Source organism: Ranitomeya variabilis, chromosome 2 (assembly GCF_051348905.1).
Source record: "Ranitomeya variabilis isolate aRanVar5 chromosome 2, aRanVar5.hap1, whole genome shotgun sequence".
Lineage (NCBI taxonomy): Eukaryota > Metazoa > Chordata > Amphibia > Anura > Dendrobatidae > Ranitomeya > Ranitomeya variabilis.
Genome location: NC_135233.1, coordinates 507,713,776 through 507,857,954, shown reverse-complemented (window position 1 = coordinate 507,857,954; position 144,179 = coordinate 507,713,776). Strand labels below are relative to the sequence as shown.

Below are 144,179 nucleotides of genomic sequence, written 5' to 3'. Positions count from 1 at the left end.
GCTTTGTTCACACGATCCTTTTTTCGCTGCGGATTTTTTAGGTCCTGATTTGGGAAAACCGCAGTGCAAAACCTGCGGTGGTTTTCACTGCGGTTTTCAGTCCTTTTTCTACTGCGGATTCCACTGCGGGTTTCCAGCTGCTTTTTCCTATTGGTGCAGGTGGAAAACAGCAGCGGAATCCGCAGAAAGAATTGACATGGTACTTCTTTTTTTCCGCAGAAAATCAGCGCGGATTTTCATGCTGAAAAAAGGAATGTGGGAACAGCGGATTTCGTTTTCCATAGGGTAACATTGTACTGTACCCTGCATGGAAAACGTCTGCGGATCCGCAGCTGCAAATCCGCTGCGGATCCGCAGCGAAAACGGCATCGTGTGAACATAGCCTCAAAGCTGCACCATAAACTGCATCAAAAACCGCACCAAAAACCTGCATCAAAAACTGCACCAAAAACTGCATCAAAAACAGCATCAAAACTGCACCAAAAACTGCATCAAAAAAACGCATGAAAAAACGCACCAAAAACCTGCATCAAAACTGCACCAAAAACTGCATCAAAACTGCACCAAAAACTGCATCAAAACTGCACCAAAAACTGCATCATAACTGCATCAAAAACTCATCAAAACGGCACAAAAAACTGCATCAAAACCTGCATCAAAAACTGGTGCAGTTTTGATGAAGTTTTTGGTGCAGTTTTTGGTGCAGTTTTTGATGCGATTTTTGATGAAGTTTTTGGTGCAGTTATTGGTGCGGTTTTTGATGCGGTTTTTGATGCTGTTTTTGATGCAGTTTTTGATGCAATTTTTGGTGCAGGTTTTTGGTGCGGTTTTTGATGCAGTTTTTGGTGCAGTTTCGATGCAGTTTTTGGTGCAGTTTTGATGCAGTTTTTGATGCAGGTTTTGATGCGGTTTTTGATGCTGCTTTTGATGCAGTTTTTGGTGGTTTTGATGCAGGTTTTTGGTGCGGTTTTTGATGCAGTTTTTGGTGCAGTTTTGATGCAGTTTTTGATGCAGGTTTTGATGCAGTTTTTGGTGCGGTTTTTGATGCAGTTTTTGATGCTGTTTTTGATGCAGTTTTTGGTGCAGTTTTTGGTGCAGGTTTATGCTGCGGTTTTTGATGCAGGTTTTTGGTGCGCTTTTTGATGCAGTTTTTAGTGCAGTTTTTGATGCAGGTTTTTGGTGTGGTTTTTATGCAGTTTTTGGTGCAGTTTTGATGCAGTTTTAGGTGCAGTTTTTGATGCAGGTTTTTGAACCAGTTTTTGGTGCAGTTTTGATGCAGTTTTTGGTGCAGTTTTGATGCAGGTTTTGATGCAGTTTTTGGAAATAAATAAATAAATAAACAAAAAATGTGCATGATTTGAATGGAAACATACATGAAAAAACGGATTCGGAGGCCGGATTCATCATTTCACATCTCAGTTTCATCCGTTTTTTGCTGGACCCGTCTCTGTTTTTTTTCGCCGGACAGAAAAACCGTTCCTCTGTATGTGTTTTCCGTCTGACGGAAACAGCTTTTTTGATGGATCCTGCTAAAAACGGATGAAACGTGTGGCCATCAGGCGCAATCTGGCGCTAATACAACTCTATGAGAAAAAAACGGATCCGGCGGAAAAAAAGGATACTGCAAATTTGCTCGCAGGATGCGTTTTTTACCCATAGACTTGTATTAGCGACGGATCAGCATCAGCTGATGCTGCCGTTCTCCACGGGAGATCGTCGTGGGACACTCATGGATTTCTGCGGACAGGGAGTATATTGGTTGTTTGTTATTTTAATCTTTTTAAATCTTTTTTACAGATGACACTGGATTCGGAGAACAAAATGACAAGTAATGGTGAGTATGTACTCTATGTTATATGTACTGTATGTCTGTATGTATGTATTGTATGTAATGAATGTATTGTATGTAGTATGTATGTTGTATGTATGTGTGTAATATGTATGTAGTATGTTGTATGTATGTATGTATGTAGTATGTTGTATGTATGTATGTAGTATGTATGTAGCATGTTTTATGTATGTAGCATGTTGTATGTATGTAGTATGTATGTAGTATGTATGTTGTATGTATGTAGTATGTATGTATGTAGTATGTATGTAGTATGAATGTATGTAGTATGTATGTTGTATGTATGTAGTATGTATGTATGTTGTATGTATGTAGTATGTATGTTGTATGTATGTAGTATGTATGTATGTTGTATGTATGTAGTATGTATGTTGTATGTATGTAGTATGTTGTATGTATGTATGTAGTATGTATGTAGTATGTATGTTATATGCATGTAGTATGTAGGTTGTATGTATGTAGTATGTTGTATGTATGTATGTATGTAATATGTACAGTACAGACCAAAAGTTTGGACACACCTTCTGATTTAAAGATTTTTCTGTATTTTCATGACTATGAAAATTGTACATTCACACTGAAGGCATCTAAACTATGAATTAACACATGTGGAATTATATACTTAACAAAAAAGTGTGAAGCAACTGAAATTATGCCTCATATTCTAGGTTCTTCAAAGTAGCCACCTTTTGCTTTGATGACTGCTTTGCACACTCTTGGCATTCTCCTGATAAGCTATAAGAGGTAGTCACCGGGAATAGTCTTCCAACAATCTTGAAGGAGTTCCCAGAGATGCTTAGCACTTGTTGATTGGCCCTTTTGCCTTCACTCTGCGGTCCAGCTCACCCCAAACCATCTGGATTGGGTTCATCTGTCATAGCACGCTTTCACTCTCCTTCTTGGTCAAATAGCCCTTACACAGCTTGGAGGTGTGTTTGGGGTCATTGTCCTGTTGAAAAATAAATGATGGTCCAACTAAACGCAAACTGGATGGAATCGCATGCCGCTGCAAGATGCTGTGGTAGCCATGCTGGTTCAGTATGCCTTCAATTTTGAATAAATCCGCAACAGTGTCACCAGCAAAGCACCCCCACACCATCACACCTTCTCCTCCATGCTTCACGGTCGGAAACAGGCATGTAGAGTACATCCATTCACCTTTTCTGCGTCGCACAAAGACACGGTGGTTGGAACCAAAGACCTCAAATTTGGACTCATCAGACCAAAGCACAGATTTCCACTGGTCTAATGTCCATTCCTTGTGTTCTTTAGCCCAAACAAGTCTCTTCTGCTTGTTGCCTGTCCTTAGCAGTGGTTTCCTAGCAGTTATTTTACCATGAAGGTCTGCTGCACAAAGTCTCCTCTTAACAGTTGTTGTAGAGATGTGTCTGCTGCTAGAACTCTGTGTGGCATTGACCTGGTCTCTAATCTGAGGTGCTGTTAACCTGCGATTTCTGAGGCTCGTGACTCGGATAAACTTATCCTCAGAAGAAGAGGTGACTCTTGGTCTTCCTTTCCTGGGGCGGTCCTCATGTGAGCCGGTTTCTTTGTAGTGCTTGATGGTTTTTGCCACTGCACTTGGGGACACTTTCAAAGTTTTCCCAAATTTTCGGACTGACTGACCTTCGTTTCTTAAAGTAATGATGGCCACTTGTTTTTCTTTACTTAGCTGCTTTCTTCTTGCCATAATACAAATTCTAACTGTCTATTCAGTAGGACTATCAGCCAGCTGTGTATCCACCAGACTTCTGCACAACCAACCCCATTTATAAGGCAAGAAATCCCACTTATTAAACCTGACAGGGCACACCTGTGAAGTGCAAACTATTCCCGGTGACTACCTCTTGAAGCTCATCAAGAGAATGCCAAGAGTGTGCAAAGCAGTCATCAAAGCCAAAGGTGGCTACTTTGAAGAACCTAGTATATAAGACATATTTTCAGTTGTTTCACACTTTTTTGTTAAGTATATAATTCCACATGTGTTAATTCATAGTTTTAATGCCTTTAGTGTGAATGCACAATTTTCATAGTCATGAAAATACAGAAAAATCTTTAAATGAGAATGTGTGTCCAAACTTTTGGTCTGTACTGTATGTTGTATGTATGTAGTATGTATGTAGTATGTATGTTGTATATATGTAGTATGTTGTATGTAGTATTTTTTATTTTTTTTTGTTTTACATTCAACACATTAGCCGGATGATGGGACTACTACTGTCCCATCATTGGCTAATGTGTCAATCACTGTCACTGTAGCAGGCATCGTCCAATGGGACTTGTAGTCCCATCGGACGATGCCTGCACACACGCACAGACCCCCGGTAGCCCGCACAGACCCCCGGCAGCCCGCACAGACCCCCGGCAGGCCCATACAGACCCCCGGCAGCCCGCATAGAGCCTCGGCAGGCCTGCACAGATCCCTGGCAGCCCACACAGACCCCCGAGAGGCCCATACAGATCCCCGGCAGGCCCACACACGCAGTGTCCGCCCATGCACCGCCCACACTCTTCCCCCCTCCGGAACAGGATGTAGAAGGACAAAAAGGGCTTTTTTACATTCTGATATTTGTGTCCCATTGACTTGCATTGGTATCAGGTATCGGTATCAGCGATATCCGATTTTTTGGGGATATCGGCCGATCCAATCCGATACCGATACTTCTGGATATCGTAAGGTATCGCTCAACACTATTCCTCAGGTATAATGTCATGCAACACTTAGATGTTGTTTTAGCTCCAGATTTTACATTTTCACACTGGAAAATAAGTAAAAATGGCACCAAAATTTGTCCCACAATTACCGCTGAACATAGAAATACTCTCTGTATGGCTGTACTGTACTGCTTGGCCACATGGCGAGACTCAGGGGAAATGGAGCACTATTTGCCTCTTGTAACGCAGATTTTCCTAGAATAGTTTGTGGACTCCATATAAAGAGGCCCTAAGGGCTCATACTCACTTGCGAGAAACTCGGATGAGTCTCGCTCGTCAATACCCGGCACTGCACCTGGCACTCATATGGGAGCGTGCTGCCGCATAGCAATACATGCAGCCACACGCTCCGCTCCTAAGTGCCGGCAGGCGCCGGGTATTGCCATGCGAGACTCATCCGAGTTTCTCGCAAGTGAGTATGAGCCCTTAGTGCTAGAAAAGCAAACTCCCCCCTCAATTGACCCCATTTTAGAAATTATACCCCTTTGTGAATTTATCTACAGGTGTAGTGGCGATTTTGACTCCATGAGTGTTTTCCAGAAACAAGCAGCAGGAGATGTTGGTAAGTGAAAATTGCAAACGGTCCTTGTAATGACCAGTACATTGTAGTGACCAGTACTTTTTTGTGGATTGAGTTGAAGCTTTTATTGGTAATATTTTATGTAACGTTTGGATCAGTAACTTGATTCAGATGTAACCCCCAAGAGATCCATTCACTATGATGAGGCAGCAGAGTTACTCTGCACTCCTTCTGGCCTCTGATCAGTGTTCTCCTTCTTATCAGAAGTGCACAAAACTGTGGCCGACTGCGCTTTTATGCACTCTTAAAAAAACGGACACAGTCGGATCACAGCTCCTGTGGCATCCACAGTGTTTCCATCTGTCTCATTATAGAGAATCTTCTGCCGGGGGATCCGTCATAATCATATATTTGAGAGATTCACATGGAAATCCCCTGTGTAAGCCATCAGCACAGAGCACAGAATATATGTGAGCTGAGCCTTTATGCGCTCTTTGGGAGGCAGAATGAACAAATCAACAGCAGGTGAAGAATTGGTTTTATTTATTATTTATGCCATTCCATGTGCGGTATCAGCGATTATATGAGTTTATTCTTCGGGTTGGTGCGATTACAGCTATATCAGATTTATGAGTTTTTTTAGGTTTGGCTGCTGTCACACACTAAAAAACGCTTGTTTTATGAAAACTAGTTTTTGCATCGCCATATTTTGAGAGCTATAATTTTTCAATATTTCAGCTGACAGAGTCATGTTAGGGCTTGTTTTTTTTGTGGGATGAGTTAACGTTTTTATTGGTACCATTTTTAGACACAACATTTTTTTTATCGATTTCTATTGAAATTTTTAGAAGGCAGAATAAACAAAAACCAGCAATTCAGGAATTGATTTTTTTATGTCGCTCCGCATGTGGTAAAATTGATAAGGCAGCTTTATTCTTCGGGTCAGTACTATTACAGCGATACCACATTTATATTTTTTTAATGTTTTGGCGCTTTTACACAATAAAACAACTTTTATGGAAAAAAATAAATATTTTTGCATTGCTTTATTCTGAGAGCTATAACTTTTTTATTTTTCCGCTGATGGAGCTTGTTTTTTTCCAAGACAAGATGTCGTTTTCAGAGATACCATATTTATTTGCATTAATTTTTTATTGCATTTTATCCCACTTTTTGTTCCGTGGTATGATGATAATAATAATAATCTTTATTTTTATATACCGCTTACATGTTCCGCAGTGCTTTCCAGTTTGCACACATTATCATCACTGTCCCCGATGGGGCTCACAATCTATGATAAAGCATTGTTTGTTTGTTTTTTGGTTTTTGCTGTGTTCGCTAAAGGGGTTAACTAGTGGGACAGTTTCATAGGAAGAGTCGTTACGGACATGACAATATCAAATATGCATACTTTTTTTTTTCATAAAAATATTTATTTTATTTAATTTATTATTTTGTGATTTATTTTTTTTCTATTTTTACAATATTGTTTTCACTTTTTTACTTTGTCCCACTTTGGGACTTTCACTTTTTGCAGTCTGATCACTTGTAAAGCTCCTGCTTTGCTATGGTTTACAAACTCAGCGCTGCACTGACAGATAAACTAGCTACACCATGCTCTGAGCATGGTGTAGCAAGTTTGCTAGCTATGGTTACCCAGCTGTCGTCATGACGACATTGGGTCACCATCGCAATGATCAGCACCTTGCAATGACGTCATGAGGGCACCGATCGGACTCAATCCCTCTGCTTGAATGCTTAATGGTGCAATCGATATTGATGGTTGCATTTAGGGGGTTAAAGTGCTGTGAGCGGTGCGGGCATCGCTCCTGCACTTAGTGCCGGGTGTCAGCTGATTCAGCCTCTGTGCGTGCAAAATCGCCATGACTATCCATACATCCAAGGTCAGTAAGTACCAGCCAACCTGGACGTATGGATACATCCAAAGTCGTAAAACGGTTAAAGGGGCTGTGCACTTGTAGAATACAACATGTGCACATTACTGACCTGTTACTCCTGCTGGTCAATAGATTAAAGAGCCCACAATGCTCCAGTAAGCGCCATGAACCTGTAAGAGGGTGTGACGCGACGATGAGATTCATCAGAGCTGTGTGGCATTTGTGACCGGAGAATACCACCTACTGCCCAAACGGAACCTTGTGAAACCAATAAGAAGGGAGAGTGTTTCAAGAAGGGCAAGCCTAGATGGAACACCAGGTCAGGTGACATTCGTTACACAGCTTCCTGAGATAAAAGGCTGGACTGGCAAGCCTGGAAGTCATTTCACGCCAAAGAATGAGAGTGGCAGGAGGGACGCTGCGGCCGAGACACCGGGACACACTCGGAGGCCCAGACCAGCAGGGTGCTGATGTGCACCCGCAAGTGAGATCCAAGCTGGGCCAGTCAAGATTTGAAAAGCAAACCACGCCGGGCAAAGCTCAAGGCCCTGCCCTCATCTGTCCGAGCCTTACAGATGACTGTCACAGGTCAAGTACCAAAGATCCGGAGAGGACCCTAATCCCGAAGTGAATGTATGCCGCAGTGACCAGGAGGCGTGAGTGAGCCAAGCTGTTACTGCCGACATTGACGTACAGTACAAGGGTCAGTCAGGGGTGGTGCAGCAGACAGAGTGAGGACTGGTCAGTGTGCAGTAGGCCTAGAGAGCACTGATTAACTTTGTCAAAAGTACTTGCAGCCTGGTGGGAAAAACTGGAGATCTTCGCTAGGGCCTGGAACATAAAAGGGACCATTGTAGTGTCACCTTTATTACTTTGAACATTGTTCTAATTCGAAACTATATAACAAAGAGAATTCTTGCTGCAAGGGTTAGCGTGCATTGATAACAACTTTGCTGTGATTGTATATTGAATATTGTACACTGTAAATACTCTGTTCACACACAATTTACTTTCTGTTAAAATCCACCCCTTTTCCTGTACTCTTGTTCGGAAAATAAATAGATTTTAATTAAACCAGGAATTGAAGCTTTACATAGTTACATAGTTATTAAGGTTGAAGGAAGACTGTAAGTCCATCTAGTTCAACCCATAGCCTAACCTAACATGCCCTAACATGTTGATCCAGAGGAAGGCAAAAAAAAACCATGTGGCAAAGAGTAACTCCACCATGGGGAAAAAAATTCCTTCCCGACTCCACATACGGCAATCAGACTAGTTCCCTGGATCAACGCCTTATCAAGGAATCTAGTGTATATACCCTGTAACATTATACTTTTCCAGAAAGGTATCCAGTCCCCTCTTAAATTTAATTAATGAATCACTCATTACAACATCATAAGGCAGAGAGTTCCATAGTTTCACTGCTCTTACAGTAAAGAATCCGCGTCTGTTATTATGCTTAAACCTTCTTTCCTCCAGACGTAGAGGATGCCCCCTTGTCCCTGTCTCAGGTCTATGATTAAAAAGATCATCAGAAAGGTCTTTGTACTGTCCCCTCATATATTTATACATTAAAATAAGATCACCCCTTAGTCTTCGTTTTTCCAAACTAAATAGCCCCAAGTGTAATAACCTATCTTGGTATTGCAGACCCCCCAGTCCTCTAATAACCTTGGTCGCTCTTCTCTGCACCCGCTCCAGTTCAGCTATGTCTTTCTTATACACCGGAGACCAGAACTGTGCACAGTATTCTAAGTGTGGTCGAACTAGTGACTTGTATAGAGGTAAAATTATGTTCTTCTCATGAGCATCTATGCATCTTTTAATGCATCCCATTATTTTATTTGCCTTTGTAGCAGCTGCCTGACACTGGCCACTGAATATGAGTTTGTCATCCACCCATATACCCAGGTCTTTTTCATTGACGGTTTTGCCCAGAGTTTTAGAATTAAGCACATAGTTATACATCTTATTACTTCTACCCAAGTGCATGACCTTACATTTATCCCCATTAAAGCTCATTTGCCATTTATCAGCCCAAGCTTCTAGTTTACATAAATCATCCTGTAATATAAAATTGTCCTCCCCTGTATTGATTACCCTGCAGAGTTTAGTGTCATCTGCAAATATTGAAATTCTACTCTGAATGCCCCCTACAAGGTCATTAATAAATATGTTAAAAAGAAGAGGGCCCAATACTGACCCCTGTGGTACCCCACTGCTAACCGCAACCCAGTCCGAGTGTGCTCCATTAATAACCACCCTTTGTTTCCTATCCCTGAGCCAGCTCTCAACCCACTTACACATATTTTCCCCTATCCCCATTACTCTCATTTTATGTAACAACCTTTTGTGTGGCACCGTATCAAAAGCTTTGGAAAAGTCCATATACACTATGTCCACTGGGTTCCCTTGGTCCAGTCCGGAACTTACCTCTTCATAGAAGCTGATCAAATTAGTCTGACATGAACGGTCCCTAGTAAACCCGTGCTGATACTGGGTCATAAGGTTATTCCTCTTCAGATACTCCAGTATAGTATCCCTTAGAATGCCCTCCAGGATTTTACCCACAGTAGAGGTTAAGCTTACTGGCCTATAATTACCGAGTTCAGTTTTTGCCCCTTTTTTGAATATTGGCACCACATTTGCTATACGCCAGTCCTGTGGTACAGACCCTGTTATTATGGAGTCTTTAAAGATTAAAAATAATGGTCTATCAATGACTGTACTTAGTTCCTGCAGTACTCGGGGGTGTATCCCATCCGGGCCCGGAGATTTGTCAATTTTAGTGATTTTTAGACGCCGCTGTACTTCCTGCTGGGTTAAGCAGGTGACATTTAATGGGGAATTTTTATCACTAGTCATTTTGTCTGCCATGGGATTTTCTTTTGTAAATACTGATGAAAAAAAGTCATTTAGCATATTGGCTTTTTCCTCATCCTCATCCACCATTTCCCCCAGATTATTTTTAAGGGGGCCAACACTGTCATTTTTTAGTTTCTTACTATTTATATAGTTAAAGAATATTTTGGGATTATTTTTACTCTCTCTGGCAATGAGTCTCTCTGTCTCAATCTTTGCTGCCTTGATTTGCTTTTTACAGAATGTATTTAATTTTCTGTATTTATTTAATGCCTCCTCACTACCTACTTCCTTTAATTCTCTAAATGCTTTCTTTTTGTCCCTTATTGCGCCCCTTACAGCTCTATTTAGCCATATTGGTTTCCTCCTATTTCTAGTATGTTTATTCCCATACGGAGAGAATTTGCTTATTCTTTGTGCATTCTGGGAAGAGTGAAGAGTCGCTGTGAGTCTGAAAATCTTTGGGTGTAGCTGGATCGAGCTGCTTGAAGGAAATTATCAAACCAGAAACAGAAGCTTGAGGAAGAGAATTTGCATATTTTCACGGTGATTCCACAGAAATCTTTTTGTTCAACAGGGGAGGAGTCCTACGAAGATCATTTGCATATTTTCAGTGCATTCTGGAATAAGTGAAGAGTCTCTGCGAACGCAAGGAACTCTGGATTTCAGCCATTGCAGAGAAAAGGAGGACATAGGAAAATAGCGTGAATTTTGGCACGATCTTCACCGCTTTGACATATAAACGGTAAGAACATAGGAACATGGAAGAGGCCAGTGGCCATTTGGTGAGCTGCATTGCATGCTACATGTTGACAGACTTACCAGTGGAAAAGTCAAACTTCACTTGCCAGAAATGCAAGCTTGTGCCCCGGTTGGAGGAAAAAATGCAAAGACTATGATGATGACTGTAAAGCACTGTGGAATTACTGGTGTTAGATAAGTGAGTAAAATAATAATAATAATAATAATAATAATAATAATAATAATAATAATAAAGACTTGAAGAGAGAATAGCTACACTGAAAATTATTAAGGTAAGGTATTATTAGACAGAGCAGAAATATCTATTCAGAATACAGAAAGAGAAGAAATGTGCAGTGCACCTGATGAAAAAGAGGAATGGAAGCTTGTGACCCAGAGAAGCAGGAGTATCGGGAGGCTGTCAGCACCCATACTGTTCAGGAACGAGTACCAGGCTCTAACGCAGAAGAATGATGATCAAATACATGAATATAAGACTTTGCCCACAAAGAACAACCATGCAAGCGCTCAGAGTTCTCTTAGATGGAGAAAGAAAAATGTGCAGAAAAAAAAAGGTGATCATGGGGGATTCCCTGTTGAGAGGAACAGAAGCTGCTATCTGAAGACCAGATATAACCTCAAGAAAATTGTGCTGTCTACTAGGTGCAAAAATCAAAGATGTGTCTGACAGGATATCAGGACTCTTCAGATCTACAGATAACTACGCATTCCTGCTAATACATGTGGGGACAAATGGAACAGAAAAAAAGGATCGGGAAACCATCTGCAGTATCTTTGAAGACTTAGGCTACTTTCACACTTGCGTCGGTACGGGGCCGTCGCTAAGCGTCGGCGCGATGTACCGACGGACGTTGTGAAAATTCGGCACAACGTGGGCAGCGGATGCAGTTTTTCAACGCAATAGCAAATGGCCGACAGCACAATAGACATGTGGATGCACGTCCTAGTTCCACTGGACCCCCATGGAAAATGTACATACCAAATAAACAATGAAGGACAGCATCCAGGTGAAAGGTTCAAAAACGGATTTCTTTATTTGCCAAAGGTGCAACGTTTCAACCCACAAGGGTCTTTTTCAAGCATAAAATACATAGGTAATGGTGGGTTTTTATAGGAAGTGGATCACTATCCACCAATCCCCATAAAGTAACCACCTACATAGTAAATATCTTTTAAAACAACACATCAATACATATAAACATAATACACTTTATATATATATCAACTATCAGGGCAAAATCAAAAAAATCCCTTCACAAATGAAATTATAATGCAAATAGTTCCCCAAACAAATTACCTGCAATCATGTCCTGGTGTCCATAGCAACAAGGCACCAATCGCTGGATCGGTTACATCCAACACACTATTGCCCTGCCAATCATATTAAGTTTAGTATCCCATTATCCCACATGTATGTATTCCACCAATACGCATCTCATATGCGCACACCAATCACCCTCTGCACCCAGAGTGCCTCGTGTCTCAGACCCACCAATCACTCCATATGACTCAGTAATGTTTACAAAATAGATCGCTAAACCAATGGATGAGCTAGTTCACATGGGCGCTGGTCAACAACACATATGCCGCCTCCAATAGTCTGGATCGATACAACTACCTCATGGTCCGGCGTCCGGTGCTCCATGTTTGTGTACAGGCATGCGGGCTCACAAAGCCCCGCCCACCGCGACGTCATCACCAATGATGCGACCCAGTGAGGAAAACAATGCACGCCCACAGCCGCACCACCACGCATGCGCACCGGCCTCTTATAACGCTAACAACACAGAGTCATGGACTCACTCTACAGGGGAACACAGCGTGGAGCACATATTCTCACCACGCAAGCGCATAGATGCCTAGCACCACACCACACCACATATGTAACGTTATAAAGTGACACCTCCTCTAAGGGGGAACGCCCCCTAATCAACCCAGCAGAAGACTCAGTATATAAATATCCCCCTATGTGCAGAGATATCCACTAAACGATAACACATTCATCCATCATAGTTATCATATTATATATAAGAGAAGTCGGCATATCTATCCATACTGACTTGGCAATGACGGCCTGATACTTAAATCCATAAAAAAGGCTATCAATCATTAATTCATATTAGTATAGGTGTTCATATCACTGGGCCCTCAACCCTAACGGAGCTGGTGGACTCATATGGATGCTCAATCGCATGTTGACATAAGGTTCCATAATGAGAACAAAGAGGGGAAAATAATGTACATACTATACAGTGTATAAGCAAAAATATTACACCCACAGAAACCACCGGACTTTACATCTTCTTATATCATGACCATCTATGTATATAAACCTAAAAAAACAAAAGAAGAAAAAAGAAAAACAAAATTTATGTTTAAAACATTCTTATACTTAGAAAGACCACAGAATAATCTCAAAAGTAATCATGATACATAAATTTGAAGATTGTACTCAATATTGAGACCCCCAGGTTGTAAAGAACCTAACCTGGAGATCCATCTCAGTTCTTTTTGCTTCAACAACTTAGTTCGATCTCCACCTCTCCGGAGTGGTGGTACCCCATCGATCACCCTAAACCTCAGTTGACTAACGGTATGTTTATTCTCGCAAAAATGTTTAGGAACAGGTAACTCCAACATTTTGTTTCTAATCGTACTCTTGTGTTTACCAATGCGAGCCTTAACCTCCATTGTTGTCTCACCGACGTATATCAGCCCACAAGGGCACACTATCATATAAATGACAAAATTAGACGTACATGTATATCTGTCTCTAATGGCTATTCTCTTCCCTGTATGGGGGTGATAAAAAACGTCCCCTTTTATCATGTTACTACAACAGGCACATCTGAGACGGGGGAAATTCCCCTGTCTCGGAGGGCCCAGGGTTCTTTGCACAGAGACCTTGCCGGGGCCTATATCAGAATGAACTAACCTGTCCCTAAGATTATGTCCACGTTTGTACGAAAAAATAGGAGTTTGTGGGAATTCAGCTATACTGGGAAGACCTTTACTTAATATATGCCAATGCTTCCTCAAAATACCACTGATTTGACTACTGGCGGTACTATATGTAGAAACAAAGGGTATGCGCCTATCAACATTCTTAGTTCTCTTATTCCTAAACTCATGTTGTGTCACCTCTTTAACTCTACTCTTATGAACCATCACATCTTTGCTAGGGTAACCGCTATCCGTAAATTTCCTACACATTTCATCCAATCTGGGATCAAGTAAGGATTCGTCTGACACTATCCTTCTTACCCTAACCATCTGACTCCAAGGTAAGGACTCGACCATTTTCCTCGGGTGGTGGCTATCAAAGCACAGCAGACTATTCCTGTCTGTTTCCTTGACAAACAGATCCGTCCTCAATCCAGACCCTTCTTTGTATACCATCATATCTAAAAATTGAATCTGCTCTGATGAATATGTCAAAGTGAAATCCAACTCAGGAAAAATTCCATTTAGTTCTCCCTGGAATTCAAGCAGCTCGCTCTCATCACCATCCCACACAACAAAAATATCGTTGATGTAGCGCCACCAGGCCCGGACATGGCACCAAAATTTGGAACTGTACACATGCCGGTCCTCGAGTGCCGCCATATAGATGTTTGCATAAGTGGGGGCCACATTGGACCCCATGGCGGTACCCCTCCGCTGCAGGTAGTAGTCATCCCCAAAGAGGAAATAATTCCTCCTGAGGATGAACTCCAGCAGTGAGAGGACCAGCCGTGCACAGCCCTGTCCCAAGTCCGAGCCCGATATCGCCACACCAATGGCATCCAAGCCTCTTGCATGCTCAATAGAAGTATAGAGCGAGACAACATCGAAATATGCCAGTATGGTGTTGGAAGTCACAGACAAATGCTCAATCTTACTCAGGAAATCATTTGTATCCTTCACATATGATTTAGCAGACATAGCAAATTCACGTAGGACCCTGTCCAACAAAATAGCCACTTTGTTGAATATGGAGCCCCTACCGGACACAATCGGGCGCCCTGGTGGATTAAAGTAATCCTTATGGATTTTGGGTAATACATATATTAGAGGTCTCACCGGGCTCTTCACTACAAGAAATTCAGAAAGTTTCAAGTCAATGAGGCCCTCAAGAAGGGCATCATTGACCAGAGACTGCAACTCATTCTGAAACCGGGCCGTAGGGTCACTAGACAATTTACAGTATACCTCCTCATCATTTCATTGTCGTATAATCTCTGCCCTGTATTTATCACTGTCCATCACTACCACCTCCCCACCTTTATCGGCTGCCTTGATAGTAATGGCAGTGTTCTTTGAAAGGCCATCCACTGCCTCTTTCTCATCAGGTGTTAGATTATGTCGATCACGATTATTAAACTTCTTTTTAAGATTTCCAAAATCTCTTTCAACTAACTGTATATAGGCCTCTACAAAATGGTTTTTAATAGGAGGCTGAAAACTACTCTTATTGAACAGGCCCACCCCCCCTGCAGGGAGAAACCTGTCACAGAGTTATCAACTACATTATCATCATGTTTCTTATCAGAGAAAAATGAAGTGAGACGACACCTTCTAAAGAAAGAAAACAAGTCAATTTCCAATTCAAACCAATCAGGTGAATTGGTTGGACAAATGACAGTCCTTTCTCCAACACCCTTAATTCAAGTTCAGTCAGTACAGTAGATGAGATATTTACCACCAATGTCTTTTTAGTTAGTTGCTGGTCCCCCGTTTCTCCTCTACATTCCTCATCCTCATTGCAGTGTTGCGTGTCAGCCTCTGGTTCTGTGGTGGTCTTTTTCCTTTTGTGCTTCCTGCCTCCTCTCCGGCTCCTTCTCTCTGGATAGCGCTTTCGGCAGGGCCCCTCCCTAAAAAATGCGTCGATGTTGTGGTGCCTGTATTCGAATCATCCGCTGAATCTGATTCACCTGTAGTAAAGCCAAATTGTTGGTTCCTCTCCATTGTCCGCTTCTTCCTTCGAGTCTGAAAAAAATTCTTGTTCCTTTTATTTTTAAAGGAAGATGGTTGTTGTCCTATTTGCCAGGAAAAGACTCGACCATTTTTGTAGACCTCGGTGTCACGGAACCATTTGGTCCTCTTTGTACCTTCAATGTCTTTCCGGAATTTCAATAGGGTCTCTTCCAACACAGTCTTACAGGAACTCATGTCTTGTGCTGTCAGCTGTGCAGCTAACTGCTGCTCTAAGTCGCCAATATTTTTCTTAATAGTCTCTGCTTCCAACTGTAAATATTCGATATTAAGAAGCTTTAAGTCAAAACAAAACTTATTGGTTATAGATTCGAATTTAGTGCAGAATTGCGTATTGTCTGCCATCAGTGTAGGGCGCAAATGAGGTCGCAGCCCCCGGGGGATCCTCCGTGCTTTATAGTACTCAATCAATGTTGTTGCATGCAGTTCAAACGAGATTAATCTCCTCTTTTCATTCTCATACTTCCTCCTTAACATGTCAGTTGAAAGAGTACTCAGAAAAGCGGCACTAGTCTGTGCGCCTGAGATTATCCTTATGGCATCATCCTCCGTATAAGAAAAAATAGCGGCAACATCCAGTTCACCCATTTCTGGATTTAAAGCAGTTTCAGTCATCATATATCCAGTGCACGCCAACCAAAGTCCAAACTTAGTCCAACAAAATAGCAAATGGCCGACAGCACAATAGACATGTGGATGCACGTCCTAGTTCCACTGGACCCCCATGGAAAATGTACATACCAAATAAACAATGAAGGACAGCATCCAATCCAGGTGAAAGGTTCAAAAACGGATTTCTTTATTTGCCAAAGGTGCAACGTTTCAACCCACAAGGGTCTTTTTCAAGCATAAAATACATAGGTAATGGTGGGTTTTTATAGGAAGTGGATTACTATCCACCAATCCCCATAAAGTAACCACCTACATAGTAAATATCTTTTAAAACAACACATCAATACATATAAACATAATACACTTTATATACATATCAACTATCAGGGCAAAATCAAAAAAAATCCCTTCACAAATGAAATTATAATGCAAATAGTTCCCCAAACAAATTACCTGCAATCATGTCCTGGTGTCCATAGCAACAAGGCACCAATCGCTGGATCGGTTACATCCAACACACTATTGCCTGCCAATCATATTAAGTTTAGTATCCCATTATCCCACATGTATGTATTCCACCAATACGCATCTCATATGCGCACACCAATCACCCTCTGCACCCAGAGTGCCTCGTGTCTCAGACCCACCAATCACTCCATATGACTCAGTAATGTTTACAAAATAGATCGCTAAACCAATGGATGAGCTAGTTCACATGGGCGCTGGTCAACAACACATATGCCGCCTCCAATAGTCTGGATCGATACAACTACCTCATGGTCCGGCGTCCGGTGCTCCATGTTTGTGTACAGGCATGCGGGCTCACAAAGCCCCGCCCACCGCAACGTCATCACCAATGATGCGACCCAGTGAGGAAAACAATGCACGCCCACAGCCGCACCACCACGCATGCGCACCGGCCTCTTATAACGCTAACAACACAGAGTCATGGACTCACTCTACAGGGGAACACAGCGTGGAGCACATATTCTCACCACGCAAGCGCATAATGCCTAGCACCACACCACACCACATATGTAACGTTATAAAGTGACACCTCCTCTAAGGGGGAACGCCCCCTAATCAACCCAGCAGAAGACTCAGTATATAAATATCCCCCTATGTGCAGAGATATCCACTAAACGATAACACATTCATCCATCATAGTTATCATATTATATATAAGAGAAGTCGGCATATCTATCCATACTGACTTGGCAATGACGGCCTGATACTCAAATCCATAAAAAAGGCTATCAATCATTAATTCATATTAGTATAGGTGTTCATATCACTGGGCCAACAACCCTAACGGAGCTGGTGGACTCATATGGATGCTCAATCGCATGTTGACATAAGGTTCCGTAATGAGAACAAAGAGGGGAAAATAATGTACATACTATACAGTGTATAAACAAAAATATTACACCCACAGAAACCACCGGACATTACATCTTCTTATATCATGTTAGCCCCCCCGCGTAAACCTGAAAGAAATATAGCGGGGGTCTCATGGCCTCATGGACCCTGTCATTTAATATGACTTTCTGTCAGAAGAAAGGTCAAATAAAGGTCAGGTCAGTCATCTCTGAAAGTGTGAAACTGGTTTTATCCAGTTTTTTTGTGGTATGTTTGGCAGCTATTGTAACGGTTTTCTATTGGCTGTAAGCAGCTTTGCCGCTCTTTTTTTGAATATATACACACCTGTTTTGTGGTATCTGGTCATTCTGTCAGCGGAAGAAGATAAAGAAGACACATACCCCAGGATGGAGAATCTCCTGCAACAGCTCCTGACTAGAGCCGACGGCAAGGATGGAGCGGACTGGCTGAGGCAGTGCCTGGCTATGAAACCTATCTTAGCGCCTGCCGATGCTGTCCCTCATCCTCCAGAAGATACCCTTCGGTCGCCGTGTCAAGCCTCTCTGGTCCTGCCGACACCCACCGCTTCAGGGAGGCGCAGGAGGCAAAGGACCCCATACTCTCCTTCGGCGTCGCCGCCTGCTTCCAGCCGCAGTGTCCAAGAAGGAAGAAGGAAGTTGCGGCGCCGCCCTCCTCAGAATTCTCGCAGCCCAGCGCGAGACTTCCACCACGAGCGTCATGACAGAGCGCCGACCGCCTCATCTGAAGCGGCCGGGATGTCTTCAACACACAGCAGCCGTAAAAGCGCTGCGGTGTCATTGGATTCTACAACAGCGGTGGCTTCTGCTGCTGCGGTCCAGACCACCGGTTCGGGAGGATCCCCTGTCATCACACTCAGAAGAGGATGAAGAAACGCCGCTTACAGCAGCTTCCCATATGAGCTTGCCCAACATGGAGGGCTCGAGCTCCAGCTGCTGTATGGAGCAGAGAAACGACCAGCATTCATCAAGGGGTGAGACTTTCAATGTTTCTTTGTCTGTCCCACACTCACATTAAAAAGACATCATAAAGAAAGTGTTAGCTGAAACTTTAAAAGAAGCTATTCCCCCCCCCTTGCTGTCACATCAGCTGTACACAGTGCTGCAATCTCTGACATTTCATCAGCTAACACCGCCCCTGTTAACTCTTTTAAAGAAGCTCTGACATGTGAGCTGTCTCCCTTAGTATTCCATTTAAGCCCTTCTGTTAAAGAGCTTATTTGGAATAATCATTTTATCCATCTTTAAATCTTTCAATAACTGGGTGCAAGCTTTTTCTGTTTTTGCTGCAGTTTTGGGTGAAAAATCTCCCCATTTCTGCAGCAAGATATTTCAGCACTTGGACATAATCCTGGAAGCTGGAATTATGATGAAGCTTTCAGGCACAAATTATCCGTTCACCCCTTCTAGTTCAAGTAAATGCGGTGTTTGTTTCGCTTTCAACGATTCCTTTTGTAAGTGGAACAACTGTAGATTCCGCCATGAGTGCTCGTTCTGTGGTAACTCACACCCTATGTCTAAATGTTTTAAGTAACAAGCAGGTCAACAGTCCTCAGGTAAGGAGCCTAATTCAAAAAGCACAGACGCCAGTGATTCTGGCAAACATGTCAGTATGGCTAAGCAAATATCCCAACCAGGAGACCAGTGAGCTGCTTTTTAATGGTTTTTCTGAATGATTATTTATCCCACAATTTAAAGGGGCGGGTTGTTTTGTTGTTCCTAATTTACCCTCTTTAAAGGCTCACCCTGAGGTAGCTAGGGATAAAATTATTAATGAAATTCAATTAAGCAGAGTTTCAGGCCCTTTTTTAACCCCGCTGTTTGTTAATTTCCATATATCACCATTGGGTATTATGCCAAAAAAAAAAAAAATAGATGAGGGCTCTTTCCGGCTAATTCACCACTTATCCTCAAGAAATTTGGTTTTAATGCTTTAATGTCCAAGTCAGATATTAAGTCTGCTTTTAGACTTCTTCCTGTTCACCCGTGTGGATTTAATTCTTTAGATTTTTATTTTGATGACTGTTTTTTTTTTATTTTTTTTGATAAGTGCATGCCAATGGGCTTTTCTTTGTCATGTTCGTATTTTGAAAGTTTTTCTTAATTTCTTCATTGGGTTTTACAAACTAATTGTAAGGATGCAGGTATCCTCCATTATTTAGACGATTTTTTGTTTATCGGTCCTTATGGTTCCTCAATATGCGAAGATACCCTCAATAAATTTATCCAAATGTGTGAGCACTTTGGTGTTCCTATTGCTCAAAAAAAAAAAAAAAAAAAAAAAAACAGTTAGTCTGCCTAGATCCCTCGAGTTTCTGGGAATCACTCTTGATTATCAAAAAATGGAATCTGACTTCCTGATGAGAAAATTTTTAAACTGCGCATTGCGTTATCAAATTTTTTAGCCAAGAGCAAGGTCACTCTTAAGGAAATTCAATCATTGTTAGGTCTATTGAATTTTGCGGTTCGCGTCATTCCTATAGGTCGGGCTTTTGGCAGAAGTTTATAGGATGCCACTAAAGGTGTATCTTCACCTCATTCGCATGTTAGTATCCATTCTGACCTAAAGGAAGATGCTAGAATTTGGCTCTCCTTTTTGTCAGAGCATAATGGCAGATCTTTTGTCTCTGGCGATTCTTTTCCCTTTCTTTTCACAGCGGATAGCCAGTGTGGCTTCAGTATTTTATTTGACTCTCATTGGATGTCCATCCAGTGGCCAATAAGTTGGGTGTATAAGAAACTATCTTCAAACGTAATGTGTTGGAACTTTTATTTTCTATTTTTGCAGGAATATTTATTTGGGGATCACTAAAGCAGAATTCCAGGATTTTACTCCTTTCCACTAACCAGGCAGTAGTTTTATTTTTTTTTTCTATCAACACGTTATCTTCTAAAAATACTTTTGCTGACAGAATTTTGAGACAATTGGTCTTACAATGCCTGAAAGCAAAGTTGGGAAAGAGCAAATTTCTTTTCATAACTGACTCTTTACAAAATCGTCAGTGGTCGAATTTTTTCCTGCAGGTTCCCAACGTGGATTCGGAAGGACCCTCTTACCCCTTTCAATTTGGGACATGGTTGCACTCTGATACAGTATTTTATCAAAAAATCGTTATCTAATAGATCATGGGCTGACTATTCGGCTGCATGGCTGAAATGGAACAATTTTTGCAACCTACATTATTTTGACCCAACAGTTTCTAATCCGGTAGCAGCACTAAAGTTTGCTGAATCGATAGTAGAAAACGGTTTGTCTTACTCGGCAATAGCGAAATGCCTAGCAGGAGTTTCATTTTTCCTTTAAACTTTCTGGCAGTATTGCTTTAACTAATCTTTTCCCAGTAAGCAGTTTTTAAAAGGCTTTAGGAAAACCAATTTTATACCTGACTCGAGACCACCTATTTCCCTGTCTTTATTGAAAGAATTGTGCTCCTGTCTCATCCACGTTTATGTAAGTTTTGAGGAAGCCTTATTATTTAGCTCTATTTTTTCTCTGTCCTTTTTTGGAGCACTTCGCGTTGGTGAGGTGGTTTCTGTTAAGAAATCGGAGCCTTCGGGACTCATGATTTTGGATGTCCAGATTCATGAGTCGTTTTTTAATTTTATTTATAATAAAATTAAAGACAGATCAATTAGGCAGGGGATCTAGGTTGAACATTAAAGCAATCCATGTCTCAATCATTTGCCCTGTTGATAACATGGCAAATTGGATTAAGGTCAGACCTATGGGACAGGGCCCATTATTCATTCATAGTGATTTTTCTCCGGTTACGGTCTTTCAATTTAATTTTGTCCTAAAGAAATGTTTAAGCTTTTTGGGTAAAAAACACCTTAAAATCACATCTCATTCGTTTAGAATCGGAGCAGCTACGGAGGCCTCTAGGGCCGGGCTTTCTGATTCAGGGATAAAGGAATTGGGAAGATGGAACTCCAAAAGGTTCAAATTATATGTACGACATGATCTTTATGACTATTAATTATTGTTTTTCTTTCAGGTCCGCTAGTCATTTGGATAGTCGGACATTCTTTTATCTTCTGGGCCAGGAAGAGGGCCAGCCAACGATCTTATACTAAATATTTATCCTTTAATCCTTCTGATATTCAGGTCTGGTGGCATGGAGTTCGCGGCTTGAAATGGCATTGCCTGGTTGCTGAAGTGAAGAAATGGCTAATTAAATTTCCTTCCCCTGATTTAATTATATTTCATGTAGCTGGGAATGATCTTGGAAAAATCAGGACTCTTGACTTATTATCGGCCATGCGATCCGATTTTATTTATCTTAAACAAATTCTGCCTGATTCAAACTTTGTTTTTTCAAGATTATTCCCAGACTTTTGTGGCACGACAATTAATTTTCTTTTTTAGATAAAATCCGGAGAAGGGTCAATAAATCCATGGAAAAATTTTTTCTTTTAATTTCAGGGTTTTCATTCCGGCATTTGGATTTGGAGGGTTTTTTACTGGGCCTTTATAGGCCTGATTTGGTTCATTTATCTGATATTGGCCTTGATATTTTTAATTTGGACTTACAAACTATCATTGAAAAATGGCTGTGTGGTTTGGGGGGGCCATGTCTCGCTGAGTCATGGCCTTGTGGGAAAATCACCCATGTCTGGGTGGATTGGTTTATTGGAAAAGTTTGGTACTTTGGTTTTATAATTTATGGAGTTTATTTATTGGTGATTAATTAATTTATGTAACCCTAAATAAACTACACGGCCATTTTTATCCACAATTAAAGCGTTTTGTGTTTTTATTGTATGAATGGGTTCTATGAGGCCATGTTAGCCCCCCCGCGTAAACCTGAAAGAAATATAGCGGGGGTCTCATGGCCTCATGGACCCTGTCATTTAATATGACTTTTTGTCAGAAGAAAGGTCAAATAAAGGTCAGGTCAGTCATCTCTGAAAGTGTGAAACTGGTTTTATCCAGTTTTTTGTGGTATGTTTGGCAGCTATTGTAACGGTTTTCTATTGGCTGTAAGCAGCTTTGCCGCTCTTTTTTTGAATATATACACACCTGTTTTGTGGTATCTGGTCATTCTGTCAGCGGAAGAAGATAAAGAAGACCCCACCCTCCCTCCCCTGAATTCTTGTAAATTTACTGTCGTGTAGTTTAATTGTGGGAAAATCACCCATGTCTGGGTGGATTGGTTTATTGGAAAAGTTTGGTACTTTGGTTTTATAATTTATGGAGTTTATTTATTGGTGATTAATTAATTTATGTAACCCTAAATAAACTACACGGCCATTTTTATCCACAATTAAAGCGTTTTGTGTTTTTATTGTATGAATGGGTTCTATGAGGCCATGACCATCTATGTATATAAACCTAAAAAAACAAAAGAAGAAAAAAGAAAAACAAAATTTATGTTTAAAACCAATTTAAAAACATTCTTATACTTAGAAAGACCACAGAATAATCTCAAAAGTAATCATGATACACAAATTTGAAGATTATACTCAATATTGAGACCCCCAGGTTGTAAAGAACCTAACCTGGAGATCCATCTCAGTTCTTTTTGCTTCAACAACTTAGTTCGACCTCCACCTCTCCGGAGTGGTGGTACCCCATCGATCACCCTAAACCTCAGTTGACTAACGGTATGTTTATTCTCGCAAAAATGTTTAGGAACAGGTAACTCCAACATTTTGTTTCTAATCGTACTCTTGTGTTTACCAATGCGAGCCTTAACCTCCATTGTTGTCTCACCGACGTATATCAGCCCACAAGGGCACACTATCATATAAATGACAAAATTAGACGTACATGTATATCTGTCTCTAATGGCTATTCTCTTCCCTGTATGGGGGTGATAAAAAACGTCCCCTTTTATCATGTTACTACAACAGGCACATCTGAGACGGGGGAAATTCCCCTGTCTCGGAGGGCCCAGGGTTCTTTGCACAGAGACCTTGCCGGGGCCTATATCAGAATGAACTAACCTGTCCCTAAGATTACGTCCACGTTTGTTTTTCAACGCATCTGCTGCCCATTCTAAAGTCCCAGGGAGGAGGGGACGGAGTTCCGGCCGTGCATGCGCGGTAGGAATTGCAGGATGCGACGTACGAAAAAACGTTCCTTTGAACGTTTTTTCGTGACGACGGTCCGCCAAAACACAACGTATCCAGTGCACGATGGATGCCACGTATGGCCATACGTCGCGATCCGTCGGCAATACAAGTCTATGGGAAAAATGCATCCTGCGGGCACATTTGCAGGATGCGTTTTTTTACCAAAACGACGCATTGCGACGGAGGCCAAATGACGCAAGTGTGAAAGTAGCCTTAGGCCTCTTTCACACTTCCGTCTTTCAGCTCCCATTACAATCCATCGATTTTTGAGAATGCAGGATCCTGCAAAAAAATTTGCAGGATCCTGCATTTTCTCATGGACTTGTATTAGCGATGGATTGTGACGGATGGCCATCCGTTTCATCCGTCGTGCAGTGGATCCTGCGTAAAAAAACGGTCTGTCGGGCAGAGAAAACGTTCAGAGGAACGTTTTTTCTGCACGCCGGAAAATCGGTCAGCGACGCATCCTGCGCTGCCCGTCACTGACTACAATGGAAGCCTATGCGCGCAGGATACGTCGCTGACTGTTAAAAGCAGGAATCCAGCGACGGGTCCCGTCTTTTCAAACTGAGCATGCGTCGAAGAATTTCCCGTCAGGGAAATTCTCTCTTGCTCGCTCTCTTTCTCTTTTTACTATAGATGCTGCCTATGCAGCTGCAGCGCCCCAGAGTCCTGGTCGTTGCAGTACTGAAGCTCTGCCGCTAAGGGGAGCTATGGTACGTCCGATGGCACTGAAGGAGTTCATCTGACCAGGTATCACATACACCAATACATTTCACAGCCGGGCCTCCAGGGGGAGCTAAGGGTGCTATTTATTAGGCCACTCCTCACCGTGTGGGTAAACTGGGGGTCAGGCAGGAAGTTAGTTCAGAAAGCTGACTGGGTTGGAACCAGGCAACACCTTGTGGCAGGGGGTGTTGTGGGGAAGATTCGGTAGGGTCCCTGTCAGGTTTGGGACCCTGACAGAGGCCTGGCAACAAGAAAGAACGTCACGGAACCGTGCCTGCTCAGCATAGCGGCGGTGCCCTAAGAAAGGATCAGAAGCGAGATATATTGTGCTGAGTGAGAAACGAGATCAAAGCAAGAAGGAGATTACCAGTAGGAGTCGTGCTGTAAGACCGAGGCAACATCCTACTGAGGCGCACAACCGGCGGCCGGAACGCCGAGGAAGTATTCATATATCTAGCTCCAAGCAATACTTCAAACCAACGGCAGGACAGTCAGTCACAGGCGGGCTGTCTCACCTAAATCACCTATGCAGACTTGGGGGGAACACGAGAAACAGACACAACAGTTGTGGGGACTATCCCGTAAGCACAGCAGGGGAGGACCACAACACATAGCGCTAGCAGGAAGGCACAGATTTCCACCTGCAAAGAGAACTCTGGAGGTGCCACTGGACTGGCCGGACTTGCGCAGCCTGGTGAACCGTATTCCGGACTGAGGACCCAGAGACCTTCAGTAAAGAGGTAAAGAGACTGCAACCTGCTGTCCTCGTTATTTACTGCACCGCACCACCACCACCATCCACATCCATCATATCTATCACTGTACGCCCCTCAGCAGGGTCACGGACCGGGCCTAGCCACCGTGACAACCCCAGAGCAGAGACCCAGAGGCCCGGCACCGGGTACCCCTCGGCCCTGCGGCAGTGGGGGCGCTACAACTTGGCGTCACGAACAGGATCTACTTAAGCCTGATGAATCAGGTCATGTGTGCCTTGGAACTGTGATTTACTGTGCTTGGACTGTACTTTATTGCAAAGACTGTGTGTTGCCATTTACCGCCAAAAGTTCCCGCCAAAAGTCGCCGCCATTGCAGCGTTCCAGGGAGCCCGGAGGAAGAAGAAGGGTGTGCCATGGGAGGAGACTACCAAAGCGGCGCCAGAAGTAGCGACCGCCCCCTCCGACTCCTGCTGCGAGAGGACGACCTACCCAGCAGCAGAGGAGAACCGCCCCCTGATTTGGAACGGCGGGAACGAGGTGAAGAAGGAGCCCGACCTCGGAGAAATGGCGGAGCCAGGTGCATGCGTTGCCGCCGGATGCCCGACAGCGACGATGAGCAGCAAGTGCCCAAGCAACGGCGAGGTGATCCCGACCTGCCCTCACCCTTCAGAGGCGGACTCGTGTCCACCGCCGGTGAAGGACCTGAACTCCTTGGAGCCGCCAGTGGAGGAGCCGAGCCTACCTATCCCAGCCACGAAACCATGGAGGGCGGAGCCACATCAAGAGGTGACTCCGGAAGAGCCGCGGTCCGGGCTGCAGCCGATTCCAGTGTCCTCATCAACGGAACAGATCGACATCGGTGGAATCACATCAGGCGCAGGTATGGACGGCACCCCTACTCCCCCGGCCGATTCTGCTCTCCCGACCGATCCGGCTCCCCTGACCGATCCCGCTCCGGTGACCGCTCCTCACCCCAGCAACAATAACCGTTTCCTCTCAGTGGAGCGGGTAGTCCTCACCCCCGACGCGATGGGGAAGCTGGTACCTCCACTACCGACCAAGATGGGGGAAACCATAGATGTAGGCCCGGACGGGGTGATCCTCCGGTGGGACACCCCCTGGAACGAGCCGTATGGAGCTCCGGGGGAGAGCCTCACCCTTGCGGTACTTACCTGGGAACAGTATAAGCAATGTCTAATCCAACACTGGAAAGATCGAGACGAGACTGAACAACATGATACACAACGTAGAAAGTCTGTGCACGGCAGGAAAGACGTGGTAAAGCGGGGAACTGTGGTGGCCTACCACCCGAAGAGGGGATGGGGCTCCATACAGGAACCGGGACTACCAACTGATGTCTTTGTTACTAGTTATAACGTAAAAACTCCCTGCTGCAGTCGAGATGGTGACCCATTGCAAAGGGGGGATCAGGTGACCTACACTCGCCACCGGAATGCACAAGGATGGTGCGCTCGGAATGTTCGCCGGTGTGAGCCTGAGGGAGCGTCACCTGTTGCCCCGATCATGACTGCTCCAGATTTGCCAGATCTTGTTACTGTCACCACCGTACGCCTTGTAGCGGTTGCTGAACTTGCAAGCAGGATTAGCCTTCAAATCCAGACACCGGTTGATCTGACGGCATCTGAGAGACCAACTACCAGCACAGGTGCTGCATCGGTCGGGGATCAAAAACCACCTTCTGCACCACAAAAGTAAATATCTTAAAACTCTGCATAATATGTAAATAGTTCTTCAAACTGTTTGTTTTTGCTGCTATGTTGCTGCTAAACCCGTCCAGGGTTAACTCTTAAAGGGATCCCTTTGTTGACCCGGGATCCCTATTGCTCTTTGTTTGTTTTTCTACTTTTTGCTCCGTTACTAAGAAACTGCTGAATTATGAACAATGCATGATACAAACTTCTTGTATATAGTTTGCACCTTCTTAAAGGTGCTCCCTATTGGTTTTATATAAAAGACGGACTCTTTGCGAAGATACGGTTATTGGAACTTGTACTGGAGTCCTTGCTGCATACGGACTGGCAGCTTGAAAAGTTGCACTACCTCATAGAGACTTGGTCCCCTCTTAAAGGGGATGTTCATCGATAGCACTTAAGGAATGATGATGCTTTGAAAGAAGAAGTAATAATGTTGATATGTGAAAGTTAAATGTGACCAATTAGTTAATTGTAAGAAATGTTCTATAATGTTAATAGAAGGATGAGGACAGGAAGTGAACCCGTAGGGGTTAGTGGTGAGTCCTCTTAGGAGCCATATAGGGATCGCTCAGTAATCTCCAACTGAAAGAAAAACATGTTCTATACTGTGTATAGTAGTGGAAGGACAGAAGGCTCGGGCTGAAAGGAGCGGTCCTGTAATAGAAAGGAGAGGCAGTAGGTCTGGAGCCGTTAGGACAGGCGGTCCTGCAGACATAAAGTAGGAGAATGTAGCACAGTTGCTTAAGCCTTATAATGTGTTATAAGAAGGTCTTTAGTGGATTCAGAGTGTACATCCTTAAAGGCAATGTTGAATTAATGTTTAAAATTTTGCACTTAGTAGAATACCTGGTTGGGTAAGAAAAGTTATTTAAAAGTACTTAACCATGTTTGTAACGTTTAAGTGTCCTCACCTCCCATAAAGGGAAGCTCTGTTCAAATATGCTTATTGTTATTGCACTCACAAAAATTGTATGTCTTTTTGCTGACATGTATTGTTGTTTTCTTCCCAGTCCCGGAGTACTGGATTTAACCGGGGGGGAGTGCAGCGCCCCAGAGTCCTGGTCGTTGCAGTACTGAAGCTCTGCCGCTAAGGGGAGCTATGGTACGTCCGATGGCACTGAAGGAGTTCATCTGACCAGGTATCACATACACCAATACATTTCACAGCCGGGCCTCCAGGGGGAGCTAAGGGTGCTATTTATTAGGCCACTCCTCACCGTGTGGGTAAACTTGGGGTCAGGCAGGAAGTTAGTTCAGAAAGCTGACTGGGTTGGAACCAGGCAACACCTTGTGGCAGGGGGTGTTGTGGGGAAGATTCGGTAGGGTCCCTGTCAGGTTTGGGACCCTGACAGAGGCCTGGCAACAAGAAAGAACATCACGGGACCATGCCTGCTCAGCATAGCGGCGGTGCCCTAAGAAAGGATCAGAAGCGAGATATATTGTGCTGAGTGAGAAACGAGATCAAAGCAAGAAGGAGATTACCAGTAGGAGTCGTGCTGTAAGACCGAGGCAACATCCTACTGAGGCGCACAACCGGCGGCCGGAACGCCGAGGAAGTATTCATATATCTAGCTCCAAGCAATACTTCAAACCAACGGCAGGACAGTCAGTCACAGGCGGGCTGTCTCACCTAAATCACCTATGCAGACTTGGGGGGCATCCTGTGGAGAGGGGCGACTCTAGGTTCCCGGAAGAGCTCCGAGCCTACCCGTCATACGGGTGCGTCCCAACCATAACACCGGGAGGGACGGAGGATTAGCAGAACATCATCTAATCGAGTTGTTGTGAGGGAACACGAGAAACAGACACAACAGTTGTGGGGACTATCCCGTAAGCACAGCAGGGGAGGACCACAACACATAGCGCTAGCAGGAAGGCACAGATTTCCACCTGCAAAGAGAACTCTGGAGGTGCCACTGGACTGGCCGGACTTGCGCAGCCTGGTGAACCGTATTCCGGACTGAGGACCCAGAGACCTTCAGTAAAGAGGTAAAGAGACTGCAACCTGGTGTCCTCGTTATTTACTGCACCGCACCACCACCACCATCCACATCCATCATATCTATCACTGTACGCCCCTCAGCAGGGTCACGGACCGGGCCTAGCCACCGTGACAACCCCAGAGCAGAGACCCAGAGGCCCGGTACCGGGTACCCCTCGGCCCTGCGGCAGTGGGGGCGCTACAACTTGGCGTCACGAACAGGATCTACTTAAGCCTGATGAATCAGGTCATGTGTGCCTTGGAACTGTGATTTACTGTGCTTGGACTGTACTTTACTGCAAAGACTGTGTGTTGCCATTTACCGCCAAAAGTTCCCGCCAAAAGTCGCCGCCATTGCAGCGTTCCAGGGAGCCCGGAGGAAGAAGAAGGGCGTGCCATGGGAGGAGACTACCAAAGCGGCGCCAGAAGTAGCGACCGCCCCCTCCGACTCCTGCTGCGAGAGGACGACCTACCCAGCAGCAGAGGAGAACCGCCCCCTGATTTGGAACGGCGGGAACGAGGTGAAGAAGGAGCCCGACCTCGGAGAAATGGCGGAGCCAGGTGCATGCGTTGCCGCCGGATGCCCGACAGCGACGATGAGCAGCAAGTGCCCAAGCAACGGCGAGGTGATCCCGACCTGCCCTCACCCATCAGAGGCGGACTCGTGTCCACCGCCGGTGAAGGACCTGAACTCCTTGGAGCCGCCAGTGGAGGAGCCGAGCCTACCTATCCCAGCCACGAAACCATGGAGGGCGGAGCCACATCAAGAGGTGACTCCGGAAGAGCCGCGGTCCGGGCTGCAGCCGATTCCAGTGTCCTCATCAACGGAACAGATCGACATCGGTGGAATCACATCAGGCGCAGGTATGGACGGCACCCCTACTCCCCCGGCCGATTCTGCTCTCCCGACCGATCCGGCTCCCCTGACCGATCCCGCTCCGGTGACCGCTCCTCACCCCAGCAACAATAACCGTTTCCTCTCAGTGGAGCGGGTAGTCCTCACCCCCGACGCGATGGGGAAGCTGGTACCTCCACTACCGACCAAGATGGGGGAAACCATAGATGTAGGCCCGGACGGGGTGATCCTCTGGTGGGACACCCCCTGGAACGAGCCGTATGGAGCTCCGGGGGAGAGCCTCACCCTTGCGGTACTTACCTGGGAACAGTATAAGCAATGTCTAATCCAACACTGGAAAGATCGAGACGAGACTGAACAACATGATACACAACGTAGAAAGTCTGTGCACAGCAGGAAAGACGTGGTAAAGCGGGGAACTGTGGTGGCCTACCACCCGAAGAGGGGATGGGGCTCCATACAGGAACCGGGACTACCAACTGATGTCTTTGTTACTAGTTATAACGTAAAAACTCCCTGCTGCAGTCGAGATGGTGACCCATTGCAAAGGGGGGATCAGGTGACCTACACTCGCCACCGGAATGCACAAGGATGGTGCGCTCGGAACGTTCGCCGGTGTGAGCCTGAGGGAGCGTCACCTGTTGCCCCGATCATGACTGCTCCAGATTTGCCAGATCTTGTTACTGTCACCACCGTACGCCTTGTAGCGGTTGCTGAACTTGCAAGCAGGATTAGCCTTCAAATCCAGACACCGGTTGATCTGACGGCATCTGAGAGATCAACTACCAGCACAGGTGCTGCATCGGTCGGGGATCAAAAACCACCTTCTGCACCACAAAAGTAAATATCTTAAAACTCTGCATAATATGTAAATAGTTCTTCAAACTGTTTGTTTTTGCTGCTATGTTGCTGCTAAACCCGTCCAGGGTTAACTCTTAAAGGGATCCCTTTGTTGACCCGGGATCCCTATTGCTCTTTGTTTGTTTTTCTACTTTTTGCTCCGTTACTAAGAAACTGCTGAATCATGAACAATGCATGATACAAACTTCTTGTATATAGTTTGCACCTTCTTAAAGGTGCTCCCTATTGGTTTTATATAAAAGACGGACTCTTTGCGAAGATACGGTTATTGGAACTTGTACTGGAGTCCTTGCTGCATACGGACTGGCAGCTTGAAAAGTTGCACTACCTCATAGAGACTTGGTCCCCTCTTAAAGGGGATGTTCATCGATAGCACTTAAGGAATGATGATGCTTTGAAAGAAGAAGTAATAATGTTGATATGTGAAAGTTAAATGTGACCAATTAGTTAATTGTAAGAAATGTTCTATAATGTTAATAGAAGGATGAGGACAGGAAGTGAACCCGTAGGGGTTAGTGGTGAGTCCTCTTAGGAGCCATATAGGGATCGCTCAGTAATCTCCAACTGAAAGAAAAACATGTTCTATACTGTGTATAGTAGTGGAAGGACAGAAGGCTCGGGCTGAAAGGAGCGGTCCTGTAATAGAAAGGAGAGGCAGTAGGTCTGGAGCCGTTAGGACAGGCGGTCCTGCAGACATAAAGTAGGAGAATGTAGCACAGTTGCTTAAGCCTTATAATGTGTTATAAGAAGGTCTTTAGTGGATTCAGAGTGTACATCCTTAAAGGCAATGTTGAATTAATGTTTAAAATTTAGCACTTAGTAGAATACCTGGTTGGGTAAGAAAAGTTATTTAAAAGTACTTAACCATGTTTGTAACGTTTAAGTGTCCTCACCTCCCATAAAGGGAAGCTCTGTTCAAATATGCTTATTGTTATTGCACTCACAAAAATTGTATGTCTTTTTGCTGACATGTATTGTTGTTTTCTTCCCAGTCCCGGAGTACTGGATTTAACCGGGGGGGAGTGCAGCGCCCCAGAGTCCTGGTCGTTGCAGTACTGAAGCTCTGCCGCTAAGGGGAGCTATGGTACGTCCGATGGCACTGAAGGAGTTCATCTGACCAGGTATCACATACACCAATACATTTCACAGCCGGGCCTCCAGGGGGAGCTAAGGGTGCTATTTATTAGGCCACTCCTCACCGTGTGGGTAAACTTGGGGTCAGGCAGGAAGTTAGTTCAGAAAGCTGACTGGGTTGGAACCAGGCAACACCTTGTGGCAGGGGGTGTTGTGGGGAAGATTCAGTAGGGTCCCTGTCAGGTTTGGGACCCTGACAGAGGCCTGGCAACAAGAAAGAACGTCACGGGACCATGCCTGCTCAGCATAGCGGCGGTGCCCTAAGAAAGGATCAGAAGCGAGATATATTGTGCTGAGTGAGAAACGAGATCAAAGCAAGAAGGAGATTACCAGTAGGAGTCGTGCTGTAAGACCGAGGCAACATCCTACTGAGGCGCACAACCGGCGGCCGGAACGCCGAGGAAGTATTCATATATCTAGCTCCAAGCAATACTTCAAACCAACGGCAGGACAGTCAGTCACAGGCGGGCTGTCTCACCTAAATCACCTATGCAGACTTGGGGGCATCCTGTGGAGAGGGGCGACTCTAGGTTCCCGGAAGAGCTCCGAGCCTACCCGTCATACGGGTGCATCCCAACCATAACACCGGGAGGGACGGAGGATTAGCAGAACATCATCTAATCGAGTTGTTGTGAGGGAACACGAGAAACAGACACAACAGTTGTGGGGACTATCCCGTAAGCACAGCAGGGGAGGACCACAACACATAGCGCTAGCAGGAAGGCACCGATTTCCACCTGCAAAGAGAACTCTGGAGGTGCCTTTGGACCGGCCGGACTTGCGCAGCCTGGTGAACCGTATTACAGACTGAGGACCCAGAGACCTTCAGTAAAGAGGTAAAGAGACTGCAACCTGGTGTCCTCGTTATTTACTGCACCGCACAACCACCACCATCCACATCCATCATATCTATCACTGTACGCCCCTCAGCAGGGTCACAGACCGGGCCTAGCCACCATGACAACCCCAGAGCAGAGACCCAGAGGCCCGGTACCGGGTACCCCTCGGCCCTGCGGCAGTGGGGGCGCTACACAGCATCAATAGTAACAAGATATAATGTTAAAAATAATAAAAAAATAAAAAATTGCAGTATTTTCACCTACCGGCGTTCCCGCGCAGCGTCACCGATGCTCCCGGCAGCTAGCGTTCCTAGTAATACATTGCAACTTCTCGCAAGATTTCGTAATGTATTACTAGGAATGCTAGCTGTCGGGAGCATCGCTGCGCGGGACGCCAGTAGGAGAGAATACTGCAATTTTTTATTTTTTTTAACCTGGTTTGTGTTGTGTATGCGATTTCGCAGCGGAAAACCGCTGCGAAGACGCATACACAACAGGTGCACATAACCTCGACGGGTCTGTCAGAAAGACGGGCCCAGTGCACCCGTTTTTTACAATCTGCACAGGATCCGTCTTTTCAACATTTTGATGGATCCTGTGCAGATTGTAAAAACGGAAGTGTGAAAGAAGCCTTAGGCAACAAAGTGAAAGAACTGGAAGTGCAGGTGGTTTTTTCATCCATCCATCCAGTGGATGGTCATGGAGCAAGGAGGTGGAATAAGATTCTACAGGTCAACAACTGGCTTTATGTCTGCTGCCGTCAGCAAGGATTTGGATTTCTGGATCATTGCAATTTGTTCAAGCTCTTGAATGTTTGCAGGGTACTTTTTCCCAATGGCAAATTTCAGTTCACCCAAAAGATTTTCAATGGGATTGAGGTCAGGAGGACTAATTGCTGGCCATTTTAAAACAATCATTTTTTTTCTTTTCAACCGTTCCTGTGTACTTTTGGATGTGTGCTTTGAGCCATTGTCTTGCTGGAGGATCCATGATCTTTGACTCAAATCAAGTTTTCTTACACTGGATGGGAGATTTTGCTCTAAAATCTTTTGATAATTCTCTGATTTCATGATTCCTCCAGTATCAGATGCATCAAAACAACCCCACAGCATTATGGATCCTCCATCATGCTTAAATGGTGGTAGAGTATTCTTTTCCTTATAAGCTTCATTGCGCCATCTGTAAACAAACTGTTGCTTTGCATTGCCAAAAAGCTCTATTTCCATTTCATCTGTCCACAGAACATTTTCCCAGAAGGATTGTGATTTGTCAAGGTACTCTTTGGCAAAGATCAGTCGTTCCTTTTTATGTCTTTTCTTCAGCAATGGTTTCTTCCTTGGCCATTGCCCATAAAGCTCTGCTTGGTTTAGTGTGCAGCATATGGTACTTGTTGAAACCATGACTCCAGACTGTTCCAGGTTGGCCTTCAGGTCTTTGGAGGTTTGAGATGGTGTTTTTTCCACCATTCGCACCAATCTTCAAAGACATCTCTTGTCAATCTTCCTCTTTCCCCCACGTCCAGGGAGATTCTTGACAGTACCATGCTTGGCAAACTTCTTAATAACATTGTGCACTGTTGAAACTGGGATAGCAAGGTCTTTGGGATGGCCTTATACCCTTTGGAAGTTTTGTGTTTCCTAATAATAGCAGTTCTGATGTCCTCAGAAAGCTCCTTTGTCTTTACCATTTTGACAAAGTCACAGGGCCTACCATGTGGCTTTTTAAATCACAGAAGTCATTCATTGGCTAATTCATGTCACATGGGCACCACCAATTAATCACAGGTGATTGTCCTTTGTGATTTACCACAGGCTAGTCAAAATGTGTTTCCATATTAATTTAATGTAAAGGGTGCCAATACCAGTGTCACAGCAAGCTTTTGGTTTTTCTATTTTTCCCTCGCATTGTTTTTTCTTTTAAATTGTTTATAATGTGCTTTTTTTTATTTAACACGAGTGCTCTATAAAAAAAAAAACACTTCATGAGTACCAATAACGACAAGCAGGACTGTATGTTAGTACTTGGATAAGAGTACGGTAATTAACCAGAGTCAGCACGGGTTTTGTCATGGTTCTCAATGGCAAGAGAACGTAGAAAAGCATACAAAAGGACTAGCTCTTGGAAGATGGGAACTCGAGCTGACTGTGAGCTAAACCTACCGCACAACTAACAGTGGCCGGGTAGCGTGCCTACGTTTTATCCCTAGACGCCCAGCGCCAGCCGGAGGACTGACTGACCCTAGCAGAGGAAAAAACAGACCTGGCTTACCTCTAGAGAAATTTTCCCCAAAAGGCAGACAGTAGCCCCCACATATATTGTCGGTGATTTCAGAGGAAATTGACATACGAAGTATGAAGATAGGTTTAGCAAATTGAGGTCCGCTTACTAGATAGCAGGAAGACAGAAAAGGGAACTTCACAGTCAGCTGAAAACCCTTTCAAAACACCATCCTGAAATTACTTTAAGACTCTAATATCAACTCATGACACCAGAGTGGCAATTTCAGCTCACAAGAGCTTCCAGCCTCAGAAATATTCAATCACAGAGAACTGGAACAAAAATGCAAAACAAACTTAGGACTACAAGTCCAACTTAGCTGATAGTAGTCTAGGAGCAGGAACATGCAACAGAAAGGCTTCTGGTAACATTGTTGGCCGGCATAGAAATGACTGAGGAGCAAGGTTAAATAGAAAACTCCCACATCCTGATGGAAACAGGTGAACAGAGGAGATGAAGCACACAAGTTCAGTACCACCAGTGACCACCGGGGGAGCCCAGAAACCAAATTCACAACAGTACCCCCCCCTCAAGGAGGGGGCACCGAACCCTCACCAGAACCACCAGGGCGATCAGGATGAGCCCTATGAAAGGCACGGACCAAATCGGAGGCATGAACATCAGAGGCAGTCACCCAAGAATTATCCTCCTGACCGTAGCCCTTCCACTTGACCAGATACTGAAGTCTCCGTCTGGAAACACGGGAGTCCAAGATCTTCTCGACAACGTACTCCAACTCACCCTCAACCAACACCGGAGCAGGAGGCTCAATGGAAGGCACAACCGGTACCTCATACCTGCGCAACAATGACCGATGGAAGACATTATGAATAGAAAAAGATGCAGGGAGGTCCAAACGAAAGGACACAGGGTTAAGAATCTCCAATATCTTGTACGGGCCGATGAACCGAGGCTTAAACTTAGGAGAAGAAACCTTCATAGGGACAAAACGAGAAGACAACCACACCAAGTCCCCAACACAAAGACGAGGACCAACACGACGACGGCGGTTGGCAAAATGCTGAGTCTTCTCCTGGGACAACTTCAAATTGTCCACCACATGCCCCCAAATCTGATGCAACCTCTCCACCACAGCATCCACTCCAGGACAATCCGAAGACTCCACCTGACCGGAAGAGAAACGAGGATGAAACCCCGAATTACAGAAGAAAGGAGAAACCAAGGTGGCAGAACTAGCCTGATTATTGAGGGCAAACTCCGCCAAGGGCAAAAAGGCAACCCAATCATCCTGATCCGCAGACACAAAACACCTCAAATAAGTCTCCAAGGTCTGATTAGTTCGCTCGGTCTGGCCATTAGTCTGAGGATGGAAAGCAGACGAAAAAGACAAATCAATGCCCATCCTAGCACAGAACGCTCGCCAAAATCTAGACACGAATTGGGTTCCCCTGTCAGAAACGATATTCTCCGGAATACCATGCAAGCGAACCACATTTTGAAAAAACAGAGGAACCAGCTCGGATGAGGAAGGCAATTTAGGCAAGGGGACCAAATGGACCATCTTAGAAAAACGGTCACACACCACCCAGATGACAGACATCTTCTGAGAAACAGGGAGATCAGAAATAAAATCCATGGAGATGTGAGTCCAAGGCCTCTTCGGAATAGGCAAAGATAACAACAATCCACTAGCCCGAGAACAACAAGGCTTGGCCCGAGCACAAACATCACAAGACTGCACAAAATCTCGCACATCTCGCGACAGGGAAGGCCACCAGAAGGACCTAGCCACCAAATCCCTGGTACCAAAGATTCCAGGATGACCAGCTAACGCAGAAGAATGGACCTCCGAGATGACTCTACTGGTCCAATCATCAGGAACAAACATTCTACCAGGCGGGCAACGATCAGGTCTATCCGCCTGAAACTCCTGCAAGACCCGTCGCAAGTCTGGGGAAACAGCAGATAATATCACTCCATCCTTTAGGATACCTGTAGGTTCAGAATTACCAGGGGAATCAGGCTGAAAACTCCTAGAAAGGGCATCCGCCTTCACATTTTTAGAACCTGGTAGGTAAGAAACCACAAAATTAAACCGAGAGAAAAATAACGACCAGCGCGCCTGTCTAGGATTCAGGCACCTGGCAGACTCAAGATAAATCAAATTCTTGTGGTCGGTCAATACCACCACCTGATGTCTAGCCCCCTCAAGCCAATGACGCCACTCCTCAAAAGCCCACTTCATAGCCAAGAGCTCCCGATTACCAATATCATAATTTCGCTCAGCGGGCGAAAATTTACGAGAAAAGAACGCGCAAGGTCTCATCACGGAGCAGTCGGAACTTTTCTGCGACAAAACCGCCCCAGCTCCGATTTCTGAAGCGTCGACCTCAACCTGAAAAGGAAGAGTAACATCAGGCTGACGCAATACAGGGGCGGAAGAAAAGCGGCGCTTAAGCTCCCGAAAGGCCTCCACAGCAGCAGGGGACCAATCAGCAACATCAGCACCCTTCTTAGTCAAATCAGTCAACGGTTTAGCAACATCAGAAAAACCAGTTATAAATCGACGATAAAAATTAGCAAAGCCCAAAAACTTCTGAAGGCTCTTAAGAGAAGAGGGTTGCGTCCAATCACAAATAGCCTGAACCTTGACAGGGTCCATCTCAATGGAAGAGGGGGAAAAAATGTACCCCAAAAACGAAATCTTTTGAACCCCAAAAACGCACTTAAAACCCTTTACACACAAGGAATTAGAGCGCAAAACCTGAAAAACCCTCCTGACCTGTTGGACATGAGAGTCCCAGTCATCCGAAAAAATCAAAATATCATCCAGATACACAATCATAAATTTATCCAGATATTCACGGAAAATATCATGCATAGAAGACTGAAAGACTGAAGGGGCATTTGAAAGACCAAAAGGCATTACTAAATACTCAAAATGGCCCTCAGGCGTATTAAATGCGGTTTTCCACTCATCCCCCTGCTTAATTCGCACTAAATTATACGCCCCACGAAGATCAATCTTAGAGAACCACTTGGCCCCCTTTATTCGAGCAAACAAATCAGTAAGCAGTGGCAAAGGATACTGATATTTGACCGTGATTTTATTCAAAAGCCGATAATCAATACACGGCCTCAAAGAGCCATCTTTTTTAGATACAAAGAAAAAACCGGCTCCTAAGGGAGATGACGAAGGACGAATATGTCCCTTTTCCAAGGACTCCTTAATATATTCCCGCATAGCAGCATGTTCAGGCACAGATAGATTAAATAAACGACCCTTTGGAAACTTACTGCCCGGAATCAGATCTATAGTACAATCGCAATCTCTGTGCGGAGGTAGTGAACCAAGTTTAGGCTCCTCAAAAACGTCACGATAATCAGATAAAAATTCCGGAATCTCAGAGGGAATAGATGACGAAATGGAAACCAAAGGTACGTCCCCATGAGTCCCCTGACATCCCCAGCTTAACACAGACATTGCTTTCCAGTCGAGGACTGGGTTATGAGATTGCAGCCATGGCAATCCAAGCACCAACACATCATGTAGATTATACAACACAAGGAAGCGAATAATCTCCTGGTGATCCGGATTAATACGCATAGTTACTTGTGTCCAGTATTGTGGTTTATTACTAGCCAATGGCGTAGAGTCAATACCCTTCAGAGGTATAGGAACTTCCAGAGGCTCTAAATTAAACCCACAGCGTTTGGCAAAGGAACAATCCATAAGACTCAAAGCGGCGCCAGAGTCGACATAGGCGTCCGCGGTAATAGACGATAAAGAGCAAATCAGGGTCACAGATAGAATAAACTTAGACTGTAAAGTGCCAATTGAAACAGACTTATCAACCTTCTTAGTACGTTTAGAGCATGCTGATATAACATGAGTTGAATCACCACAATAGAAGCATAACCCATTTTTTCGCCTAAAATTCTGTCGTTCGCTTCTGGACAGAATTCTATCACATTGCATAATCTCTGGCGCCTTCTCAGTAGACACCGCCAAATGGTGCACAGGTTTGCGCTCCCGTAAACGCCGATCAATCTGAATAGCCATTGTCATGGACTCATTCAGACCTGTAGGCACAGGGAACCCCACCATAACATCTTTAATGGCATCAGAGAGACCCTCTCTGAAATTCGCCGCCAGGGCGCACTCATTCCACTGAGTAAGCACAGACCACTTACGAAATTTTTGGCAGTATATTTCAGCCTCATCTTGCCCTTGAGACAGGGCCATCAAGGCTTTTTCAGCCTGAATCTCTAAATGAGGTTCCTCATAAAGCAACCCCAAAGCCAGGAAAAACGCATCCACATTGAGCAACGCAGGATCCCCTGGTGCCAAAGCAAATGCCCAATCCTGAGGGTCGCCCCGGAGCAAGGAAATTACAATCCTGACCTGCTGTGCAGGATCTCCAGTGGAGCGAGATCTCAGAGACAAAAATAATTTACAATTATGTTTGAAATTCTGGAAGCGAGATCTATCCCCGGAGAAAAATTCAGGCAAAGGAACTCTAGGTTCAGATATAGGAGCATGAATTACAAAATCCTGTAAACTTTGAACCTTCATAGCGAGATTATTCAAACCTGTAGCTAAACTCTGAGGATCCATTTTAATCAGGTGAAATCAGAACCATTCAAGGATTAGAAGGAGAGAGAGACGAAGGCTGCAGTAAGCAGAGATGCTAGTGAATCAACTAATGAGCAAACTCAGGAGAAAAAAAAAAAAAAAAAAATTCTCTGCAGACTTCTTTTCTCTCCTTTCTTCAGCCAATTATTTTAACCCTTGTCCGGCCAAACTGTCATGGTTCTCAATGGCAAGAGAACGTAGAAAAGCATACAAAAGGACTAGCTCTTGGAAGATGGGAACTCGAGCTGACTGTGAGCTAAACCTACCGCACAACTAACAGTGGCCGGGTAGCGTGCCTACGTTTTATCCCTAGACGCCCAGCGCCAGCCGGAGGACTGACTGACCCTAGCAGAGGAAAAAACAGACCTGGCTTACCTCTAGAGAAATTTTCCCCAAAAGGCAGACAGTAGCCCCCACATATATTGTCGGTGATTTCAGAGGAAATTGACATACGAAGTATGAAGATAGGTTTAGCAAATTGAGGTCCGCTTACTAGATAGCAGGAAGACAGAAAAGGGAACGTCACAGTCAGCTGAAAACCCTTTCAAAACACCATCCTGAAATTACTTTAAGACTCTAATATCAACTCATGACACCAGAGTGGCAATTTCAGCTCACAAGAGCTTCCAGCCTCAGAAATATTCAATCACAGAGAACTGGAACAAAAATGCAAAACAAACTTAGGACTACAAGTCCAACTTAGCTGATAGTAGTCTAGGAGCAGGAACATGCAACAGAAAGGCTTCTGGTAACATTGTTGGCCGGCATAGAAATGACTGAGGAGCAAGGTTAAATAGAAAACTCCCACATCCTGATGGAAACAGGTGAACAGAGGAGATGAAGCACACAAGTTCAGTACCACCAGTGACCACCGGGGGAGCCCAGAAACCAAATTCACAACAGGGTTTGTAGCAAACAAGTCATGCCAGACTAATCCAATTTCCTTCTATGATGGAATCACTGACTGGGTGAAAGAGGGAAATGTGGTAGGTACAGTATATCTTGACTTCTGCAAAGCGTTTGATAAAGTATCTCATATTATCTTTATTGAAAAAATGACCAAGTATGGGATTGACAAGGCTGCGGTTAGGTGGATTCATAACTGGCTCAGCGATTATACTCAAAGAGTGGTAATAAATGGTTGCACATCCAATTGGAAGAGTCTTTCAAGTGAAGTACCACAAGGTTCTGTCCTGGCCCCAGTGTTGTTCAAGAATTTCATAGATGATCTAGATAAGGGAACTGAAGGTAAACAGATCATATTTGCAGACAATGCAAAGCTAGGAAGGATAGCTAACACTAGAGAAGACAGAGAAAGGATTTAGAAGGATCTAGATAAACTTGATCAATGGACAGTGACTAATAGAATGGTATTTAACAGGAAGAAATGCAAGATTCTACATCTGGGCAAGAAAAAAGAAAATTACCATACATCTACAGAATGGGAGGATTAGAACTAAGCAATAGCACGTGTGAGAGACTTGGGTATACTAATAGATCACAGACTACATATGAGTTAACAGTGTGATGCAGCAGCAAAAAAGGCAAACACAGAGAAGAATAGAGTCTTGATCACGTGAAGTAATTATCCCTCTCTTTTCCTCTTTGGTCAGATATCATCTGAAATACTGTGTCCAGTTCTGGGCACCACATTTAAAGAAAGACATGAACAAACTGGAGCAAGTTCAGAGAAGAGCAACCAGAATGGTGACCAGTCTGCAAACCATGTCCTATGAGGAACAGTTAGAGAATTTGGGAGTGTTTAGTTTGCAAAAGTGATGACTGAGGGGAGACTTAATAGCTGTCTACAAATACCTCAAGGGCTGTCACAGTGTAGAGGGATCAGCTTTATTCTCATTTGCACAAAGAAAGACTAGAAGCAATGGGAGGAGACACAGGTTAAATATTAGAAAAAAAACTTTTTGACAGAGTGATCAATGAGTGGAACAGGCTGCCAGGAGAAATGGTGAGTTCTCATTCAATGGAAGTCTTTAAACAGATGCTGGACGGACATCTGTCTGAGACTATTTAGTGAATCCTACATTGAGCAGGGGGTTGGACCAGATGATCCAGGAGGTCCCTTCTAACTATACCTTTCTATGATTCTACTTAAGTTGGTTACTTCTGCTTTGTCCTTGCCTGCTTGTTGCATCCAGTGGCTTGCTTACATACACATGTGCCGTCAGTGTTACCAAAGTTACAACAATAGTGAAGCCCAGTTCTGCAGCCATGTCCACCAATATGCACAGTAAGACCATGTAAATGCACTGGTAGCTCCTGGGGACCTGTATGCTGCATAGAACTCAGGACAGTGACGAGTCAGTTACGGTACTTATTGTTTTTGAGTTTGCTAGAGACAGCTCTGTACCTGTGAGCACAGGACACACCACAGGAATTACACACCCACATACGTACACCGGCGCCAGTGGGACTTACTCTATATTGTTTAGTGTTTTAAGAAATAAAAGTTAACAATGTTTGACAGCTGAACTAATTGTCTTAAGACACTTTAGTATATGCACTTTGTGGGAACATTTCTTAAAAGATTATCAGTTTTAATGAGAAGCATAACAGGGGCTTAAAGAACGATTTCTCCACGTTATCCCAGGAAAGCCTTTGGGTTTGTCAGTTATCGTTTTAACATGTTAATTACCGGTATGTTGTGATCTGACCTGAAATACCTTTGTTTTATTGCTTCTGAGAAAGATAAAAAAAATTCAATCTTGTTACACATTGTATTTTATAGAAGGAAATCTGTCATCACAGCCGTTTACAGCATATAAAGCCTTAGGTAGTGTTCGTCTTTTTTCTGGAATGCCATCTTTCAGTTTTGAGATATTCTATAAGTTTTCGGTAGTAATATTATGATGTTAGTTTTGTTCTCAGCAGTATAGATATTTATACAACACAGGCTTATTATATGCTGTCATATGGAGAACTCTCCTTGGCCTCTTTGGACAAGGGCTTTTTGTGAGCCAACAATGTTATTCTTGTCATCAACAATTCTGAAAACCAAGGAAAAAAACAAGGAATAAATAAGTAAAGCATGTATAGATTTCAGAAATCTCACTCACTTTGCTGTTACTGTAAAATGCTGTGTTTTTCTGTGGCAAAAAGGAGCAAGAATAATGCAACTTGTGAACATAAACTAACAGAAAAAAAGAAAAGGTTCCCCAGCAGGACATAACCCAGTATTACGCCATCTTTACTGGCTTGTCTTCTTTGCTTATTGCATCCTGGTGCCATCTCTTCCCCAGGTAAGTGGAGCACATGAACCAGGTTGTCCACATAATTTTCAGACTCGGCCACCTTCTTCCAATGCTCCATGGACCAGTTCTGATGATCACATGCCCATTGTAAGCACTTTCAGCACTGGACAGGGGCTAGCCTGGACACTTTAACTGGTCTGAGATTGCATAGCCAAATTCACGAAAAGCCTCAATAAACGGTGTTGTAATACTTCCATCATAGTCAGTAGAGATCCACACTATCCTGAGAGAGCGCTCACTTTGGTACGCTTTAGACCAGGGCAGTGCAAACTTCCTTGCCGACAATCAAATGTCTGCAATCTTGGCACCTCTTGTGATTACTAGGTCCCTGAAACGTCATTGCAGTGCCCCAGAGTCCTGGTCGTTGCAGTACTGTTGCTCCACCACTAAGGGGGGCTATGGTACGTCTGATGGCACTGAAAGAGTTCTTCTGACCAGGTATCACAGACACTAATACATTTCACAGTCTTGCCTCCAGGGGGAGCTAAGGGCACTATGCATTAGGCCACTCCTCACAGTCTGGTAAAACTGGGGGTTGGATAGGAAGTTAGATCAGAAAGCTGACTGGGTTGGAACCAGGCAACACCTTGTGGCAGAGGGTGTTGTAGGGGAAGATTAAGAGGGGTCCCTGTCAGGGGTGGGATCCTGACAGAGGCCTAGCAACCAGAGAGAACGTTACGGGACCGCGCCTGCACGATATAGCGGCGGTACCCCAAGAAAGGACAAGAAGCGAGGTTTATTGTGCTGAGTGAGAAACGAGATCAACGCAACAAGGAGAATACCAGTAGGAGTCGTGCTGTAAGACGAGGCAACATCCTACTGAGGCGCGTAACCGGTGGCCGGAACGCCGAGGAAGTATAGAGCTCCAGGCCAAACTTCAAACCTACGGCAGGACAGTCAGTTATAGGCGGGCTGTCTCACCCAATTGACCTAGGAAGACACAGGGGGGTAACAACAGGAGTGGGGCGACGCTAGAGTCCCGGAAGAGCTCCGAGCCTCCCCGTCATACGGGTGCGTCCTAACCATAAGATCTGGGGGACGTGGAAGAACATCAGAATCGAGTTGTGAGGGAACACGAGAAACAGACACAACAGTTGTGGGGACTATCCCGTAAGCACAGCAGGGGAGGACCACAACACACAAGCGCTAGAAGGTAGGCACAGATTTCCACCTGCAAAGGGAGCTCTGGATGTGCCATCAGACCGGCCAGGCTTGCGCGGCCCGGTTAACCGTATTCCGGATTGAGGATCCTGAAGCCTTCAGTAAAGAGGTAAAGAGACTGCAACCTGGTGTCCTCGTTATTTACCACGACCGGCACTTCACCGCACCATAACGACATCCCATACCTCCACCTTCATTGTACGCCCCTCAGCAGGGTCACGGACCGGGTCTAGCCACCGTGACAACTCCAGAACAGAGACTCAGAGACCCGGTACCGGGTACCCCTCGGCCCTGCGACAGTGGGGGCGCTGCAAACTTGGCGTCACGAACAGGATCTACTTAAGCCTGAAGAATCAGGTCATGTGTGCCTTGGAACTGTGATTTGTTGTACTTGGATTGTGGCTTGTTGCAAGGACTGTGGATTGCCATTTGCCGCCAAAACCAGCCGCCATTACAGCGCTAAGGAGAGCGCAGGAGAAGAAGAAGGGCGTGGAGTAGGCGTGGACCAGCTGAAGAGCGCGAAAGACAATGGCCGCCCAGTCTAAATATTTCTGCATCCTGAGGACGTGTCCGTCAGCAGCGGAGGCCCGCCTTCTCATCCTCTTTGGAGGGTGGAGACCATGGAGACGGGGCCACCCACGAAAGAGACCGCGGGAAGAAGACACTGGAGAGGAAACAAAGATGGCGACGCCGGGAGCACCGCGTGGGGACGACCCGACCCAGCATGAGGCCGCACCACCCGACACAGCCCCAGATGCCCCATCGTTGCAGGGACTGGCCCTTACGGAGTCACCGACGGGCAGACCCAACTGGCCGCCGTCTGAGGAGTGTGTGGCCGCAGCCGAGGCCCGGCAGATAGCACGCCGCCTTGAGGCCGACGCTCGTGTGATCGCTCGGCTGGGTCAGCCTACGGAGGTCCGCCTAACTCCGGTGTCCCCTGCTTCCTCCATCCCGGCAGCGGCAGAGTGTGAGTTGCAGGCGCAGGGCCTGAGGATCCTGCCGGAGGCAGAACATCTGTGGTGCCTGATGACAGCATGGCGGAACAGACCCCAGCCTGCAGCCCAGGTCGATCTGACGAGCGTCGAAGAGACCCCACCGTCACACTGGGGTGTTGTGGTGTCCTTCAACTCCCGGAAAGGAAGGGGAGTTATTCAAGAGATCGGGGAGCCACTACAGGTCCGTGTTGATCGAGAAGAAGTGGAGCCCTGCGGAGGAAGGTACGATTGCGACCTGGAGCCTGGCGACGCAGTGACCTATACCCGGTGGAGGAGGGAAACTGGCTGGATAGCTCGAGGCGTCCAACGGTGCGTCACGCTCCAGGCTGCTGCCGGAACGTCAGAGGATGAGCCTCCTGTAGGGAAGGTGCCGGAGCCCGTCCCCACGGAACCTCAGGAGGTCCGGGCCCACCGCGTGCCTCTGGGTCGCGCTCGCCCACAAGCAAGGAGGGCATCCCGATGAGGGATCCTGTTGTTGCTGGAGCCGGGACCGGTCCTTGTCACGTCAAGGCGACCCGTTGGCCGGGTGAGACCCAGAAGGAGACCGCCCCCTGCGCAGCCAGAAACTGAGTAAGCAAGAATGCTTCATCATTTGTATATAGTTAACTGTTTGTCCTTCTGATGTTTTTGCTGCTACAACCCGATCAGGGTTAACTCTTAAAGGGATCCCTTTGTTTACCCGGGATCCCTTCTTCTACTTTTTGTTTTTGTTTCCTGTTTATTCATCATTGAAAGAACTGCTGAATCATGAACAATGCATGATTACAAACTTTTTGTACATAGTTTGCACCTTCTTAAAGGTGCTCTCTACTGGTTTTACACAAGGAAAGGACTCTTTGCGAAGAAACTGGTCTTGGAACCAGCACCGGAGTCCTTACTGCGAACAGACTTGCAGCTTGAGAAGTTGCACTACCTCATAGAGACTTGGTCCCCTCTTAAAGGGAATGTTCACATATTGCACTTATGAACAGTGTTGCCTTAAGATGGTTAAATGGCAATAATGTCTTGAAAGAAGAAGTTAAATGTAGCTAACTAGTTGATTGTGAGAAATGTTTAATGATGTTGATAGAAGAATGAGGACAGAAAGTGAACCCGTACGGGGTTAGTCAGTGAGTCCTCCTAGGAGCCATACAGAGATGGCTCAGTAATCCTGAACTGAAAGATGTATGATAAGTTCTATACCGTGTATAGTAGTAAAAAGGCAGTAGGCCCGGGCGGAAAGGGGCGGTCCTGTAACAGAAAGGAGAGGCAGTAGGCCTGGAGCAGATAGGACAGGCGGTCCTGCAGATGTAAAGAAGGAGAATGCAGAAAAGTTGATTAGCCTTATAATGTTTTATAAGAAGGTCTTTAGTGGATTCAGCGAGTACGTCCTTAAAGGCAAAGTTAAATTATTGTTCAAAAATTTGCACTTAGTAGAATGCCCTGTTGGGTAAAAGAAGTTATTTATAGTATGTTACTTAAATAATTAACCATGTTTGTAACGTTCAAGTGTCCTCACCTCCCATAAAGGGAAGCTCTGTTAAAGTTTACTTGTTATTGCATTTCAAAAATTGTATGTCTTTTTGCTGACATGTATTGTTGTTTTCTTCCCAGTCCAGGAGTACTGGATTTAACCGGGGGGGAGTGCAGCGCCCCAGAGTCCTGGTCGTTGCAGTACTGTTGCTCCACCACTAAGGGGGGCTATGGTATGTCTGATGGCACTGAAAGAGTTCTTCTGACCAGGTATCACAGACACCAATACATTTCACAGTCTGGCCTCCAGGGGGAGCTAAGGGCACTATGCATTAGGCCACTCCTCACAGTCTGGTAAAACTGGGGGTTGGATAGGAAGTTAGATCAGAAAGCTGACTGGGTTGGAACCAGGCAACACCTTGTGGCAGAGGGTGTTGTAGGGGAAGATTCAGAGGGGTCCCTGTCAGGGGTGGGATCCTGACAGAGGCCTAGCAACCAGAGAGAACGTTACGGGACCGCGCCTGCACGATATAGCGGCGGTACCCCAAGAAAGGACAAGAAGCGAGGTTTATTGTGCTGAGTGAGAAATGAGATCAACGCAACAAGGAGAATACCAGTAGGAGTCGTGCTGTAAGACGAGGCAACATCCTACTGAGGCGCGTAACCGGTGGCCAGAACGCCGAGGAAGTATAGAGCTCCAGGCCAAACTTCAAACCTACGGCAGGACAGTCAGTTATAGGCGGGCTGTCTCACCCAATTGACCTAGGAAGACACAGGGGGGTAACAACAGGAGTGGGGCGACGCTAGAGTCCCGGAAGAGCTCCGAGCCTCCCCGTCATACGGGTGCGTCCTAACCATAAGATCTGGGGGACATGGAAGAACATCAGAATCGAGTTGTGAGGGAACACGAGAAACAGACACAACAGTTGTGGGGACTATCCCGTAAGCACAGCAGGGGAGGTCCACAACACACAAGTGCTAGAAGGTAGGCACAGATTTCCACCTGCAAAGGGAGCTCTGGATGTGCCATCGGACCGGCCAGGCTTGCGCGGCCCGGTTAACCGTATTCCGGATTGAGGATCCTGAAGCCTTCAGTAAAGAGGTAAAGAGACTGCAACCTGGTGTCCTTGTTATTTACCGCGACCGGCACTTCACCGCACCATAACGACATCCCATACCTCCACCTTCATTGTACGCCCCTCAGCAGGGTCACGGACCGGGTCTAGCCACCGTGACAACTCCAGAACAGAGACTCAGAGACCCGGTACCGGGTACCCCTCGGCCCTGCGACAGTGGGGGCGCTGCATCATGACATTGTGTGGGCCTAGTAATCTCAAGAGGTGGGTGAATACTTATGTACATTGAACTTCTCTTAGTTTTTGACTTCGTTATCATTTATCTCAAAGCTAGATATTTGCTCCTTGGTGGGCTTGTTGTGCACAGTACCAGTCACCAGTCCTCACACATCAGTTCATGCAATGGTTTTCTTTCTCCTTATTGGAATTTGTACATTGTAGATTCAGACAAAGCATGAGAAATGAGACCAGCACCGCTGTCACTCCCACCTGTAACTGAAGTCTGTTGTAATTAAGGAAAAAACAAATGATACCGCGACCCTGGGATCTTAGGTGCCCACCAAAGAAAAACAAATCATTCAATCTCCATGAAAAAAGAAAATGGTGGCACTCACCATCCCATAAAAAGTGTATTTATTATTTCACATTCAAACCTGAATGCAGGAGAGGCGGTGGAAAACATCTCGGGCGATTGCCGTTTCGCGTCTCCTGTGCTTCCTCCTGTAGATTGAGACAATGCAGCAAAACCACTAAGAAACATATATGGAGACAAAGGATAAAAAGTGTGAAACAAACTAAAATGGCTGTTAAACCTTATTAGCAGAAAAACAAAACAAAAAGAAACCCCTTAAAAATAGCTTTTATTAGTACACGTAAAAAATACCAAAAAATTCCTCCTTAGCAATAAAAATGAGCATAAGAGGGTCTGGGACAAGTTAACCCAGGAGAAAATACAAACTGGGATAAAAAAGGAAATTTGAGCCTAGGATTTGGCACTAGTAAAAAGCAACTAGGAAAGGTCTAGAAAAGGTTGGCACCCTTGATGCACGAAATGGCTCCCGGCTCCACATCGACTAGCCCTCCCTGACCTTCAAAGGACTCCCTGAAAAAGCGACCACCAACACCTACATAAAGTATAGACTGTTGACTAGACACACAGCATTACACATCTATAATATGCACTTTAAGCACTTTATGTAGGTGTGGGTGGTGGCTTTTTCAGGGAGTCCTTTCAGGGTCAGGGAGAGCCAGTCGATGTGGAGAGGGGGGCACCATTTTATGCATTAAGGGTGCCAACCTCCGCTGTCAGGAAGGGACATATAGGGTAATACACATTCTATCTTCCCTAGAACTTTCCTAGTTCCTATTTACCAGTGCCAAATTCTAGGCGCAAATTTCCTTTTTTCATCCCAGTTTGTATTTTCTCCTGGGTTAACCTGTACTCTTATGTTGTGAATTCTGCTCTTGGGCTCCCTCCGGTGGTTGTTGGTAGTGCAGTTGTCTTGGGGTTGTAATCCGGGCAGGTGTTTCTGCTGATTGCAGCTCTATTAGGTATTTAGGTGTGCAGGATCCATGAGTCCATGCCAGTTGTCCATTGTACTTGGAGGGATTGCATCTCTCTCTGGCTCCTCGTGCCCTGCTGCCAATTCAGCTAAGATAAGTGTCTGTTTTTTTGTCTCTGTGCACACATGCAGTGTGCTTTGCAATTCAGTGCAATTCATTGTGTTTTTGTCCAGCTTAGACTTTGTTTGGATTTTTCAGTCATGCTGGATTCTCAAGAGATGCAGATATACTTTCTATGTCTTTAGTTAGATGTAGAATATTTGTATTATCTGCTGTGGATATTTTTAGGATTTTAATACTGACCGCTTAGAATTCTGTCCTATCCTTTTCTATTTAGCTAGAAGTGCCTCTTTTGCTAAATCCTGTTTTTCTGCCTGCGTGTGTTTTTCCTCTTATACTCACAGTCAATATTTGTGGGGGGCTGCCTATCCTTTGGGGTTCTGCTCTGAGGCAAGATAGAATTCCCATTTCCATCTACAGGGGTATTTAGTCCTCCGGCTGTGTCGAGGTGTCTAGGACGTGTTAGGTACATCCCACGGCTACTTCTAGTTGCGGTGTTAGTTTAGGGTTTGCGGTCAGTACAGGTACCACCTACTCCTGAGAAAGTCTCTCACGCGGCTCCAAGGTCACCGGATCATAACACTCTTATGCTCCTTTTTTATTGCTTAGGAGGATTTTTTTGGTATTTTGTACGTATACTAATAAAAGCTATTTTTTAAGGGGTTTATTTTTCGTTTTGGTTTTCTTCTACTAAGACCCTACATCATTGTTCTGGTTTTTGATAAACCTTATTAGCACCTGTATAATTTGATGACAGCTTTGTACCCCCTTGGCATTCTCTCAAGCAGCTTCCTCTGGTAGTCACCTTGTATGGCTTCCAATAAACAGGTCTGCCTCGTCAAGAGTTCACGTGTGGAATCACCGGCCTTCAGTGTTTGTAACCTGGTGTGTTTTGTAGAGACAGTGTTGGTACACAGCTCCACACAATGCTGGGTCCTATTCCACAACTGTTCTAAGCCAGAAAATGTCAAGAACCACTCAACTTAGTAAAGATAAATGACACTCCATCAATGCATTAAGACATGAAAGTCTGTCGATCTGGAAAATTACTAGAACCTTGAAAATATCCTCAAGGGCAACCATGAAAACCATCAATCATAATGATGAAACTTGCTCTTAGAATGACAACCACAGGAAAGGACCAAGAATTACCTCTGCTGAGGGATAAGTTCATGAGATTTAACAGCCTCCGAAAACGCAAAGTGTCAGAACCTCGTATAAAAAGCTGAAGAGAAAAAATAGCACAAAAATAGTGTCTTATTTGGTGGTAAATATCAAAGATAGCATCGATATATCCTGACCTGATCCATGGTTGTATGGCTGCTGCAGATCCATGGGTGATTTCACCAAGAAACATGGAAAAAAATGAAAACTTTGTGGACTGTATCGGCGCTGCCAGTTGATGAAGTAACGTCAAATGCCAGAGATAATCTAAAATAAAGTTTTATTTTAATTTTTCCGTGCGTTTTGAAGTGTAGCCCACTTCTTCTTCAGAAAACAAAAAAAGATATCTATGATATGATATGTTTCCTGAAAAAGTGGTTACACTTTAAATCGCATACAAAAATAAATAAAAAACCTTTATTTTATATTGTCATATTAGCTATAGGAAAAAAAATGGAGACACAAAGCGCAAAATAGGGTCTTATCCTTTAGATAACCAAGAGAGCTTTCTTAGAATTGCTCACCTGATTTTGTTGAATGAAGAGCATGTAACGATTTCGGCTGCTGCAGATCCACAAGCCGATCAACGGCCGTGTGACAATATAAACTGTGCAGGAGGTGTGGGTTAAATCCGCGCTGACTTAATGATGAAGTTCCAAGGATAATAAATTTAAAAGGTGGTTTATTCAACGCGTTTCAAGGTCAGTGCGACCTCTTCTTCAGGAAATTCCACATACAACATCTTTGTATGTTGTATGTGGAATTTCCTGAAGAAGAGGTCGCACTGACCTTGAAACGCGTTGAATAAACCACCTTTTAAATTTATTATCCTTGGAACTTCATCATTAAGGCAGCGCGGATTTAACCCACACCTCCTGCACAGTTTATATTGTCATATTGGCATATGACGTTACTTAACTGAAGAGGCCTGAGTAGTCTCGAAAGCTTGCAGTTTATTACCATCTTTTTAGTTAGCCAGTAAAAGGTATCAACCACTGAGGACTCTCAGTGCTAAAGATTGTACTGTGGTCTGATGAGGCAAAATTTGAGATTTTGATACCAACCACCATGACTTTGTGAAATGCAGCGATGATGAGCGGATAGTTTCTACATGTGCGTTCCCCACTGTGAAGCATGGCGGGAGGGAAGTGTGATGGTAGGGGGCGCTTTGCAGGTGTCAATGTTTATACTGTATTCCAAATTAAATGCGCACTTACCTAGCACGCCGACCACAGCATTCTGCAGTGACATGCCATCTCATCTGGTTTGCACTAGTGGGACCATCATCTGAGTTGCAAGAGGACAATGACCTAAAACACACCATCAGGCTATGGAAGGGCTAATTATCAAAGAGAGGGATGGAGTGGTGTGTCTGATGACCTGGCCTCCACAATTACCTGAACTCGCCCCAATTGAGATGGTTTTGGTTGAGTTGCACCTCAGAGTTGAGACAAAGCAGCCAATAATTGCTCTGGGAACTCTTTCAAGATTGTTGGATTCCAGGTGACGACCTGATGAATCTACTTGACAGAATGCCAAGGGTGTGTAAAGCTGTCATCAGAGTGAGGGAGGGACGTTGAGGAAACTAAGGTTTAACGCACATTCTGGTTTGTTTCACACAAATTGTATTACTCCTCGTTTCCATATGTTCAGCTTCGAGGTTTTGCTGCCTTCAGGCTGAATCTACAATGTGCATTTTCCAATGAGAACAAGAAAAACCACTGCACAGACAGATGTGTCCAAACTTTTAACGAGTACTGTAAGTCAAATGGTACAAATCCCCCCAAATTGTATTTTAATTCCAGCTTTCACCTTAAGGGTGGAATAACGTTCTCGAGGCACCATAGTCCAATGTAGGTAACAATTCTTCATTCTAAGTTACTCAGATGTCTCGATCTTTTTCCATTCTATTGGGTATTCACACTGAATGGGATTTGCTGAAAACATACTTGACTGATTTAATAATGCAACTCGGAGTCTTTACAGCCACATTAACATATCTGTTTCTCAAGTACGTGTTCTATCCGTGGTTTTACCTATTATAAACTATGGAGCTGTTCACATTCTTGTGATTTTGTTTGCTAACCAAGTGTCCACAAAGAACATTACAGAGACATGTCTGTTTTGGATGGGCGGCACGGTGGCTCAGTGGTTAGCACTGCAGCCTTGCAGCTCTGGAGTCCTGGGTTAAAATCCCACCAAGGACAACATCTGCAAGGAGTTTGCGTGGGTTTCTCCAAAGACATACTGATAGGGGATTTAGATTGTGAGCCCCATCAGGGACAGCGATGATAGTGTGTGCAAACTGTAAAGTGCTGTGGAATATGTTAGCGCTATATAAAAATAAAGATTATTATTATTCACGTCAGAGATCAAAATTACCTGTGCGAGTCTGAGGGTCCATGAAAATCAGTGACAGCACACGGATGACAACAAGCAAGCGTGCAGGTGACTGACTATACATATATTATTCAGGTGAAGGTGCCTTAAATAATAAGTGTCTCCCAGCCATTGTCTTGGGACACTTTAGGACGGTGCACGTGGCCCCTTTAAGAAGCAGGGAGTGTGAGACCCCAGGCAGTAGTTGTAGAAGGAGGAGGAAGTGTGACACAGGTGCCACTGTGGTGAGTGAGCTGGCTTCCCTAATGGGGAGGAGAGAAGCATGCAGGGATAACGGCGCTACACTTGGGTCTGCTGCTGACCCCTGTATCTGTCATTATGAGCCTCCAGTGAATGTGGGCTCGTGGCCGGCGATCATAGCAGTTCTGCTATACATGGCAGTCCTAAAGTACTGCTATATGTAGCACAGGCGATCAGACAATTACAGCTTCAAGTCTCCTAAGGAGAATCTTGAAGACAGTAAACAGTAAAAAAAAATGAATTTAAAAATATGAAAAAATAATAAAATCATATGAAAAAAGTAATAAAAACACAAAAGTTCAAATCACACATATCTGGCATTGCTGCATTCAGAAATGTCTGATCTATCAAAATCTAAAACAAATTAATGAGATCAGCAAACAGTGGAGCAAGAAAAACATCAAAATGCCAGAATTGTGATTTTTTGGCTGCTGCAACATTGCAAAGAAAGGAATAAGAGGCGATCAAAACATCAATAAAAACATGAGCTCTGGGTGTAAATAAATAAGCCGCCACATAGCCCAGGTCCCGAAAAATGAAAATGTTACAGGTCTCAGAAAATGGCAACAAATACAAAATCATTTTTTACATTTTGAAATGTTTTTTTTCACCACGTAAATAAAAGTACAAACTCTACATATCTGGTATCTGCGTCCTGTACTGACGTGGGCAGTCATACTGCCCGGACGGTTTTACCATACAGTGAACATGATACGTAAAAAACCCAAATAACTATTGTGGAATTGCATTTTTTTTTTGCACTTGGGAATTTTTTTCTCGGTTTCAAAAGTACAACTCATCCCTCATATGGCCAGAAAAACAAAAACGTATGGCTCTTGGAAGAAGGGGAGGAAAAAAAACAGAAAATGGCGCCGGGTGGTGGAGGGTCCGATCTCTCGGCTCGGCCGTCACACAGCGCTCGGCTGCCATCACACTGCGCTCGGCTGCCATCACACAGCGCTCGGCTGCCATCACACTGCGCTCGGCTGCCATCACACTGCGCTCGGCTGCCATCACACTGCGCTCGGCTGCCATCACACAGCCCTCGGCTGCCATCACACTGCGCTCGGCTGCCATCACACTGCGCTCGGCTGCCATCACACTGCGCTCGGCTGCCATCACACAGCCCTCGGCTGCCATCACACAGCGCTCGGCTGCCATCACACTGCGCTCGGCTGCCATCACACAGCGCTCGGCTGCCATCACACAGCCCTCGGCTGCCATCACACAGCGCTCGGCTGCCATCACACTGCGCTCGGCTGCCATCACACTGCGCTCGGCTGCCATCACACTGCGCTCGGCTGCCATCACACAGCGCTCGGCTGCCATCACACAGCGCTCGGCTGCCATCACACAGCCCTCGGCTGCCATCACACTGCGCTCGGCTGCCATCACACTGCGCTCGGCTGCCATCACACAGCCCTCGGCTGCCATCACACTGCGCTCGGCTGCCATCACACAGCCCTCGGCTGCCATCACACAGCCCTCGGCTGCCATCACACTGCGCTCGGCTGCCATCACACAGCCCTCGGCTGCCATCACACTGCGCTCGGCTGCCATCACACAGCCCTCGGCTGCCATCACACTGCGCTCGGCTGCCATCACACTGCGCTCGGCTGCCATCACACAGCCCTCGGCTGCCATCACACTGCGCTCGGCTGCCATCACACAGCCCTCGGCTGCCATCACACTGCGCTCGGCTGCCATCACACAGCCCTCGGCTGCCATCACACTGCGCTCGGCTGCCATCACACTGCGCTCGGCTGCCATCACACTGCGCTCGGCTGCCATCACACAGCGCTCGGCTGCCATCACACTGCGCTCGGCTGCCATCACACTGCGCTCGGCTGCCATCACACTGCGCTCGGCTGCCATCACACAGCGCTCGGCTGCCATCACACAGCGCTCGGCTGCCATCACACAGCCCTCGGCTGCCATCCGTGAGCTGTCTGCTCTCCCTGGACTGCTCGCAGACCCCGGAGATCCTTATTCTCCCATTAGGGTCACAGCACCAATTTCTGTGCAATGCGATTATTCTGATCCGTTAGCTCATGTTCACACTGGCGTTTATTTAACCCTGATGATGCCCTCCATAGGGCGCGGTATGAAGAGTCCCATGGCGGTCACTGCACTATATGGGCTCTGTGCACTGTCTGGCAGTATTATTTGGCTATATGTATGGGCACAGTGCTGCCCCGCACGGCTGCCCCGCACACCTCTCCTGTACACGGCAGCAATGGCCCCTGCACGTCACACACTGCATCCTGCCGTTACTAGCGATCACGCGTTACTAGGACGCCAGCTCAGGACGGTTTGTCAGTCCCTGGACAACGGAGGCGGAGCTTCGTAGCGTGTTGAAGGGTGCTCTGTGATTGGACGGATCTCGCAGAGGCTGATGGGATCAGGTTTAGTCGCCGCCATTTTGAAAGCTGGCTGAAGTTTGTTGCTACCTGTACCCTGCAGGCGATGCTTCTCCGGGGATAACGGCGGAGACATCCGGAAGGTAAGGATTCCCGATCACGTCAGCAGCGCAATGGATACGTGATAGGACGGGTCCACTGATAAGCTGCTGTGAGGACCTGCTGGGAGTTGTAGTCTCAGGTGTCAGCCCCTGTATTGTCCCACATGCAGTTACTTCTATAATATCTATATTTGGAGGAGATCCTTTTTCGTCTGAGAAGTGACATCACGAGGATCCCAAGTGCAGATACAGAGGGGAACTTCCCTGAGCGTCAGAGGTCGGAAAATAGGCTGAAAGGATTCTGGGGTCATCATTTCTATTATGGGCTTGGAGGAACATTTCCTTTAGCCCCTCTGCTGGTCCGGGTCATGCTTCTCGCCCCATCCCCTCCCTTCCGGTGGTCCGTGTAGGGCTATTCCCTCCTGCAGTATCGGGCTGCGCTATTTCCCCCTTCTGCAGGTCCGGGCTGCGCTATTTCCCCCTTCTGCAGGTCCGGGCTGCGCTATTTCCCCCTTCTGCAGGTCCGGGCTGGGCTATTTCCCCCTTCTGCAGGTCCGGGCCGGGCTATTTCCCCCTTCTGCAGGTCCGGGCTGCGCTATTTCCCCCTTCTGCAGGTCCGGGCTGCGCTATTTCCCCCTTCTGCAGGTCCGGGCTGGGCTATTTCCCCCTTCTGCAGGTCCGGGCTGCGCTATTTCCCCCTTCTGCAGGTCCGGGCTGGGCTATTTCCCCCTTCTGCAGGTCCGGGCTGGGCTATTTCCCCCTTCTGCAGGTCCGGGCTGGGCTATTTCCCCCTTCTGCAGGTCCGGGCTGGGCTATTTCCCCCTTCTGCAGGTCCGGGCTGGGCTATTTCCCCCTTCTGCAGGTCCGGGCTGCGCTATTTCCCCCTTCTGCAGGTCCGGGCTGCGCTATTTCCCCCTTCTGCAGGTCCGGGCTGCGCTATTTCCCCCTTCTGCAGGTCCGGGCTGGGCTATTTCCCCCTTCTGCAGGTCCGGGCTGGGCTATTTCCCCCTTCTGCAGGTCCGGGCTGGGCTATTTCCCCCTTCTGCAGGTCCGGGCCGGGCTATTTCCCCCTTCTGCAGGTCCGGGCTGCGCTATTTCCCCCTTCTGCAGGTCCGGGCTGCGCTATTTCCCCCTTCTGCAGGTCCGGGCTGGGCTATTTCCCCCTTCTGCAGGTCCGGGCTGCGCTATTTCCCCCTTCTGCAGGTCCGGGCTGGGCTATTTCCCCCTTCTGCAGGTCCGGGCTGGGCTATTTCCCCCTTCTGCAGGTCCGGGCTGGGCTATTTCCCCCTTCTGCAGGTCCGGGCTGCGCTATTTCCCCCTTCTGCAGGTCCGGGCTGCGCTATTTCCCCCTTCTGCAGGTCCGGGCTGGGCTATTTCCCCCTTCTGCAGGTCCGGGCTGGGCTATTTCCCCCTTCTGCAGGTCCGGGCTGGGCTATTTCCCCCTTCTGCAGGTCCGGGCCGGGCTATTTCCCCCTTCTGCAGGTCCGGGCTGCGCTATTTCCCCCTTCTGCAGGTCCGGGCTGCGCTATTTCCCCCTTCTGCAGGTCCGGGCTGGGCTATTTCCCCCTTCTGCAGGTCCGGGCTGCGCTATTTCCCCCTTCTGCAGGTCTGGGCTGGGCTATTTCCCCCTTCTGCAGGTCCGGGCTGGGCTATTTCCCCCTTCTGCAGGTCCGGGCTGGGCTATTTCCCCCTTCTGCAGGTCCGGGCTGGGCTATTTCCCCCTTCTGCAGGTCCGGGCTGCGCTATTTCCCCCTTCTGCAGGTCCGGGCTGCGCTATTTCCCCCTTCTGCAGGTCCGGGCTGGGCTATTTCCCCCTTCTGCAGGTCCGGGCTGGGCTATTTCCCCCTTCTGCAGGTCCGGGCTGGGCTATTTCCCCCTTCTGCAGGTCCGGGCTGGGCTATTTCCCCCTTCTGCAGGTCCGGGCTGGGCTATTTCCCCCTTCTGCAGGTCCGGGCTGGGCTATTTCCCCCTTCTGCAGGTCCGGGCTGGGCTATTTCCCCCTTCTGCAGGTCCGGGCTGGGCTATTTCCCCCTTCTGCAGGTCCGGGCTGCGCTATTTCCCCCTTCTGCAGGTCCGGGCTGCGCTATTTCCCCCTTCTGCAGGTCCGGGCTGGGCTATTTCCCCCTTCTGCAGGTCCGGGCTGGGCTATTTCCCCCTTCTGCAGGTCCGGGCTGGGCTATTTCCCCCTTCTGCAGGTCCGGGCTGCGCTATTTCCCCCTTCTGCAGGTCCGGGCTGCGCTATTTCCCCCTTCTGCAGGTCCGGGCTGCGCTATTTCCCCCTTCTGCAGGTCCGGGCTGCGCTATTTCCCCCTTCTGCAGGTCCGGGCTGCGCTATTTCCCCCTTCTGCAGGTCCGGGCTGCGCTATTTCCCAGGGTGGATTGATTTAAATCACGCCGATTTAAATCATGATTTAAATCACGATTTAAATCAAAAGATTTTTTTCTATTTAAATCGGATCGATTTAAATCATGATTTTAATCATGATTTAAATCACTGATTTAAATCAAAAGGTTTTTTTTAATATAAATCACGATTAAAATGAGAAGTGAGAGCAGTGCGCATGTGCGCCCATAGTTACACGGACGAAACTAGGGGCAACGATCTAACGCCAGGGTGAGGGGGGGACCCCAAAGTAAGTAAAAATCTTTTTTGTTTTACTATATGGCAATAGGTAGGTGTTTAAAAGCAGCATGTCTTAATTGTATAAACTATTAATAGCCTCCACATTTTGTTCATACTGCCCCTTTAATTCCACACTTCTAGCTTGGTTTCACTTTTGGTTTAGTTTTTTTTTCCATTCAGTTGACATGCCCAAACTTGTTGGATAGTCAGCATCCTACAGAAACCTCTGGAAGAGCATGGCATTGTGAATGTTACACATATACAGCCTTTATTCTACTGAGTTAAACAACTCAGCTTTATCTCATGATGGAAGAACCTTTGGATGGTAAAATATTTTCCTCAAAAAGCAGTTTATTGAAAAAAATCCGATTTAAATCAAAAAAATCCGATTTAAATAAAAAAAATCCGATTTTTTTGATTTTTTTAAAAAAACATTGATTTTTATCCACCCTGCTATTTCCCCCTTCTGCAGGTCCGGGCTGGGCTATTTCCCCCTTCTGCAGGTCCGGGCTGGGCTATTTCCCCCTTCTGCAGGTCCAGGCCGGGCTATTTCCCCCTTCTGCAGGTCCGGGCCGGGCTATTTCCCCCTTCTGCAGGTCCGGGCCGCGCTATTTCCCCCTTCTGCAGGTCCGGGCCGCGCTATTTCCCCCTTCTGCAGGTCCGGGCCGTGCTATTTCCCCCTTCTGCAGGTCCGGGCTGGGCTATTTCCCCCTTCTGCAGGTCCGGGCCGTGCTATTTCCCCCTTCTGCAGGTCCGGGCCGTGCTATTTCCCCCTTCTGCAGGTCCGGGCCGTGCTATTTCCCCCTTCTGCAGGTCCGGGCCGTGCTATTTCCCCCTTCTGCAGGTCCGGGCCGTGCTATTTCCCCCTTCTGCAGGTCCGGGCCGTGCTATTTCCCCCTTCTGCAGGTCCGGGCCGTGCTATTTCCCCCTTCTGCAGGTCCGGGCCGTGATATTTCCCCCTTCTGCAGGTCCGGGCCGCGCTATTTCCCCCTTCTGCAGGTCCGGGCCTCGCTATTTCCCCCTTTCCGCAGGTCCGGGCCTCGCTATTTCCCCCTTTCCGCAGGTCCGGGCCTCGCTATTTCCCCCTTTCCATAGGTCCAGACCTCACTATTTCCTTCTTCTGCATGTCCGGGCTGTGCCTCTCTCACCCCCCCCACTCCCCTTGCCTGGTCCAGGCCGTTTCTCTCCTCCATTCTCATTTCTGCTGGTTTCCCAACCCCCCCCCCCCCCACTTCAATGGTTGGGGCCGCACTATCCCCCCCTCCTCTACCGCTTCTCCGGGCCGCGCTATCCCCCCCCTTCTTACACTGGTCCAGGCCGTGCTATCTCCCCCCCCCCCCCCCCATACCCCCACCTTCTGCTGGTTTGCCTCTCTCACCCCCACTCCCCTTGCCTGGTCCGGGCCGTTTCTCTCTTCCTTTCTCCCTTCTGCTGGTTCCCCCCCCCCCACACTTCAATGGTTGGGGCCGCACTATCCCCCCCGCCTCTTCCGCTTCTCCGGGCCGCGCTATCTCCCCTCTTCTTACACTTGTCCAGGCCGTGCTATCTCCCCCCCCCCCCCCACCTTCAACTGGTTTGCCTCTCTCACCCCCACTCCTCTTGCTTGGTCCGGGATGTTCCTTTCTCCCTTCTGCTGGTTCAGCCGCGACACCCCCCCCCCTTTTCCGTTGGTCCAGGCCATACTCCTCTCTTCCCCCCCCCCCCCTGCTGCTGGTCCGGGCCACGCTATTTCCCCCCCCCCTTTTTCTGCTGGGCCGGGGCATGCTATCCCTCCCGCCCCTTACGCTGATCCGGGCTGCTTTATCCCCCTTCCTCTTCTTCCGCTTGTATACACACTGGTCCGGGCTGTGCTTCTCCCCCCTCGTCTGCTCCTGGCCATGTTTCCGCCGTGCTTCTTTCTTCCATCCCTCTCGCCGCTGGTTTGGGTTGAGTTATCCCTCCCCTCCTGGGCCGTTCTTCTTTTTCCCATCCTTCCTCATCCCCACACCTCTAGTTATGGCTGTGCCTCTCACCCCCACTCCCCTTGCCTGGTCCGGGACATTCCTCCCTTCCTTTTTCCCTTCCACTGGTCCAGTCTGTGCCTGTCCCCCCCCCCCCCTTTCCGCTGGTCCAGGCAATACTTCTCCCCTCTTTCCCCCTCCCCGCTGCTGTTTCGGGTTGGTCTATCCCCCCCCCCCCCTCCAATGGTTTGGGCCGTGCTCTCCCCCCATCCCTTGTTCCGCTGGTCCGGGCTACGCTATTCCCCCCTTCTTCCGCTGGTCCTGGCTATGCTATTCCCGCCATTCTTCCGCTGGTCCGGGCCACGCTATCCCTCCCCCCTTCTTGTCCGGGCCGCACTATCTCTCCCGTTTTTTCTGCTGATCCGGGCCGCGCCATTCCATCCCCCCTTCTTCCTCTGGTCTCGGTCGTGCTCCCCCCCCCTCTTTCTCCGAGTGTTTGGGCTGTGTTTTTCTCCCTCCGCTAGTCCGGGCTATGCTTCTCCCCCTGTCCTCCTCCCTCCGCTGGTCCGGGCCATTCTTCTCCCCCCTCCGCTGCTCCTGGCCACGTATCCCCATGCACCGCTGGCCGGGCCGTGCTTCTTTTTCCCAACCCCCCATCCCCCCGCCGCTGGTTTGGGCTGAGTTTATCCCTCCCCTCCTGGGCCGTGCTTCTTTTTCCCAACCCCCCCATCCCCCCGCCGCTGGTTTGGGCTGAGTTTATCCCTCCCCTCCTGGGCCGTGCTTCTTTTTCCCAACCCTTCATCCCCCCGCCGCTGGTTTGGGCTGAGTTATCCCTCCCCTCCTGGGCTGTGCTTCTTTTTCCCAACTCCCCATCCCCCCGCCGCTGGTTTGGGCTGAGTTATCCCTCCCCTCCTGGGCCGTGCTTCTTTTTCCCAACTCCCCATCCCTCCGCCGCTGGTTTGGGCTGAGTTATCCCTCCCCTCCTGGGCCGTGCTTCTTTTTCCCACCCCCCTCATCCCCACACCGCTGGTTGGGGCTGTGTTTCTCATCCCCCAGGTCCGGTCCATGCTTCTCCCTGCACTACTCTGTATATTGCCTCCTGTTTCTGACTGACCCGTCAGTGGAACACCCTAATGCATTTTTATTACTCTATATCCTCCATGTTCCCTTCGTCCTGCCAAAGAGTAATATTGGCCCTAAACAGCCTCTTTACTAAGTATAGACCCACCCATCCCCCTAAAATGATGCAGACAGCGTCCTGAACCCTATCCCGGATGTCAGGTGCTGACAACGCCCCCAAAGAATCAGGTTCCATCACTTCTTAGAGGTGCTTTGGAAGCTGATATCCGTGCTCTGGTTGTGTTGCTCTGCCCCACTTTTCCGTTGTCCCAGTTTCTATATATCTCCCTGTATATTAAGGCGCTGAGTACATCATGGCCTCTCTGCTGCTTGCTTTCAGTGGTATTGATGTCTTCCTTTGTTTTCCTTGTCATACAGGCATGTCTTCCTCTCCCAGTGACCTGCGATCTGCTGAGGTGAGACGCTCCCATTCCACCCCTCGAAATCCCAGCACAAGAGAGTCTGTACTGGGGCGCTCCAGGAGTGGTGAGGCCAGCAGCAGCGGGGGCTCCACCTGTTCTTTGCTGTCGCCGATCTATCACCTCAGCTTTGAAAGTGACATTGAAGATCAATCATTCCATGAGGAGATACTGGCTCCAGAAACCGACGCAACGAATCCCTGGTAATGTCTCTGGCGGCAGCAGAGGGCTTTGTGTTGTGTAAGTGGCATCTGGGCATTACCAGGCTACGGTAATGGTGCCAATGGTGGCAATCAGCGAGGAAATATTGTGCCCTCCTCTCAGCGGGTCATTGTGGTTAGGTGGCACTAATGAGGTCCACATATAGGTGGTTTAACCCCGTAAGGCCGACTTGTTTTTGTGTTTTCGTTTTTACCTTCTCTTCTAACATGAGCTCTAACTTTCTTTCGTTTTTTGCGTGCTGAGCTTTAACTTTCAATGGTACCGTGAGGTACAAATTGTGTTTTGGCCACTTTTTTAATTCCATTTTTATGGGAGGTGCAGTAACCAGGAAAGGTACATGTTGGCATTCCGATTCTGCTTTTCTGCCATTCACCGTTAGCGTTAATGATTATGTCCATCTACATAAAGGGGTATTTTCAGTGCTTGTGAAAACAAGAAATTTAGCAATTTACTGCTATATAAAATTTTCAGCCAGTGACACTTTTTTCTTTTGTTTAAATCTCTGATTATTTTTCTTATATCTCTGTTTTTCCTTTAGTCCCCATAAAGGACACGGATCTGCAATTGTATGGTCTCTTGTTATATACACTGCAATACTTTAGTATAATAGTTTAGTAGCACTATAAGGACAAATCGGGGGCCCCTGTCTGTGATGGCAATCCATCGGCACCTAACTATCGCATTGTGGGGACTCCAATGGGTGCACTCTATTGCTGCTGTTAGAGAGAGTTGCCAGCTACAGAACATAGCCAACACCTGTCCTTTGGGGCGTCCTCAGCTCATGAGCCTGCTCCTTACTCCACTACTTGATTAATATATATGTGATGCTGTTTTAATGGGTTAAAGAATCCGTTTTTAAGGACCCTTTCAAGGAACCCGACTTGACCATCTTTTCTGTTAGCGGCCTGCTGACTGTTTCCTGGGCCTACGTCAGGTAGCCAATGCATGTAGCCGTTTGCAGCAGGTCTAGTGGATCTTCTTTTCTGACTACTGTGACATCTGAGGAGGGTGAAGGCCAGTATTGTGGGGTCTCTCCATCACCCAATAGGAATCTCTGCACCGTGGCTTCCTGATAGCGTCGGCTGGGCATAGCGTAACACTTCTAGCGTTTTATGACAGGCAGTCCTTTATTACGTTCCACCATCCTTACTACGCCCTGTTTAGACTCGCACACGTGTATTATGACCGAGACTGAGAGGCGTTGTCGTACATCTGTGCTGGAGGAATGCCAGGAGGGATCCTGATCATTAAATGCAACTCGTTAGACTATCATTAACGTAATCCTCCTCCGTAGTCACCTGGATCCTAACGAGGCTGCTCATCCAGGGATTGTCCTGTGCGGAGGGCGCTGCTGGCCACCTCCATGCTCTTATGGTTACATCTAGTATTGATATTGCACATTACGGAATAAAATTAATTGAACATTTCCTCTTAGTAATCGGAGCCAAAGCGGGACCACCGCAATAGAGCAATCTCTCGCTGATATGAAGCTGTCTCCCTGGGAAACATGGCTGCTTGGCAAGGAACGGCAAGGGAGAATTGACCTGCAAAACAAACTTTCCCAGGTTTGTGTCTCTTTACACGTGACTTGATAACCATAAGCGCCCGCTTTGGCCTGCTGATCTGTGCCGGAGTGACACTGCTGGGGATCGCATTACGGTTGTGTCTTTGTCACTTTAGGAGTGGATGATCTAAATTACCCCATTTTTAGGACCATAGAGCAAAAAGGGCTGTCCAGGAAATGGCAGAGCGACCACCTAGGATGACACATCCATTAGTCCTGGAAAAAGCGTTCTCAAGCATAATAAGAAAGATCTGCATCTGGAAGACAGTGGGTGGGCCAATATTTCTCCAGATTTTAAAGGACTTGTCCAGGCTGGGCAAAAAGGCCTGTAGTCCCTCTCTGTGACTGCTGAATCGTGACTGTGTGCTGTGCACACAACCCCCAGTGTTATCGGTGCGAGCAGGCGGTCCAGTGACTGCATTTATGGAATTTACAGACTTGAGGTCACTTGCCGACGAATCTCATCTGGCCTCTCACAATTCACTTATGTAGATAAACCGAACGCGTCTAGTCGGCAAGTATTGTCACATATGGGAATTGTGTACATGCTATATCGGGTGGTTGTGACAGCTTCTGTGCACACAATCCGGTATTAAGTGGTTGTTACAGTGTGCACACCATGCAGCCCTGATTCAGCAGTCACATAGAGTAACTGCAGACTTCTGTCCCAAGCCTAGACTACCATATTAAAGAGACCATATACATTAGATGGCTGGCAGGTTTGACCATCATTATTCCAAAGTGTATGGGGGCCTCCCAACATATGTTGGCTGGGGTAGAGGCATGTCAACCTCCAATTCTTCTTATCCCCAGGAGCGAGGAATTTTCGGAGGGTTTTGCACCCATTACCTTTGCTTTATTAGAGCATGTAAATGATGCCCTGATGGAAGAGGGCTGTCGGCAGAACTGTTATTCTGCACATTATACATTAGCTACTGTGTCATGTAACTAAAGAAAAAATGAGCATAGATAACGCTATTTTGATTACAAAAAAAAAAAAGCATAAAAGCCATCCCACCGCGACAAGGTGTACCTAACAGGTCCTAACGTGTCTAACACTAAAACCTTACCTTGTGTCATACGACGTCAATGTGAATAAGGGCCGAGCAGAATAGAGCCCCCAATAACACGGGGCATGGCGCCAATTTCTGAGGTAACTATTCCATCTGCATAGCTTTGCATCGACGGGTGTCTTATTTAGGGCTCTATCCTGCTTGACCCTTATTCACATTGACATGTTGTATGACACATGCTAAGGTTTTAATGCTAGACAGGTTAGGACCGTCCCGTTGGGTACACCATGACGTGGTGGGACGGCATTTATGCTTTTTGATCAAAATAGTGTTAACTAAGTACCCTTTATTTCCATGTACTATTACTATTTACCTCATTTACTTCAGGTCTATGCACATTTTTTTTCCCTTGGGTTTTGTCTGTGAAATGGCCACAGTGTGAACATGTCCTGCTCAGCTTTTGGCTTTTCTTTGTAACTATTATTATTATTATTTAGCTTTTTGAACCTTGAATCTTAAAAACGATGATTTTTCATTCAGGAATTAAAACAGGAGGAAGAAAGAAGAATACAGGAACAGAAGAAAGAGCAGAAAAAACGTTTTGCTGAAGAGCAGCACAGAGAGTGGGTCCGAAGGAAACAAGAGCAGGTAGAGCTGTAGATGCAGCCGTTGGCGGCCAGTCTGGTCTTTATGAAGTAACATGAACTTACCACGAATGACAGAAATATTTGGTAGAGGTGTAACTCATTGTTTGTACTGTGGGCGCATAGTTTTCTAATTAACCCCCTCCTGCTGTGTCTGAGATCTATGGAAGGTAAAGTAGAGTGAAAGGGGGTGTTTGGAGCTTACCATACTTGTAAGATCAGAGTCCAAGGGAGGCCAAACCGGTGGGTGCCGTGTCTCCAGCTGCTGACCACCGAATGAAAAAAAATAGGGATAGCGGCACTTCCAGCAGTTCAATAAAACAAGGATTTTGTTTAGCAAGTCATAAAAAAAGACAATTAGGGTTAAAAAACTGACGCGTTTCTGGCATTCTGGACGCCCTTAATCATAGTCTAGCAAGAATAACAATAGTCTGTCTTTAAACTAGCCAGGACCAATGGCAGAAACCTGTGACTAACGAAAGATGCATAACAGGAGTGTAAGGAGAACAGACATATGGATCGATTTACAGAGGTAACAATACATGCCACAAAACTTCAGTAAATATAAAAGGTCACTTTGGTAATTCATACCTCTAGGGTATTTGCTGTGTAAATGTAATGTCCAGTATTCCTCCAGTAACATAAGGCGCTTATGAAGACGTCCTCCTCTCGGGGGGCATAATGACTTCTTGCAGAGTACATCAGTACATGTGGCACCAGGAGGATAGTTTGTATTGGTTTCTCAGTTTAAGGGTTTTATGCTTTATCCGCTTTTATCTCTACAACTGAAGAATATCACAGGGGTTTTCTTGGATCCAGAAGCAATGTATCTTCGTATCTACTACAATTCTGAATTGCCTCCGTCTTCTGTGGCCACTCTTTCATCTATTACCCTTACAGTCCATAATGTCAGTTTATTATGCTGTGCTATGTAGGAGCGATGCATTGCTGCCTCAGGTCCGTACTTCTGTGGCGTTTGGCTACTGGCTGCACTGAAAAAAAACCTCTGACATTCAAAAGTAAAGCGCCCTGTCCTCAGGTCACTGCGCCTGTTTGTGGTGCCGGTCTAGCACCACTTTGAGGGGTGTGGGGAGCGTTCTTCTCAAGTCCCTGCACCTGTGTGTGGTGCCTGTCTAGTGCCACTCTGGGGACATGGGGAGCGTTCTTCTCAAGTCCCTGCACCTGTGTGTGGTGCCTGGCTAGCACCACTCTGGGGATCGTGGGGAGCGTTCTTCTTGGGTCCCTACACCTGTTTGTTGTGCCTGTCTAGCACCACTCTGATGGGCTTGGAGTGTTCTTCTCAGGTCTTTGTACATGTTTGCTTTGCCTGTCTATCACCACCCTGAGGGGCGTGGGGAGTGTTCTTTTCAGGTCCCTGCGCCTGTTTGTGGTGCCTGTCTATCACCACTCTGAGGGGCACGGGGAACGTTCTCCTCAGGAATAATTCAGACTCTGAAAATGAGTCCATTGCCTTTTTACGTACCATTTTGGCTACTAGCTGTACAAACAAGCTCTGCAATAAGGCAGCAGCATTTAATGCTCTAATGTCTAATGTTTAATTTCACCTTTATCACAGTAAAATTGCTGAAACAGAATTACTGCAAGTATGTCACAGGAGCACTGCTGAAATACTAGTGAAGGTCGCTTGTAACTTTTTTTTTTGCCTCCATAGGGAAGAGTTAAACACATTGCCTGCCACCTTACTTTGACTAGATGGAGTTCCAGCCTACGGCTCTGTTCATACTGTCTTTTTGACACGTTCGTGTCTCTGTTGGAGCTTCCAGCTCAAGCCCTGAAAAACGGGGTTCAGGCGCATCCCTGGATGGGGCCATTGATTTGAGGCAGAGTTGTTTTGTGCTGTGTCTGTGCTGTGATTTAGCACTGTCCGCCATCTTGAGACGTGCACAAAAGCGTCATCAACTGCATTTTTGTACCCACCTCAGGAAGGCAGACACCACTGAAATGGAGACCAGACAGCACAAAGTGGCTCCATCTGCCTCACTTAAGTCGATGGCCCCATTTTTTCAGGGGTTCAGAAGGAAGTCTCAACAGAGCTGACGTGTGGCAAAAATGCTATGTGAACATGGCCCAAGCCATATTTTCTAGTCCTGTCATTGTCGTAGGCGACCATTCGCGGGAAGGAGGCAGAAGTGTGTGCTTTCAGCCTGGGTCTGGCCAGTCCGCTACCCCGTAACGTGTCGCTGTATAGGACCGTGCAGCAGAGCCCACTTTCTTATACAGCGGACTATGCCATATACCTTTCTTTACAGTGGATCCGTATAGTTCCCGGATGCCTCTGCATCTATCCCGACCTCACTTATTCCCTGAGCATATGCCCAGACAGTGGGCCCAGACGCAGCACTGTGAACTGAGCCTTATTCCCCCTCCGGTATGGTTGGCTATAGCATATTGGGATGTCCTCTGATCTTGAACTCTTCATTGATACTAACTATAAATCGATGACAACATGCAGCCGTGCCATGTACTTTATACACAAATAAAACAAACGCCACACAAATATAACTGAGCTCAATGAGATCTGTCACGTCATTCACAATACAAACTGCACACCTTAATAAATCGATCTTTTAGACCTGACAAGGCTGCTGTACTTGCTTTGGAAATCTTTCATAATTGTATAATTGTAGTTTTAAGATGAATTCAGAAAGGGTTGAGCGTTCGCGAGTCCCAATGTATTCAGCCTCCACACACCCAGTCTGACTGCTGCAGCTTGTACTGAGCTGTGCGAGATCTCAGCAGCAGGGAGGAGGAACACTGAGAAGCTGTCAATCAGGCCTAAGTGGGCAGAGATGGAGTTAACCTCTTGCCTCCGCAGCCAATTACACAGGTCAACAAAAAAATTTTTTTTTTCTGGTGTCCAAAATATTTTAATGAATTTAGGGTATTTTTGGGGTGCTGATTCTGAATATGCTATCAGTTTTGCCAGATTGGCTCAAGTTTTTGACATTTTTGGTATCTTATTTATAGCACTTGTTGGTAAATGCGACGCATCATCTCATTAATTTCTTTGGATTAGTACTTGAACTGAGCAGTTCTCAATATAGTTTTGTGTTAATTAGTGTTCTAAAAGTTTGTTCATAACTTGATTTTTGCACTAACTTTATGTTGTTGTCTGTTTTCCAGTGAAAAGCATGAACTCATCAAGAAGAAGTTGTCTTAACGATCCAGACTCATTCTGTTACATTTGTGGTGAATACACACTGCCAAAACATAGAAGAAACATAACAGACTTCGTAAAAAAAGTGTATTTTGCCTATTTTGGGGTTATGCTTGGGGACCAAGACAAGTTTTGGGCACCACACATAGTGTGCAAAGCATGTATCGAATTATTACGAAAATGGAGCAAAGGACAAAGAAAAAGCTTCAAATTTGGTGTTCCAATGGTGTGGAGAGAGCCAAAAAATCATCATGATGACTGTTATTTCTGTGCAGTGCAAGTGCAAGGATTCAATAAGCATAAGAAACGAAAATGGGAGTAACATGGAATCTGCAAGAAGGCCTGTCCCTCATTGTGAAGATGTGCCTGTACCTGTGTTTACCATAAATAACAGTCATCATGATGATTTTTTGGCTCTCTCCACACCATTGGAACACCAAATTTGAAGCTTTTTCTTTGTCCTTTGCTCCATTTTCGTAATAATTCGATACATGCTTTGCACACTATGTGTGGTGCCCAAAACTTGTCTTGGTCCCCAAGCATAACCCCAAAATAGGCAAAATACACTTTTTTTACAAAGTCTGTTATGTTTCTTCTATGTTTTGGCAGTGTGTATTCACCACAAATGTAACAGAATGAGTCTGGATCGTTAAGACAACTTCTTCTTGATGAGTTCATGCTTTTCACTGGAAAACAGACAACAACATAAAGTTAGTGCAAAAATCAAGCTATGAACATACTTTTAGAACACTAATTAACACAAAAGTATATTGAGAACTGCTCAGTTCAAGTACTAATCCAAAGAAATTAATGAGATGATGCGTCGCATTTACCAACAAGTGCTATAAATAAGATACCAAAAATCTCAAAAACTTGAGCCAATCTGGCAAAACTGATGACTAGTGTTGAGCGATACCTTCCGATATCGGAAAGTATCGGTATCGGAAAGTATCGGCCGATACCGTCAAAGTATCGGATCTAATCCGATACCGATACCCGATCCCAATGCAAGTCAATGGGACGAAAATATCGGAATTAAAATAAACCCTTTATAAACTTGTAGGTTCATTCTACATGAAGGAAAACAACTAAGAATAATGTAGGATGTATTGGGGGACGTGGCGGAGACATTAAAGGCACAGAGGTTTAGCCCAATCTAATAGAATAGCAGGATTTTGTTTTGTTTTTTATGACGTTCGGCGTTAGAAAGATTTTGACTATGTTAATTTTTTTTTTATTTTGTCAGATATTGATGTTTCACTACTTCCACGCCCTTCACCTTCTTTTTTACTTCTCCCACACTTTCTTCTTCATTATCCTCATCATCAGCTTCTTTGACATCAACTTCTTCACCTTATTCATCTTCTTCTTCATCTTCTACCTATTATTTTTTTTGTTACATTGTTCATATTCTTTTTATTTTACTATTATCTTCTTCATATTCTACTTCTTCATCATATTCTTATTTGTGACAGGCATTCCCGTAGTTGTTATCTATAAAAGTTTGAAGATTACACCTTCCGTTCTGCCTGTCACAAAACAGTTACATTTGTCCGCGTTCAGTTTGGCCTGCAGCATCAGGCTTTATCCAGGGGCACCACGAGGAGGAACGGACTCGCCCCCATACACTGCTTAGTCTTCTTCTGCTTATAATTTAGATAATATCTTTTGCTCTGATATTTAGTGTTATGCTTAATGTTCTTCTGCTCTTTGTTCTGCAGCCTCTTGTCCTTCTGCTTCTCAGTCTTCCAGGTCGTCGTCGTCTCCAGGGTCGTCGTCTCCGGGGTCGTCGTCATCGGGGTGGTCTTCAGGGTCATCGTCTCCAGGGTCGTCGTCATCACGGTGGTTGTCGTCTCTGGTGTCGTCGTCATCTTAGGGGTGGTCTTCCGGGTCATCGTGTTTAGTCTCTTGAACTTGGAAATGTAGCAGAAGGTACAAGAAGGCTGAGAAAATGCCGAGAAACAGCTGATGGAACTGGAACTCGGATGGCTACCCGAAGGTCCAAGAGCCAATGGAACTACCGAGGACCAGCTGACGTTACTGGAACCCGGTTACTAAGCAGGAGGTACCTGTGCCTGAAAGCACTACCAAGGACCACCTGACGTTGGTGGAACTCGGATACCCAGAGGGAGGCACCTAAGCCAAAGGCTCTGCCCGGAACCAGCTGACGGTACTGGAACTAGGATGGGGAGCAGAAGGTACAAGAGCAAAAGACACTGCCAAGAACCAGCTGACGGTGCTGGAACCCGGATGGGTAGCCGAAGGTCCAAGAGCCAATGGAACTACCGAGGACCAGCTGACGTTACTGGAACCCGGTTACTAAGCAGGAGGTACCCGTGCCTGAAAGCACTACCAAGGACCACCTGACGTTGGTGGAACTCGGATACCTAGAGGGAGGCACCTAAGCCAAAGGCTCTGCCCGGAACCAGCTGACGGTACTGGAACCAGGATGGGGAGCAGAAGGTACAAGAGCAAAAGACACTGCCGAGAACCAGCTGACGGTACTGGAACCCGGATGGGTAGCCGAAGGTCCAAGAGCCAATGGAACGACCGAGGACCAGCTGACGTTACTGGAACCCGGTTACTAAGCAGGAGGTACCCGTGCCTGAAAGCACTACCAAGGACCACCTGACGTTGGTGGAACTCGGATACCCAGAGGGAGGCACCTAAGCCAAAGGCTCTGCCCGGAACAAGCTGACGGTGCTGGAACCAGGATGGGGACCTATTCAAGCTTGTCTTCCTAGAGCCCCAACTGGCGGTGTTAAAGCCCAGGGTCAGCAGGAGGAGGAGAGGGAGCAGAGTGTAGGCTGAAGCCTGCACTGGCGTCAGCTTTGGGTCTGTTGTGTCTGCGTGGCAGTTGCAGGACACGTTGCCGGCTGCACAGCAGGGGAACAGCTGGCGGTGCTGAACCCCACTGACACATTGGCTGGTGTTTTTCTCTGTGCAGCTAGCAGTACCGGGCCCCAACTGGCGGTGTTGGAGCCCGGGCTCTGCAGGGGGAGCAGAGTGTAGGCCGAAGCCTAATTGAACCAATTTCAAAGGTAACCTTAAACCCCCCCTCAGGTGTTCCAAACTAGAAGAGCCACAGCTTATGCAGCAGTAGTGCTGCACAAGTCAAAGGTTGCTCTTTTAATTTTTCTCCTTGCACACGCTGAATGAAACACGTATAACATTTAGCCCTTTATACAGTCAAACTGTGTTGGAGGCGAGAGTTCCCTTCGTAATGAGACGCAGCACAGATGTCAAGAATCCCACCTTGGTGCTGGGTGCAGCCTCCTGAGCGTTATTTGCTGTACAGGAGTCTGCGCTGTCGTGTTATCCCTTGGCCTAGCGCTGTTAGCGCTGCCCATCTTCTGACATCATTTAATGTCGGCCGGTGCGGTTCGCGATGACCATGAATCCCAGCCCCGCAGTGTCTTAACATTGTTAAAACACTGCGGGGCTGGGATTCATGGCCTGGCGCAGCACATATGTTCGCCTCTCACACTCGGGTCCTTACACCCGCTTCAGACTGTGCGGCGTCAGCTGATCCCTTATCGCATGCCACGGCCATGAAGCCGCACAGTCCGAAGAAGGCGGAAGGAGATGAGGGACAGGCGAACTGATGCACTGCTCATGCCCATCAATCACACCCTCGCAGTCCCAATAAATAAGACACCGAGGGGCGTTGTGTGGGCCAGGGCGGCCGCAGAGGCGCAGGCAGCCAAACAATGATGCCAGAAGACGGGCAGCGCTACCAAGGGGGTTGCAGCGTGTCATTACAAAGGAAAGTCACACCTCCGGGACGGTTAAATGGTCACACAGAGGACACATTTTAGACGTGTTTTCAGTTCCACATGTGCGAGGAGAATACGTTTATGAGCCACCTTGCACACATGCAGCATTACTGCTGTACAAGGTGGCTGGAAAACATAGAAACGCCTGGGGGAGGGGGGACAGGTTCCTGTCATGATTCCCCAATGGCATGGGAACATCAGAAACACAAAAATAACAGACTAGCTCTCGGGTGATGGAAACTCAAGCTGACCGTGACCTAAATCTACCACACAACTAACAGTAGCCAGGAAGCATTCCTACGGCTGCCTAGAAGCCATGCGCCAGCCGGAGAACTAACTACGCCTGGAAGAGGAAGGAACAGACCTGGCTTACCTCTAGAGAAATTCCCCAAAGATGATAGTAGCCCCCACGTATATTAACGGTGAGTTCAGAGGAAAAGACATACACAGTATGAAGGTAGATTTAGCAAAGCGAGGTCCACTTACTAGATAGAGGAAGGATACAAAAGAGGACTTCACGGTCAGCTGAAAAACCCTTTCAAAAAACCCATCCTGAAATTACTTTAAGACTCCTGTGTCAACTCATGACACAGGAGTGGCAATTTCAGTCCACAAGAGCTTCCAGTAACAGGAAATGACAAAACTGTAAACTGGACAAGAAAAACAAAACAATAAGGACAAGAGTCCACTTAGCTGATCAGCAGACTAGTAGCAGGAACATGCAACTGAATGACTCAGGTTACAATGATGACCGGCAAGGAAGTGACTGGAGAGCAAGGCTAAATAGGGAACTCCCAAAACTGATGGAAGCAGGTGAGCTGAGGCAGAAAAGCACACACAAGTCTCCAGTACCACCAGCCACCACCAGGGGAGCCAAAAAGCGGATCACAACAGGTTCCCTTCAATTTCAGTTCTTGTGTCTGCGTGGCTGTTGCAGGACACGTTGCCGGCTACACAGCAGGGGAACAGCTGGCGGTGCTGAACCCCACTGACACATTGGCGAGGTGTTTTTCTCTGTGCAGCTAGCAGTACCGGGCCCCAACTGGCGGTGTTAGAGCCCAGGGTCAGCAGGAGGAGAGGGAGCAGAGTGTAGGCCGAAGCCTGCACTGGCGGCAGCTTTGGGTGTGTTGTGTCTGCGTGGCTGTTGCAGGACACGTTGCCGGCTGCACAGCAGGGGAACAGCTGGCGGTGCTGAACCCCACTGACACATTGGCTGGTGTTTTTCTCTGTGCAGCTAGCAGTACCGGGCCCCAACTGGCGGTGTTGGAGCCCGGGCTCTGCAGGGGGAGCAGAGTGTAGGCCGAAGCCTAATTGAACCAATTTCAAAGGTAACCTTTAACCCCCCCTCAGGGGTTACAAACTAGAAGAGCCACAGCTTATGCAGCAGTAGTGCTGCACAAGTCAAAGGTTGCTCTTTTAATTTTTCTCCTTGCACACACTGAATGAAACACGTATAACATTTAGCCCTTTATACAGTCAAACTGTGTTGGAGGCGCGAGTTCCCTTCGTAATGAGACGCAGCACAGATGTCAAGAATCCCACCTTGGTGCTGGGTGCAGCCTCCTGAGCGTTGTTATTTGCTGTACAGGAGTCTGCGCTGTCGTGTTATCCCTTGGCCTAGCGCTGTTAGCGCTGCCCATCTTCTGACATCATTTAATGTCGGCCGGTGCGGTTCGCGATGACCATGAATCCCAGCCCCGCAGTGTCTTAACATTGTTAAAACACTGCGGGGCTGGGATTCATGGCCTGGCGCAGCACATATGTTCGCCTCTCACACTCGGGTCCTTACACCCGCTTCAGACTGTGCGGCGTCAGCTGATCCCTTATCGCATGCCACGGCCATGAAGCCGCACAGTCCGAAGAAGGCGGAAGGAGATGAGGGACAAGCGAACTGATGCACTGCTCATGCCCATCAATCACACCCTCGCAGTCCCAATAAATAAGACACCGAGGGGCGTTGTGTGGGTCAGGGCGGCCGCAGAGGCGCAGGCAGCCAAACAATGATGCCAGAAGACGGGCAGCGCTACCAAGGGGGTTGCAGCGTGTCATTACAAAGGAAAGTCACACCTCCGGGACGGTTAAATGGTCACACAGAGGACACATTTTAGACGTGTTTTCAGTTCCACATGTGCGAGGAGAATACGTTTATGAGCCACCTTGCACACATGCAGCATTACTGCTGTACAAGGTGGCTGGAAAACATAGAAACGCCTGGGGGAGGGGGGACAGGTTCCCTTCAATTTCAGTTCTTGTGTCTGCGTGGCATTTGCAGGACACGTTGCCGGCTACACAGCAGGGGAATAGCTGGCGGTGCTGAACCCCACTGACACATTGGCGAGGTGTTTTTCTCTGTGCAGCTAGCAGTACCGGGCCCCAACTGGCGGTGTTAGAGCCCAGGGTCAGCAGGAGGAGAGGGAGCAGAGTGTAGGCCGAAGCCTGCACTGGCGGCAGCTTTGGGTGTGTTGTGTCTGCGTGGCAGTTGCAGGACACGTTGCCGGCTGCACAGCAGGGGAACAGCTGGCGGTGCTGAACCCCACTGACACATTGGCTGGTGTTTTTTCTCCTCTGTGCAGCTAGCAGTACCGGGCCCCAACTGGCGGTGTTAGAGCCCAGGCTCTGCAGGGGGAGCAGAGTGTAGGCCGAAGCCTAATTGAACCAATTTTAAAGGTAACCTTTAACCCCCCCTCAGGGGTTACAAACTAGAAGAGCCACAGCTTATGCAGCAGTAATGCTGCACAAGGTAAAGGTTGCTCTTTTAATTTTGCTCCTTGCACACGCTGAAAGGAACACGTATAACATTTTGGCCCTTACACAGTCAAACTGATTTTGAGGCGTGAGTTCCCTTCGTAAAGAGACGCAGTACAGCTGGCAAAAATGCCACCTTGGTGCTTTGCGCGGCCTCCTGAGCATCGTTATTTGTTGCACAGGAGTCTGCGCTTTTGTGTTATCCCTTGGCCTTGCGCTATTAGCGCTGCCCATCCTCTGACATCATGTTATGTCGGCCGTTGCGGTTTGCGATGACCATGAATCCCAGCCCCGCAGTGTCTTAACATTGTTAAAACACTGCGGGGCTGGGATTCATGGCCTGGCGCAGTACATATGTTCGCCTCTCGCTTGGGTTCTTACACCCGCTTCAGACTATGCGGCGTCAGCTGATCCCTTATCGCATGCCACGACCATGAAGCCGCACAGTCTGAAGAAGGCGGAAGGAGATGAGGGACAGGCGAAGAAATGCACCGTTCATGCCCATCAATCACACCCTCGCAGTCCAAATAAATAAGACACCGAGGGGCGTTGTGTGGGGCAAGGCGGCCGCAGAGGCGCAGGCAGCCAAACAATGATGCCAGAAGACGGGCAGCGCTACCAAGGAGCTTGTTGCGTGTCAATACAAAGGAAAATCACACCTGAGGGACGTTTTAATGGTCGCAGAGGACTCATTTTTAGACGTGTTCACTTCAACATGGGCAAGGAGAATAAGTTTCTGAGCCACCTTGCACACATGCAGCATTACTGTCTTACAAGGTGGCTGTAAAACGTAAAAACGCCTGGGGGAGGGGGGACAGGTTTCCTTCAATTTCAGTTCTTGTGTCTGCGTGGCTGTTGCAGGACACGTTGCCGGCTACACAGCAGGGGAACAGCTGGCGGTGCTGAACCCCACTGACACATTGGCTGGTGTTTGGCTCTGTGCAGCTAGCACATCTGGGCCCCAACTGGCGGTGTTAGAGCCCAGGGTCAGCAGGAGGAGGAGAGGGAGCAGAGTGTAGGCCGAAGCCTGCACTGGAGCAAGTTGAAAGGGAAACTTTAACCCCCCCCCCCCCAGGCGTTTGTAGCTGAAAGAGCCATCGTGTACAGCACTAATGCTGGAAAAGGTAAACTTAGCTCTTTTAATTATGGTCCTTGCACATGCTGAACCTAACACTTATGAAAAGTGTCCCCTCCTACCGTGATACCGTCCGGTTGGTGGAACTTTCCTTTGTGATGTGACGCAGCACAGCCGTCATTCTTACCCCCTTGACGCCGTGTGCCGCCTCCTCAGCGTTGTTTGAATCAGTCCCGGAGCCTGCGCTGTTAGGTTAGCCCTTGGCCATGCACACATTTTGCGCTGCCCGTCTTCTGACATCATTTGGTGTCAGACTGGCTGCGCCTGTGCGGCTGCGCTGGCCGAAATCCCGCCTCGCAGTGTCGTCTAATGTAATCCCACCGCGGGCCTGGGATCCGTGGCCATGCGCAGTGCATATCCTCACCTCTCACTCCCCTCCCTACGGCTTCTTCAGACTGTGCGGTGTCACGGCCGTGGCATGCTATTAGGGACCAGCTGACACCGCACAGTCTGAAGAAGCCGTAGGGAGATGAGTGAGAGGTGGAGGTTCAGATATGCACTGCGCATGTCCATGGATCTCAGGCCCCCAGTGGGATTAAATCAGAAGACAGTACTAGGCGGGATCTCGTCCAGCGCGGCCGCACAGGCGCAGCCAGCCTGACACCAAATGATGTCAGAAGACGGGCAGCGCAAAATGTGTGCATGGCCAAGGGCTAACCTAACAGCGCAGGCTCCGGGACTGATTACTGCTGCATAAGGTGGCTCCTTCAGTAACAAACGCCTGGGGGGGGGGGGGGGGACAGGTTCCCTTAAATTTAACTTGTTGTGCCTGCGTGGCGGTCGCAGTACACGTTGCCGTATACACAGCAGGGGAACAGCTGGCGGTGCTGAACCCCACTAACACATTGGCGAGGTGTTTGGCTCTGTGCGGACAGCACTTCTGGACAGCAACTAGCAGTGTTGGAGCCCAGGGACAGGAGGAGGTGGAGGAGGAGATAGGAGGGATTGCCACACACACAGCAGGGGAACAGCTGACGTTACTGAACCCCAATAACAGAGGAGGGACTGTTGGGACTGTGCGTACAGCACTACCAGGCAACAACTAGCAGTGTTGGAGCCCAGGGACAGGTGGAGGAGGAGGAGGTGGAGGAGATAGGAGGGATTGCCACACACACAGCAGGGGAACAGCTGACGTTACTGAACCCCAATAACAGAGGAGCGTGTTGTGAATTCTGTTTGTGGGCTCCCCCGGTGGTGTTTTATGGTATTGCCACTTATTTGCCTTCTTCTATCCTTGATCACCTGTTGACACCCATTAGGGGAGTTTCCTATTTAAGGCTGCTTGGCTGCTGGTCCCATGCCGGCCAACAATGTATCAGTAGCATTCTGTTGCATTCTCCTGCCTCAAGATCCTGTTCAGCTAAGTTGAATTTTGTTTCTAGTTTATGCTATTTTTGTCCAGCTATTTGCAATGTTACTCTCTGTAGCTGGAAGCTCTCGTGGACTGAAATTGCCACTCCAGTGGCATGAGTTGTCACTGGAGTTTTAAAGTAATTTCAGGATGGTGTTTTTGAGTAGTGTTTTGAAGTTGACCGTGAAGTGACTCTTTCCTGTACTTCTGCTATCTAGTAAGCGGACCTCACTGTGCTAAATCTGCTGTTCATCCTACGTATGTCTTTTCCTCTTGACTCACCGTCAATATCTGTGGGGGACTGCTATCTCCTTTTGGGGTTCATCTCTGGAGGTAAGGCAGGCCTGTATATTCCTCTGATAGGGGTAGTTAGATCTCCGGCTGGCGCGTGGTGTCTAGGGCATCGTAGGAAACACTCCCCGGCTACTTCCAGTGTCGTGTCAGGTTCAGGTCACGGTCACTTTAGTTCCCATCACCCGAGAGCTAGTCCGTTGTTATTTTGATTTCCCTGCCATTGGGAAAATCATAACAGGAGCGACTGTTGACTGTGCGTACAGCACTACCAGGCAACAACTAGCAGTGTTGGAGCCCAGGGACAGCAGGAGAAGCAGAGGAACACAATGTAGGCCGAAGCCTGATTGGAGAAAGTCGAAAGGGAACCTTTAACCCCCCCCAAGGCGTTTGTAGCTGAAAGAGCCAGCTTGTGCAGCACAAAAGATGCAAAAGGAAAAGGTGGCTCTTTTCATGATGCTCCTTGCAAACACAGAACTAAACACTTATAAAATGTGTCCCCTGAAACCGTGAGACCGTCCCGGAGGTGGGACTTTCCTTCATAATATGACGCAGCACAGCTGTCATTCCTACCTCCTTGGCGCCGTTCCCCGGCTCCTCAATGTTGTTTGATTCCGTCCAGGAGCATGCGCTGTTATGTTATCCCTTGGCCAGGCACACTTAGCGCTGCCCATCTTCTGACATCATTTGGTGTCAGGCTGGCTGTGCCTGTGCGGCCGCGCTGGCCGAGAGCCCGCCTCGCAGTGTCGTCTAATGTAATCCCACCGCGGGCCTGGGATCCGTGGCCATGCGCAGTGCATATCCTCGCCTCTCACTCCCCTCCCTACGGCTTCTTCAGACTGTGCGGCGTCACGGCCGTGGCATGCTATTAGGGATCAGCTGACGGCGCACAGTCTGAAGAAGGCGTAGGGAGATGAGTGAGAGGCGGAGGTTCAGATATGCACTGCGCATGTCCATGGATCTCAGGCCCCCAGTGGGATTAAATCAGAAGACACTGCGAGGCGGGCTCTCGGCCAGCGCGGCCGCACAGGCGCAGCCAGCCTGACACCAAATGATGTCAGAAGATGGGCAGCGCTAAGTGTGCCTGGCCAAGGGATAACATAACAGCGCAGGCTCCGGGACGGAATCAAACAACGTTGAGGAGCCGGGGCACGGCGCCAAGGGGGTAGGAATGACGGATGTGCTGCGTCATATTACGAAGGAAAGTCCCACCTCCGGGACGGTTTTACGGTATCAGTGGACACATTTTATAAGTGTTAAGTTCTGCGTGTGCAAGGAGCTAAACCAAAATAGCTACCTTTTCCTTGTGCAGCATTACTGCTGCACAAGGTGGCTCTTTCAGTAACAAACGCCTTGGGGGGGGGGGGGGGGAGGACAGGTTCCCTTACATTTCAGTTGTTGTGTCAGCGTGGCGGTCGCAGGACACATTGCCAGCTACACAGCTGGGGATCAGCTGACGTTACTGAAACCCAATAACACTGGGTCGTATGTTTTGGCTGTGCAGACGGCACTTCTGAGCCTCAACTGGCGGTGTTGGAGCCCAGGAATTTAATTTCAGGTGGTAGAAAGATGAACACAACAGGAGACCTAGATAACATAGACAGTCACCTAATTATTTAATCAGGAAGGAGTGGCAAATTCCTGCGAGATCCAGGCCTTGTTCATTTTCAGGAAAGTAAGCCGGTCAACGTTATCGGAGGATAGTCGCATGCGACGGTCAGTTAGTACACCACCTGCAGCACTAAAGACACGTTCCGATAATACACTGGCCGCAGGGCAAGACAGCACCTCCAATGCATACTGGCTTAGCTCTGGCCATGTATCCAGCTTTGAGACCCAAAACTTGAAAGGTGAAGAGCCGTCTGGGAGTACAGCAAGAGGGCAAGACATGTAGTCTGTCACCATCTGACGGAACCGTTGCCTCCTGCTGACTGGAGCCGTCTGTGATGGTGTAGACTTTTGTGGGGGGCACAGAAAACTGTGCCACAGTTGGGCCATACTGGTCTTGCCTTGGGCAGAGGCACTGCTTCTGCTCCCTCTTTGTGCAGAGCCTCCACCACTGCCTGGACGCACTGAGCTGCTTTGGAATGCACTAGCAGCACTTCTCTCAGTTGGAATGGAGAAGATGATGGAATTCACCAGTGTGTCTTGGTACTCCCGCATTTTTCGCTCCCGGTTCAACGGTGTGATGAGGCTTTCTACGTTGTCCCGGTAGCGAGGATCGAGGAGGGTGAACACCCAATAATCAGACATGTTGAGAATGTGGGCGATGCGGCGGTCGTTTCTCAGGCACTGCAGCATGTAATCCACCATGTGCTGCAGACTGCCAACTGCCCAAGAAACGCTGTCCCCTGCTGGAGGCGTGATCTCTGCCCGCTCGTCATCACCCCACCCTCGCTGTACACACTGAGTACTGGACAATTGTGTAACTCCCTCCTCTGGACGGATGTCTTCCTCCTCCATTGACTCCTCCTCATCCTCCTCACAAACTGTCCCCTGCCTACGCGTTTGTGAGCAACCACGTGGCGCTGACTGTCCAGAAGATGATGGAAATGCTGAATCCTCATCCTCCACCTCTTCCACAACATCATCCCTTAGCGCTTGCAGTGATTTTTCAAGCAGGCAGATAAGGGGGACAGTCATGCTGACTAGTGCATCATCTGCACTCGCCATCCGCGTGGAATAATCAAAGGGACGCAAAACCTGGCAGACGTCATTCATAGTGGCCCACTCTGTGGTTGTGAAGTCTGTACGGCGCTGACTGCGACTTCTTTGCGCCTGAAGCAGCTGGTACTCCATTACAGCTTGCTGCTGCTCACACAACCGCTCCAACATATGTAACGTGGAATTCCACCTGGTAGGTAGGTCACATATGATGCGATGTTCCGGCAGGCGGTGTCGGCGCTGCAGAGCCGCAATGCGCGCTTTTGCCGTGCTGGAACGCCGCAAGTGAGCACACTCTAGGCGGACCTTGTGCAGCAGTGCATCAAGATCCGGATAGTCCCTCAAAAAACTCTGCACGACCAAATTGAGCACATGTGCCAGACATGGGATGTGAGTGAGGTTGCCGAGGCCCAGAGCTGCCACCAGATTTCGGCCATTATCACACACTACCATGCCTGGCTGGAGATTCGCTGGCACAAACCACACATCGCTCTCCTGCTTGATGGCATTCCAGAGCTCCTGCGCTGTGTGGCTTCGATTCACCAAATAAATTAATTTCAAGACGGCCTGTTGACGTTTGGCCACGGCTGTGCTCATGTCGGTCGTAACAGGTAAACGTTCATCACGGGTCCATGTGGAGGTGGACTGTGACGGCTCCTGCAGCGATGATTCTGAGGAACTGGTGTAAGAGGAGGAGTCAATGCGTACAGAATGGATTCCTGCAATCCTTGGAGTGGGCAGGACACGTCCTGCGCCACTCGCACGATCTGTACCCGGCTCAACGACATTAACCCAATGGGCAGTGAGGGAAAGGTATCGCCCCTGTCCATGTTGACTGGTCCACGCATCGGTGGTGAGGTGGACCTTGCTACTGACGGCGTTCAGTAGCGCGTGTTTTATGTGTCCCTCCACATGCTTGTGCAGGGCAGGGACGGCTTGCCTGCTGAAGTAAAAGCGGCTGGGCACATTGTACTATGGGACTGCCAATGACATCAAGTCACGGAAGCTGTCAGTCTCCACCAGCCTGAATGACAGCATTTCCAGTGACAGAAGTTTGGCAATGCCTGCAGTCAGAGCCTGTGCTCGTGGGTGGTTTGACGAGAAAGGCCGCCTTTTCTCCCATGCCTGTACTACCGATGGCTGTAGACTGGGCTGGGAGTGTGTGGATGACTGGGAAAGTGGTGCTGCGGGTGGAATTACAGCGGGTCTCTGGACAACAGGGCCAGAGGTTCTTCCACGGCGATCCTGGGAGGAAGCCGAACCAGCTGCGTGTGAGCTGGAGGAAGAGGCAACACGAGCTGAAGAGGTGGTAGCTGCCGCTGTTGGTTGGCCTAGCTCTTCAGTGCATTTCTGTAACTCCGCCGCGTGCCTGGTGCGCACGTTTCCACATATTTGTGGTATTGAGGTTGCTGACACTTTTCCCTCTTTTCACTTTGTAATGACACACCTTGCATTTGACATAGCAAATGTCATCTGCAACTGTGTCAAAAAAGGACCAGGCACTGCAAGTCTTGGGAGCGCCCTTTTTGGCTTTTGGAAGAGACATGCTCCTAACGGTTGCCAAAGCGGAGGCTGCAGGATCCGCAGTCTTCCCCCTCCCTCTCCCTCTTTGGGCCGTACGGGGAATCTCTTCCTCAGAGCTGCTCCCACCACCTTCCTGTCCCTCACGCCAAGATGGGTCAAGGACCTCATCATCTACACTACCCTCTGCCCCCAACTGCTCCTCCTGGGTAGTCTCAGCAGCAGAGCACGCACCAGTAAGTGGCACCTGAGTGTCATCATCAGCTGACGCGGCCTGCGATGTGGTGAACGGAGCCACTGGCCCACCCGCCTCTTCAGAGGAAGAGAGAAAAAGCTGTTGGGCATCACTGCACCCTGCCTCTTCTTCCATTTCTCCAATGCTGCTTGGCTGGCCCCCTGTTTCCAAGCCAAGAGATTCAGAGAACAGAAGTAGAGACGGCTCCTGTCCTGGGCTCTCTGTCTGCCTGGGCAATTTGGCAGGTGGTGAAGAGACAGATGGCTGCTCTCCAGTGCTCTGTGTCTGAGAGGATGTGGCACTAATTGAAGTTGATGCATTAGCTGCCATCCATCCGACAACGGCTTCAATTTGTTCTTCACGCAGCAGCGGTGTACGGCGCTCTGCGACAAAGCTGCGCATGAATGACTGTTCCCTGGTGAAAGTGGGTGCTGATGAGTCACCGGTGCCCGCAGCAGGCACAGAATCCCCACGTCCCCTCCCTGCTCCGCGCCCACGCCCACGTGCCTTACTCACTGCCTTCTTCATCTTGGTTGACTGATAAAGATAAGCAGAAAAGTACTAACGGCTTTGTGTGCTTATTCCTGAACAACTCCTCCTAACAGGTATAAGAAACACTAATTTTCTAAAGTGTGGACTAGACTTTAATATGAGCTAATGTGGCCTACACAAATGTAAAGTGGTGTCACTGGTGTGTTTGGTGAACTTTATTATTTATTTATTTTTGGGGGGCTGAACTGACAACAGATAGAGCTGCAGTCACACGGAGACCGTGCAGACAGCCGTAAACGGCGCTGCAAGGCCCAAAAACCCTCCTCTACGTTATCCTATGTAGTGTTTTTCCACAAGTTAGCTGGAGACGGGTGGAAAGACACTAATAGGAATTTTTTGAAAAAATGTGCAGCAGCCTGCACTACTTAAAACAAAATGAAAATTGATTTTGCGGTATGACGCAGTGAAGAACCCTGAGCTGGAGACAACCAGGCTATGGCTGCTCACAGACTACAGGGCGAGCTGCAGTCACACGGAGACCGTGCAGACAGCCGTAAACGGCGCTGCAAGGCCCAAAAACCCTCCTCTACGTTATCCTATGTAGTGTTTTTCCACAAATTACCTGGAGACGGGTGGAAAGACACTAATAGGATTTTTTTGAAAAAATTAGCAGCAGACTACACTACTTGGAAAAAAAAAAAAAAAAGAACAGTATGAGGCAATGAACCACCCTCCCTGAACTGAATACAACCAGCTATGGATGGCCTATGTGGCTGCACTCAGACTAGAGAGTGGGCTGCACTCACACACACACACACACACACACACACACACACACAGACCTTGCAGATCGCTGTGAAAACAGCGCTACAAGGCAAAAGCAAGGTGAATAGTAGGTGAACACAGCGGTTGCTAAATTAGACTTTGGAAAGCACAAAGAAGCAAATCGCTATCTCTAAACTGGCCCTCAGTCAGCAAACAGCGTCCTGTCACTAACTGAATTCACAGCAGAGTGAGCGCAAAATGGCGCCAGCGACTTTTAAACTGCATCATGACATCATTTCAGCAGCCAATCACAGCCATGCCAGTAGTTTCATGCCCTCCATGCTGAACAGGATGTGCCCACACTTGGAATCATTCTCATTGGATGAATTTGCGCAGTTTGAATCTGTGAACTTCCGATTCCGGTATCCGATACGCGGCAAGTATCGGAATCCCGGTATCGGAATTCCGATACCGCAAGTATCGGCCGATACCCGATACTTGCGGTATCGGAATGCTCAACACTACTGATGACATATTCAGAATCAGCACCCCAAAAATACCCTAAATTCGATGAAATATCTTTGGCACCAAAAATGCTGTTGACCAGTGTTATTGTTTTGCATTTTTCCCTTCAAAAAGTAGCCATATGTTGGCTTGTTTTGGCGGGACAAGATGTAGTTTTGAATGACACCATCCATTTTACCATACAATGCACTGGAGAATGTGAAAAAAAAAAATCCAAGATGGATGAAATGATGGAGGAAAAAAATGCAATTTCACCATTGTATTTGGGTTGTGATTGTATTTGTATAATAATTACGGTATACCAGTCTCATCAGATCGAAGAGATTTATTTAATATTGCATATGGATTGTATTGGGAAATTTGTCATATCTGCCCATATTAATAATAATAATAATAATAATTATTATTATTATTATAGCGCCATTTATTCCATGGCACTTTACATGTGAACGGGGCAAATATAGACAAGTACAATAAACAGGAGTAAAACAAGGCACAGACAAGTACAGGATGAGAGAGGACCCTGCCCGCGAGGGCTCACAGTCTACAGGGGGTGGGTGAGGATACACTAGGTGAGGGTAGAGCTGGTCATGCGGCAGTTCAGTAGACTGGGGATCAATGCAGGTTGTAGGCTTGTCGGAAGAGGTGGGTCTTCAGGTTCCTTTTGAAGGTTTCCGTGGTAGGCGAGTCTGATGTGTTGGGGTAGAGAGTTCCAGAGTATGGGGGAAGCACGGGAGAAGTCTTGGATGCGGTTGTGGGAGGAAGAGATGAGAGAGGAGTAGAGAAGGAGATCATGAGATGATCGAAGGTTGCGTGTAGGTAGGTAACGGGAGACCATATCATAGATGTATGGAGGAGGCAGGTTGTGAATGGCTTTGTATGTCATTGTTAGTGTTTTGAACTGTAGCCTCTGGGCAATAGGAAGCCAGTGAAGGGCCTGGCAGAGAGGAGAGGCTGGGGAGTAACGGGGAGACAGGTGGATTAGTCGGGCAGCAGAGTGTAGGATGGATTGGAGTGGTGCTAGAGGGGAGGCCAGAGAGTAGGAGGTTGCAGTAGTCGAGGCGGGAGATGATAAGGGCATGTACTAGTGTTTTTGTGGTTTCATGGTCAAGGAATGCACGGATCTGGGAAATGTTTTTGAGTTGGAATCGGCAAGAGGAGGCAAGGGCTTGGATATGTGGCTTGAAAGAGAGGGTAGAGTCAAGGATCACCCCGAGTGTTGTGAATTCTGTTCTCGAACTCCCTCCTGTGGTTATGAATGGTACTTCGGCGAGTTCTGTTCATGGACTCCCTCTGGTGGCTGAGAGTGGAGCTGCTGGGTCTGAGGTTCCTTCTCCAGCTGATCTTGTTTAGGCCTTGGCTGGCTTTAACTCCACTCAGATCTTTACTTGATGCCAGCTGTCCATGTCCTGGTACTGGTTCAGTTCTCTTGGATCTTTCAGATGACCTGTCTACTTCAGCAAAAGCTAAGTCTCTGCTAGCTTATTTGTTATCAGTGTTTTTGTCCAGCTTTCTATCATGATTTTGTTCTGTTAGCTGGAAGCTCTGGGATGCAGAGTGGCACCACCGCGCCGTGAATCGGTGCGGTGGTTTCTTTTGCACACTCTGCGTGGTTTTTTGTAAGTGTTTTATGCTGACCGCAAAGATACCTTTCCTATCCTCAGTCTGTTTAGTTAAGTCTGGCCTCCTATGCTGAAACCTGTTTCATTTCTGTGTTTGTGACTTCCATCTTAACTCACAGTCAATATATGTGGGGGCTGCCTATTTCTTTGGGGAATTTCTCTGAGGCAAGGTAGGCTGTATTTTCTATCTTTAGGGGTAGTTAGCTCTTAGGCTGTGAAGAGGCGTCTAGGCAGAGTCAGGAACGCTCCACGGCTATTTCTAGTTGTTGTGATAGGATTAGGGCTTGCGGTCAACAGAGCTCCCACTTCCCAGAGCTCGTCCTGTATTACTAGTTTGCTCATCTGGTCATTTCTAGTGCTCCTAACCACCAGTTCAATCATAACAGTACAGCTGGCCAGTAAAGTGTTAATGCATCTCAATAGAGGGATAAGAGAAGTTCTGAGACCATTTTTTTTTTTCCTCTGCAGTGTGTTTTGTTTCTCTTTTCCCCTAAATCTCCGGGTGGTTCAGGACTCAGGTGTAGATATGGACATTCAAGGTCTGTCCTCTTGTGTGGATCAACTCACTGCAAGGGTACAAAGCATTCAAGATTATGTGGTTCAGAACCCAGAATTCCAATTCCTGATTTGTTTTCTGGGGATAGATCTAAGTTCCTGAATTTCAAAAATAATTGTAGACTGTTTTTTGCTTTGAAACCCCGCTCCTCTGGTGACCCCATTCAGCAAGTAAAAATTGTTATTTCTTTGCTACGTGGCGACCCTCAAGACTGGGCTATTTCCCTTGCGCCAGGAGATCCTGCATTGCGTAATGTTGATGCGTTTTTTTCTGGCGCTTGGATTGCTTTATGATGAACAAGATTCAGTGGACCAGGCAGAGAAAATTTTGCTGGCTTTGTGTCAGGGTCAGGATGAAGCGGAGGTATATTGTCAGAAGTTTAGAAAGTGGTCTGTGCTTACTCAGTGGAATGAGTGTGCCCTGGCGGCAATTTTCAGAAAGGGTCTGTCTGAAGCCCTTAAGGATGTTATGGTGGGATTCCCCACGCCTGCTGGTCTGAATGAGTCTATGTCCTTGGCCATTCAGATCGATCGACGCTTACGTGAGCGTAAAAATGTGCACCATTTGGCGGTATTTTCTGAGCAGAAGCCTGAGCCGATGCAATGTGATAGGACCTTGACCAGAGCTGAACGGCAAGAATACAGACGTCAGAATGGGCTGTGTTTTTACTGTGGTGACTCCACTCATGCTATCTCTGATTGTCCTAAGCACACTAAACGGTTCGCTAGGTCTGCCACCATTGGTACGGTACAGCCAAAATTTCTTTTGTCCGTTACTCTGATTTGCTCTTTGTCGTCCTATTCTGTTATGGCATTTGTGGATTCAGGCGCTGCCCTGAATTTGATGGACTTGGAGTTTGCCAGGCGCTGTGTTTTTTTCTTGGAGCCCTTACAGTATCCTATTCCATTGAGAGGAATTGATGCTACACCTTTGGCCAAGAATAAGCCTCAGTACTGGACTCAATTGACCATGTGCATGGCTCCTGCACATCAGGAGGATATTCGCTTTTTGGTGTTGCATGATCTGCATGATGTGGTCGTTTTGGGTTTGCCATGGCTACAGCTCCATAATCCAGTATTGGATTGGACATCAATGTCTGTATCCAGTTGGGGTTGTCAAGGGGTACATGGGGATGTCCCATTGTTGTCTATTTCGTCTTCCCATCCTTCTGAAGTCCCTGAGTTCTTGTCAGATTACCGGGATGTATTTGATGAGCCCAAATCCAGTGCCCTACCTCCTCATAGGGATTGTGATTGTGCTATTAATTTGATTCCTGGTAGTAAGTTTCCGAAGGGCCGACTGTTCAATTTATCTGTGCCAGAACACGCCGCAATGCGGAGTTATATAAAGGAGTCCTTGGAGAAAGGGCATATTCGCCCGTCGTCGTCACCGTTGGGAGCAGGGTTCTTTTTTGTGGCCAAGAAGGATGGTTCTCTGAGACCTTGTATAGATTACCGCCTTCTCAATAAAATCACCGTCAAATTTCAGTACCCTTTGCCGCTACTGTCTGATTTGTTTGCTCGGATTAAGGGGGCTAGCTGGTTCACCAAGATAGATCTTCGAGGGGCGTATAATCTTGTGCGTATTAAACGGGGCGACGAATGGAAAACAGCATTTAATACGCCCGAGGGCCATTTTGAGTACTTGGTGATGCCATTTGGGCTTTCTAATGCTCCATCTGTGTTTCAGTCCTTTATGCATGACATCTTCCGAAAGTACCTGGATAGATTCATGATTGTATATTTGGATGATATTTTGGTCTTTTCGGACGATTGGGAGTCCCATGTGAAGCAGGTCAGAATGGTGTTCCAGGTCCTTCGTGCTAATTCCTTGTTTGTGAAGGGGTCTAAATGTCTCTTTGGAGTCCAGAAGGTTTCATTTTTGGGCTTCATTTTTTCCCCTTCTACTATCGAGATGGACCCTGTTAAAGTTCAGGCCATTTATGATTGGACTCAGCCTACTTCTGTGAAGAGCCTTCAGAAATTTCTGGGCTTTGCTAATTTTTACCGTCGCTTCATCGCTAATTTTTCTAGTGTTGTTAAACCATTGACTGATTTGACCAAGAAAGGTGCTGATGTGGTCAACTGGTCCTCTGCGGCCGTTGAGGCTTTTCAGGAGCTGAAGCGTCGTTTTTCTTCTGCCCCTGTGTTGTGTCAGGCAAATGTTTCGCTCCCGTTTCAGGTCGAGGTTCATGCTTCTGAGATTGGAGCAGGGGCTGTTTTGTCTCAAAGAGGTTCTGATGGCTCTGTGATAAAACATGTGCTTTCTTTTCTAGAAAGTTTTCGCCTGCTGAGCGCAATTATGATGTGGGCAATCGAGAGTTGTTGGCTATGAAGTGGGCGTTTGAGGAGTGGCGACATTGGCTTGAAGGAGCCAAACATCGCGTGGTGGTCTTGACGGATCACAAGAATCTGACTTATCTCGAGTCTGCCAAGCGGTTGAATCCTAGACAGGCTCGATGGTCGCTGTTTTTCTCCCGCTTCAATTTTGTGGTTTCGTACCTTCCGGGCTCTAAGAATGTGAAGGCTGATGCCCTTTCAAGGAGTTTTGTGCCTGATTCTCCGGGAGTTCCTGAGTCGGCTGGTATTCTCAAAGAAGGGGTAATTTTGTCTGCCATCTCCCCTGATTTGCGGCGGGTGCTGCAGGAGTTTCAGGCTGATAGACCTGACCGTTGTCCAGCGGAGAAGCTGTTTGTCCCTGATAGATGGACTAGTAGAGTTATCTCTGAGGTTCATTGTTCGGTGTTGGCTGGTCATCCTGGAATCTTTGGTACCAGAGATTTGGTGGCTAGATCCTTTTGGTGGCCTTCTTTGTCACGAGATGTGCGTTCTTTTGTGCAGTCTTGTGGGACTTGTGCTCGGGCTAAGCCCTGCTGTTCTCGTGCCAGTGGGTTGCTTTTGCCCTTGCCGGTCCCGAAAAGGCCCTGGACGCATATTTCCATGGATTTTATTTCTGATCTCCCTGTCTCTCAGAGGATGTCAGTTATCTGGGTGGTTTGTGATCGCTTCTCAAAGATGGTCCATTTGGTACCTTTGCCTAAATTGCCTTCCTCCTCTGATTTGGTTCCATTGTTTTTCCAGCATGTGGTTCGTTTACATGGCATTCCGGAGAACATCGTGTCGGACAGAGGTTCCCAGTTTGTTTCAAGATTTTGGCGGTCCTTTTGTGCTAAGATGGGCATTGATTTGTCTTTTTCTTCAGCTTTCCACCCTCAGACAAATGGCCAAACCGAACGAACCAATCAGACTTTGGAAACATATCTGAGATGCTTCGTTTCTGCTGATCAGGATGATTGGGTGTCCTTCTTGCCTTTGGCTGAGTTCGCCCTTAATAATCGGGCCAGCTCGGCCACTTTGGTTTCGCCTTTTTTCTGTAATTCTGGTTTCCACCCTCGTTTTTCTTCAGGGCAGGTTGAGCCTTCGGACTGTCCTGGTGTGGATTCTGTGGTGGTCAGGTTGCAGCAAATTTGGACTCACGTAGTGGACAATTTGACATTGTCCCAGGAGAAGGCTCAACATTTCGCTAACCGCCGTCGCTGTGTTGGTCCCCGACTTCGTGTTGGGGATTTGGTTTGGTTGTCGTCTCGTTATGTTCCTATGAAGGTTTCATCTCCTAAGTTTAAGCCTCGTTTCATTGGTCCTTATAAGATTTCTGAAATTCTTAATCCTGTGTCATTTCGTTTGTACCTTCCAGCTTCTTTTGCCATCCATAATGTGTTCCATAGGTCGTTATTGCGGAGATATGTGGCTCCTGTGGTTCCCTCCGTTGATCCTCCTGCCCCGGTGTTGGTTGAGGGGGAGTTGGAGTATGTGGTGGAGAAGATTTTGGATTCTCGTATTTCGAGACGGAAACTTCAGTACCTAGTCAAGTGGAAAGGTTATGGTCAGGAGGATAATTCCTGGGTGGTTGCCTCTGATGTTCATGCTGCCGATCTTGTTTGTGCCTTTCATTTGGCTCGTCCGGATCGGCCTGGAGGCTCTGGTGAGGGTTCGGTGACCCCCTCCTCAAGGGGGGGTACTGTTGTGAATTCTGTTCTCGAACTCCCTCCTGTGGTTATGAATGGTACTTCGGCGAGTTCTGTTCATGGACTCCCTCTGGTGGCTGAGAGTGGAGCTGCTGGGTCTGAGGTTCCTTCTCCAGCTGATCTCGTTTAGGCCTTGGCTGGCTTTAACTCCACTCAGATCTTTACTTGATGCCAGCTGTCAATGTCCTAGTACTGGTTCAGTTCTCTTGGATCTTTCAGATGACCTGTCTACTTCAGCAAAAGCTAAGTCTCTGCTAGCTTATTTGTTATCAGTGTTTTTGTCCAGCTTTCTATCATGATTTTGTTCTGTTAGCTGGAAGCTCTGGGATGCAGAGTGGCACCACCGCGCCGTGAGTCGGTGCGGTGGTTTCTTTTGCACACTCTGCGTGGTTTTTTGTTAGTGTTTTATGCTGACCGCAAAGATACCTTTTCTATCCTCAGTCTGTTTAGTTAAGTCTGGCCTTCTATGCTGAAACCTGTTTCATTTCTGTGTTTGTGACTTCCATCTTAACTCACAGTCAATATATGTGGGGGCTGCCTATTTCTTTGGGGAATTTCTCTGAGGCAAGGTAGGCTGTATTTTCTATCTTTAGGGGTAGTTAGCTCTTAGGCTGTGAAGAGGCGTCTAGGCAGAGTCAGGAACGCTCCACGGCTATTTCTAGTTGTTGTGATAGGATTAGGGCTTGCGGTCAACAGAGCTCCCACTTCCCAGAGCTCGTCCTGTATTACTAGTTTGCTCATCTGGTCATTTCTAGTGCTCCTAACCACCAGTTCAATCATAACACCGGAGGCACCGAGCGTGCGGGACCGGGGAAAGTGAGCAGCCATTGACATTGATGGATAGGTCGGGTAGAGGGGTAGAGTGAGGTGGGGGAAAGATGATGAATTCTGTTTTGTCCATGTTCAGTTTTAGAAAACGAGCAGAAAAGAAGGATGAAATAGCAGACAGACATAATAATAATAATATTTATTTATTTAAATCCACCTTACAGTTCTAGAGATACGGACCTTTTTATTTAGTGCTAGTTTTTATAGTTTTTACAATGGGGCTAGGTTCACATGGTAATAATGCAGAGCAGCCCGAAGACACGCCCCAGAGGATCCTGTGAGCCACGCCCACTTTGAAGTGGCTTTTTTTAAAAGAAAAAAACTAATACTCGAGAGCAATGGGAGAAAAATAAAACTGGTCACTAATACGGTATCTAGTGACAGGTCTGCTTCAAATGGACTTTTCAGGCTTGGAGAGAAAAGCAGGAAGAGGAGCTAGTCGGCATGTGACTCCCAGTTATGCAAGTCATACTTGCATTCATGTGACAACCACTTGAACCGGTGAGCCGAATCCTAACATTTGTGCATTATACACACTGTTAGGATTCGGCATGCTTCATTCCTTGCCAAAAATTTTCCCTAACCTGGAAAACTCCTGTAAACGCTGTTCTAAACTGCTTGAGGAGTGATGGCTGTCAGAGACCACCTCTGTCTACCCGTTCGCTGTATAGACACAACGAATAGCCATGCCGTCGCTCCAGCCTCAATGATCATGCGATTGCTGGGTTTCTGTAGGAACTGCGGGGTCAAAACCAGTTACAGGGGATAACCGGAAATGAAAATAAAAATAAATGTACTGTTAAAATGTCCTGCAAAGAAATATTATGAACTTATGGAGGTGCAAAGTGTAAAATAAATAACAAGAAAATAAGTCAGTACCCCTTCCTCCATCAGAGATAGCGATCGCTCACATGTACCCCGCCCCTGAGGACCCAAACTATACATGGCCCATGCACACAGCTTTTCTGTGATTGTGAGCTGTGTTTTTGCCGGATCACCACTTTGCTTAGAGCGATGTAGCTATTACAGGATGAAGAGGGCTGCGTTGGTAGCCATGAAGTCCACATCGGGACAGATTCTCCCAGTGTAATAACTACATGTGCATGTGCCCCTGTGTTTTGCATCTTGCACCAGTGTCGCAGGTAACAAGGAGTGCCATGACCTGGTGTAGATTGCATTGACACCCAGAGGGTTGCCCAGAGAAGGCCTCGGCGGTGGTGCATGCGCTGTCCTCCTGTGAATACTGTAATTTGTTGGACTCCAGATCGCTTCTGACTTATTATATTGTTGTTTCTATATTCCGAGGTCACCCTAACCACCGTCCGGGACAATGGCTTTCTGTCTTGGCTCTCACATAGTATAATTACATGATTTTTATTTTCGGCCATCTCATGCTTTATCCCTTTGCCAGCCGTCATTTATCTTGTTGACTGCAAGCAATATAGAGCTGAACGAGTCTTGGATGGGCTTTATCTATACTGTTAGCAGTGACATGTGAGGTTTGTGGAGTATGAAGGCTCAGCAACGTCCAGACTGTGAAAGGACTGAAAACGTACATTTCCCATAATCGCCTGAGATTATAGGGTCCACCTCACACGATCTGTAAAATAAAGGTGCAGAAACGCTCCTCCAAGGCTAAAAATGTATGATCTGCACTCGGTCATTAGTTTGCCATTTAGGCCACGTTGACACGTTCAGTGTTTGGTCAGTATTTCACCTCAGTATTTGTAAGCCAAAACCAGGAGTGGGTGATAAATACAGAAGTGGTGATGTGTTTCTTTTATACTGTTCGTCTCCTGATTTTGGCATACAAATACTGAGGTCAAATACTGACCGTGTGAATGGGGCCTTACACTGATTGGCTGTCCCAAAAGGACCACCCATTTCAATATCATATTCATCGTGTAGATCATAAAAATAAGTGTTTTCCGTCTTCATGCAGTTTAATATGTCTTTAAAGAATTATTTTTTAGCTATAATTAAATAATACAGGGCAATTAAAAAAAAAGATGAGTCAAAATTCTAACCTTGGTATCCATAGCCAAGAGAACAACTTGAAAAGCCCGCTATTGATTCAAGTTTTACACTACAAATTTTCACAGTGATTTCCACTTGTGGCATAGGAGATGACTGGTCGGCGGTCCAGTTCTGTCCCGACATATGCCAGCAGCTCCTCGAGTATGGAGCACACTATTTCCGCGGTGCGTTGTCTCAGGTCATTCATATCCATTTCTGGGAGGGGCAGATACCCTCAGTCCTTGATGTAGTCTCACAGGGAATTGTTGTTTCCAGCTCGGCTCATCCAACATATTGGTGGAGCTTCATTCTGGTATTGGCCAACACCCACATAGAAATGAGGAGCTGCGCCTTCCTGCTGATAGCCAGCGTTTGGCACATCATCCTCTCTGGCAGAAGTCATTCCTTTAAGATGTCCAGGTAGGAGCGGACGGTGACAATATCCTCACCAAGAAAAAAGGGTCCACAAGCTGCTTATTACCCCTAGAACATGTTTATTTTGGGGAGTCCCTCATGAGCCTGAGAAGGGCACATGATTTCATGGAGCCCCAAATTAAATTCTTGTGGTGAACTCTGTTACCACTGAGGTGAAGCGTAATCTCGTTGGTGAACACCGGCCTGTTGATGAATTCCTCGTCTTCCAATCGGTGCTGCAATCCAATGCAAAAGCCATGGCATTTCAGTTTGTTGTCTTGCTTCAGCTCCCGAAGATTTAATCTGTATGGCTTACAGCGTAGACATTTTGTAAGATACACCATACTGGGATTTGTGCCACTTGTAGTTCTATACTAGTCATCCTAGCCGACCTTCTAGGACGATGCTCATACAGGGCTCCAGTCCTGTTCACAGTCTCCTCTGAAGTCTTTGGGCGTCCATGACTTGTCCCATGACATAAAGCCCCAGTGGTTTTGACTGGCTTCACCATGCTGTAATGCCGGGGTCTCTGGAGCACATTTACCACATTCATTCTGAAAGTTTTGCCTTAATGTCACAACAGACCCCGTTCTTTCAAAGTTCAGCACACAAAACGCTTTTTCTTGCTTCCATATTGTCACCTTATGTCCCACCATGTAAGCACATTGTAAATTTGTGTCTTGGAAAATGAAATCTGTGCTGTGATAGGCTGCTCTGGCGCCTAAGCCAGTTATGCTTTGATTTTCAATCACTGCCAGGTTATTATTGATGTTACTGTAAGGAGAACCCGTCGGGCCCGATACAGCGTCCACTGCTCTGGGGAGAAAATGAACTTTATTTCTCCCAGGAGCCGACTGCTATTAGTTATGCAGTTGTACCCGGAGCAATTAGTCAGCACAGAGCACGACCCGACCCTGACAGCCTGCTCACGGTGCATCAGTGCGGAGCCAGCGCAGGGGCGTGGTTATGGCTACCGCTCTCAGTGGTGCGAGTGGTGGCTGTAATTGTGCAGGCACGACTGTATGGCTTAAAGCCGGCGGCTCCCCTGAGAAATAAAGTTCTTTTTCTTCTGAGAGCAGTGGGTTCAGTACAGCGGCCAGGTATTATCAGAAAGCCATTAATCTCAAATAAACCCTATATATGCAGGTTAATGTTATCGGCCATGACTGGTTCCATTTAACTGCAGGCCTTTGGGTTTGGAACCATTTTTTTTTAATTGCCCTGTATGGCGCCACCTGGTGTTCAAAATGTATACCATTGTGCACTCCCTCCTATTGAGCAGTGTGCGGATGGACAGATAAGCACAGTCACTCTCCTGACAGCCATGTCTCTGCTGAGGGATTTTCTGTCTCCACTGCTAGGACTGTGAAGCTCTATATCCTGATAACTAATGGGCATTACACGCAGAACCACTTAGCCAAAGTTTTATTTTATTCTACTTTCATTGGTTCCTATGGAAGTGTATACTGTGGATGTGACATGGCTTGTATCATCATTATTCGACCCTATCTGCAGGGAAAGCAAGATGGGAATATATTGTCAGCTGCCAGAGGGGGAAGGATACTGATTCAGAGACATCTACTACACAGAATTGTTAAAGGCATTCTATATGCTGTCATTACTGTACAAAAGCTATATACTTCATTTATAAGCTAATGGTCTGAAAATTAATTTCTGGAGTATTAATTAGGCATACAACATTTGCTGTGTTGATAATTGTTGGAATAAATCCTTCTATTGCTGTTTTGTAAAATTACATTACACCATGTAAGTGTGTCACAAATTTGTGAAACTAAATGAAAGAGAATATAATGTGAGCAGTCGTTGTTGGCTCATCTGTGGGCCCGGCACATAGGGCATGGATTGGTGAGTGCCCCCTGGTCATAGACCCTGTCGTCTTACCCATGGTTATTTTCTGATATATTAGTGTGGTATATGTATTTTGTAGTAGGAGGCATGCCCTGTGTGTGTCGCAGCATGTGCTCCGGCCATGCCGATGTCTGTGTCCGTCCGCTGAGGGCATCACCGGTCCTGTACACCAAGACCTGTCACACCGTAGCGTATACACAAGTGTGGGACAACGTTCCTCTGCTCTGGAGAGCCGTGCAGTGCGTGTTCAGACAGGGCATTGGTATGTAAAGGTGTGACTGCCCAACCTATCATGTGCTTGTGGAGACAATAGTATGGATGTGTGTGCCAGATGGAGGCTCAAAATAGTCATCCACTCATACAATGCTGAGTACCTGATGCGGGACAGTACTACAGTGACCTAAAACCGCTCGGGGATCTTGCCAGGAGATCTTCTGATCTGAAGTGAAAAGCCGTGAATTTACCTGAAGCCTCCTAAAGTATTAACCCTCTTAGCCAATATGTTAGGACGCTGGGTTTTGGACTTTGACAGCTTGCGTCGTGTCTTCAGAGTAAGTCCTCTGCTTGGCTCTTCTGGGCCCTCCATGAGTTTATGACGGTTGCCATCCTTCATGCTTTTTCCAGCGGGTTCAGTCTTCTCATATTGGTCCGAAATCGTATAAAGCTTCAGTCTGGCCATTTGAACATATTGACGGACTTGACTTTTCCTTTCTGTGGTTCGTACAAAGACTATGATGGCATTTTCTGTATTTTAAGGATATAATGTGTCCTGGCAGTGTTGCTTTCTATTAAAATGAATGAGAAGTGTCACCTATAGGAGGAGGCTAACCTAGAAGTCACTGTCCAAGCCGTGACCGAACCGCTCAACCTGTTCTGAATTATTAGCCTAGCCAGGACGGACATTGGCTTACTGGGAAGCCTCCCCCAATCGGGATAATTTCCTATGTGACATCAGGCAGTTGATAAAGTCTTGTAGAGGTGGTACTGGAGGTTGTTGTGAGCAGCCCCTTATATGTAGCCCACCAGTGATCAGCTTATTCTGGGTCCAGACTTTTGACCCCCGTGCCCCTACAGGGGATATGTAACATTACAGTCTCCCCATTCAGTAAGCACTAACCTGCCGAGTCTGCTAAATCCATTTTATATCTAGTTTACTGACGCTTAGACAGACTTCATTTAAAGGGATCATGTCAATCCATTTATGCCACAATCTCGGAGTGTTGCATAAACCAGTGACAATTGCCCGGATTTGACTGATCTGCCATTTTTGTTAATGCGCTGTAGCTTGGGTGTATATAATTCTGCTGTATTCGTGGTATATGTGCCCCATCCCATACCCTGTGCGTCGGCCAATTATTGACAGATTTCTCTGGATGTGCAGTAACAGAGAAGCCTATCATGGCTGGCAACGCTCGCACCTCACTGCAAGGAAAAAGATGGAAGTACCGCTCATCCATAAACATGACTGTGTACACATGATGCCAACATCTATTGTTGATGGGTGCTCTGACTCTCCCAGAAGGCAGCCTGTGAAAGAGGGATTGGACATGGTGGATATCCACATGCTTGATCATTTGACCTCCCCAGGCCTTTGAAGACTAAAGTCCTTTAAAGGGTTATGCTGCTGCTTGTTACCAAGTGCATGACCGCTATCAGCACTCATGGATAGAGCAAATCTTTTCTATACCTGTTACACAAGGTCTGTAGATGGGTTGATGGCCATACTTCTTGTGGAGGCTTATTCTTCCAAACTGAAGATGTTCTCCTGTGGCCAGTCATCTTTTAAAGAGCCGGCCACTTTGTCATTGATCTACACCATGTAACCTGAAATGCACAATGTGGAGCACATCAGAGAGCAGTGGACCCAGGAGAGGGGAGTGGAGCCTCGGATACACGGGGCAGGTGTGTGACAATGTTTGAGCCTCTAGGTTTGGGTGAGTCCAGGCTTTCCAGTCTGTATATGGCCTTCTGAACCCGGCCTCAGAAGGATGGTAGCTCTGAAGGACAGTACTAAATCGCAGGACAGTCCGTAAACCTGAATGCCAGTCTTCCCGTAAGGTAGATCCAGAAGCTATCGGGCCATAACATGGTCGTTAATTGGAATAATATAAAATCCCTGAAAGTTGAGCCGCCAGCAGTAATTCATGTCGTCACATTGACTTCCCGGCTCCTGATGTTTCTCCAGCTTTACCCTATTTCTCTTTGATCACATGTTTTCCTATTTATTCTCGTAATTATTATTATAATGGTTGACTAGCTTCCATAACAAAAGGAACTGCATGCAGAAGTGAGAACGTAAATCCTTAAAGCATACAAGTCCTTGTTCTTTGATGTTATCTGGCTTGTAGGTGGAAATAAACCAGATCTTTGAACAGGACCGACCCTGCTATAGCCGTCCATGGATATGTGATTGCTCTCCATCTTCTGGGCGGCATGCAACAACTTGCTGCTGGTTTGAGCATTGTGAGAGAAATGAAAAGTCCATGTTCACCACATATAATGTACACAGTGTGGCTCCTACAAGTATACATAGATATATCAAAGGAGAACAATGAGCCTTTGCCTAGAAGAAACAGGCCGGGCAAACACGACACGTCTCCGCTCTACTAATGACCTGTCTGAAAAGAATTTCTGCCTGTTTTTTTGACGATGCAGCCATGCGGCTATTGAACTAGGCTGGTAAATATCTGCCCATCGCTTGCCTAGCTTTATGTGCTGTCATAATCTCCTGTAAGTGCCGTGATTGCCGTGGACGGTTACCCCAGTGGATATGCTCTAAATGACTGGAGTCTGTATTCTGCACTTACCGCCGATTTCTATAGAAATATTACCTTTCAAAGGCGGATTTGGAAATTGTATAAATGTAGAGATTTTCTTATAACGCCATGGTGTTTGCTGACGACTTGTCAGTAAATGTTGTAAAAAGGTGAATCTGGAGAAAAAAACACTAATTCTACATCAGATCAAGGATACCGATTCTAAAATCCATCCCTGCCATCAACGTTTAAGGGAATCTGTCACCCCATTTTAGGCCTATAAGCTAAGGCCACCGCCATCAGGGGCTTATCTACAGCATTCTATAATGCTGTAGATAAGCCCCCGATGTAACCTGAAAGATGAGAAAAAGAGGTTAGATTACACTCACCCAGGAGCGGTCCCTGTCTGGTTCTGGTCCGATGGGTGTCGCGGTCCGGTCCGATGACTTCCTCTTCTTTGCTTCCTGTCGCGGCGCAGGCGTACTTTATCTGCCCTGTTGAGGCCAGAGCAAAGTACTGTAGTTAACAGGCGCTGGGCCTCTCTGACCTTTCCCTGCGCACTGCAGTACTTTGCTCTGCCTTCAACAGGGCAGACAAAGTACGCCTGCGCGGGAGCCGTGACAGGAAGCAAAGAAGAGGACGACATCGTATGAAGATGGGAGGCACCGGACCCGGACTGCGACGCCCATCGGACCGGACCGCACCGAGACCACCCCTGGGTGAGTATAATCTAACTTGTTTTTCTCATCTTTCAGGATACATCGGGGGCTTATCTACAGCATTAAAGAATGCTGTAGATAAGCCCCTGATGGCGGTGGCCTTAGCGTATAGGCCTAAAATGGGGTGACGGATTCCCTTTAAGAAGGGAGTATGTCAGCACAAAATGACTGTTCAAACCAAGCACGAGCACTCTTGGCACCCCTGGCATGGCTCCGCAGTCCTGCGCATTTTCCCAACTACTTGTTTTCCACTGATCTCTGCCTCTGCTTTCTTGAATGACACCTTCTGCTTTGCAAGAGCCAGAGGAGGGCAGGGGTAGACTGCAGACAAGCAGGTGGGGACTGTGCACCCAGCGCCTCCTGTGCTGGTTTTGATCAGTTGTTTTGTGCTGACAGAATCCCTTTTTAAAATGCATTCACACTGTGCTCAAGTCAGAGGTTAACACTGATGATGAGTTACGTGTTTTTTTTTTTTTACCCAGCTGTCTGTCTGTCAGCAGAATATAGGTATAGAACATATGCCAGCTGAATGGAGGCTATAAGGATACTTTAGGCTTCTGTCGGGGAATGGGAGCCTATGGATGTGATAAATTTATACATTGATAGCTCGCGAGGCTTCGCTGTTGCTGCTTTACTTCCAGTTTATTGCTCCATAATTTTTGTTTGGTTATTGTACTTACACTGTAACCTTGAACATGTCCAATCCCAATGTCTCCTGACATCGGGGAGGAGAGGCAGGAGGTCCCCATATACAAGGACCTGGTGACATTCATGGGTTTGGCCAACATCCATGCTTCTGAGCAGGCATAGAGACAGTATGTCCCAAGTAATGTATGTTCTGGTAAACACACATCTAGTTCTGACGAGATCCAGAAACATTATTTTTGGTCTTGGTGAAGTAATTGATGATAAAGGTAAGCTTTTGGGGCAAACTTGAAGTATGGTACTTGTTGGCTTTCAAATGGTCCGCTCCTTGTTTATTTGGTATTGGTGGAGATGGAGATCTATGGGCTTCTTGCAGCCAGTTACAGATAGGTACCTTTATTGTAGAACACCATCTTCTGGTAACGCCTCAATGTAAATATTCACCCACAAATCTGCTATTCCTTTCTCTTTATTACATGGTTTTCTCCAAGCGGGTCTAAACTCCTCTGTGTCCTGACCTAAATTTCAAGAGCTAGAGATCACTTTGAAAATACATCCTAGATCTCACTTAATATTCCTTCTTTGCAAAATGTTATGCTTTTCTCCTAATGGATCTAAAAATAAGTTATAAAGATAACTGTATGGGTTCAGGTGGGCATATACTGAATAGCTGAACGCTTGTTGGCCCACCGATGGTCTCTCTGACCCCCCGCATACACGCATGCTCTGCTGAACATAAATGAGTCCTCGATAAGAGGGGACTAAGCGGCAGTCGTACTCGTCAGCCTGAAGTCCAGCAGGCCCACTAATTTTATTTGTTCCACTGATAGAGAAGAGTCAGGATATCTCAATGTACAAGAGATAGTTAGCAGATCACACAAACTGGGGCTTTCACCAGACTTCCTTCTAAAGTCTTCTACACATTGCATTGACATTGGCAGATCACACAAACTGGGGCTTTTACCAGACTTCCTTCTAAAGTCTTCTACACATTGCATTGACATTGGCAGATCACACAAACTGGGGCTTTCACCAGACTTCCTTCTAAGGTCTTCTACACATTGCATTGACATTGGCAGATCACACAAACTGGGGCTTTCACCAGACTTCCTTCTAAGGTCTTCTACACATTGCATTGACATTGGCAGATCACCCAAACTGGGGCTTTCACCAGACTTCCTTCTAAGGTCTTCTACACATTGTATTGACATTGGCAGATCACCCAAACTGGGGCTTTCACCAGACTTCCTTCTAAGGTCTTCTACACATTGCATTGACATTGGCAGATCACCCAAACTGGGGCTTTCACCAGACTTCCTTCTAAGGTCTTCTACACATTGCATTGACATTGGCTGATGCCACCTACGTGACGGTGGAACTGGCCAGCCATCTAATGTTTATGGGAGTATCCTGGCTGAAGATGTCGTAGAATATGTGTTGGTATTAGCTGTTGGGTGAATGAGCATATATGGCTATCTTTACACGTGTAGACTGATTCTTTTCTCCTTTTGAGTAGTAAATTTCCATGGTCAACTGGTCTTAACGTGATCGGTTGGCCTGATTACATCACAATACGATAAATTTAGCCAAATATCATGGATGAATATTTTTAGAGCAACATAAATTCCTAGTTATTTGAAGTAAAAAATAAAAAAAAATACCACGGGTCCTCTCATTATTGCTTTTCCTCCATGAACTGGAACCTAGAAGCCTAGAGTCTTAACGTGTGGGATCATTTACAAGAGCTGACTGCATGAGTAATTGTTGGGCATTGTTTTAAAACCCTATGATTAAAGGATTATGATGATTTATCTAAAAAGCCATCTTGGAAACTGTGCTGCCTATAAATTTTTGTAAAGTATGTGAAAGATTGTTTTATATCTATTGAGATTGCATATAAAGTGTACCAGGTGTTTCCACAGAGCAGAAGATGAGGTATGAGGCCGAGAGCCTCGCGGAGCTGTGACAATGAAAGGAGATGCAATTATCTCCGCTGGCAAACAGCCAGTCTGCTAGTGCAACTATTAGTTAATGTGGCTCCAAGAAGCTGGTGGGGCCTTTCGCTAAGGGTATAATTAGCAAATCCGAAGCTTCAATGTCATGAAATGGCTCTGGCTCCACCGAATGTAAAGAAGCAGAACAAATAAAAAAGGAAGCGAGGGATTACACCGAGACATGCAACGGCTCTAAATGAATGGACCTGAAAGAATTTCTTAGAAAAGAAAAAAAAAAAGTATTTTTGTTCACTTTTTCCGTCTGGAGGGCGAGAGGGAAGCGTAAAGTAGCACGCAGGGCATCCAAAGACAATTCTATAAATGTGCCCTTGTGAACTTGGACTGTGCAAAGGAAAACTCAATTTCCTTTTGCAGGGTTTGGGAAAAATATTCAGTCTAATTTAATTTTTTTTTTTTTCTATGTGGTACATTGCTGTGAGCAATAATGGGGTCAAGCAATGAATATCATTGTATGTGCCGTGAAATGAATTGAGTCCATTATCAATAGGTGCAACATTATTATAGAGTCTCCATGCCAAACACTTGGATCAAATGGCCAATGTAGGAAAAACCTATGATTATATAGCTTTAAGATGGGTCAGATACGGTACTACAGCTACAATTAATGTATGTAACCTGTAATACTATGACTTTGACCATTACAGACAGCACCTTTTAGCCTGTATGCATACTACGTAAAGTCATTTCATGGAAAAATGGAATCGTTGATGAACTTTGATAGATGGTTATAGTTCGTGGTTTTATACCCCACCAGGTCCCTGAACGAAATGAGTGGTCCAATAATTCTTATTCGTTTGCAACATTAAGAGCATAAAATTACAGGAAAAACGAGCAATAAATGGGATCCCCTTCTAATACATATTCAGTATGCATGAAAAACGAAGCCCTCCAAAATGTCGCCAAAAACACAATCTACAGAACCAGTGTTCTAAGGCAAAGCTGGGGATCGGGAGGGGATCCTTCTTATTGTTTGGGTTTTCTGTAAGCCATTTTATTTTTTTTTATTTTTTTTAAGCTCTTCCCCTTCTCCCTTTATCTATGGTACTGATATGTCTGTGAGCCCCAACATTAGAAGCATATATCATATGTACTGTTCCATTACATAGGCTTGTAATAAAATACTTTTTAAAGAGATTTTACATGAAGACAACACCTGTACATATTGTCATCGTGGTGGTGGGGGTTGGGGTCACCTGCTTTGACTTTATGATCTGACTCACAAAGGGAGCCCTGTTCAGGGAAGCATCTCCCATTCTGGTGGACTCAAGACGTCCAGGTATTAATTGAAATTTCTCCCCCTCCCTTCCCAAACCATTAATGACTGTAGTTTTTTTAAAGAATTAGCAAGTTGATCTTTTTATGACTCCATAGGAATGCTCTAAGAGCGAGAAATTGTGTTTTTGAGTGTGTGTATATAATATTAATATAATATATGTATCTGTGAATGCATTTAGATGTGACGACGCACTTACAGCTTCTCGGCCTCATGCTGTATTCCTTATGGAGCTGTAAGTGCATCCTCACACCCCAATCCACTTCCAGTCACTTATATACAGTATTTCTACACAATTTCTTGCTTCTAAATTATTGCTTTAGGGATCAACTTCATTTTTTAAATGAGTACACTGTCATATTAATAACTTGGGGGGTGTATAAATTTTAGTGGTGGCCGTTCATCTGAATGACTTGTGTATTACTACCCATCCCTTGAAGTGGCTCTGCAGGGATCATCTCTGGCCATGATTTCCTTCAGCAAAATCATCTGTTCGCATGGAGAAGGGCTCGCCGCAGTCAGCTGATGGTATGGAGGACGCCCCCTCTAAGTAGGATTTCCACATCCTTACTTTATCCAGTAGTTAGATTTGATACAAACATATGATGTTGGGACAGAATCCTGCTCTACCGAGGTCCTGGAGTTTCATGTTCTCTGCCCGCTCACGTGTTCACATAATTTCCGCCTGGTTTTTGCTTTAGGATATATTTATACATTCCCGAAAATCGGAGGTGAGCTTTTCTATTTGGAGCAGAAAGCTGTCAGCTCTACAATGGACGTAATGATGTTTTCCTTACTCGTTCAGGAAAGGAAAGAGAAGGAACAGAAACTTCAGAAAGAGAAGCAGGAGAAAGCGTTGGAAGAACGGCAGAGACAGGTAATAGAAGAGAAGAGTAAAGAGAGATACCAAGAATGGCTGAAGAAGAAAAACGAGGAGGAGCAGGAGAGGAAGAGGAGGCAAAAGGTGAGTATCGTGTGATGCTTAATGGCAGACTTCTAATAATGGGGTACCAGCTAAGTTCAAAGCTGATCATTGGGGGTGCCGGATGTGGGACCCCCACCAACCTCATACTGATCACGTATCATGTGGGTCTTGTATTGTGAAGAGGTTTCCACTTGGATCTGTACTTGTCTGGTTTCTGGCTTTATGCGTCGGCGTAGTATGGTACCTTTATAATCGTTACCCTCCCAGTTGTGCCCCTCTGACTATTAGGGGACGCTGCTCTGTTCCATACACACACGGCACAGGAACATTACACATTCATGCAATGCTATGACCAGAATATGTTAGTTCACATACATAGGAAGAATTACCCATCACTAGTTCCCTTCCCCCAAAAAATTAATTTTTTGCTGAGCAGGTAGTGCGGTCTCATAGTTAAGCTCTAACTAAAATGTCATTTTCATGGTGATTGCAGTAGCCCTTCCGGAAGGTCCATCTTTTTATTTTTTATGTATTTTTCCCTTTCACCATTTTGCGTGTGCAGCACATTCCTGTAGCAATGAATTACAAGCCCTACTGGGAATGGAGAGGATATTAATAAGTTCCATGACCACATTTATGGAGCCTTTGTAACAGGGCAAAAAAGAGCGTGCACGGAGGTATAAGGCCTGGAGGGGGATTGCAGAGCAGCCTACATGTTTCTAATGAACTGTGCAATGATCGGAAACAGACCCTGCAGATTGCAGAGAATCCACCTCGCTCTCGCTAGCTGGGAAGCGTCCATCACAGGCCTTACCTGGTGCCACTAGCTGGACCCTCCGCTCTGAATGAGGTCTACAACATGTCTGCTGCTATGTTTCATGCTCCTTTATTCATCAGATCTTATAGAGAAGGGGACAGGGAAAGCTGAAATAGGTATCTGATCTGTTTCTGTCTAGGATGAAGAAGACAATCGTTTTACTGAGCAAAAAGAGAAGAAGGAGAAGGCAGAGCGGATGTTCAAGGAATGGTTGGAACAGGCAAAAAACAAACCACGTCCGGCACTGAACAGCTATGGATATGTCAATGGGAAACTAACAGGTGTGTACCCGACAGGACATACAATATGGCACCTTAGGTCTGATGAGTGTGGTCGGCATAGAGCAGAGGCCATACATGGGTGCCACTGGTGCATTCATTCTCTGTGATGAAATGGCAAGAAGAGCTCTTGGATTTTTTGCAGTCCCATAGAGAATGATTGGGCGGCTCAGCCACCACCGTGTTTTGATGGAGCAATCCAGAGTCCAGTTTTTGGGATAAGTGATAGTCCAGGTGCTCGGACCTCCAATGATTTGCATGTTCTCATCTATCTTGTAAACAGGTAATGACTAATGTTGGAAGTAATCCTTTAAAGCATTCCATGTTATAGGAGCTAGTAGAGTAGAGAAGCCGCATATCAGTGGGCACCGGATGTCCAGAGCGCACACTTGCTTTAGTATAACTTGACATACCATCCCTTCGCTATCTGTGGAAGCCAGGTTGCTAGATCCCACCCCGATCCTTGAACAGAAGGGGCAGCAGCTCCAGGAATTGCAACATGACCTCATTCATTTGATTTGAGATGTTCTGAAGTTCCTTGAATGGCTGTCGGCTGTGGGCACCATCGTTCCAGAAAAATACCGAAAAGGCTGTGATGTCCTCTTTTCAGGATCAGGAAGGGTCCCAATGGGTTCTTGTGTTCATTGAATGATGACATATTCTCGTCTAACCCATTCAGCTGATGAATAATTGTCCCTTTATGTAAAGAATTAGGAGGTTTGATGAAGAGCACAGTCCAAATAGTCCTGTTTTATAGAAACAATTAACCTAATCTTCATCTACCGGATAATCTAGTCATTCTGCTAGCTCTGTGTTTGCGTCTACATGGAGACAACCGCTTAAAGGGGTTGTCCACTTTCCGAAAATCCCAGTTCTCAGATGCCATTTGATACCAAAAAAACAACAAAACAAAGAAGCAGGTCCACTGCTGAGTCTCTGCCGTTGCTTCTGGTGAGTGATATTGATGTCAGCGCTGCAGTCAATCAGTGAGCTCGGCAGCTCTTTCCTTATGGACAGAACGCCCCCTCGGAGCTGCTGAGCTCTCAGAAAGGCTGCCATGCTGCTGATGTATTGGAGTCAGTATTAGTCCCCAGGAACAGAGGCAGAGACTCGGCTGAAGACCTGGGAATGTGAATAAAGCATGCTTTGTTATATATAAAAAAAAAAATGCCATGCAGGTATTGGGACTTTCAGAAAAGGGACAACACCTTTGAGGGATGTTTACATGTGGCTTTTAGTATGTGACAGATCTTTAGATCAAGTGAATGTTCCCAATACTCGTCCACATGTAGAATGTGCAGCGAGTGAATGATGGACGATATGTTTTGCTCGTTCATTAATGAATTGTAACTTTTGTCTTTAGTACTTCTGATTGCATGGTAGGGATCTGTGGTTAGTGCTGGAGACAGGAGAACAAGTGAGCGAGCTCCCGACCAGTCGTAGTTAGGAGAAGCATACCATTATCGCCCACGTTACCCACTTGCTTTTATTGTAGACTGGCGCTTATTTTACCCATTTATCTTTCCATGTAAAACAACCTTTATATAATAAGGAGGACGACCTATAATTAATATTCTCTCATTTTGTTGATGGTAAATGTATGTATATATAGTTTTCTTTTAATATCACGTTTCCTTTTTTTTTTTTTTTTTTTACAAGCCTAGAAGCAAATGAACAATGATTTTTCCATGTACAGTTTTACAAGCTATAGTGTTTTATGCATGGTAAATACATTTACTGGCTTTCTGGAGTGGAGTCAGGCCAGGCATGCTTTTCATACCTTTGTTGGAAGCTCATAAAGTGCTGACAGTTTCCATTGGCGTCTCGAACACCCCCCAGCCCTGTGCATAACATATGCCAGAGCTTACAGTCAGGTCTGCTGTGAAGTGTTTGGTGCCGCGTCCTCGTGGGTGAGACGCCCTGACGTTGTGAGCTTCACACATTCCTGCTGTCAACCACTGGTCCTCCAGGATGGCCGATAGTCAGTCCGGGGCCAGCTACTCGCTCTCTGCCTCTGGGTTTGGCTCTTGCTACGACGTGTATCTTTGTCACACTCGTACTCCTGGTTGGCAGATAGATAACCTTCATGGTCCGTTGAAAGACAGAGAGAGACAATCTAAATAAATCATACAGATGAGGCTTACCAATGATTCCTTGCCAAACAATAGCTTATGTGTAAGAAGAGAGAACTGATGAGGATTACACATGTTGTTTGCAGATTAATGCTGTGCACATTTTTCCATCTCTGACCTTCCTGGCGCACGTGTAGTTTTACCCATCCTGAGCAGAAAACAAGGTGGCAATACTTCACTAAGTCCTCAGAAACAAATTGTTGCCACTTTCTCACAGACCTGCATGAATTAGGATCGCAGCACAGGGTGGCACCAAACCCGGGGTGCTCACCTAAATAGTCCTCGAAAGCACCACTCCGGCGTTATTTATTTATTTTGTTACTGCACTGCTGGAGTGGCGTGAAATTCCCTGCCCCCTGTCTCATACTCGCCTGCCGCCCCCTTTATCCTTTCCCAGCTTCGCTCCAGTGTTTCATGGAGGGCGCCGGAGGTCACTTTTCAATACAAGTCTGAGAGCAGCGTTCTGGCCACGTTCAGGCTCTCGTAGACTTGCATTGAGCCTTTGTGACTTAACTTCTGACTTCCGGCCAGTCAGAAGTTAGAGGCACAAGATGGCACTTCAGGACCGCACCGGGGCGGCATCGGTAAAAGGCGAAGCTGCCAGAAGGTGAGTATAAGACCGGGGGCAGGAAGCTTACGTTTTAAAGAGCCACTCCATCACTGAAAAAAGCCAAAACACCGGAGTGGTGCTTTGATCCCCTTAACAGCCCGGGAACTCTTCATTTTAAGAGCCACATAAATTTTTTTCCGTTGACACAGCCATTGAGCAAGGGCTTGTTTTTTCACAGGATGAGTTTGTAGTTTTGAATGGCACCAGGCATTTAAAAAAGAAAAGTGCACCCTTTGTGAAAAAAAGTTTTTCTCTTCGTTTTTTTATCTTTGTTTCTACATTATTCATTGTGCAGTAAGAATGACCTGCCAACATGGCATGATTACAGCAATACCAAACTTGTACAGTTGTGTTGTTTATGTATAATTTTTTATATATATATTTTTTCTTTTAATGGTGAAAAAAATCTGAAATTTCTAGAAAAAAAAATAAAATATTTGAGTTACCATTTGAGACCCCCAACTTTTTTCATTTTTCTGTCCTTAGTGCTATGCAGGGGGTTGTTCTTTTGTGCACTGAGCTGACATTTTTTCAATACACGGTAATTTGAGTCCATATTACATTTTGATCGCTTTTTATTGAATTATTAGTGTGAAATGCAGCAACAGAAAAGCAGCAGTTTTTTTTGTCCTTTGCGATCGCTGATAATATATACTGCAATACCGTAATATTACTATAGGAAAATCATGGTCTCCTATGAAACTCAGCCCAGTGACGGGGTGTCCCAAAGCTGAAGTCCCCAGAGAACAACTGTCGAGTTCAGCGTTTAATTTCCAAGCAGCGCCACCACAGGGAAAATAAAGCATTGCACAATTTTTTTTTGTCAAGTCCTCCAGACAAGTTCTGGAATAAATTATTCTTATGTCTTTGCTTCAGGTTATTATGATGGAAGTTCTTATCCTGCTCCAGGGTTTTATAACCCCGTTCCATGGAAGCCTATTCCCATGCCACCACCACCAAAGGAGACCGTCAAAACCTCATCTGGAAAGAAGAAAAAGAGACCGATATCCCACCAGTTATACAGATCCAGCAATCACATGGTCTTAAAGCCTAAGGACAATCTTCAAGTTGGTGGAGGGATGGTTAGAAGATAACCATGTCTAGAACATTACAGAAATATAAGTGAGGGACTTGATTTAAAAACAAAAACCTACAGTATTTGGGCTGATTACTATTTATTTTTTTTAACCTTACATTTACTAGTGTGAAACAGTTTTATCTTAATATTAAAATACTTTATTGTACTGCTATTAGAAACAATAAGTCAAGTCATTTTCAGCTGATTGAGGGGAACAAGAAACATTTTTCTGTGGAATTGGACTTCTAATTCTTGGTAATTTATTTTACAAAATCCATCTGTTGAGCTACAGATGCTTTCAGCCCCAGAAGCCCTGTAAGTGTATCCAGGTAGTCTCGGTAAAAGCCACCACTCCTCACGATAAGCCTGTCATATACAATACTCTTCCCTATTTGTAGGATGTTATATAGTTTCCTATTAACGGTTTCCCAACATCCTCCAACTTTGCAATTAATGGGCAATTCTCATCACTGAAAAAGTTAAAATGGCAAAGTAGTTGTAAAATCAAGCAACATTTTAGCTTATTAAAAATTCTGTCTCTTTCTGATTTTATCCGTAGTGGCCGGTCTCTTAGAGTAAGGAGCACCGCTGGTAAAGGCTCTTTCCCATAGAGCGCTGATCTGTATCCGGCCACCTTCAGTGTCCCTGTGCTCCTCCAATGCTATAGAGGCTTCAGATTCAGGGTTTTTGCAGTTTGGGATAGTGAAGCGATTATGCCTCTTGTCCAGACTGTCAATCAGGAGCGCACCGCCCCTTCAAGCAAGGGGACGGGGAGTGCTGTGCTTATGAAGACAAGATGAGAATATCCCTTTAACCATCACCTTCTTTGGGGAAAAAAAATACCCACGAGTTTTTTCTCTTCTGTAAAACTAAAAATGAACAGCCCTTAGCTACAATTGTATATCTAAAAGGAATTGCCAACAACCGGCATCTTATAAATACCATTTTACAGGAGGGATTAGACTGATATTTCAGGATTTCATGTGACATTTATTGTCTGTCAAGAAAAGGTAAAGTTTTCTAAAGTAGCTAATGTAGTCTGACATTACTCTAAGTGGTAGGAATGCTCGAGGAGATTATTCTAGTGGTGGTAATAAGTCTGGGGATCGTACTGCTGTGATATAGGGGTCACCCATGATATTATGAGGGGTTAGGAGAGTGGATTGGAAATAAATATAGTAGTAGGAGAAGTTTTGGGTTTAATTATGGTTTAGTTACTTTAGGAACTATGCAGCAACTATCTTCGGAATAGGATCTATAACGTCTGGGGAAAACTTCCACATTCACCTATGAAAGTCAGCTGATACCAGTACTCCATGGAAGCTGATAAGTTTAGCATGTGGTGTGAGTGGTAGTGCCAAGATTACACAATTTATTTTTATTTAAAGAGGTTGAGCAGGATTATTACTTTTTTTTTTTAATGATTTTCTTCAAAACACAGTGCTAACCAGTCTACTGGTAGTGCATGATATTACAACTGGGCTCTATTCACTTCAATGCAGCAGAGCAGCAATACTAGATGCAACCCATGGACTGTTGTGGCACAGCCATATTTTCATACATTCAGTTTAACTGTTTACAGCATCTCTAGGAAGAAGCAGTTAGCGCGTATGGAAATGGTCCCCGGGAAGAAGCGGTTAGTGCGTATGAAAAGGGTCCCCGGGAAGAAGCAGTTAGTGCGTATGAAAAGGGTCCCCGGGAAGAAGCGGTTAGTGCGTATGAAAAGGGTCGCCGGGAAGAAGCGGTTAGTGCGTATGAAAAGGGTCCCAGGGAAGAAGCGGTTAGTGCATATGAAAAGGGTCCCAGGGAAGAAGCGGTTAGCGCGTATGGAAATGGTCCCCGGGAAGAAGCGGTTAGCTGCATATGAAAATGGTCCCCGGGAAGAAGCGGTTAGTGCGTATGAAAAGGGTCCCCGGGAAGAAGCGGTTAGTGCGTATGAAAAGGGTCTCCGGGAAGAAGCAGTTAGAGCGTATGAAAAGGGTCCCCGGGAAGAAGCGGTTAGTGCATATGAAAAGGGTCCCAGGGAAGAAGCGGTTAGCGCGTATGGAAATGGTCCCTGGGAAGAAGCGGTTAGTGCATATGAAAAGGGTCCCCGGGAAGAAGCGGTTAGTGCGTATGGAAATGGTCCCCGGGAAGAAGCGGTTAGTGCGTAGGGAGAGGATTCCCGGGAAGAAGCTGTTAGTGCGTAGAAAAACAGGGTCCCCGGGAAGAAGCGGTTAGTGCGTATGAAAAGGGTCGCCGGGAAGAAGCAGTTAGTGCGTATGAAAAGGGTCCCCGGGAAGAAGCGGTTAGTGCATATGATAAGGGTCCCAGGGAAGAAGCGGTTAGCGCGTATGGAAATGGTCCCCGGGAAGAAGCGGTTGGTGCGTATGAAAAGGGTCCCCGTGAAGAAGCGGTTAGTGCGTATGGAAATGGTCCCCGGGGAGAAGCGGTTAGTGCGTAGGGAGAGGATTCCCGGGAAGAAGCTGTTAGTGCGTAGGAATAGGGTCCCTGGGAGGAAGCTTTTAGTGCGTAGAAAAACAGGGTCCCCGGGAAGAAGCGGTTAGTGCGTAGGGAAAGGGTCCCTGGGAAGAAGCATTAGTGCGTAGGGAAAGTGTAATAGTCCATTCTGACTCTAAAGCCAAAGTAGCAGTAGCACCTACTGTAACTCCTGATTGACTTGTAGAAAGTATAATTTGTGAATTTACTGGGATTATGTAATTATAAATGTAAGAATATCTGGCCAACCTCATCTCTAAGACTGGAGCCATTTAGACAACACAGGTCTTCTCATAGAGGACTCCCATCTTTGAGACAGAACAGAGAGTGGCTCTTTATGAGCCACTCTCATTCTAGTGAAATCCAGCTGTCCTTGTACTACATTGACATCCATTCATCTGAATAATTGCCATTGAACACCGCATGTTTTTTCGGCGGCAGTAGCTACAAGAATACCCGACCTGCCGTGGCTTCTCCTTTCAGAATTATCGGTTTGTTAGGGATGCTGAGAGTGGAACTGACCACATTATTTTAAAAAAAAGTCCTCGTCTCTGAGACCATACATGGAAAGGGAACTTCTTTTAATAAATGGACAGTCATGTAATCTTTCAGTGTGGAACCCACTTTTGCAGCAGGTTTCTTTATTTTTTATATTACAAAATGTGTTTATCAAAATTTGTGAAGACCCCTTTAAGTCTTTGCATACCTTGTATTTAAATTTGTACTTTTTTTTTTTTTTTTTTTTTTACAAACTTTGTATAGAAAATTATTCTAAAAGATTTATTTGACTTTGTTAGAAAAAATATTTTTGTACTTTTAATTTTTATTTCATATTTTTTTTTGTAAGTTGTTTTACTTTAAAATAATAAAACAATGTGAATTAATAATTAAGCAAATTGAGAATGATTTATTTTAACTCCAGGTGTTAGGCACTGGAAATATTAGGCACTGAAAATCATTAATTAAAAGAAAGGAAAAATCACTGGTGTATGCTGAATTGAAAAAATTAATGCTGCAAACATTTAAATAAAAAAATAAGCAATAAAAATGTTAAATAAAATCTTGTCCAGATTTACAAATACACGATGCACTTTATTTAGCAGATTATTTTATTTTGTCATTTTTTTGTGCGGTGACATTGCGTTGCGTCTCCAGGCTTAATGTTCCTTCTAAAGTACATTTTGTAGAGCACAGATTTATATGATTTGTGTATTTGCTGGAGCCGGGGACGGAGGAAATGATTTGTACGCCTAAGGCATCAGACTGAAATTTGTATATGCAGCAGGGACAAGTCAAATATTTAAATGCCCTGGTAATGTGAATTTAACTAGCAGCCGTTTCCTGCTCCCCGAGAACAAATAAAGCCTCTTTAATACTTTAATATTAATCTTGATAATAAAGTAGACAAATGAAGATGTCTGACTTAAGACTTTTTTCAAATGCCGTCTGTTCATTAATCTGTGAAAGGCTCCGGGAAAAAGTGACTGTTACCGTCACTCTCTTTGTGTACAATAATCCCTTTTAATGAATACTTTATCATTTACGGAAATGTCTCTTTAAGACATACGATATCAAATAACCTGAAGTTCTCAAATAAAATTGGCTGATTGTGCAAACTATTTTGTACATCTGCGATCTGCTACCGGTGACGGCAGCTGTGGCGAGATCATAACTCCCAGTGTGGGTATGCTGGGAGTTGTGATTGCAGGCATTCCTGCAATTTGTCAGAGTGACAGACTGCTGATCATGTGGGATTGTCGCATCTAGTGTCAGAATAGTGTCTGCACCGGTGACTGACAGCCTCTTCCCTCAGGCGCTACTTGCCCCAAATGTTCTTTTGATGAGTTTTGGTATGCATAGTACATGCCGTTCTTGTAATAAGGGATTATGTCATTTGAAAGGATATTAATTTTATTTCTGGATCATTTTGGGTCGCGTTGTAAAATGTGCTTTGTGACATGGTTGCATGAAATTCCAGTGATTAACTGTTCCACTGCCAGTAAAGAATGTACAGATGGAGATTTCAACTAAAATGCCCTGAAGCTGATGACAGTACTGCGGTGGGAATGGGACGTTTAACTACTTCTGGACTGCCCGTATGTTATAAACGTCCGGGCAGTCCACGCTTAACTCTGCACTGACGTTCTAAAACCTCAATGCAGTGTTAGCAGTTTATATGAGATCAAGCAGCTGCGGGGGTGGGAAGCTGGATGTCCGACACAGGCAGACTTTCCAGAGACAAGATAACCATGGTTTATGCTTACTCCATTGATGATAATGATTTTTTTTACCTCTATAGTGTCAGCATGTTCTGTGGCACTTTACATTATTATAGAGGGAACTTGTACAGACATTACACAGTAACAGATACCAAGAAGAGTGAGGGCCCTGCTCATAAGCTTACAAAGGGGGGGGGGGGGGGTTAAAAGTGCTTGAATTGTACAGTCCAGCCATTAATATAATAGGGTATTCACTTAACGCTGCATGAACCGTTCATCAACCAGCATTTGTACAGTACAGATACAGAGAGCTATTAAGTGCATGGAACAAATGCTACGAGGGTGCTGATATGGAAGAAAATTTTATAAGGGCAAAATGAGAATAGGTACAAGCCAGTTATAAGCCAGTCTAAAGAAATGCATTTTTAGGCCATGTTTTAAACTGTTAATATTGGGAATTATTTGCATTGTCTTGGGTAGTGCCTTCCAGAGAATTGGTGCAGCTTGTGAGAAGTCTTGGAAACGGGAATGGGAGGTTGGGATTAGTGATGTTTGAATGCACATCACTCAATCAATGCTTATGTAAACAGAGCAGTAAGAACTGACAGTGCTTCCTCCTCCAGACTCGGTGGTAATGTTATCACTGACTGTAGGAAGGGAAGAGGAACTGTTGGTTCCCAAGAGATCCAGGCAGCTCTGTTATGCCACCCAGGAGGCAAAAATGGCATCTGCAACAAGGAATAGATCAGTAATGGGGCCAGCCCCAATTACAGGAAAAATCAGTAAGAAAATTAATGTATTAATATGTTAAGATAATCCTGAAGATTTGTAAGACCTTATGGGGAAGGGAAAGAGGGGAAACACAGTGTGTGATTTAATAAAAAAAAACAACTGCTGAACTGATTGATATATGGCAGATTTAAATGTGCTGCTATTCTGTAAGTGAAAAATAAGCAACGTGTGCATGAGACTTCAGCAATCTCATTTACTTTGCTGGTACTAGGAAATCCTTCAGGTTTTGTGACAAGTGTGCAGAAAAAACACAATGTGTGCACGGTCCCTAAACAGATGTTTCTTTTCTTATATCTAATTATGCAAATTGTCTCTTCAGAGAGTAAGCGAACTAGAACTCTAGTGCCACCTATTGGAAGTAGCAATCCTGCAAGTCTATGTCGACCCTTATCCTAAGTCATGTGACACGGCTCGTTAAAGGGTCGACATTGACTTGTAGAATTGCTACTTCCAATAGGTGGCACAAAGTTTAATACCAAGTTCACTAGTAATTGGTGCGTTTTTGACATTACGTTCCCACGCTGAGTGCGTTTTTGATGCTAAGAAAAAATTCAACATTTTCCAGTTGAAAGTGTCGTAGTAAGGATTTCTAGAAGTCTTCTGCCCACTGTGAATTTTATTTTGTGAAGTGTTAACTGACCTGTGGTGCATTTGGGAAATATCCAAAATGTCAGTCACATATGGCTTACATGCAGTTTTATTATCAATAGAGCGGTATCTTGGCTAAGTAACAGCTAGTGTCCAAAACAAAGTAGTTGTTTTTAAGACATGACTAAAGATGAGTGGATCGATTAGGGCTACCTGGCGGCTAAACAGAAGAGCCGTCAATCTATTACCTTCTGGCATCCAGGGTGCAGCTTTTGATTGGTCATCTGTGGATCATGCTGCTCAGATGACATCACGCCAGCTATGAAGGTCGGAGATTTGCAGAGTTCCCATCCAGCTGACCGATGCTACAGAACTGGATGGGGAGTTCCACAAATTGATCTGCTCATCTCTAGACATGACATACCAGAAGGAGACAAAAGCAGCAGAATCCTGCCATAAAGACGCATGGGAAAAAAATGCAAGTAACCTAAATGTCTAATAGGTGCAAAAAATCTGCGACCTCAAAAACCAAACGCTCAACGTGGGAACATGACATAAGTTTCTCAATCATTTCTGAAGAGAAGGATGGAGGCAAAGTATATTCCCTCCCTAAAACACCCCTCAAAGGAATATAAGTCCCCTTTCTTAGTACTGGCCTTAGAAGTTTTGCAGTTTGTTACCTTTGAAATGCATTGGTCTGCATGGTCCTATTAGACACAACGGTATTAATACGGGGTGTTAGTGCAGTTTGGTTTTGCATTTCAGATGCATCGGGACAATGAAAATATTTTAGAAAGATGGGTATAACCTGCAGCCGTCATAGCTATTAGTAGGAGGAATCCTATTGACATCTTAATCTTGACTATGTGCCTAAGAATTGAAATACTTGTCGTTTTCTAAACCTACAAAAATGGTGTCACATTTGGGTTCCTTGTTACTAAAATTTAAAATGGAGCACATTATTCTCTATTCCTTAAAGGGGTTGTCCAGTCTAAAACGATAAGTCTGAAGTCACCTTTGACTGCAGATTTATGAATCCCCCAGACCCCGCTCTGTGCGCTGCGGTTCATCAGTTTTGAGCCAGGAGTGGAGGGTACCTATGTGTTATACATACTCCCTGTCAGAACCTGACTAATGGGCGTGACCTCACTCCACACGCCTTGTAGCACCTAGTGGCCTTAGACATCACCTTAGTGTCCTTCTAGTAGCACCTAGTGGCCTTAGACATCACCTTAGTGTCCTTCTAGTAACACCTAGTGGCCTTAGATATGACACCTTACTGGCCTTGTAGTAGCACCTAGTAACCATATACACCACCTTAGTGGCCTTTTAGTAGCAGGTAGTGGCCTTAAACATCACCTTAGTGGTGTTGTAGTAGCCTTAGGCATCACCTTAGTGGCCTGCAGTAGCACCTAGTGGCCTCAGACATCACCGTAGTGGCCTTGCAATAGCACCTAGTGGCCTCAGACATCACCTTAGTGGGTTTGCAGTAGCACCTAGTGGCCTTAGACCTCACCTTAGTGAATTCCTTCACATGACTGATCAATCTTGTGGGAGCTGTGAAGTTCTCTTCCGAACGATGGAGTGACTACTAATTCCATTTTTCTATACGATGGCAGTTAAGCATGAATCAAGCTAGTGCCTGTAACAGCCTGGAGGCTACTGTGAAAGCCTTACTCAAAGTAAAGGTGCTGGCACGGCACAGATCCCGCACATTACTCTGACAAATGGAAAAGCTACTTAAACCCTGTAATGATAATTAAATCACTGTGTTCGCTCTGGTGCAACTGAGAGTTGATTAAGGTTGTGCCAATTTCTGTAACGATTCTCTAGAGGTCTTCTCAAGGTCATGTTTGAAAATGACTTTCTAAGATCCTGGCTGACAACTACTATGCTATTAGGATGGAGCCGCATGTTGCTGGTGGCTGTGAGTCCAAAGACTCACAAGAGCGAGGGCCAATGGCTGCACAAAATTGTACGTCAATAGGCAATCATGATAGTTGGACTTTAGGCGGCATGTGACCAACCACTGCAACTTTCATGAGTGCGCACATCTCCTACACATGTTGTCCCCTAGTTTCCAGTCCTAAATCGCAGAGACATTAGAGCAAAGGATGAAATGCTCCATACTAGAACGGGCCAGATATGCCATGTAGGCGCTCAGGAAGGCTACATAACAGCCGTAATTGTGGCCGTAATGCCGTGATGATGTTTTTCAAAAGCAGATATATCTGTAATCTTTTTTCTATCTAGCAGAAAGGGGAATTTGGTTAAGGTACCGTTACACTAAGCGACGCTCCAGCGATATAGACAACGATCCGACCTAAACTAGATCGCTGGAGCGTCGCTGTTAGGTCGCTGTAGAGACGTCAAACACAGCAGCTCCAGAACGATGCAGGAGCGATCAAGTGACGTAACGGCGACTCGCTTATCGTTCACGCTCCATGTAAAACATTGCTGACATTGTTGCTTTTGCTGTTAAACATGACGATACACGCCGATCTAGCGACCAAATAAAGTTCCAGACTTCTAGCTCCGACCAGCGATATAACAGCGGGATCCAGATCGCTGCTGCCTGTCAAACTCAACGAGATCGCTATCCAGGACGCTGCAACGTCACGGATCGTTGTCGTTCTCGTTGGAAACTTGTTTAGTGTGAAGGTACATTAATACAGATGGACCATGACCATAATGGCCTTCACTAAGCTTCTTGAGAACTTTTTGCTTTCTCTCTCTGATTATATCAGGCAGGAGGGGGAATTTTCTTTGTACCATTGAACACACTCACACAGGACACATACTCTGCTGATCTTTTATTCGGATTTGCAGGTGGAAAATCTGCAACTTCATAAATCTCATACAGGCTCTGCGTAAAAATCTCTTGGGAATTGGCTCTTGGTGAAAATTGAAAATCCACAGTATTTCAGATTATGTCAGGAATCTTTCTTGCATATTTCACCCTTTCAACGCGTAGGGTAAAATCTGCAAACAAAGCTGCATGTGACTCAAATGGATTGTGCTATGGATTTATTGAGGATTTTCAGGCACAATTTCTGTCTTGTGTGCATGTGCGCTCCGGCTGAGTGTACAGATGCCTTATTTCAGAGGATTATACTTTTATTTTATTTCTCAACATACTCAGGTTAAAATGAAATAATAATACAGTGAAGGAAATAATTATTTGATCCTTTACTGGTTTTGTAAGTTTGTCCACTGACAAAGACCCGAACAGTCTATAATTTTAAAGGTAGGTTAATTTTAACATTGAGACATAGAATATCAAAAATATAATCTAGAAAATCAAATTGTATAAATTATATAAATTTATTTGCATTTTGCACTGAGAAATAAGTATTTGATCCCCTACCAAATATTAAGAGTTCTGGCTACTACAGACCAGTTAGACGCTCCTAATCAACTTGTTACACCTGCATTAAAGACAGATGTCTTACATAGTCACCTTTATCAAAGACTCCTGTCCACAGACTCAATTAATCAGTCACACTCTAACCTCTACAACATGGGCAAGACCAAAGAGCTTTATAAAGATGTCGGGGTCAAGATCATAGATCTGCACAAAGCCAGAATGGGCTACAAAGCCATAAGTAAGATGCTGGGTGAGAAGGAGATAACTGTTGGTGTAATAGTAAGAAAATGGAACAAATACAAAATGACTGTCAATCGACATCGATCACCATGCAAAATCTTACTTTGTGGGGTACCCTTGATCATGAGGAAGGTGAGAGATCAGCCTAAAACTACACAGGGGGAACTTGTTAATGATCTCAAGGCAGCTGGGAACACAGTCACCAAGAAAACCATTGGTAACACATTATACCTTAAAGGATTAAAATCCTGCAGTGCCCGCAAGGTCCCCCTGCTCAAGAAGGCACATGTGCAGTCCCGTTTGAAGTTTGCTAATGAACACCTGGATGACTCTGTGAGTGATTGGGAGAAGGTGCTGTGGTCAGATGAGACAAAAATTGAGGTCTTTGGCATTACCTCAACTCGCCGTGTTTGGAGGAAGAGAAATGCTGCCCATGGCCCAAAGAACACCATCCCTACTGTCAAGCATTGAGGTGGAAACATTGTGTTTTGGGGTGTTTCTCTGCTAAGGGCACAGGAATACTTCACTGCATCAATGGAGAATGGATGGAGCCATGTACCGAAAAATCCTGAGTGACAACCTCCTTCCCTCTGCCAGTACATTAAAAATGGGTCATGGCTGGGTCTTCCAGCAAGACAATGACCCAAAACATACAACCAAGGCAACAAAGGAGTGGCTTAAAAAGAAGCACATTAAGGTCATGGAGTGGCCTAGCCAGTCTCTAAATCTTAATCCCATAGAAAACTTATGGAGGGAGTTGAAGCTCTGAGTTGCCAAGTGACAGGCTCAGAATCTTAATGATTTAGAGATGATCTGCAAAGAGGAGTGGACCAAAATTCCTCCTGACATGTGCGCAAACCTCATCATCAACTACAAAAAAAAGTCTGACTGCTGTGCTTGACAACAAGGGATTTGCCACCAAGTATGAAGTGTTCTTTGCCAGAGGGATCAAATACTTATTTCTCACTGCAAATGTAAATAAATTTATACAATATCATTTTCTGGATGTTAGGGCCGAGTTAATTGAGAGATATTATTTGGTGCGTTCGCAGCCCGGGGTCCACCGTGCAGGAGAGGACCTGCTGCTGGCAAATGGCGGCCCTTTATGGTGGGAGAAGCGAACTCTGCTACTTTACAGAGATGCTGTGCCAGATCTCACTTTGACCCTCGGTGGCTTTTGAGCCCGCGCCTGAGGACGCCCCGAGTCAGCAGCTGAGATTTTGGCAACTAAGAAACGCGGAACCCTGTTGACTTCACAGGAGTATCCAGCAACTGCCGAGCTGATGGCAGTGAGTGGCAACACAAGCATGCAATCTCCAAACCGGAGGAGCCGGTATTCTAGGGGCTTATTTCAGCCGGGGCCCTAAATCCACGCACACAATCTCCTCGCCGGAGGTGCCGGCATTCTAGGGGCTTATTTCAGCTGAGTCCCTGAACACACATAAATGTGACCACACTGGCGCATGCACATAACTGAATCAATACTAGCGCATGGCCGTTCGGCTATGCGAGCCTTAAATAACTGCAGCAAGTACAGGACCTTCCTAGAAGGACCAATGAGAGGCTGCCACAGAGCCTGAGCACCTTCAGGACCTTCCTGGAGGACCAATGGATTTAGCTGCAGCATCTGACCATGTGACCCTCGATCCCCACTGAGAGATCTCACTCAGGGCATGCTCAGAACGAGAAAAGCAGGACTTAGTCCCAGAAGCGTCTGCTCGCCGCTGCCCAGCACTGACTTCAATGGCAGAAGCTGGAAAAGCAGCAGTAACCCTTTGTACAGAGTCAGACTGAGCGAGACGCTGGGACCGACGTCTCCGCTGAGCTGGCTCCACTGAGGCAGGAGAAGAATGAGAGACCGCAGCGGAGATTGCCCGAGATTCCCCCTGTGCAGAGGCGGGAACTCGACCCCTAACACTAGATTTTATTTTTTATATTCTATCTCTCAATGTTAAAATTAACCTACCCTTAAAATTATAGACTGTTCATGTCTTTGTCAGTTGGCAAACTTACAATATCAGCAAGGAATCAAATAATTATTTCCTTCTCTGTATATGCCACATATTTGTGCATTTGATAATTGCTCTATCCTGATGTCTGAATGTTTTTGACTATTTGGCACGTTCTGTCCACATCCACCATGCTTTTTCTTGGTGAGGCACAACACCCTAGTCCTCAACAGATTTTCAGCCAAAGTAATATCTTCAGCAAATCGGCCATGTGTGAGTATACCCTACGACTACATGCATACAGTGATATATTTCCAGGAGATTTGCTTTGCTGATTGTTTCACAGTAATTCCGCAGTACGATATAGGAAAAGATTGTAAATTCCTTTTACACAATCTTTTGGACACTACACTTGTACAATGCAAAGAGTTGAAATTTTGCGACAAACTCTAAAGCAACACGAGTGTGTAAAATCCAAAGTGTCTTTGCCTGAAACACTTTCCCTGTGTACATATAACCTTAAAGAGTAGCTAAACTTTCATTTTTTTTTCAAACAATTTTGTCCAGCATGGACATTATTGAGACTTTGCAAATCTCTAGAAGATTCGTCTTCAGACTCTTCACTCCTGTAAAAAAAACTGTATATACAGTTAGGTCCATATATATTTGGACAGAGACAACATTTTTCTCATTTTGGTTATAGACATTACCACAATGAATTTTAAACAAAACAATTCAGATGCAGTTGAAGTTCAGACTTTCAGCTTTCATTTGAGGGTATCCACATTAAAATTGGATGAAGGGTTTAGGAGTTTCAGCTCCTTAACATGTGCCACCCTGTTTTTAAAGGGACCAAAAGTAATTGGACAATTGTATGTGGCTTCCAAACATTTGCTTTTCCACAGTTTATTTGACTGCCTTAGGCTACATTTGTACTGAGAACATATTCAGAACGTACCCATTGGAGTACAGATGATCGCAGTGAAGTGGCTTCCAAAGTCTTGCTTTTTCCCACTCCATAACATCAATTTTGTTGTACTGGAAGCAAGAGTTTGCTCGTTTACTGGTGTGTTTAGGGTCATTGTCTTGTTGAAAGCCCCATTTCAAGGGCATATCCTCTTCTGCGTAAGGCAACATGATCCCTTCAAGTATTTTAATATATGCAAACTGGTCCATGATCCCTGGTATGCGGTAAATAAGTTCGGCACCATAGTAAGAGAAACATGCCCATGTCATGATGCTTGCACCACCATGCTTCACTCTTCAGAGTGTACGGTGGCTTGAATGCAGAGTTTATAGGTCGTCTGACAAACTGTCTGCGACCCTCTGACCCAAAAAGAACAATTTTACTTTCATCAGTCCACAAAATGTTTCTCCATTTCTCTTTAGGCCAGTTGATGTGTTCTTTGGCAAATTGTATCTGCTTCAGTACATTTTTTTTTAACAGTGGGACTTCTGGCTAAGATATTAGCTTCACACAAGCGTCTTCTAACTGTCCCAGTCCTCACAGGTAACTTGAGACTGTCTTTGGTCATCCTGGAGCTGTTCGTTGGCTGAGCTTTTGCCATTCTGGCTATTCTTCCATCCATTAGAATGGTCGTATTCCGTTTTCTTCCACGTCTCTCTGGCTTGGCTTTTCCATTTTAAAGCATTGGAGATCATTTCAGCTGAACAGCCGATCATTGTCTTCACTTCTTTATAAGTTTTACCCTCTCCAATCAACTTTTTAATCAAAGTGCACTGTTCTTCTGAACAATGTCTCAAATGAACCATATTTCTCAGGCTTTCAGGGAGAAATGCATGTACAACATGTCCTGGCTTCACCCTTAAACAAAGGTCACCAGATTCACGCCTGTTATGTCACAGAATGATGGACCTCACTAATTGATCTCCACACTGCTATTATTTTGAACAACCCCTTTTAATTAATTATTCTAATACTCGGACTCAAAAACCTGCAGATCATGAATGCGGAGTCTGGTGGTCTTCTTAGAAACTACTGCACCAACAGGTAAATTGTGTGACATGTGGTAATATAAAATATACCAAAACAGTGATTAATCTGGTTAGTCATACTGGACGGCTCTTATTTTGAACACTACTGTACATAGAACGTACTCATTTGCAGCAGTGAAACTTTCAGTACCTGTCCACTCGTCTAAGTGTCCCGCTTATCCCCGGAGTTAGTAGCGGCCCCAGGTGTTGATCCATTCACTGCCATCATCTATACTCCAAATTAGTACGTTCTGATTTCCCACTTTCATGCAAGTTTTTTTTTACCGAAATGAAGATGAATCCCTAGTAAATTAAAGTTTTGGAACTTTCCATGCAGGACAAATATATATATAAAAAGTTTACTTACTCATTAAGTCGGTGTTGGTGTAGCTCATTTGATTCAGCAGATGTCACTCACCAGCGCCTGCGTACTCCATTCTGAAGTGAGAAGGAGAAACATGGAAGTCTACAGATACTTGCTGGGGTGTAGAGTGCTCGAGATTGATTGACAGCTGGAAGCACTGGCTTAGTTAGATTACGGGCCCAAACCATGCGCTCTCCAATGCCACAAACAGGAAAAGGGCTTGTAAGCGCTGTACTCTTTTCCTAGGAGACCAGCTGAAATAATCCAGTGGTGGCCTGTAACCTATGCAAAAAGCCTTTAAAAATAAAGTAACAAATCCCTCCATTCTTGAGGACAGAGGATGTTTAATAACCAGACAATTTCTAATTTGCTTTATTTATTTTTTTACAAGCACTTTGCAGTTTTACCCATTTAAGATCCATAATGGCTGTCCAGTCAAGAGACTAGATAGTCGCTTTCCTTTAAGTACCTATTTGGAAGATGGCTAAAGTAGGGCAGGTAATAAAAGAAAAAAAATTGCAATGAGGTTAAAAAAAGATGATTATTTTAATGACAGGTTTTGTGTCAAGTAATAAAAAAAGGGGTGCCACTCTATAAAATTTTATGTCTCTGTATCGCAACTTGTCAGTTTTATAAGAACACCCCGAGGCAACAAGGCTTTGTTTAAATGGAATATCTCAGAGTAAAATTATATGTTGTGTCATCCACGAATCCTTAAACTGCAAAAATAAAAAGATAAAGTGAAACAATATTTTATAAATTTGATTGCACTCTTCATTGATTTCATACTATACCTTAAATGGTGTAGAGCTCCATTTTTCCTAATACTTACCTGCAGTATGCAGTATTCAAGCTGTATGGTACATTTTGCCTATCGACTGCAGGGCTTATTGCATGCAGATTCATTGCTATAATAAGTTCACAGGTCCTCCCTGATAGTTCCTGCAGACTGAATCTTGCCTTAGAGAAGCACTCCTCCTCCCATCAAAGTTGTCATTCTCTTATTATATTACAATCATATTATACAGCACTGTGTACTTACAATTTCTCATTTTGCCCTCCTACCCAGTTAATTATTCTCTTTCCCGTTTTTCTATGACATGACATGATTACAAACTGACGAGCTGTATCCTTCTAAGCTCTATGTAGAAACAGGAGGTCTCTTATCCCTGCACGAGTCATGAGTTTCTGCAAAAGTCCCTGACAGGGAGGTGGGAGCAGCTGGGTCAGGAGTGAGTTGTAGAGGGGGATGATAAAAGTGGGGAAAAGAAACTTCCGGTTTCTACATAGAGCAGAAAAAAGGAGAAGAATTAGCTGGGTAGAAAGGCAAAATGAGCAATTGTAAGTACATAGTGCTATATAATAGGATGATTGCAATATATTAAGAGGATGAAAACTTAGATGGGAAGCTTCTTTAAAGAGTTGTCATCCGGAAATGACCTATTGTTTAAATCAGGTTTTTGTGTGGAAGGGATGGAAACAGACTATTGTACCTAGGTACATGTGTTGTTTCCTGAAAAAAATAGTACTTTTAATACAAATTGTGATATGTGAAAAAAAAATTGCAAAATAAAAAAAAGTTACAAAAAAAAGCTAGCTGGTGTCTGAAGACTGGCTTAAACCAACTTCCAATGGTCGTCAACAGCTCTTCAGTAAACCAATATTCTTTTTTGTTGCTTTTGCGAAAGAAAACTTGTACTGAGCATACAAAAACACCGAGATGTTACAGTTAGACATATAGATATAAATTTAAAAAATATGAACCCCTTTACCCCCAAAGGTGGTTTCCACGTTAATGACCGTTCTAATTTATGCAATTCTGACCAGATGTAATAATCCGTCCCTGTTCTAATTGGCCCAGGTCACGTGGATGGAATATTACATCTAATGTCAGAAAGGGGTTAACCATGACAAATGTAAAAACCTGATTAAGGCTATGTGCACACGGCAATTCCGGAACTCCCTGCCGCGGGAAAAATGCATGCGGAATTGGTATGCGTTTTCCCGCTAAACACTAGCGTTTTACAAGCGTAATTAGCTTGCAGAATGCTAGCGTTTTCCAAGCGATCTGTAGCATCGCTTGGAAAACTGATTGACAGGTTGGTCAAACTTAGTGCTTGACAAGTGTGACCAACTTTTTACTATTGATGCTGCCTATGCAGCACCAATAGTAAAAAAATCTAGTGTTAAAAATAATTTAAAAAAATAAAAAATTGTGATATTCTCACCTTCCGGCTTCCCTCGGCAGGCTTCCCGCTCCTCACGATGCTCCCGGCAACTCCCGTTCCCAGTAATGCCCTACATCATCACAGGTCTTTTTCGCAATGCATTATTGGGAACGGAAGCATTGCGAGGAGCGGGAAGGCTGCCGGGGACGCCGGAAGGTGAGAATATCACGATTTTTTTTTTAACAATTATTTGGTTCCCAGGGCCTGGAGAAGAGTCTCCTCTCCTCCACCCTGGGTACCAACCGCACATGATCCGCTTACTTCCCGCATGGTGGGCATAGCCCCATGCGGAGAGGAAGCAGATCAATGCATTTCTATGTGTGCGGAATCCCCGCGATTCCGCAAAAAAGAATGAACATGCTGCATTTTTTTACAGAATGCGATTCCGCCGCGGAAAAAAAGCGCAGCATGTGCACAAAAATTGCGGATTGCATTCTAATAAATAGGATGCTTAATGGATGCGTTTTTTAATAGCGAAAAAAATGCAAAAATTCCTGAACGTGTGCACATAGCCTAAAACAATAGGTCCTTTTCTGTTGATAGTTTCCCTTTAACCCCTTCATGACCTTGGGATTTTCCGTTTTTCCGTGTTTGTTTTTCACTCCTCTCCTTCCCAGAGCCATAACTTTTTTATTTTTCCGTCAATTTGGCCATGTGAGGGCTTATTTTTTGTGGGACGAGTTGTACTTTTGAACGACATCATTGGTTTTAGCATGTCGTGTACTAGAAAACTGGAAAGAAAATTCCAAGTGCGGTGAAATCGCAAAAATAGTGCAGTCCCACACTTGTTTTTTGTTTGGCTTTTTTGCTAGGTTCACTAAATGGTAAAACTAACCTGCCATTATGATTCTCCAGGTCAGTACGAGTTCATAGACACCTAACATGACTAGGTTATTTTTTACCTACGTGGTGAAAAAAAAATCCAAACTTTGCTAAAAAAAAAAAAAATTGCGCCATTTTCCGATACTCGTAGCGTCTCCATTTTTCATGATCTGGGGTCAGTTGAGGGCTTATTTTTTGTGTGCCGAGCTGACGTTTTTAATGATAACATTTTGGTGCAGATACGTTCTTTTGATCGCCCGTTATTGCATTTTAATTCAATGTCGCGGCGACCAAAAAAAACGTAATTCTGGCGTTTCGAATTTTTTTCTCACTACGCCGTCTGGCGATCAGGTTAATGCTTTTTTTTATTGATAGATCGGGCGATTCTGAACGCGGCGATACAAAATATGTGTAGGTTTGATTTTTTTTTTTATTGATTTATTTTGATTGGGGCGAAAGGGGGGTGATTTAAACTTTTATGTTTTTTTATTTTTTTCACTTTTTTTAACTTTTTTTTTGTTTACTTTTGCCATGCTTCAATATCCTCCATAGGAGGCTAGAAGCTGGCACAGCACGATCGGATCTGCTACATAGCAGCAATCTGCTGTTCGCTGCTATGTAGCAGAAAATCAGGTGTGCTGTGAGCGCCAACCACAGGGTGGCGCTCACAGCTACTGGGGATCAGTAACCATAGAGGTCTCAAGGACCTCTATGGTTACTATTCAGAAGCATCGCCGACCTCCGATCATGTGACTGGGGTCGGCGATGCCATCATTTCCGGCCGCCCGGCTGGATGCAGTAGTTAAATGCCGCTGTCTGCGTTTGACAGCGGCATTTAACTAGTTAATAGGCGCGGGCAGATCGCGATTCTGCCCGCGCCTATTACGGGCACATGCCAGCTGTTCAAAACAGCTGACATGTCCCGGCTTTGATGCGGGCTCACCGCCGGATCCCGCATCAAAGCAGGGGAGCTGACCTCGGACGTACTATCCCGTCCAAGGTCAGAAAGGGGTTAAAGTCTACCTTCACAACCCTTTTTAGTGTTCTACTCCATTCACAATTCAAAACTTTTCAAAGTCTGAATTAAAAATATTCTACCGATTTGTGCTTGTAGTTCTTTTACAGACTTATTCGTCCCTTTGGTAACAGACTACATTCAATCCCTATGTAGTCTCTTTGGAATGATACAAGTTAGTAGTTTTGTTTTAGATTTGTTTATATTGTTGTTTCCTTTTTCTTTGTAGATGTAGTGGAACAAAGGGGGAGATCTAGCCTTTGCCTCTCTTTTTGTACTGTGATGCAGGCTATAAACACGGAGCTATATACACAGGGAGGACAGTGAAGCAGTAATGTGGGTGGTACCAAGGTGTACTTTGTGTATCAACTACTCAGAGTTTCCAAGGCCTTTATTGGGTACACTTGGAGGATACAAATCAAGATAACATGGGTGAATAACTAGTTAAGTTTCACTCTCCTGGTTATAATACAGTTTCCAGAACTGTCTAGTGTAACTGTTGGCTCATTAACATAACTTGGGTAACGGTGCCCCACTAAATAGTGCCCACATTGAGGAGCGAGTTCAGAATGTGAAATTATTCTGTTTTGATCTATTTATTAATGTACAGGGATGTTACACATATAGTGATGTCACAGTACAGAAATAATAAACACAATAATCTCACAGCACAGGAATAATGCAAATAGTGATGTTACAGTACAGGGATATTAATGATGTCACAGTGCATAAACATTACACACAGTAATGACTCAATGATGTCACAGTATGCACACAGTCAAATAAATAAGGCAGCACACCGTAGCGCCAAAACCTGCAAATATGAAAATTAAATTGCATTACTGCACTAGAAATATGAAAAATTGAGAAAGTTTAGCGCATAAATTGGCCAATTTATGTGTACCTTGTAGCCACGATAAGGCATTTCTCGTATACAAGGACCTAACAAAGCCTTTCCTCTCTGAGAATAAAGTCTTCATCTGAATGGGAACCTAATGTGAGTCCTCTCTTTGACTAAAATCTCTCTCTCTGTGGAGGGGTAGTGGCCCTGCTGTGATTAAAAACACCTGTGGCTAAAAGGAGGAGTGCTCAGTCAGAAGGCTAATGAATACAAGTTTAAAAAAACTGACCGTCACATCTAAACATAGACTAAGTGTGAGCAAGTGCTGAACCTAGAGTCACCAACTCTAACCAACTTTTTTTAAATTTTTGAAATTTTGAAACAGTATGCACACAGTGATGTCATAATACAGGATAATAACTCAGTAATGTCACACCACAGGGATAATGCACACAGTGATGCCTCAATACAGGATAAAAAGGCAGTGATGTCAAAGGTCAAAGTACAGGTATATAATAATAATAATTTTATTTCTAGAGCTCCAACATATTTTGCATCATTTTATTGTTATTCTGTAATGTTTATTGTATGTTCAAGTCCCCTCTAAAATATAATCACATAAGCAACAGATACCAAAAGGAATGAGGGCCCTGCTGGGAAGTTACAATCTATGAGGAGATAGAGGAGACACGAAAGGTGGATGGTAACAATTGCTTTCCTTGTTCTGACCAGCCATAATGTAATAAATCAGGTGTTCATGTAACACTGCATGAACCGGTTTCAGCCAGAATGTGTAAAAGTAAGGACACAGAGGGCTAATAAATGCATAAAGCGTGTGAGAACATGATACAAGGGTACAATGGGCAACACAGGGATAGATAGATACATGTGTTAAGGCTGTTGGCCAGTCTGAAGAAATGTGTTTTTAGGGCACGCTTAAAACTGTGGGTATTGGGGATTAATCAAATTATCCAGGGTAGTGCATTCCAAAAAATTGGTGCAGCTAGCAAGAAGTCTTGGAGACGGGAGTGGGAGGTTCTGATTATTGAGGATGTTAGTCTTAGGTCAATAGCGGAATAGAGACCATGGGTAGGGTGGTAGACTAAAATTAGGGCAGAGATGTAGGGTGGTGCTGAACCATGGAGTGATTTGTGGATGAGAATGATAAGTTTATATTGAACTCTGGAGTGGATGGGTAGCCAGTGTAATGACTGGCACAAGGTAGAGGCATTGGTGTAACGGTTGGTGAGGAATATGATCCTGGCTGCAGCATTCAAGACAGATTGGAGAAGGGAGAGTTTAGTAAGAGGGAGGCCGATTAGTAGAGAGTTACAATAGTCCAGAGAGAATGAATGAGAGCAACAGTAAGAGTTTTTGCAGAGTCGAAAGTAAGAAAAGGTCAAATTCTAGAAATGTTTTGAGGTGTAGATAACATGAGCGAATCAGTGATCGAATGTGGGGGTGAATGAAAGATCTGAATTAAGTATGACCCCAATACAGCGGGCATGTTGCTGGGGAGTAATGGTAGAACCACACACAGAAATGGCAATGTCAGGCAAAGGTAGGTTGGTAGAAGGAGTATTTGACAGGTTCAGTTTCAGATAGAGGGAAGACATGATGTTGGTGACAGCGGTAAGACAATCACTGGTGTTTTGTAATAATGCAGGCGTGATATTAGTAGAAGTGTATAATTGGGTGTCATCGATGCAGAGATGTTTCTTGAAACCAAAGGTACTGATTGTTTGTCCAATAGTGGCAGTATACAAGGAGGAGAGGGTCTAGGACTAATCCTTGAGGAACCTGACAATAAGAGGAAAAGGAGAGGAAGAGGAACCAGCAAAAGATACAGTGAAGGAGCAGCCATAGAGGTCAGAGGAAAACCAGGAGACAACAGTGTCATTAAGGCCAATGGAGCGGAGCATAGTAAGGAGGAGCTGATGATCCACAGTGTCGAATGTTGTGGAGAGATCCTGGAGAAATAGCATGGAGTAGTGACCATTAGACTTAGCTGTTAGTAGGTCATTAGAGACTTTAGTGAGGGCAGTTTCAGTAGAGTGTAAAGAGCGGAAACCAGATTGAAGAGGGTCGAGAAGAGAGTTATCTGAGAGATAGCGGGTAAGACGGGAGTGGACCAAGCATTCCGGCAGTTTAGAAATGGAGGGAAGAATAGAGACCGGTCTATAGTTAGCAGCACAGTTTTGATGGAGGGATGGTTTTTTAAGTAATGGATGTAAAACACACACACACATAACTCAGACAATGATGCCACAGTACAAAGATAATAAACACAGTGATGTCACAGGACAGATAATAAATAATAATGTCACAGTACAGGAATAATGTACACAGTGATGTCACAGTACAGGGATAATGTACACAGTGATGTCACAGTACAGGGATAATGTACACAGTGATGTCACAGTACAAGAATAATGTACATAGTGATGTCACAGTACAGGAATAATGTACACAATGATGTCGCAGTACAGGAATAATGTACACAGTGATGTCACAGTACAGGGATAATGTACACAGTGATGTCACAGTACAGGGATAATGTACACAGTGATGTCACAGTACAGGAATAATGTACATAGTGATGTCACAGTACAGGAATAATGTACACAGTGATGTCGCAGTACAGGAATATTGTACACAATGATGTCGCAGTACAGGAATAATGTACATAGTGATGTCACAGTACAAGAATAATGTACACAGTGATGTCACAGTACAGGAATAATGTACATAGTGATGTCACAGTACAGGAATAATGTACACAATGATGTCGCAGTACAGGAATAATGTACACAGTGATGTCACAGTACAGGGATAATGTACACAGTGATGTCACAGTACAGGGATAATGTACACAGTGATGTCACAGTACAGGAATAATGTACACAGTGATGTCACAGTACAGGAATAATGTACATTGTGATGTCACAGTACAGGAATAATGTACACAATGATGTCGCAGTACAGGAATAATGTACACAATGATGTCGCAGTACAGGAATAATGTACACAATGATGTCACAGTACAGGAATAATGTACACAGTGATGTCACAGTACTGGAATAATGCACACAATGATGTCACAGTACAGGAATAATGTGCACAGTGATGTCACAGTACAGGAATAAGGTACACAGTGATGTCACAGTACAGGAATAATGTGCACAGTGATGTCACAGTACAGGAATAAGGTACATAGTGATGTCACAGTACAGGGATAATGTACATAGTGATGTCACAGTACAGGAATAATGTACACAGTGATGTCACAGTACAGGAATAATGTACACAGTGATGTCACAGTACAGGAATAATGTACACAGTGATGTCACAGTACAGGAATAATGTACACAGTGATGTCACAGTACAGGAATAATGTAAACAGTGATGTCACAGTACAGGAATAATGTACATTGTGATGTCACAGTACGGGAATAATGTACACAGTGATGTCACAGTACAGGAATAATGTACACAGTGATGTCACAGTACAGGAATAATGTAAACAGTGATGTCACAGTACAGGAATAATGTACATAGTGATGTCACAGTACGGGAATAAAGTACATTGTGATGTCACAGTACAGGAATAATGTACACAGTGATGTCACAGTACAGGAATAATGTACACAGTGATGTCACAGTACAGGAATAATGTAAACAGTGATGTCACAGTACAGGAATAATGTACATAGTGATGTCACAGTACGGGAATAAAGTACATTGTGATGTCACAGTACAGGAATAATGTACACAGTGATGTCACAGTACAGGAATAATGTACATAGTGATATCACAGTACAGGAATAATGTACATAGTACACAGTGATGTCACAGTACAGGAATAATGTACACAATGATGTCGCAGTACAGGAATAATGTACATAGTGATGTCACAGTACAGGAATAATGTACATTGTGATGTCACAGTACAGGAATAATGTACAAAGTGATGTCACAGTACAGGGATAATGTACACAGTGATGTCACAGTACAGGAATAATGTACATAGTGATGTCACAATACAGGAATAATGTACATTGTGATGTCACAGTACAGGAATAATGTACACAGTGATGTCACAGTACAGGAATAATGTACACAATGATGTCGCAGTACAGGAATAATGTACACAATGATGTCACAGTACAGGAATAATGTGCACAGTGATGTCACAGTACAGGAATAAGGTACACAGTGATGTCACAGTACAGGAATAATGTGCACAGTGATGTCACAGTACAGGAATAAGGTACCTAGTGATGTCACAGTACAGGAATAATGTACACAGTGATGTCACAATACAGGAATAATGTACACAGTGATGTCACAGTACAGGAATAATGTACACAGTGATGTCACAGTACAGGAATAATGTACACAGTGATGTCACAGTACAGGGATAATGTACACAGTGATGTCACAGTACAGGAATAATGTACTTAGTGATGTCACGGTACAGGAATAATGTACATAGTGATGTCACAGTACAGGAATAATGTACATAGTGATGTCAAAGTAGAGGAATAATGTACACAATGATGTCAAAGTACAGATAAAGATAAACAGTGATGTCACAGTACAGGAATAATGTACATAGTGATGTCACAGTACAGGAATAAGGTACATAGTGATGTCTCAGTAAAGGAATAATGTACACAGTGATGTCACAGTACAGGGATAATATACACAGTGATGTCACAGTACAGGGATAATGTGCATAGTGATGTCACAGTACAGGAATAATGTACACAGTGATGTCACAGTACAGGAATAATGTACACAGTGATGTCACAGTACAGGAATAATGTACACAGTGATGTCTCAGTACAGGAATAATGTACACAGTGATGTCACAGTACAGGAATAATGTACATAGTGATGTCACAGTACTGGAATAATGTACATAGTGATGTCACAGTACAGGAATAATGTACACAGTGATGTCACAGTACAGGAATAATGTAAACAGTGATGTCACAGTACAGGGATAATATACACAGTGATGTCACAGTGCAGGGATAATGTACATAGTGATGTCACAGTACAGGAATAATGTACACAGTGATGTCACAGTACAGGAATAATGTACACAGTGATGTCACAATACAGGAATAATGTAAACAGTGATGTCACAGTACAGGAATAATGTACACAGTGCTGTCACAGTACAGATATAATGTACACAATGATTTCACAGCACAGGAATAATGTACACAATGATGTCACAGTACAGGAATAATGTACACAGTGATGTCACAGTACAGGAATAATGTACATAGTGATGTCACAGTACTGGAATAATGTACATAGTGATGTCACAGTACAGGAATAATGTACACAGTGATGTCTCAGTACAAGAATAATGTACACAGTGATGTCACAGTACAGGAATAAAGTATCCGCTGGACACGCACGCAAGGATAGGGGGAAGCGGGCATGACACTGGAAGAGAGTGAGTGGTTAAAAAAGAAAAACAGGAAGGTGAAAGGGGGGGGGGGGTTTGGGGGGAAGGGAGAGCAGGGAGGAGATGACATAGGACAAAGGGAGGTGAGGTCCCAAGGAAGGGTTAAAGAAGGACTGGGTGGGACGTAAGGGCTCTCTTTGACCACAGACGGACGACTGGACAACAAGAACTCACCTAGCATGGAGGACCTGATAGGTAAATTGCAGGCCTGCTGCAACCATTCACCCTCCGGGCTGGTTAGAGACGACCATTAGTGGGATCCTGGGTGGTAGTGGTGGGGGTAGCCCAGGTATGGCGACCAGGACACGTAGATCCAGAGCGGGGACACATAGACGTCGGGTCGGCGCAGCTGGGCGAAGGTCCGGTGCTCAGAGAGGCCCATGTGCCAGCACGCCCGGGACAGGATCCTCACGTAGCGGGGGTCTCGGAGATGGGCGGCCAGAGGGTGTCCCAGGAGGCTCTGACGGTCAGGCGAGGCGGGCAGAGAGCCGGGGCCCCTCAGCTGTGCAGCCTGGCAGAGTGCAGGCCAGGAGAGGTGCGGGTGTCGACCCCCCCGCAGAGCCGTCCGCAGCAGCGATCCCCCAGCGCGGCAGCCACATATCAGGGAGATGCAGCGACCCCCCCGCAGAGCCGTCCGCAGCAGCGATCCCCCAGTGCGGCAGCCACATAGCAGAGAGATGCAGCGACCTCCGCCGCTCAGCCCGCAAATGTCAGGCAGCGTTCCGGCGGGCTAGCGGTACAGGGGCAGCGCTGTGGAGCCAAGGAACACGTGGAGGAATGGGCGCCGCCATCTTGCTTCCGGGGTCCTTCACAAAGGACCCTCGAAAACGAGCTGGCTAGCGCGGCACCTGTGAAACCTAGCAAAAATGGGGGGCTGGCTGTGGGCGTGCCTGCAGTAAACGAAAGGCCCATAAGGCCTGCCCGCAGAACTAGGCCCCCAGAAAGGCTGTCCATGGACATGCCTGTGCGGGCCCAGCGACGCTGCAGGAGCCCCTCTAGGGATGGGACGGGCCCAAGGCAGAGAAGGAAGGGCAGGCCCCAGGGGGAGAGGGAACTTGGCCCACAAGGGGGGACTTTTCCAAGTCGGGAGGAGAGTCCCGACTATGAAGAAGGAGGATTGGTCTCCTATGCCATGGGAGCCACGGAGAGAAGATCGCTAGCCCGGCCCTTTGTGGACATGAACCAGGCCCAATCCGGAGGAGAAGACGACTTTGAGGACTACGAAACGACCAGAGAGAAATCGGCTCTGGGGGAGCATGGTAATTATGAATCTATGTTTGGTTTGTCTCCCATCACTGGCCAGTATGCAGGAAACAGAGATAGTTTGGGGTCCAAGGATAATAACGTTGTGGTTGACAAGTCACCCCCTGATCCAGTCAGCAGCGAGCTGATAGCATTAGTAGCCAGGTTGGAGAAGAGATTAGATCGGCTAGAAGAACCGGGGCCAGCTCACCTATCAGCCTGGACGACCCCTTACACCCATCATAGAGGGGGCACGAGTGTAAGTAACGGCACCGTCGAAGTGTCGGACGCGACTTCAACTGGGGAGGGGCAACATTTTCCCTTAGATGATAGGGCCCGGGGGGAGGTGTATATTAGTTTCTCAGGCCCCCTAGGCGCCCATCTCAAAAAAGAGGTGAGGGAAAAAATTTGGAGGAATGAGTACGTTGACATATTTTCATTGCTGCCCATCGATAAAGTGAGTGTTGAGAAGATTGGGAAGGAGGGGAATAAAAAGGAGGAAGAGGAAAGGCGACGGAGTCAGATGGTACCGCAGACGTTCTCGAATTGGTGGCAGGCCTTTGCAATTCTAGCCAGCATTATAGGAGAGCGAGCGCCAGAGAACTGTTCACAATTGTTCTGCTACATGGATTCCATAGGGGAAGCTTACAGAACTTATGGAGGGCATGCATGGTTGCGGTACGATGAACAGTTCCGCCAGCGGAAGGCAATTCGCCCCTCCATCAGATGGGATCAAAAAGATATTGGGCTTTGGTTAAAGATTATGGCCCCTAGTAACAGATTTGGGAACTCCTTTCAGGGGTGGGCCGGGAGAACCGGCCAAGCGGGTTATGGATCAGGGCCTCAAGCTTCAGGAGGTTTTACAGAGGGGTACAGAAGCACGGTATATGTTGGCAGTTTAACGAGAGCCAATGTAAGTTCGGGCCCAGCTGTAGATTCAGACATCAATGCTCAGTTTGCAATGGGTTCTCACATGGAGCCAGTAAATGTGTCAGGAAGAACAACGCTAGCGCCGGGGGAAACAACCATGGTCAAGGGCCAAACCCCAATCAAGCTGCACGCGATGCTCCCCTTTCTAGATAGGTACCCCGATAGACTCAAGGCGGACCTATTAATCAGAGGCTTTAGGGATGCTTTCGTAATTCCAGTCACGAATCTCAATTTACAAACAAAATTAAAAAATCTAAAATCTGCCTATCAGCACTCCGAAGTTGTGAAGGAAAAATTGAGAAAAGAGGTGCTACTAGGCCGAATGGCAGGTCCATTCAAGTCTCCGCCTTTTTCGGGCCTGGTGGTTTCCCCTTTGGGCATTGTGCCTAAGAAGGAACCAAATAAGTTCCGAATGATTCACCATTTGTCATATCCCCGTGGCAAGTCCGTTAATGACGGCATTGATCCTGAGTTATGCTCGGTTGTATACACCTCGTTTGATGAGGCTGTGCAGTGGGTGAGGAAGTGTGGTAAAGGGGCTTTAATGGCGAAGACTGACGTGGAATCTGCCTTTCGGTTACTGCCCGTACATCCGGTTAGTCAACGCCTTCTTGGGTGCTATTGGGAGGGAGAGTACTTTGTGGACAGGTGCCTACCCATGGGATGCTCGCTGTCATGTTCCTTGTTTGAAGCCTTTAGCAGTTTTCTGGAATGGGTAGTCAGGGACATTTCTGGTTTTAAATCGGTGATACATTACTTGGATGATTTTTGGTGCGTTGGCCCCCCGGATTCGGATGTGTGCGAGGTGATTTTGAGGAGTTTAGAATGGGTGGCAGAGGAATTCGGTGTACCATTGGCTCCTGAAAAAACGGTTCGTCCAACGACATGTATTTCCTTCCTGGGTATTGTGATCGATGCAGTCAAATGGGAATGTCGGCTCCCGGAGGATAAGGTGTCATCCCTCAAAGGAGAAATACGCAGGGCTTTGAAACTAAAAAAATTTACGTTACGGGAAGTGCAGTCCTTACTGGGCAGTTTAAACTTTGCATGTCGGGTGTTGCCTATGGGGAGAGTTTTTTCAAGGAGGTTGGCGGGAGCTACGGCAGGTGTGAAGCTGCCTCATCATTATGTTCGATTATCGTCTGACAACAGAGCTGATCTGGGTGTTTGGAACACATTTTTGGAAAATTACAACGGTCGATCATTGATGATGGAAGGGGTATGTTGCAATTCCGACATTGATCTATACACGGACGCAGCGGGGAGTTGTGGTTTTGGAGCTTATTTTCAGCGGTAATGGTGTGCGGCCAAGTGGCCTGATGAATGGGTCCCTTTGGGTCTTGTCAAGAATCTAGCGTTAGTTGAGATTTTTCCCATTTTGGTAGCTGTTAATTTGTGGAAAGGGCGGCTGGCAAACAGGAGGATTCGTTTCAAATGTGACAACATGGGTGTGGTGTTGGCTATAAATAACATAACCGCTTCTTCCCCTCCAGTTATCAGGGTTTTGCGGCAGCTAGTATTGGACTGCCTATCTATTAATGCTCAGTTTACCGCTTCACATGTACCGGGGGAATTTAACTCAATAGCTGACGCACTTTCTCGTTTCCAGTGGGAGCGGTTCCGGGCTCTGGCACCGGAGGCGGAAGAAGAGGGCATACCTTGCCCTCCCGGACTCTGGAATGTGGTATCAGGGCGGTAGGACCATTAATTAGGTCATCTTTGGCAAGCAGCACATGGGCAGCATATCATCGGTCATGGAAAACATGGGAACACTGGCTAGGACAAGGAGGGTAACACCTAACAGATGAGGAGAGAGTGGGGGTGTTATTGATGGGAATCAGGCAGGCAGCCGATGATAAGTGGTCTGCAGCGAGGGTTAATCAGTTAATTTCCGGGTTGGCTTTTGGTTTTAAACTTAGGAATAGGACGGATTTGACAAAAAAGTTTATAGTCAGACAGGCTCTTAGAGGTTTTCGTAGGAAAAGAAGCCAAAGGGATAATAGGTGGCCAGTTTCATTTGAATTACTAGAGAAGTTGGGCCTGTGACTAAAGGCAGTTTGCAGATTTCCCTTTGAGGTAAGATTATTCAGGCTTGCATTTTCTTTGGCCTTTTTCGGTGCAATGAGATTGGGAGAATTAGTTGCGCCAAGTAAGAATAAGGTTGGGGGCATTTTAGTTGAGGATGTAATGATTACCAAAAGGGGAGTGGAATTCTGGATTAGGAAATCAAAGACGGACCAGTTAGGAAAAGGACAGAGAGTTCTGTTGGGCAAGGTGAAGGATTCCTTTATGTGTCCGTCCCGATGCTTAGAGCAATTTATGTCCGTAAGGCCACCTCAGGGAGGATCGTTGTTATGTCACGAAGAGGGGACATTCCTATCCAAATATCAGTTTGTTAAGATATTTCACAGGTGTTTGAGGGAATCGAGAATAGAACCACGCAGTTATGGGGGGCATTCATTTCGCATTGGAGCCGCAACGGAGGCGGCTGTGGGAGGCTTGAGCACCGAAGTTTTAAAGAGAATTGGACGCTGGGAATCAAAGCGTTACCTGTCCTATGTGCGACCTTATGGAAATGGAGGATCCGAACTGGCTGGTATTTAACATATCACTAACATATGTTTGCTTTTTTGCAGGGCATGTTCCACTGTTAATTTGGATCTTAGGCCACTCTTACGTTCACTGGGGAGCACTGCGAGCGGACAGACAGACTGACGGGAGACAGTTGGGTTACACAAAAGAGGCCGTGTTAATTAGGTGGTTGGGCTTTAGGGGGTTGGTCTGGAAGCAGGTTCTTCAGGAGTTTCACCTAGCAGTCCACTGCCACAGAGCCACAGATATTCTAGTTCTACATGCAGGAGGAAATGATCTGGCAGCTCGCTCTGGGAAGGGATTAGTTGATGACATTAAAAAAGATCTGAGGCAGCTATGGTCATCCTTCCCGGGGATAAAAGTAGTGTGGTCCGACATTGTACCTAGGAAATTCTGGCGAGGAGCACGGTCGGTGCCAAGGGTTAACAAAGCACGCATGAAGGTTAATAAATAGTGTTGAGCGATACCGTCCGATACTTGAAAGTATCGGTATCGGAAAGTATCGGCCGATACCGGCAAAGTATCGGATCCAATCCGATACCGATACCCGATACCAATACAAGTCAATGGGACTCAAGTATCGGACGGTATTCCTGATGGTTCCCAGGGTCTGAAGGAGAGGAAACTCTCCTTCAGGCCCTGGGAACCATATTAATGTGTAAAAGAAAGAATTAAAATAAAAAATATTGCTATACTCACCTCTCCGACGCAGCCTGCACCTTACCGAGGGAAGCGGCAGCGTTCTTTGTTTAAAATTTGCGCGTTTACTTGGTTACGTGAAGTCCCGGCTTGTGATTGGTCGCGGCGGCCATGTTGCCGGGACGCGGACCAATCACAGCAAGCCGTGACGTAATTTCAGGTCCTGCAGGATTTTAAAATTACGTCCCGGCGTTGTGATTGGTTGCGCCGCAGTCACATGGGCGACGCAACCAATCACAAGCCGTGACGTCACGGGAGGCTGGACACGCGCGTATTTTAAAATGCGCGCTTGTCCAGCCTCCCGTGACGTCACGGCTTGTGATTGGTTGCATCGCGGTCAACCAATCACAAGCCGGGAGGCTGGACGCGCGCATTTTAAAATGCGCGCTTGTCCAGCCTCCCGTGACGTCCCGGCTTGTGATTGGTTGCATCGCGGTCAACCAATCACAAGCCGGGAGGCTGGACGCGCGCATTTTAAAATGTGCGCGTGTCCAGCCTCCCGTGACGTCACGGCTTGTGATTGGTCGCGGCGGCCATGTTGCCGGGACGCGGACCAATCACAGCAAGCCGTGACGTAATTTCAGGTCCTGCAGGATTTTAAAATTACGTTCCGGCGTTGTGATTGGTCCGCGTCCCGGCAACATGGCCGCCGCGACCAATCACAAGCCGGGACGTCACGGGAGGCTGGACACGCGCGCATTTTAAAATGTGCGCGTGTCCAGCCTCCCGTGACGTCCCGGCTTGTGATTGGTTACGTCGCCCATGTGACCACGACGCGCCCAATCACAACGCCGGAACGTAATTTTAAAATCCTGCAAGGACCTGAAATTACGTCACGGCTTGCTGTGATTGGTCCGCGTCCCGGCAACATGGCCGCCGCGACCAATCACAAGCCGGGACTTCACGTAACCAAGTAAACGCGCGAATTTTAAACAAACAACCCTGCCGGTTCCCTCGCTGAGGTCCGGCCTGCGTCGGAGAGGTGAGTATAGCAATATTTTTTATTTTAATTCTCTCTTTTACACATTATTACATTAATGTTGTTTCGATACCCGATACCCGATACCACAAAAGTATCGGATCTCGGTATCGGAATTCCGATACAGCAAGTATCGGCCGATACCCGATACTTGCAGTATCGGAATGCTCAACACTATTAATAAAGCAATATCCAAATTCGTAGTGCAGAGAGGGGGAGTGGCGGTGCACCATGCCGGCCTGGAGGATGTACATGGGGCATTTTGGCGAGCTGACAGGGTACACTTGAATGCAACAGGGGATATGTGGATCGCGGGGCTGCAAGGAGGGATAGGGAGGGCCACAGCATTGCTAGTTGGTGGGGTCTCGAGCTCCTGAGGCGAGGTGCTCTCGGTGTGGCGTTGGTGGGTCCTCGAAGTCGGTAAAAAATTTGAAGTGGGGATTATTGAAAAGGCCACGAACCCCCTTCATTGGTTAGTTACCTGGTGGTGGTCTGGTGGTGGCACCCGGCGATCGTATGTCGGGGTCACATGGTTGTTAGTTTTGGGGTGATACCTGGCGATGGAACGTTGGGTTCACGTTAACAGAATGGAGGTAACCTCTTCCCCTGGACTCGCGGTGCTCCTGAGCTAAAATTAAAAACGCGGCTAGGAGTAAAAAGCGGGGGGGGGGGGGGGGGGAAGGGGCAATGCCATGGAAAAAACAGACCACCAGACTTTAGAGTTCTTTGCGACTTCAAGGACCCTACCAAGAGTCTTTTTAATTATTAATAAATTGGCTGCTGTGGCCGTTTAATATCCAAAAGAAATGTGTCTGTCATTTGTTTATAGGAGTAAGGTCAAAAAGGGGGGGGGGGGGTGGAACCACGGATAATCGATCTGTCCAGGGTCAAGTATCCGCTGGACACGCACGCAAGGATAGGGGGAAGCGGGCATGACACTGGAAGAGAGTGAGTGGTTAAAAAAGAAAAACAGGAAGGTGAAAGGGGGGGGGTTTGGGTTTTAGGGAGAGCAGGGAGGAGATGACATAGGACAAAGGGAGGTGGGGTCCCAAGGAAGGGTTAAAAAAGGACTGGGTGGGACGTAAAGGCTCTCTTTGACCACAGACGGACGACTGGACAACAAGTAAGAGAAGAAGAAAGTATTCCGGGTCACAGCGGCGATGATCGACAGTGACAACTTGGAAATAATATGATACTATTATGGTAATTTGGCATGTTTCCTTCTAGGCCCAGGGGAAGGGCAATCCATCGGCCATGGTTCCCCGGAGGTTTTTCCCCCACAGGGGGTTTGTTTTCCTCTCCTGAGTGCTGGCGGGTGACTCCTTGTGAGTCGAAGGGTCTTGCTATAAAGAATTTGGCAATATCTTGAAGCGTTGGTGGGTCCTTGAAGTCGGTAAAAAATTTGAAGTGGGGATTATTGAAAAGGCCATGAACCCCCTTCATTGGTTGGTTACCTGGTGGTGGTCTGGTGGTGGCACCCGGCGATGGTATGTCGGGGTCACATGGTTGTTAGTTTTGGGGTGATACCTGGCGATGGAACGTTGGGTTCACGTTAACAGAATGGAGGTAACCTCTTCCCCTGGACTCGGTGCTCCTGAGCTAAAATTAAAAACGCGGCTAGGAGTAAAAAGCGGGGGGGGGGAAGGGGCAATGCCATGGAAAAAACAGACCACCAGACTTTAGAGTTTTTTGCGACTTCAAGGACCCTACCAAGAGTCTTTTTAATTATTAATAAATTGGCTGCTGTGGCCGTTTAATATCCAAAAGAAATGTGTCTGTCATTTGTTTATAGGAATAAGGTCAAAAAGGGGGGGTGGGGGTGGAACCACGGATAATCGATCTGTCCAGGGTCATGTACATAGTGATGTCACAGTACTGGAATAATGTACATAGTGATGTCACAGTACAGGAATAATGTACACAATGATGTCACAGTACAGGAATAATGTACACAGTGATGTCACAGTACAAGAATAATGTACACAGTGATGTCACAGTACTGGAATAATGTACACAGTGATGTCACAGTACAGGAATAATGTACACAGTGATGTCACAGTACAGGAATAATGTACACAATGATGTCACAGTACAGGAATAATGTACACAGTGATGTCACAGTACAGGAATAATGTACATAGTGATGTCACAGTACTGGAATAATGTACACAGTGATGTCACAGTACAGGAATAATGTACACAGTGATGTCACAGTACAGGAATAATGTACACAGTGATGTCACAGTACAGGAATAATGTACACAGTGATGTCACAGTACAGGAATAATGTACACAATGATGTCACAGTACAGGAATAATGTACACAGTGATGTCACAGTACAGGAATAATGTAAACAGTGATGTCACAGTACAGGAATAATATACATAGTTATGTCACAGTACAGGAATAATGTACGTAGTGATGTCACAGTACTGTAATAATGTACACAGTGATGTCACAGTACAGGAATAATGTACACAGTGATGTCACAGTACAGGAATAATGTACACAGTGTTGTCACAGTACAGGAATAATGTACACAATGATGTCACAGTACAGAAATAATGTACACAGTGATGTCACAGTACAGGAATAATGTACACAGTGATGTCATAGTACAGGAATAATGTACATAGTGATGTCACAGTACAGGAATAATGTACACAGTGATGTCACAGTACTGGAATAATGTACATAGTGATGTCACAGTACAGGAATAATGTACACAGTGATGTCACAGTACAGGAATAATGTACACAGTGATGTCACAGTACAGGAATAATGTACACAGTGATGTCACAGTACAGGGATAATAAGTAGTGACGTCACAGTACAGGAGTAATGTACATAGTTACATAGTTACATAGTTATTAAGGTTGAAGGAAGACTGTAGTCCATCTAGTTCAACCCATAGCCTAACCTAACATGCCCTAACATGTTGATCCAGGGGAAGGCAAAAAAAACCCATGTGGCAAAGAGTAACTCCACCATGGGGAAAAAAATTCCTTCCCGACTCCACATACGGCAATCAGACTAGTTCCCTGGATCAACGCCTTATCAAGGAATCTAGTGTATATACCCTGTAACATTATACTTTTCCAGAAAGGTATCCAGTCCCCTCTTAAATTTAATTAATGAATCACTTATTACAACATCATACGGCAGAGAGTTCCATAGTCTCACTGCTCTTACAGTAAAGAATCCGCGTCTGTTATTATGCTTAAACCTTCTTTCCTCCAGACGTAGAGGATGCCCCCTTGTCCCTGTCTCAGGTCTATGATTAAAAAGATCATCAGAAAGGTCTTTGTACTGTCCCCTCATATATTTATACATTAAAATAAGATCACCCCTTAGTCTTCGTTTTTCCAAACTAAATAGCCCCAAGTGTAATAACCTATCTTGGTATTGCGGACCCCCCAGTCCTCTAATAACCTTGGTCGCTCTTCTCTGCACCCGCTCCAGTTCAGCTTTGTCTTTCTTATACACCGGAGACCAGAACTGTACACAGTATTCTAAGTGTGGTCGAACTAGTGACTTGTATAGAGGTAAAATTATGTTCTCCTCATGAGCATCTATGCCTCTTTTAATGCATCCCATTATTTTATTTGCCTTTGTAGCAGCTGCCTGACACTGGCCACTGAATATGAGTTTGTCATCCACCCATACACCCAGGTCTTTTTCATTGACGGTTTTGCCCAGAGTTTTAGAATTAAGCACATAGTTATACATCTTATTACTTCTACCCAAGTGCATGACCTTACATTTATCCCCATTAAAGCTCATTTGCCATTTATCAGCCCAAGCTTCTAGTTTACATAAATCATCCTGTAATATAAAATTGTCCTCCCCTGTATTGATTACCCTGCAGAGTTTAGTGTCATCTGCAAATATTGAAATTCTACTCTGAATGCCCCCTACAAGGTCATTAATAAATATGTTAAAAAGAAGAGGGCCCAATACTGACCTCTGTGGTACCCCACTGCTAACCGTGACCCAGTCCGAGTGTGCTCCATTAATAACCACCCTTTGTTTCCTATCCCTGAGCCAGCTCTCAACCCACTTACACATATTTTCCCCTATCCCCATTACTCTCATTTTATGTAACAACCTTTTGTGTGGCACCGTATCAAAAGCTTTGGAAAAGTCCATATATACTACGTCCACTGGGTTCCCTTGGTCCAGTCCGGAACTTACCTCTTCATAGAAGCTGATCAAATTAGTCTGACATGAACGGTCCCTAGTAAACCCATGCTGATACTGGGTCATGAGGTTATTCCTCTTCAGATACTCCAGCATAGCATCCCTTAGAATGCCCTCCAGGATTTTACCCACAGTAGAGGTTAAGCTTACTGGCCTATAATTACCGAGTTCAGTTTTTGCCCCTTTTTTGAATATTGGCACCACATTTGCTATACGCCAGTCCTGTGGTACAGACCCTGTTATTATGGAGTCTTTAAAGATTAAAAATAATGGTCTATCAATGACTGTACTTAGTTCCTGCAGTACTCGGGGGTGTATCCCATCCGGGCCCGGAGATTTGTCAATTTTAGTTATTTTTAGACGCCTCTGTACTTCCTGCTGGGTTAAGCAGGTGACATTTAATGGGGAATTTTTATCACTAGTCATTTTGTCTGCCATGGGATTTTCTTTTGTAAATACTGATGAAAAAAAGTCATTTAGCATATTGGCTTTTTCCTCATCCTCATCCACCATTTCCCCCAGATTATTTTTAAGGGGGCCAACACCATCATTTTTTAGTTTCTTACTATTTATATAGTTAAAGAATATTTTGGGATTATCTCTGGCAATGAGTCTTTCTGTCTCAATCTTTGCTGCCTTGATTTGCTTTTTACAGAATTTATTTAATTTTCTGTATTTATTTAATGCCTCCTCACTACCTACTTCCTTTAATTCTCTAAATGCTTTCTTTTTGTCCCTTATTGCGCCCTTTACAGCTCTATTTAGCCATATTGGTTTCCTCCTATTTCTAGTATGTTTATTCCCATACGGTATATACTGTGCACAGGTCCTATCCAGGATGCTAATAAATGTCTCCCATTTTCTTTGTGTATTTTTGTGTCTCAGGATATCGTCCCAGTTAATTGCACCAAGATCCTCTCTCATCCGTTGGAAATTTGCCCTCCTGAAGTTTAGTGTCCTTGTCACCCCCCTATTACCCATCTTATTAAAGGTTACATGAAAACTTATTATTTTGTGATCACTATTCCCCAAGTGACCCCCAACCCTTATATTTGATATGCGGTCTGGCCTGTTGGTTAATATTAGGTCTAGCAGTGCCCCCCTCCTTGTTGGGTCCTGAACCAGTTGTGAAAGGTAATTGTCTCTC

The 144,179-nt window shown here is 45.8% G+C and overlaps 1 protein-coding gene across 3 annotated transcripts; it reads left to right on the top strand.

Annotated features, from left to right (window-relative positions):
- The first annotated feature begins 55,027 nt into the window (after window positions 1-55,027).
- Window positions 55,028-111,380, top strand: CCDC34 (coiled-coil domain containing 34). Of its 3 annotated transcripts, none has more exons than XM_077288039.1 (7): window positions 55,028-55,249; window positions 61,268-61,511; window positions 62,966-63,095; window positions 64,648-64,755; window positions 102,972-103,043; window positions 104,048-104,189; window positions 107,805-111,380. In XM_077288039.1, exons 2-7 carry the CDS (start codon window positions 61,270-61,272, stop codon window positions 108,020-108,022), a joined length of 912 nt encoding a protein of 303 aa, XP_077144154.1. In that variant the 5' UTR covers window positions 55,028-55,249; window positions 61,268-61,269; the 3' UTR covers window positions 108,023-111,380. The 3 variants fall into 3 exon arrangements, with proteins under 3 accessions (XP_077144154.1, XP_077144153.1, XP_077144155.1); XM_077288038.1 differs by having other exon boundaries at window positions 55,070-55,249; window positions 102,972-103,130; XM_077288040.1 differs by lacking the exon at window positions 55,028-55,249 and having other exon boundaries at window positions 61,333-61,548; window positions 102,972-103,130.
- Window positions 111,381-144,179: the final 32,799 nt, after the last annotated feature.

Coding starts and splice junctions, on each gene's coding strand:
- CCDC34 (XM_077288038.1), top strand. CDS start 61,270: ATGTCTTCCTCTCCCAGTGACCTGCGATCTGCTGAGGTGAGACGCTCC. Junction 64,756..102,971: donor TCCGAAGGAAACAAGAGCAG/GTAGAGCTGTAG, acceptor TTACTCGTTCAG/GAAAGGAAAGAGAAGGAACA. Junction 104,190..107,804: donor TGTCAATGGGAAACTAACAG/GTGTGTACCCGA, acceptor TCTTTGCTTCAG/GTTATTATGATGGAAGTTCT.